At 40.1% G+C, this 121,896-nt stretch overlaps 6 protein-coding genes across 12 annotated transcripts in view; 3 read left to right on the top strand and 3 right to left on the bottom strand.

The window, feature by feature from the left end:
• The first annotated feature begins 1,504 nt into the window (after positions 1-1,504).
• On the top strand, positions 1,505-29,956 carry LOC307023932 (rho-related GTP-binding protein RhoN-like). The gene is made up of 5 exons (XM_079657628.1): positions 1,505-1,833; positions 3,029-3,116; positions 23,744-23,853; positions 26,026-26,160; positions 28,947-29,956. Exons 1-5 carry the CDS (start codon positions 1,726-1,728, stop codon positions 29,199-29,201), a joined length of 696 nt encoding a protein of 231 aa, XP_079513754.1. The 5' UTR covers positions 1,505-1,725; the 3' UTR covers positions 29,202-29,956.
• Positions 29,957-39,020: 9,064 nt separating this feature from the next.
• Positions 39,021-64,301, bottom strand: LOC307023813 (uncharacterized protein). Of its 2 annotated transcripts, none has more exons than XM_079657388.1 (21): positions 64,148-64,301; positions 62,654-62,742; positions 62,390-62,443; positions 62,204-62,284; positions 62,017-62,105; positions 61,893-61,929; positions 61,673-61,791; positions 58,880-61,528; positions 58,266-58,342; positions 57,352-57,487; positions 57,207-57,264; positions 52,201-52,286; positions 51,580-51,776; positions 51,407-51,494; positions 50,040-50,117; positions 49,158-49,198; positions 48,537-48,620; positions 44,788-44,845; positions 42,838-42,911; positions 42,057-42,114; positions 39,021-39,257 (listed from the first exon to the last, which is right to left on the bottom strand). In XM_079657388.1, exons 2-21 carry the CDS (start codon positions 62,725-62,727, stop codon positions 39,163-39,165), a joined length of 4,233 nt encoding a protein of 1,410 aa, XP_079513514.1. In that variant the 5' UTR covers positions 62,728-62,742; positions 64,148-64,301; the 3' UTR covers positions 39,021-39,162. The 2 variants fall into 2 exon arrangements, 1 of the variants encoding a protein (XP_079513514.1); XR_013803778.1 differs by lacking the exon at positions 39,021-39,257 and adding an exon at positions 43,382-43,547 and having other exon boundaries at positions 42,059-42,114; positions 64,148-64,299.
• Positions 64,302-64,604: 303 nt separating this feature from the next.
• Positions 64,605-68,866, top strand: becn1 (beclin 1, autophagy related). Of its 2 annotated transcripts, none has more exons than XM_079657392.1 (12): positions 64,605-64,714; positions 64,962-65,094; positions 65,183-65,247; positions 65,516-65,574; positions 65,691-65,781; positions 65,943-66,079; positions 66,268-66,462; positions 66,537-66,683; positions 66,858-67,007; positions 67,301-67,361; positions 67,463-67,605; positions 67,934-68,866. In XM_079657392.1, the coding sequence occupies exons 2-12, from the start codon at positions 64,968-64,970 to the stop codon at positions 68,100-68,102; spliced, it is 1,344 nt and encodes a 447-aa protein (XP_079513518.1). In that variant the 5' UTR covers positions 64,605-64,714; positions 64,962-64,967; the 3' UTR covers positions 68,103-68,866. The 2 variants fall into 2 exon arrangements, with proteins under 2 accessions (XP_079513518.1, XP_079513519.1); XM_079657393.1 differs by having other exon boundaries at positions 64,709-64,844.
• A 134-nt stretch (positions 68,867-69,000) lies between these two features.
• Positions 69,001-81,819, bottom strand: LOC307023814 (serine/threonine-protein kinase tousled-like 2). Of its 2 annotated transcripts, XM_079657389.1 has the most exons (21): positions 81,224-81,819; positions 79,831-79,925; positions 78,459-78,530; positions 77,925-77,997; positions 77,461-77,498; positions 77,174-77,266; positions 76,252-76,359; positions 75,251-75,343; positions 74,714-74,824; positions 74,363-74,499; positions 74,118-74,270; positions 73,892-73,958; positions 73,635-73,732; positions 73,446-73,527; positions 73,185-73,276; positions 72,996-73,085; positions 70,893-71,062; positions 70,615-70,753; positions 70,326-70,437; positions 70,129-70,236; positions 69,001-69,957 (listed from the first exon to the last, which is right to left on the bottom strand). In XM_079657389.1, the coding sequence occupies exons 2-21, from the start codon at positions 79,921-79,923 to the stop codon at positions 69,784-69,786; spliced, it is 2,103 nt and encodes a 700-aa protein (XP_079513515.1). In that variant the 5' UTR covers positions 79,924-79,925; positions 81,224-81,819; the 3' UTR covers positions 69,001-69,783. The 2 variants fall into 2 exon arrangements, with proteins under 2 accessions (XP_079513515.1, XP_079513516.1); XM_079657390.1 differs by lacking the exon at positions 77,174-77,266 and having other exon boundaries at positions 81,224-81,817.
• Positions 81,820-82,932: 1,113 nt separating this feature from the next.
• Positions 82,933-100,823, bottom strand: LOC307025013 (integrin beta-3-like). 4 transcript variants are annotated; one of them, XM_079659594.1, is made up of 16 exons: positions 100,682-100,823; positions 99,602-99,717; positions 98,739-98,842; positions 97,894-98,098; positions 97,517-97,769; positions 96,359-96,521; positions 95,482-95,643; positions 95,238-95,333; positions 94,651-94,740; positions 94,034-94,168; positions 92,476-92,920; positions 89,152-89,374; positions 88,969-89,069; positions 88,278-88,397; positions 84,481-84,647; positions 82,933-83,868 (listed from the first exon to the last, which is right to left on the bottom strand). In XM_079659594.1, exons 2-16 carry the CDS (start codon positions 99,672-99,674, stop codon positions 83,800-83,802), a joined length of 2,406 nt encoding a protein of 801 aa, XP_079515720.1. In that variant the 5' UTR covers positions 99,675-99,717; positions 100,682-100,823; the 3' UTR covers positions 82,933-83,799. The 4 variants fall into 4 exon arrangements, with proteins under 4 accessions (XP_079515720.1, XP_079515722.1, XP_079515721.1 ...); XM_079659596.1 differs by having other exon boundaries at positions 98,739-98,824; XM_079659595.1 differs by having other exon boundaries at positions 99,602-99,714; positions 100,682-100,814.
• A 10,777-nt stretch (positions 100,824-111,600) lies between these two features.
• Positions 111,601-121,896, top strand: part of cpn1 (carboxypeptidase N, polypeptide 1) — a 13,291-nt gene continuing 2,995 nt past the window's right edge. The window contains exons 1-5 of the mRNA XM_079659291.1: positions 111,601-112,135; positions 114,611-114,807; positions 116,359-116,514; positions 119,899-120,075; positions 120,210-120,321. Of these exons, the coding sequence (XP_079515417.1) occupies positions 111,901-112,135; positions 114,611-114,807; positions 116,359-116,514; positions 119,899-120,075; positions 120,210-120,321 (877 nt within the window). The 5' untranslated portion in view covers positions 111,601-111,900. The remainder of the gene's footprint in view (positions 112,136-114,610; positions 114,808-116,358; positions 116,515-119,898; positions 120,076-120,209; positions 120,322-121,896) is intronic.

The raw sequence follows: 121,896 nt of genomic DNA, 5'->3' as shown, positions 1-121,896 counted from the left end.
ACTCGCACGCACACGCACGCACGCACGCGCACGCACGCACGCACGCATACACACACACACACTTAATTATGGGCTTCTTTGCTCTGGAACAGAGGAGTGGAGTTGTTTTTTGGTATTTTATTTTCTATATACATTTATTACAATTCAGCATTTTGTATATCATTTTTGTTGCTGCTGTCAAACTAAGAAAACCAGTTGTGCTTTTGGATGTAGATTTTGAATATACAATCTTAACAAGCATTTGATCCCCAAAGAAGATCATTGACAATAATATTTGTATTGTGTTATCAACACAAAAGTTTGTATAATTGAACAGACAGTATTGCTGTGATATTTAAGATGATAAAATGTAGTAAAATAAAAAATATGAATGAAAAACACACACTGCAATACAGTGTTTGGAAAATAGATTGACTTACTTCAGTTTGACCAGAAGATGGAGCTAAAATTCTTTCTTTATCTCTGTCTATAAACACATCAGCCAGCTCACTGATGTTATTGTAAATGACAAATAGCCTATAATAAATGTCATAAATGATTTAAATAAGTAACAGTTAGGAAAAGGCTACCAAATATTCAGGATAAAGGTTTCTATTCAGGGTCACGTGGTAGTTACTTTGAGTTATATCCTCTTTTGTGTACAGGGAATATGCCTGAAAAACTATGTTGAGAAAGTCAGTGTAAGTTTACATTGTCAACCTATAGCCTACATTTTGAACCTTGGGTCATTGTAAGAGAACTGCAACATATACCGTTACTAAAATATCAGAATGTTTTCAATTGACTATTTCAGTGTTATGTTGAAAAGATCTCAGTTTTTTATGTATGCTATAAAATAAGGCATGCACATTTAATGAGATGTTTACTGACACAATTGATATCAATGCCTGTCACGATTCAACACTACACCAAGACAGCCAGGAAAAAACCGGAAGAACGAGCATTCTATTCGTAAAATAAAAGCATGTCACAATAACTAAAACGACAACAGTAATAATAAATGTTTACATTATTTATATTTGTGTAAAATATGTCTACCTTAGTCGTGAGAGTATTTAGAGGGCGTATTACTGTCTTTCTTAAGAACACTTGAGTTTAACACATACAACTGATTCGTTTTTACATTACATTACATGTCATTTGTTAGACGCTTTTATCCAAAGTGACTTACATACATTTAGTACTGTGGGCAATCCCCACAGGAGCAATTTGGGGTGAAGTGTCTTGCCCAGGGACACAATGACATGCAGACTGCAGTGGGACTCGAACTCGCTATCCCCTGATTCGAAGTCCACTATCCACTGAGCCACAGCCTCCCTTTGGTGTACCCAGGCACACAACATGTGTTAAAAGTTTAGTTTGCCTCTTATCTAGCGTGTAACTGACAAATAAGTAGTAGCTAGCTACCCATTTACAAGATGCACATTGTATTTTATTTTTGAAATATCCCACCGGAAGCCCGTTTCAGTGACGCGCCTTGACAGTTGTTGTCAGTCCGCCTCACTTCAGCGGTGGAGCGGAGGAGCGCAGCATTACGCAGAACATGTAACTGAAACTACATCTCATCACTGCGCTGCTGAAGTTTTTACATCTGAACAGACTTTTTCGTGTTCTCTGAGAGAACACATTTAGAACATTTAGAGCTGCTTTTTGACATTCCACTAGTTTTAAACTAAATGACAAGTAGGCAGCAGAGCAGACGCACTCAGTGATACTCGGTGCACGATGGAGGGAAATAAGGGATTACTGCGCTGTAAGATAGTGGTGGTCGGCGATACGGAGTGTGGGAAGACGGCTCTCCTCCACGTTTTTGCCAAAGACTCGTACCCAGAGGTAAGAAACCGTATATTATAAACACATGAGTAAAGTCCCAGCAACCACACGGAGTGAACAAATATCCATTCAGCCGGACATATCCAGCGAATCTTAAAAACCTGCTCCTATCATCTAATGTATGGTAACTGGGCGATGACAAGCAACATGTTTCCTATTTACGTATTCATATGTGTTTTTGTGAATGACCTTCTATATGAGATTATCTTAACATTTGCTTGAAAAACATTTTCAGGCTTCAGACTCGAGACAATTCAGAGCCCTGAACTCTGGCTCTGCGCGCCTTTGCGCATCAGTCTGGTCTGTAAATACTGAAACATTACTTTGTGACCAAACCAAACGCCAGAGAGCTTGACTGCCTCTTACCAAAACACTGTACCCACACTTCCGAGAGACAATAATACATGTACAGTTATAATGTTTATGCTAAAAACTCTAAACGTATAATGAAATTAATCAAGATTAAATCATTCAGAAACAAGTTACTCTTGTAAATCAGTTTAAGGAAGTTTTTTCTAGTACATTAAAGCATTTCAGCACTTAAACCCTTAATATTTTCAATTAACATGCAGTGTTTAATTAAAATTGGACATTTTGGACAATATCAAATTAGATTTTGGATGGAATTGTTCATGAAGTCTGTTGTGAGGTTGTGCCTTTTCCTCAGTATTATGATGAAAATTAATCGAAAATGCCCAATATAATTAGCTGTTACCAAGAAATAACGAAAGACTAAAATATTCTTGAAGGTTAATATTTATTTCTTGGGAAACTTTTGAAGTGTTATTGGTTATAGGTCATTATTTTCCTGAATTTGGAAATAGTTAAAAACTCAGAATATAGCTTTCTCACACACACACACACACACACACACACACACACACACACACACACACACACACACACACACACACACACACACACACACACACACACACACACACACACACACACACACACACACACACACACACACACCACACACACACACACACACACACACACACACACACACACACACACACACACACACACACTATCTCATGCCTCTGATATTCATCTGCACTCCAGCTGACTGAAATATTCATGTTTTTCTTGTCTACGATACATTATCTTAATTTCAATTAAAATCCACAATGTACACAACACTCCCCTGAGCTTTGGTCTAATTTTAGCCCCGCGTGTCTCATTTCAGAATTATGTTCCAACCGTGTTTGAGAATTACACAGCCAGCTTCGAGATCGAGAAACAGAGGATCGAGCTCAACATGTGGGACACTTCAGGTAAGGAGACACTCTGGTTTGCTTTCACCCCTCTGTGTGTGTGAGATTATCATGCCAACGTGATGAGAGCTGCGCCGCACCACCGGCCCGTGAAGAAGTTAGTGCGCTCCAGATTGGCAAGCATCTGACTCCTTGGAGCAACATCCGGGCTGTGGGCCAAAAACATTAGCAGCCATTAGGAGAGTGTCATGATAATCTGCGGGGAGCACTGAATGACACTCTCATGTGTTTTTAACTAATTCAATGTGAGCTACCCATTAGCAGGCACATATCTTTCATAAAGTGTTTTAGTCCTTTCACCACCCCTAGAGTTAATTCGACACTCGTTGTTGGTTTTGAACAGCAGCTTCAGAGTTATATCAGCTCTGTGATAAGATAAACAACTTATCATTCAACGCATGCCTCCTCTAAGTAGCTGTCACATCATAATCATCCCTTAAGAACGCTGTCAAACTGGATTCATGCATACGTTAATGACAGTTAAAATTGGCATCCTGATCTAATCAATTCAACATGGCATGATTTCCAGTGTTAAAACAAGTGGTTTTTGTTATTTTGAGTTAATACATGTTGATTTTTTTTTCACTTGTAGTGCTGAGGAGGCTTTGTTGCAGGTGTTCAAAACTGTGAGGTTGCTTCTCACTGGTTTTATAATGTTGATTTCTAGACTCACAAGTTTTGCATCTGACAGCGATTTAGCATTTTTGAAACCAGACGTAAACAGTTTGTGGAGATCAAACATTCATGATTCTATCAGTCTCGGCATATAAACTATCGTTCTCCTTTTGTCAGCCTTAAGGCCTTTTCCTGTTTAATTTCCACTCACATAACGACACCCAAAAAACTTGTTTCCACACAACCGCAGTGAGACGCTTTAATGTGCAGCGTTCCATTAACCTCCACCCGTGCAGACTGCAGAAAGACCTGCTAGACGAGCTGCAGATTAAGAGCTGCCGAGGCCGGCGCTGCCTGTTGGTTTGCAATGGGTGAGGCCAGTCCACTGTGTTTGAACAACACCCTCTGAAATTGCAGGTTGTTTCACACACACATAAACACACACTCTGAAAGACACATACACAATGAGCCGTGTGGTGGATGACAATTACACTAAAGGAATGCTTAAACTGTAATTTACTCCCCAGCTCAAAAACATTCTATTCATTGTTTTCGTGTGAATCATATTGTCATATGTCATATTAAAGCAATCTTCCTGCGTACAAAAGAGGATACATTTAGTGGACATAGCTCTCCAAGGTATGAATGTGTGTGTACCTGTGTGAATTAGATGGAAGAAGTGTTCTCAGCAAAGCTTTACTTAACTAACTAAACTATTTCTATGGCAGGGTGTGCTACTTTGAAAGAAAGGTATTACTTCTTAATAAGAAACATATTTCTAAGGGTTTATTTGAGGATACACACCAGCCAAAGGGATTTATTTTACAACCTGGCAGCCAAAATACAGAATTTATTAAAGGTTGATTATCTGAATTATAAATCAAGTAGAAAAGTGCACTCAGTAAAGTGCAGATCTCCGCCAGGTGTGTCTCCTTCTCCCATCTAAAACGTGTTGTACAAAATCGTACAAAAAAAATGAAAGTAGTATTTACTTGATGGTACTGTTTCACTTTCTTGCAGAGTGATGAAAAAACGATACAAATCTCATATCTTTTACCATAAACATGAGCTGCTGATAAGCTTTGAAGACTGGAAACAAGGGGAAACAGCGAGCCTGTTTTTGAAATAATTAATTGGATTTCGGTCAAAAACAAACTTTGAGCGATCAAGATTATGGCCGGTGATCCATGTCTGACCTGAGCTGCCTTCCTCCAGTTTTGAGACATTTTTTTGTTTGCGTTAGCTCAGAGCTATTCTGGGTTTATCTCAGGAGACAGCTACATCAGTATTACCACAATTCCCCCTGGTACCTGCCTCTTTGAACAAACGGCTGAATGAGGGGATTACAATCACATGGCGTGTTTACAAGGACCGTTCTGTGTATGTGCTGCTGTAACAGTGGCTGTTTACCTTCTGTCCGTACTTACACTTGCTATTTCTTATGCAATCATAGTATTGTTTGAGTATGTAAATACATCTGCTGGTGTGAGTTTGTGTGTATTCGCAGCAGGCATGCGTAACAGACAGCCAGGCAAATGTTTGTTAGCCCTCAGTTTGTTTTTGTATGGCCGGGAGAGTCAAACCATTGGGAGCGAAGTTTGGCTCAATAACATTAAGGGGCTTTCAGGATTTAGTTTCAAACATAAATAATAAGATTACTTTAACTGAGAGTGTTGGATTTATGTTGGCAGCAAAGTGGTACCAATTGAATATAAAACTCCTTTGAACACAACAGATGTGTTGCTTCAGAGCACCGACTGACGTAAATGCAGATGATAAAAGAAAACAAACCCATCTGAGATTTGAAGATATGATGCCACAGCTCCTGTGTGGATAACAGATTAGAGGAGAGCAGATAAGGAGATCAGGACTGTTGTTGTGAGAGTGTTAGGCAAGGTGCCAGAACGAGCCTCCGAGCTGCCTGCTCAGAGTGCAGAAACAAACAGTGGATTTAATTAATCGGGCACTTGCTGTGTGGCCAAACATTTGCCCCATGTCTCCTTCATTCTTCATCTCGCTACACCGACCTCCGCCACTTCAACCTATTTTCTCTACATGTTCTCTTTCAGTCTCCCTGCCTCGTAGGTTAAACTCGTTTTCTTCTTCTTCTCTTTCTTCCTGCCAAACCAATTTCCTCCCTCTTTCTACTTCTCTGGTCATTATTCTCTCAATCTTCCTCACTTTCTTTTCTTTCTTTCATGCTGGGTTGTGTGTGTCGCTGAGTCAAGGTTAAGAGTAACAACGATGTGTCAAGATGAACATCAAAGGGCATCATTGGCCTTGGAAACGGCGGCTGAGAAACCAGCCTCAGCTCAAGGTTCGTTCAGAAAATATCCTGGAGCATTTGAACATCTTCAAGACCAGAGGTTGCACAGCTGGCATAGATGCAAACACAGTGCTGGAACAAGGGGTTAAAGCCCTACAGGGCCAGAACACAGCTTAACATGGTTGAGGTGAGTCATAAAATATTCATGGTACTAAGGTTTTTAATTCCTTTTGTATATTTTTAATTGGGTGTAAACATTTTCCTTTATTCTTTTGAATGCCATATTGTTTTTTCTTTTACATTTTTGACCTTCTCTTACAACTTGTTTTCTCACCATCATACACCAAAGCAAATTCCTTGTATGTGTAAACACACCCGGCAATAAACTTGATTCTGATTCTGAAAACACTCTGTTTGCTCAATTAGTTAGCAATTGGTATTCCAGCAGTATTCGTGGTAATTTAATCAAATTAATTTAAGAATAACATCACGTAAACACAATATAAATGGATATGCCCTAGAGCTAGATTCTAACTCCCGTTTACAAGAGGAGGTCTACGAGGTAATAATGCCTCTAATATATCCATTTGTTTTGTGTTTCAGTTATGTATTCAGTATAAGTGTACAATTTGCAAAAATAAAATTAACGAAACGGCAAAATTGTGAATTTGGAGAATTTTTCCAGCCTCTTGGTAGCCTGGGGTCCTGGGGCAGTTGCCAGCCTTGTTATGACACTCTGCCCAGGCTGATAATCAGACAGGACTCCCCTTTTGTTTGACTTCATGTAGCAGTCCTAAATAGTGTTCATGTTAGCCAATTCTGTTTGGGAGGTTGGCCAAACCAATCAGAAGAAATAACTCGCCTAACACACAGGCAAAAAAAAAAACGTTTTTCCTTTTGTTTTCTTTCTGTCTACATGTTACCACTCGGCCTACCTCACACTGGCGAGATCCCAGGCAAATGAAAATAACTTTCTTTGACTAGGTTCAGATCTCGTAATACATGCATTGTTCATGCCAGACAGCTTTATCTGGGAGATTTTCCTAGGATCGAGTAATCTTTCCTCCCTGTCTTTGTACATTTTGGTTGACACGGAAGCTGTTTTAACAAGAACCGGTTACATTTCCTGACAATCAAACGGATATACTGATTTAAGAGTTGTTGTTCTTGGTTGATTTGTTGGTGTTGGTGTTGATTCAGAAGTCTTTCTAGAAGCCAGTTCTTCCAAAAATCCATAATTAAAATACTAACCCCCTTAACCTTATTTTGTATTTGCATATAAGTTTCACTTTTTTACTATTCTGTGCTATATTGCGCGCTTGAAAATGTGTATTCCAAATCAAAAGCCTGTTGGGAAACGCTTTAAAAGAAACCAAATCATTTCCGCGCATAACAAATTACAAAAGTAATAAGTCAAACTCTCTTTTGTAAGAAGCTTCTGCAATGTTTTTATGTGCAATGTGCCTTGTGGAGTGATCAAAATGTAATTATTAGTTCAGACGACCATAACACAAAAACGAATTAGTCTCGATTTGCAAGCAATGTGGATTATGATGACACAGCAGTTGTGTGGAAGGGGTTCTTCGTTCTACAAATGAAATAAATAACGAGATTTTGAAGTTAAAATCTGATCCCAGCCGACCTGGAGTGCTATAACAGTTTCATGACTTGATTTGCCCTTCTCTGCACTTTTTCACTTCCTCTCTTTAATTTCATTCTTTATAACTCTGCCTGCCACCCCCTGACCATTTTCTTCTTCTCTCTGTTTCCACCGAGCCAAGGTCAGGAGTCCCACTGTATCGGGGCACTGCCCTCTCAGCACTCTTGCATTTGATAAGCTTACCTTGCGTTTTCTTTGTTCGTCTCTCTATCTGTCTCTATGTCCTTTTTCCACTTCTCAATAAATCTTTTTCTCATTTCCTCTGAAAATCCCACACTGCATCCATCCTTAACTCAGTGTGTCTTGGCCGTTAACATATGACTCACTCTAATCTGTCTTCATGGGCAGAAAATAAATAATCATTTTTACAAAATAAAAAAGGACTCTAGTCTGTGTATAATTCCCCAAGCATCTGGTCAATTATCAACCAATTTGCCAATGTGACTCTTAGAAAGGTCACACATTAGATTATTATACACACTCCAGGGGTGACCTTTACATTTTAATTAAGTGTCTGGTGCTGATTATGAATATGTCAGAAAATCACATTTTTAGAATGCTAGGTAAATGATATGCTGTGTGACAGTCTGAAACTTGGCATTAAAACCGACATGTCCTGTTCTTACTTTATGAGTTCACATTCTAATGACTCAAGCATGACACTATAAAGCCAGTTAAACGAGCGTTTGTTTTGCACATCACACAATAACAATGTTGAGTATTTATAAAATGTGGGGAATGGTAGCCATTATGTGAGATTATAAACAGATGACATAATAGTATGTGTTATGCATTATGTTCTTAATAGGAAGCCATTAGAGATGTTTGCCATACAAATGAAAGGTGATCATATGTTCGTGTTAGCAAATGGATCTGTCATGGCAAAGATTAAAGGACTATTCTCACATTTGATATATTGTGTTAGCATTATAATTCACATTTTAATTCCACACAGGATTGTTGTTTTGTTAACAGTATTCATAAAGAACTACTGCATGTTGCTGTTACTGCAAAGCAATTCAATTACTCTCTGTATTTTCTTTCCTCTGAGGCTGGCTGACAAAAAGGATATTTTTGTCACTAAAACACAAGCATCCAAAACAGGCAGGTTTCACAGCTGACTATGTGAAAGTGTGAGGTAAGAGTCAATAGTCCAACCGGCTCAACCTGCACTCTTACAACTTCCTTAAAAAGTGACACACCAAAGGAACGTATTGAGGTTTGCCGACTTGAACCCTGCCCTCCAGGCGGGTTCCTGTTCAGAAGCATGTAACCGGAATCTTCTCCGATACTTCCTAAAGGGCTTGACAAGTCAAAAACAAAATATCAGTTTTTCCGATGTTTGCCTGCGCTCACTAAAGCTTTTTTTGGTCAAATACTGTGGAAACATTGCTGGCATTTTAAAGACCCTGTTGCATCCGTCTATCCATCTCACAGAGTCTGTAGCTGAGATTGCTTTAACAGTCCATCATTCATTCATGAGCATCTTTTTTTATGACCCCAATGACATGTTTGCTCCTTGAAAGCACTACCCAGATGTGCGCCTAGCGAGCATCTATCTGTGTGAGAGGCACCTGGCTCCATGACAGGATAGAAAATCGCTCGATGTGTTGAAGCGCTGCAGAGGCTTTTTGGATAGAAGTGCAGATAGCGGGGGGAACTGGGTTTCTAGTCCAAGTGCTGTTGGTTGTTTTTACTAACAGGAGAGTGTATGTTTGTGTGAGTAAGTGTATGAGTAAGAGCTCTGAGAGATTAGACGAGTGGTAAAATATATAAATAGAGACAGTGAAGAGACAGAAGGATAACGTGGAGCTGTGAGTTTTAAACAGAGGTGGTTGAAGTACCAGAGTGTAGAAATACTCTATTACAAGTAAAAGTCCTACACTCAAAATGTTAAAAGTAGAAAAAGTATAAGCATCAAAATATACTTAAAGCACTGAAAGTAAAATTAGTCATTATGCAGATTGGTCCATTTCAGAATAATATATATTACATGTTTGAATTATAATTAATTATAGATGCATTATGATTAGGGTGTCGAGGTGCAGCTGTTTTGATAACTTTGTATTCTGCAGGGAAGATTTTGAATTTACTCCAGGTGTAACTACAGTCTTATATACATATTTCACATTATTAATCCAATTTTGAAAAGGTATTAAATACATTTAAGTATAAAGTACACGATTTACCTCTGAATTGTAGTGGGGTAGAAGTACAAAGTGGCAAAAGATGTAAATACTCAAGTGAAGTACAAGTAACTTAAGTACAGTACTTGAGTAAATGTACTAGTAACTTTCCACCAGTGGTTTTAAGTGCTGAGAGTCATGTACAGGAGACATCTTGCTGAACTGAATGATTGTTAGTAGGTTTTCATCCTGGTGTTGTTCTCCTCTGTCCATTAGAAGACCAAGGGCACATTGGAAATCAATGGCCTAGATGTGTATCCAGTCTCTCTCCCAGGAGACACAGGTCTGTCTCTCAGCTACTGGGGCATGTGTAACTGAGCAGTCTGTCTAAGAGAGACAGCCAGTCTGGATGAAGAGGCTCACTGAGTGCTAACTTTGAGACTTTTGGAAGAGACTCTCATAGCTTAGAATCAGACGAGAGATCCTCATGCTGTTTTAAAAGATCTGAGCATTATTAATTAATTTTACTTTGCCCAAAAGGTATCTGAAAGATCGAAATGTGTTTAAATGGCATGGAGCTTTTAGCACAGTGTGCAGATCTTTTGTCAGATTCCAGCTTTAGTTAGATGTCTTTATTTTTTCCAAACTTGTTATAAAGTTATTTAGTTCCCAACACTCACCAATTTTTTCAATTTTTTGACCATCAGTGACAAAAGCTGCCATTTCTCACAAAATTTGATGGATGGCCATATAATATTCAAAGCCACAATACAGTTACAGTAACATGTGGAGTGAGTGAAGGGGGGGAGGGGAGGGGTTAGAGTGTCAGTACCCTTCTCCCTTTACACATCATATATTCTGTATGTTGTCTGCAACCCTAGCTATTTCTCATTGTTATCTGTACAGTGCCTGTTCTTATGTATGCCAAAAGCTCAATTTGATCAATATGAGAGAATAGAAAGGTGAGGCCACGACAAACGACAGGCATATCCAAACCACAGAAAAACCAAACAAGACCCTTCATGTTTGCCACAACGATTACAAAGTTAGCAATAGCTCTCATGTCACACAAAAGATAATCAAATGGATGTCTGCTCTGTATTTGATACAGAGCAGACACAGCATTTTGAAATGTTATCAGGGGATAGCAGGGATACATGCAGGATCATTTGTTGTGTTTCAGAGAGGTTTTTGAAGCCAAAATGGATCGGTTGTTACATTATCTGACGGGAAAAAAGTAATTAGGTTTTGTAGTGCACTTTGTTTAGACACAAAAGACTCAAGGGGTTCTATCCATCCACTTCAGACCCTCTCCATCTCTTATCTATAATGCAAGACGTAGCTATGACCACTCCATTCAACCCCCAACACCTCAGCCATTACTGACAGCGCTGGATACTGGTGACCCTGTTTCTACTGCACTGTGATATACTTAAGCAATAGCTCACGACAGGCCGTGGTATAGGCTCATTATATCACAGCTAAGGGGCATGGTTCGGCCCGACGTGAAGCGGAGGGTCGACAACAAGTGCTCCTCAAGTGCTGTGTTTAATTTATTTTAAAGTAGGCCTGTGTATTATTTCTAATTCTCCTTATAGGAGTTCTTTGTTTCTTATTAAAGGTTAACAGTTTTATATAATGTAATAAATAGCCTAATAAATGCACAAAAAAAAGAAGTTTTTGTCTGATTATAACAATAAATACAACTTTATTAGCTATCAAGCTATGAAATATGTTTTGCGGCTCCAGACAAAAAAATGTTTTGGAAAAAGGAGCAAAATGGCTCTTTTGGTCAAAAAGGTTGCAGACCCCTGGTCTAGGCTGTTGCTTGGCATGCGAGAATATTGCTCCACTTTCTCCGGTCCCCGAGATTGGGCTTCCAGTAACTCTGGAGAGCTTTCGCACCTGTGGCCACTATGGTCATCATTTCTCTGCTTTGTTTCAAGACCCACATCAGAAAGCTTTTGAATGGTGGTACTTTTCCAGTTGGTCTACCTGCTCTTCACGTAGCTCTGCATGTTGTAGTTTAGGTGCTTTTTTTTCTGGAGATAGGCACTGCTCAATCCACTCCTCCATACTATAGTAAGACCCCCCCGGAGGTCGAAGTTAATCTTAAATGTTTCCATTTTATGCTTTGTAAGTTTGTTTCGTAACGGAAGAAATTTAAATATATTTATAAAACTGACAAGTCAAATCAAGCAATCTGATTGGTCGATAGTGTTTTTGCGGACCTCTTTGATTACAGATTTGAAAACATCGTTGCTTGCTTTAAAAGTAGCACAATTCATTATGTTAAACCTTCAAAAGTATCTAGATATCCCTGCCCTAATGCCAAAGGAACTGCACACTGAATATGTTTTGCCGTTTTGACCGCTGCGTCAAAAAGGAGGGCTTCTGCCCCGTTACTTCTCCGCTGCTTGCAGTTTGCTTTTCAGCCCAACGGTATACTGTTTTTCTCAGACGCGGAGGGATACTGACTTGTTGTGAAAAGTAACTTACAATTCTACCCGTGGTATACGCTCAGTATATCACGGCTAAGAACCAATCAGATTGCTTGATTTGACTTGTCCGTTTTATAAAGTAACAATAGCCTGGCTGTGACATGGTTTTATTTTCCATGGTACGGTATAAATCAGATTATAAAACGGACAAGTCAAATCAAGCAATCTGATTGGTTCTTAGCCGTGATATACTGAGCGTATACCACGGCCTGTCGTGAGCTATTGCTTAATTATACCGTACCATGGAAAATAAAACCATGTCACAGCCAGGCTATTGTTACTTTAAACCACGATTACCTGAAATGGTGTAGTTCAGTAGTTCCCAACATTTCTTGTCTGATGTTTAACCAATTCAACTTTCTTTAACCTTCTACCTTTAACTTTTGTTCAAAATATATGGAGTGGTAAAGGCTGGACATTTCAATTACATTTTTTTATATTTCTATAACAAATGTTTCTGCTTCCATACTAGTTGGCTTTTGACAAGACTGAATTCCAAAAAGTGGATTGATGTCTATTGATAATCCTGGTTGGTAAAAAACACAACTGTGTTTTCTACAACCTAGAGCGTGAGAGATTTTTGAAGATTGACATTTAAAAATTGTGTAAATGTAGCATTACTTATAAAACTATCATTATTTCTAAGTAACACATTATTTTCTGAGGATTTGCGTCAGGCTATTTCTTTTCAAACTGATGTGAACCATTATAAATGTTCTAATTGAATGTCTTTACCTAAGTTACTGGATCATAAATCTAAATATTATTTGCTATACACATGTGCATGCAGTTTGGAATACCAGTTTTCCTTTAGTAGACTTAATATTAATAATATAGATTTAATAGTAAAATAAAAGACTAGTTATTTTCTTTTCTATTGGCTTCATGGCCTTGGAAGCTCCTACCCAGCAGGTGAAAGCCGGCAGACAAAATAAACAAGATATATGAATCAGAGGTTTATTTGTTCTCTGGGTTTAAAACCTCAGAAACATGGCAGCACAGGAACATAAGGCTGCTCAGACAGCATGTAACATCCCAACAGGAGCTGGGAGGTTTAATCTGAAGGGGGCGTGGGGGGGGGCCCAGATGTCACTCTGTCATTAATTTGAAGGAATCCTGCAGGATTACTGCTGATTTCAGGCAAAACTCTGCTCAGTGGCAGTGCTCTCCGTCTGTGCCAGCTGAATAAGAAACACGCAAGGACATCGCAAAGAGAAAGGTATTCTGTTAGTCTCAGTCTAGATGAGAGAAATGTGACTTCTGTCTAACCTGATTAGACATAACATGACTTAACTTTAGCCTAATTGCTCTGGCTGATCTAGTAAACACAAACGTTAAAAATGTAGTGGATATTACATCAGAATGTCTTAATTACAGATTTCAACCATATAGAAAATGCATATACAGCATGTGTGTGGTATGGACAATATAAATCTGTTACACTGCACATTGTGTTTACCTCTTGATATGACTGACAGCACCACTCATTTCTCCAGGCTGCTTTTCTATTATTGTTTGGTATTCAAGCATTAGGAATGTGCATGACAAGCACAGCTTCAGCAGTTCTGCATATTAATCCATGAATTATGAGCGGCTACAATGCTTCATTTCACCGTTTAAAACATTGAGTCAAATGAAGCACTTATCCTCTTGAGCATGCTGTTGTTAAATTCACTTTGGTAACATTTCAAGTGTAATAATAATCACATTGTAAAAAACACTACTGCCGTGTTTCACCTATGCGGCAGATATATCTATCCTCTGTAATGGATTTCCGATGAGTCCCATTCATTTCTGCTTCTGTTTATATAATTCCCCTTTCGTAATGCTTAAATCTAATATAGTGAAACCAAGCAGTCAAATTTAAACAAACACATTTTTACATTAGATGTTAAAGGCTGATCAGAGATGCAAAATATGACATCTCTAGTCAAGGTCCAATTACTGACTATTCGAGGAGCTTTGACCACATTTCACATTCTTCATGTACCTGTCATCACCGCACCAAAGCTTCAAATGTACTACAGGTCACTTGTGTACACCTGTGCCAACTCCATCACAACTAAGAAAATGTCTTTTTTTAAGGTATAACCGTGGGAAACGTTAGAAAGCTCCAAAAAGTGAACTTAGAATACATTTTTTGACTTAAAGATGGGGTATGTAATTTTGGAGAAACCAGCTCGAGTGCGCTTGAATTTGAAAGTACACAACCGGAAAAAATCTGCTTCTTCCTTCAGACTTCCTTACAGAGCCCCTCCTCCAACACACACAAACGCGCACATGACCAATGAGGGCACGAGATAAGTTTGTGCACGAGATGGAAGGCTGACAGGCAGGTAGGCCATCAATCATTTTAGCCGGGCCGGCTAAAATGATTGGTCGTGCTTTTTACAGCGCTACAGCTTCCACAGATGACATTTTTGTATGTATTTATTGTCAAAGCATTTAATATATTCATTGCTATCGGGATGTTAAGAGCATTCCATGGAATATAACAAAAAGTGTTTCTGAAATACATTACATACCCCACCTTTAATGACTGCAGAAAGCATGTTATTTCCCTGTTATTAAGGGGGATTTCTATGATTAAGTAAGCACTTCCATCAAACTGTGGGACTCACTGGATACAAAAAAAGTTTAAAACAAAAGAAGATATTTTCAGACTAAAAACTGACTACAAGAACCCCATACCTCCTGGTAAAAGGCCATGTCTTGAACTCCACCTATGCTTTGCAGGCTTTCTGTCTCTGTGGGTACATTGATAACCTGGATGACATTTAGGGCTTATAAGACTTGACAAAAACCCTCAGAGCCTTACAACTATTTTCACAGACTGAATAAAACTCTCCATGACTAATGAAATGTTTAAAAAAGTGCCGATTTAACTTCAAGATCATCACTCCAGAGACTTAGCTCCCTCACCTCAATCAGCCTCACGGTCCCATTGTAGAAAGAATAACATTAAATCAACAAGTGGAACAGAAATCCATTATGTGTGGTCTAATCTCTCTTGCTCAATGGATGGCTTGTTTTAATCACAAGGTAAACAAAATCAGAGAATGGAGAAAAATATATCAGGCATAACAGCTTCATTTCAAATGATGGGGAAATTCAAATGCAATATACAGCTCTGCAGGGGGCCCGAGGTGTTTATGAAAATACGCTGAGTTATTATCCACGCTGTGTGTGTGAGTGTATGTGTCCTCCGAGTGGACACTATTACCGATTTAGAATCATCTGAACGTACAGGCTTCATTTCTCTTTTGTTATTTACCAAACAGCCATATTGTTCCCACACGTCACACAGCATGAGTGTGCAGCAGTAATGTTTAATCTCTACGGGAGGCATTACTTTTCCAGTTGGTGGAGGAAAAACAAATTAATCAATAGTTTAATTTTACTGCTGTTCACTCTCTGGATGTGTTCCAGAATTTCAGACCTGGATCAAACCCCAAAAAGGCAACTTTTTCCTCACAAGGGCATGACTGGGACAAACATGATTTTAATATTAATGATCATTACTGTGCCATAATGGAAGTTGGCAGACCAAAATGTCTCAAGAGAGGATTTATAACGATTTTCTGTGCAAACATCTCGAGGTGTGTTTGTGTTTCTTCTGACTCACGATGAGCCGATAAAGAGATACGACATTTAGAGTGATAGTGTCTTATCAGTCACATTACAGCTTTACAGGCTTAAAGCCATAAAGCTTGACCAAAAATACAACAGTGGGAGTTTAATAATGGGTTTTACAAGTTCAGACAAAGAGGAATTATCTATGGGATAAAAAAAAATCACTAACAAGATGAACCACATTTAACAGAATATATCATTTTTAATTCATAATTAAGAAACCAGCCCAGTGGGGTTCATTAAGGTCTCTCATCAAGAAACTTCATAAAAAGTTTTTACTCCTCTAATCTGATTTTGCAGTGCAGTCTGGAATATACAGACAGGTGACGAACCAGAAATAAAGGAAAAACAAATACACAAGAAATGCAGACACTCCTGCAGGAGTAATTAGGTTTTAGTTAAAGGTTTGAGTGTGAAAACATGGGATGTAATCAGCTGTTGGTATTTATATAGTCAACAATGTTACATTTTGGATTTTTTGGGGTAATTTATATAGAAAAAACACTGTTCTGTTTACCCCATTCTGGATGTTTATGTCTAATGAGTATTTACCTGCACCTTCCTTTTAATTTCCGTGTTTTTCAAAAGTTTGTTTCAAAGCTTGGAAAATAAGTAAACATGGGCTTTTTTAATAATATTCAGTCAGGTTTCTCTGTTATTAAATATAAAGTACAGGATTTGTTAGTTATTTAAAATGTTGATACATGAACTGCCTTTGGATTCTGGCTTGTATTGATTTCGGTCTAGTTTTATGCTTCATTTATTATTAGATTTTTCCAAAGATTTAATTTCGTTTTTTTTAATGCTTTTATGCTGAGGACAGATAAACTGAAAGGGGTAGGCCATATTTAAAGTAGATTCAGTGTGGATCATGTCTTTTTTTAAGTGTGTTAATTAAATTATAAATGGTAAAACATTCTTCAAAACAAACTAGTTGGATGTCATTTGTAGTAGTTGATATTCCCAGTGGAATTATGTGATTACATTATGGGAATATTTTAGATGAAAACTATGACGACAGTAGTTTGGTCAGAGATTCACAATGTTGATCATTTCAATGTAGAGTCCAGTCATAAATAGCGACATTATTTATTCTTTATAACCAGCTTCTAAATGAAAGATGCTCTGTTTTTCTTTGTTTCATATCATAGAAAACTGATTCTTTGTGAAAATAATTGTTAGTTGCAGCCCTATTCTCCAGAAAAGCCGCAATTTCATCACATACATTCCCTGGATCAGACTATCCTATACACAAGTATTTATTTTGTCTGTGGGATAATGTCAGTGTCTGCTTTGGGCGTCAATTGACATCAAATGGCAGAATTAAAGGATCTCACTTAAGGGATCATATGTTAGTCACAGGCACAGGAAATACAACTCTGTCCACTCCTGTAACAAAGCCCTGTGTCATGTGATTAAAATGGATTACACACCGGCTTCTGGGCATTTCAGTTTCCAGGCATGTAGTTCAATTGGCTTCATGAAACTACAACATGTAACACTGTGAGAAACTCGGTGTAGCTCTGATAAAGAATTCAGACATAACATGAGCCCTTTTAAAGAAAAAAACCCTCTCCAAACAACCACTCAATATAAGAGATATATTCGCAAAAAAGCACCATACAAGTGGATTGCATAAAATGACAGGAGGGCATGGACAGTTAACGGCCGAGTTGCGAACAGCCGCACTGACAAGAGATTATAGCAAACAGCTTTTTGTTTGGATCAAACATCCAAAGCATGACAACCCCATGTGGAGTCCCAGTGTGTGTCTCCAGACTGTTGTACGTCACCGTGCCAAACGCTGTGCAGCAGCCACGCATCTGACTACATTTTTACATTTGAATGGCCTTCTTTTAACATAAATATACACCTGCATGTGATCTGTTGCATGTTTGAGTTTAAAAAAGCTGAAAGCTGTAAACACTTTCAATGACACTCATTGTCCTTTGTGATAGCTGAATACATGCAGTACTCCGTTGGCCGAGTGCCTTTTTGATCAGACGTTTTTAGACAGAGACAGATGGGCTGAAGTTTCTTTGAGCCGCTGCCACACCAGCAGGAATCCTCCCATGAGGGGCATCGTACTACAGGTCCCAGAGAGGGTCAAAAAGTCCCCCGATCAATACACATTAGCTGCTGCTCCAGTGCCGAACATGGATTAGTTGTCATCAGGGAACCTCAAGGCTAGCTTGTGTGTGTGTGTGTGTGTGTGTGTGTGTGTGTGTGTGTGTGTGTGTGTGTGTGTGTGTGTGTGTGTGTGTGTGTGTGTGTGTGTGTGTGTGTGTGTGTGTGTGTGTGTGTGTGTGTGTGTGTGTGTGTGTGATATACAGAGCCAACTAAGCACCACCAATATCCAAGATTATGCTAATGCCAGTTTTATGAGGAAGCTTTTTTAATTTGCAAGCATGAGCGATTTCATGATTTCCTATATTTGCAGAATTTAACCAATTAAACGTATTGTATGAATTAGTATGATAATAATGATTTATTATAATTTCAATTGTTAATGAGATCCAACTGAGGATCACTAGTTTAATTCTGCACTAATTTGACAAAAATCATTCTGACACTTGGAGCATTGAGTAGTTTTTGGAACATTTTGGGAATAAATACATAAAAATATGAGAATATTGATATCAGTCTCATCTCGTGTGCTATAATATGGATCAAGAGAAAGTAAAAAAACAGAAGTTTTGGCAATTTTACTGACATATTATCAACTCTTGAGGTGTTTTGCAAACCTGTAAAAGTTGCCTATACTTCCAACTAATTTGGAGTCGTGTTTCTGGCCACATAATGTAAATTCAATATGAACTATTTTAGCTTTATTTCCACTAACACCTGAGAGAAATATATCGAACTCTTCACTGCTGAATGCTCTTTTGAATACTAACTATTCAACTATATTTCAAACATTTCCCAAATTGAAATCAATAAAGTATCATCTTATCTTATCTTAGCTAGGGAACTAACTTTGCTGTCTGCGATTTGGTGCTGGTAGTGCACCGTGGGTTCATCAGGACCTTTTAACTGTAAACAGCTGCCTGATGTGGCTGAAAATGCTGATGTGTGTGGTGAGAGGGAACCATTGCACTTAAGATGCAGGCCACAAAACTAACGCATTAAAAGACGATAAAGCACTTTGTAGAACTTAGGGAAACTGCAGAGTCGGATCTTTATTCTCTGAGGGTTCATAACTGTGAATATGAAAATATTGATTAGCTATAACCACAGACGGAAAGAAAGAAACATATTTCCCCCAAATCTACTATTACATGGGTATTTCACAATCTACTTGTAAGTAGTTGGGATGGTTGATGACCCAAACGAAAGCCTTTCACAGCTTCGATGTCATAAGTTATTATTTCAAAGCTGGTTCTGGAAGGTATCTGATTCTAGAAGTAATAACACAGGAGGATAAGGATGTGAGTAAGTGTCGAGAGAGACTTGAATCCCAGGAGTGTTTTGAGTGGTGCAGTGACGAGTCCTAAAACCTGGAAGTGAGTTAGCATTTTACCACTACCGGTTCCCTCGTCTCAGAGCCAATGGGATTTCTCCATAGCATTTTGGAAAATAGCTGGAAATAAGGTCTGTGGTTGACACAAATTTAAGAGACGGATCACGTTTTGTTCTACGACATTAAATACATCAGCAGTGACCCCACTGGTGATGTTTGAAGAGTTTACGTGTCTGATGAAAACTATGGTTGTTAACAAGTGGCTGAATAGGACCACAGGAGTTGTCGAGGAGGTTGTACGTCATTACACCGAACACGTATACACTAGGGATGCATACCGGTATCCGGTATTATTGAAATACCGGTTACTGGTGGCTACGGTATACCGTACCGAAATCAGATCCGGTTTCGATACTTAAAAAAAAAAGAAAAAAAGAAAAATATATATATATATATATAGTATATATATATTTTTTTATTTTAAAAGTGAGTCCGTGGCCCGTGATGGCGGGTGTTATAAATTAGATAGCATAATCGTTTTTCTTCATATTTTATGTATTTTTCATTGTTTGTTCAATACTAGAAAGGTAAGTCCCACAAATGAACTGTGATGGGATTTGTTTTCTCTCACCAGTGAAGGCAAATGTTGATTTTAAAGATGAGATTTGTTTGTTTGTGCAATGCAGAGATCTCATGACCTTTATTCTATTATTTATTTGTTCTCTAGTCGAATCTCAGGTTTAACATTAATTATAACGGTGCTGTAACGGTCTGTTTGCATTGACAAGATGTGCTATTCACGCGGCACACCTGATGGCGGGTGTTATAAAAGATATTCCATAATCAGTTTTCTTCATATTTTTTATGTATTTTTCATTGTTTGTTCAGTACTAAAAGGTCCAAGAAGTCCCACCATTTAATGTAATATTCATTTGACATGTTAACTATATCGTAAAGCGCTTCATGGGAGTAATTGTGGGATGATACATTTTCAAATTATCACGATATGTATCGGTTGAGTATCGGTATCGTTCAGTGGTATCGGTATCGGTGTCGTAAAAAAGTCAATGATATGCATCCCTAGAAACACTCCCGCTAAGTTTGTTTCCCCCTGTTCTGCTTGAAAGCAAGTACCTGCGCTCTTGCAAACTGTTAAACCAAAAGCTCCAACTTGTACAATTTAGAATCTGTATTTTTGAATATCGATCTTAAATTTGCGAGACGTTGAAGCAGCGACCATGCTGTAGTTCGTTTATAGTATAACGTTAGCATTTTGCTTCTGGATTAGATTTATGACTCAAAATGATAAAAGTAGGGTAGACATGTGGATATTATCCGGCTGAACAAAACATGCATTCATCTAACAGGTTCCTTTTCCACAGACCTTATTTCGAGCTATTTTCCAAAATCCTATGGAGAGATCCCATTACTTTCTGTCGAGGGAACCCATGTGCAGCTTACTTCCGGGTAAATACGTCATCCCTGCACCACTCTATAGATGCTTGTTTATTCTGGCAGGGCTAGGTAGACTGAGCAGAAGAGGAGGACTTGGCAAAACAATAAACAACTTCAGCTGCAGAAGAAGTACCAGATAACTGAATAGGCACCCTCCGCAAGATGAGGCCCCACGCAGTCTGCATGATCGGCCTGTAGAGAGGGACGGCCCTGGGTGGCTAGATTAAGAGATAGCAAACTTCAGAGGGGAGTACTGCTGCATAAAAGAAACCCTAACCTACATGCCTGCAGGGAGATTGACAGTCACATTATCAGCACCTTGGACAGTCCTTCTAAATGCTCTTATTGGGGAAACATCTTTTATCTGATTGAACAACGTGTTGTTGCCTAACTCTGTTATGCGTTCGAGCTTGAATAATGGAGAATAGATTTCCACCTCCATTATTCCTGCTTAAATAAATAAGTGTATAAAGAGGTTTTGTGAAATGGCTTTTTAAAATTGCATTAAAGCATAATGGAGTTTCATTATGTTCTTGCCTTGGGGAAAAGTTTGACAGAATCGTAATTGTCTGCTTATGAGGTTTTATACTGAGAACCCTGGAATAAAAGGTGATGGCAGACTGGGTAATGCGTCCTTGTTGACTTACATTTATATGATTTTTTAATCCTCTTTGAAGTTCTTTTCTATCCTTTCCTATAAAAACGTTTCTTCCTTGTTTATTAATGTTAACAATGAGAGTTATGTGTTGTTCATTCAACCTATTAAAAAAAGTGTCTTGTGCAACTTTCACCCTGAATGTGAACATGAACTGTTTACAAGAAAAACTGTCTCTATTATAGCAAGAGCAGTTGCCTATACTGATAATGACCTTTGGCAAATACCTTTTTTAACGTTACAACACAACTTAAACATGTGTTGGCTGTCTCTGTATTTGTAATAACTTAAGATTGATGGACAAATACATCATTTGTTATAGTATTTTGCAATAATTGGCACAAGTTCTACTGATGACGAAAGGCATTTCTCTGCATAGCTATAGCCTTGTGTACTTGCGAAAATGCTGACTAAGAACGTTTACAAATGACTTTTGAAAAGTGTCAGATCTTATTGCCCAGAAACGGCCAGCAGTATTTCATAAATATAGTTTTTATGGTTTTAGGTGGGTGGTTGTTTAACACAAAGACAGAAACACTGACTTCCAGGATGAACCTTCACTAATAACATCGGCACAAACCTTGTTAGTAACATCCAAAAACTTTTCTCAAAATGGCAATAACTTTCTAGACTTGCAGAGGATCAGCTGAAGGCTGACACTTTTTAAGTTGTTCACAGCTGCCGTCTGATGCAGAGGTGGAGCTGACGGTGTGAAGCTGAGCTACATCTGTGGGTTCACTCATGTGTAAACTGTGCAGACCTACGGGTGGTTTATGGGCACCGTCGGATACACAGCCCCTCACCCAGTCTTCTTTTTATCAAATGAATAATCCACATCTTCTGTGTTACACTCGGACCAAGACAAAGCTTAACCACCAAAAAGAAAGAGAGATCATGTGTGTGTGTCTGTGCATGTGTGTGTGAATAGAGTATGTGTGAAACCCAGGAGCAATAATTAGTCAGAGAGACAGGGGAAATGGTTGTGGCCTTTAGTTTGACATTTCTGACCACAGCAACACATGCACAAACACGTGGTCTGCTTAGGGGCAGGGTTTTGAGAGAATGACACAGATTCTGGTAAATATAGCTGCTTTTTTGGACACACGTACTGTACCTGTGTTTTACCCTCCAGGTGTGTTGCTGTTGTGCAATTACAATTCAAAATAACTTGGTAGGTAAAAAGAAAAATCCTTAATAATTGTGCCATCTATGTCATCGATTAGGATTACATTTGATTCCCTGATTCGACATCTAAAAACTGAATGCAACACAAGGCAGGTTTTTAACAAATTCAATGTTTGTGTTGTCTTACTAAAATAAACTCATTGGAAGGTGAAAAAAAAGTAATTAAGGGGTAACAACTATTACCTAAACTGTAAAATTGTTTCCATATCATGAACAAATAAAAGGCGCAGTATAAGTTAGAAGATCTTTAGCTTCGGTGATGTGATATATTTATAATTTAAATGCCATTTGAGGAGCTGGAAATTAAATGAAATTCACAACAATTGGATCACAAAAAATGTCTCTGCTTCATCCAACAAGCTTAAAGTCAAGTTTGGATTATTTATTTGAGTTAGTGTCCATTTGATTTAATACATTTACATACACATCTGTAACTTGTTTTGACATATACCAACATACTGACTCTCCTTCAGTTTGAAGAATTTCAGTGTTGGGTATTTTTCAAAACAACTTCAATGTGTGAATTGTTTTTATGTTTGTGCAGAACTCATTTACTCGTGTTCTTTGGGAATTTTTCTGTCAAACACATTTTTTGTTAAGTTGCCAAAGCCCTGCTCACGGGGACAAAACCACATAGTTTTGGAGACAATGGGGGGAAAAGGAGAGGGAATGTTTTCCCTAATGGACAGGAATGTGTCCCCTTACCCAGGTCACAATGCTCAATTCAGCCCGGGCCCCCGACAAAAAAACATGCCATTCTGAAATGCCAGGTGACGCTTTGTTTGAGCCATTCATTATATCACTGTCACATGTCTGTCTGTTGGCTTATTCAAGACTGTCGGACGAACAGACCAGGGGTTTTGGACGAGGCCTCTCTGTTCGAAAGCAATGAATCACACCCACTCATTGTCATCTGCAGAGTGCTTTAGTTCATGCTAATTACATTCAATCATAGTTATTACCGCCAAAGGTGCTCTGCAATGACTCACTTTGTGATATCAAAAAGTAACTAAACAACATATAATCCACCTGGAAACGTTGGTCATCTCTGTGTGTTTTTTTCGCCTACAGGTTCAACCTACTATGACAACGTGCGTCCGTTAGCGTATCCCGACTCAGACGCTGTCCTCATCTGCTTCGACATCAGCCGTCCAGAAACACTGGACAGCGTGCTCAAAAAGGTCAGTGACGCAGTAACAGAAGTGTGAATTTGTCCTGTTTGATTTCTCCCTGATGAAGCTGAGGCGGTTTTCAAGGAACATTTGCTTTTTATCACGACTGCAAACATCAGAGCGGCATTAAAGGATACTTTGATGTAGATTTGAATCTTTCCAATTATTGAGTAATTACTGCGAGGCACACATAGCGTTTTTAAGGATTTGCTTTGCAACTCGTAGCGTTTTTAGTTATTGATAAATGTTCATTTTCACTGAAATTTTTTTGACCTCCCCAGTCCGCAGACATTCCTGGAGTCTGCACGATCACTCATCAATGACATCATCAATACAAAACCAAAACGTTTATCTTTTATGTTCGACAAATTCTCACACCTACAGGGGGTCCACTGGAGAACTAACTTGAACTTTGACCTCATTAGATGACCTTAGTAATAGTGGTGAATAAACTGATCTCACAATGCATGCCACAGTGACATGTTGAAAAGTTTGGGGACAATTCAAAGGATTGCAATGTGCCACCATGACTTGTTTCCATTTATTTTGACATTGAAAGCCCACATCTTATTTCTTTTGCCGTTTTTTTTGGAAAGCTTAACAACCTCTTCTGCCCCTTCCATTTTCCTCTAAGATGGCTATTTTTTCTCACTATGGCTAAGCTTCAAAAATACCCCCTGACTCTTATCACTTCCTCTTTTCATTTTATACCCTTTGTTCTCTTCAGACCAATCTCTTCTCAAATCTCCAATGTAAGAAGATTTCTCATCTAGCATTACGCTCTCTCAGATGTTATCCCAGCCTCTACCCGGCTATCACCTTCTTTTAACACTTCCAACTTTGCAGCTGGCAACATTTTCTCACATTTTCATCATAACTTCCTGACTAGCAGCCTGCCAACATTGCTGCATGTTATCCTTAATATCACCTCTCCGTCTTTCTGCCGCCCTTGCCTGTTTGAATCGAAGTATCAGGTTATTTGTTGAGAGACTATTGAAGATTATGAAAGCTACGATAAAATAAACCATCACCAGCATTTTCAACTAGTACATATGAAGTCCAGAAGCTGTACAAATACTTCAAGCACAATAGCAGAGGATGACAAACACAAACAAACCTGCTGGCTGATGATGAAAGGGTGGATAATTGTAATCATAGGTTCTACCAACCACTGTTTCAGTGTAGCTGAATAAAGCACCCTGGGGTCAGTGACAATAAATAGAGTACATCAACAACATTTGTGCACAGCATAGGGACGATGCACAAAGGACTCATACACACCAGTTCAAGTTTTTAGTGAGCTTAAGAAAACCTGGTGGTTGATGTACCCAATTATTTCAAAAATAGATGATGAGTACAAATTCTCTAAGACTGTAATTCAACCCACTTTATGAATATTTAACTAGCAACTAAAAACATCTATAATTGAAACGACCTTTCAAAAAGCTCAACACATAACAACATTTTACATTCCATACATTTCTTTAACTTTTAAATGATGTTAGCTGCAATGTTTTCTTCCTGGTATAAATGTCTAAAAAAAGCCTCCCTTAACGTCAGTTGAAGACGAAGTTACCCGAAAATAACCAGCCTCCATTATTATCTTTTTATAAACTTTGAGTACTCTTTATCCCGGGCAAAACTCTTAGCAATTCTGAATATTAACACAAACAATAAGCTGCTCTTCCCATGGGTCCTTTGTGACTGATTTAAATTGCTGCTATTCACGAGTTGCACACTGTTCGGCGGAGCGGCCCATTGAAAGGCAACAGCTCACTCTGCACAACTGCACCGCACACTGGAGCCTGTAACAGCAGAGACACAGGCATCGGGAGAAAAGGGCTCTTTGTAAAAGGAGAACAAATGGAGCAGCAATGCTCAAAGTGTCTGTGCCATGGTGTGAGGAGATAATGACAAGAATCTCGGAGAGAAAGAAAACGATAAGGAGAAAGTGTTTGATGGTTTGAGTCAGGTCTTTCTCTCTTTCTTCTTCTAGCTTTTATAACCATGAGCATCCAAGTTGTTGCTAACAGAACATCGTTATTGTTGTGTTGTGGGTATCGGAGGGGGTCGGAAATTGTTTTCTGCATAATGGAAAGAAAACGTTTTCCGATATCCTCATTTGAACCTGTGTCTGATTCATAATGTTCCACTCATATGTATGTGTCTATTTATATACAGTGGCAGGGGGAGACGCAGGAGTTCTGTCCAAACGCCAAAGTGGTGCTGGTTGGCTGCAAGTTGGACATGAGGACAGACCTCAATGTCATGAGAGAGCTTTCCAAACACAGACTCATCCCCGTCACCCACGAACAGGTGAGGAGTGCAGACAAAACAACACTCATCTGTTTTTATATGTGTTGGCATCAACACTGTCAAATCCAGCTTGGACATACAGCTTCTGTTACCAAAGTGTAACAATGTGACAGTCTTTGGTATGTGTGAAGAACTGAATAGTATGGTTTTAACAGATTTGATCAATATCATTTTTGAAACACCTATGATATATTGTTGGTACAGTCCTTTGTAATTTTCCACTGCAGCGATTTCCATTTGCCTATAGTAACACTGATTCACACATTTAATAGTATCATCCCACACAAATGACATCAACTTCTGATTCTCCTGTGCACACAAACAAAACTTTTGAAAATGAATTGAGAAAATCACATTTGCTTTCGATCATCACTTTCATAGAAATGGAGAAAACAAGGGGAATAAAAGAGCTAGAGACAAACAGCCGGATGTGCGATAATACAATTGTTTTGTTTGTGTCTTGGAGTGATGAACAGTGGCATGCCTGCATTTTAATAGCCTATTTTCATGTAAATGTAAATTCACACTTCTTGGCACCCTTTTGTCAACATAATAATGTTTTCTCATACCTCCGACGAAGCAAAGGTAACTGCCCTCGTTTTCCTGTCAGTAATCGCATCAAATTAAGTCGAAAACTTTCTCTTGATAAAGTGATTCAGCTCCACATGAACAGAAACTTTTGTCTGAGGCAAAAGTTTTCCTGACATTTTAACAGCAGCCATTTTGAACTTTGAAACTCTTTCTTTCTTCTAGTCCACCCTTTGTGGCCACTTTCAACTTGTTTGGCTGGATGTTTACTATAGATTTCCAGAACAGTCTTACATAAAGGACGTTTAAGGCTCAATTGGTAGAGCTGGTGGCCCTTGTATGGTAATGAGGCCCTCTTTCTCAATAAATAAAGGGACTGGTTGCCCAAATAAATCTTTTTTTTTTTTTAAGTTTGAAAAAATCTTCCCAAAAGAACCCAAACAATGACTTCAGTTCACTCCTAATGTGTCAAAACAACGTCTTGTGTTTATTTAAATGACATGATTTTTGACTAAATGTATGAATACAAATTAACAATCAACAGTGAAACCCTACAGAGGCTGCACTGTTAGTCCATTAGCTGAATAGTATTGTACAAGAAATAGAAAAAAGGTTGAAAATGGCTGGATTTGTAAAAAGAAAATGTAGCTTTAGAATTGTCTTGATGCATTCAAAAAGCTGCACTCCAAAGCTACAAACTGTGACCTTTACATTTCAGCCTCTTGACCAGCTGATCCCCCAGGGAAAGTGCATTCGCAAGAATAAACCGCACACTCATTGTGTGACTACTGCTGTCATCGGCTTAAAGGCGTCCAAACACAGACTTGAAGTGTTGGAAGGTTCACATTAATGCAACGATAAGGCGACCTCCTTGGAAGCACAGCTACAGTCTTTCATGTTTTTCATAGAATAAGGATATTATTATCACAGCTGACCGCTAGATACTCCTTCAATATGGAACATCTCTAACACTGATGGCTGCACACCCACACTGTCACAACGTGTTGATGTTTCACTGCCAAAGAAGTCCACGAATCCAATTGATGACACACTCCAGAAAGAAAGAATGAAATAAAGTCAAAGTGCTATTTTTACATTTAAAAGAAGTATACACAATCTTTCTTTCTACATGAAACACCATATATACCATTTTAACCAGTGCAGATTTAAGACAGTGATATAACCACTACTGGGAATAAGTTGAGCATTTACGCTTTCATTTTACAGTTACACAGATAGGCCTTAAATATTTCATAGCTGTGTAGAGGATCTTTAGTTTGTGTATGCCCCAGCTAGCTATCATACTTCTCTGAGCTTAGGCTTTTATTAGGAGGGAAGTGTTTACTTCACAAGACCAAGGGTCTGATATCCAAAAAATTATAAGGTAGGGATGATCTAACAGCATTTACAAATAGTACAAAATAAAAACACACTTTTTAAAGAGGGTTTCAAAGTCCACAGTTTCTGCATTGGAGCACTCATAGTATGGCTTTCAAAAACCAAATGGAAATGTTTCATTTTGACCCTGTTGGATAACAAGATGCTTTCAACAGTGTGCCAGAGGTTCAACATGGTTTAAGGACATTTAAGAATGCAAAAAGCATCATTGCCACCACATGACCCCCCCCTTTCTCTCTCACACATACATACAATTTGCACTAAGTACTAGCTCTCAGCAGCTTTTTGGGTGAATCACCCTCTTTTGGACAACAAACAAACACAAACCATAGCACACGACTGGATAAATGTTTGAATTAAAAACTGCAAAAACATGAAAATGGATCAAATAACTAAATCTAATGTGAAAGGAGACTCTTTTAGATATTGAAACCACAAAGCATTACGACCTGATGGCGGTGTAGCGTTTTACAGGCATTAAGCTTTTTGTTGTCTTCCTACAGGGAGATACACTTTTGGTTCAGTCTCAGTTTTCTAATCAACCGTTTTTTCCGAAACAGTAGAATGAGCAGCAGGCAAAGACTGAGGGAATGCTACCTGCCAAATCGACTAACAAACAGAGAACTACTGTAGGTTAGCTACTCGCAGCTAAAGAGCCAGGCAATTCTCGGAGAAGTTGGTGGAGACCCAAACCAGAGCTAATAAGGATAATAAATATTGATTATACGTTTGTCTCATGCCACAAACAGTTGGAAACAAATGCTAATATTGCAAATTATCTGCTAGATTTGCTTCTTTTGATTTTCATGTTTACATGTTGTCCTAACAACCTCATATTTTATATCTTTCTCTGTTTTTAGGGAACTACTTTGGCGAGGCAGATTGGCGCAGTGGCCTACACAGAGTGCACCTCGAAGTATTCAGAGAACAGCGTCCGTGATGTTTTCCACGTAACCACCCTTGCCTCCGTGTCCCGTATCAATCAACCCCAGATGAAGCGTGCTGGCTCGCGCCTCGGACTCAAGCGGGTTTCCCAGCAGCCACCTCGGACTGAGATTCTTGAGCAAACACCCGCCATTAGAAAGGACCGGGCCAAAAGCTGCGTGCTCATGTAGGACCAGAGTCTAACCAACAGACTGAAAACCATGCCGCACATGAACTTAATTTATTGGTGAATTCTTGTCAGGTCTTTGCACTGCATAAAGGACGATGTGATGAAAACAAGAAATTCTATCCTGTGGAGTTCTTTGAGGAAATGTTTGTCCATCTTTAGCAAAACTTTCCTTGTTATATTTCTCATTGGGGATGGTCATTGTCGTGGCAAAGCTATTTAACGCTCTTTCTTAAACAAGTGGACAAATGGTCATGGACACAAAAAGGCTGGTAAGAAAATGATACAAAGGAAAGAAAAATATATATAAGAGTATGGGGTTGAAAGTAAAAAAAAAAAAACATAGGAAAGATCAGCCTGCAGGAACCAGCTTTAAAAGGGATGGGCTTTATGTTGTTTCCTGTTTTGACAAACTTTTCTCTCTGTAAGTGACAAAGTAAATGAAGCACAAAATGATGCACGCAACTGTTCCGAGTTATTCCTAAATGTCAGGGATTCACTTTGCTGTTTCACTTCATATGACAAGTTTAAAATCTGGACTAAATAAAAATAACTTGTGCCTGAGATGACACAAATGTTCTTAAACCACAAGTGCTTTAATATTAAAATCTTATTAATCACTCACCACATACAACTGAAGTGTTGTGCAATGAATATTGTCCTTATTCACACTGGGAAGGAAAGTCACGAAGAGAGTACACTGGGTGAATGTTATGTTGTACATGTGATAATGAAATAAATAAAAATGGCTCTGCTGAATGTTGGGACATCTTCAATATGTAATTTATTCATGTCACTGTAATTTGGCCTTTATAAATAATTATGCTTAGAAAAGTTTGGGTATGAATGGTAAATGATTTGTTATACTTGTGTCTTCCTTTGGTGCAGGGGTTACGCTAGTTCCCAGCTCATGAGATTTTTGCTCTGGAAGGCACAAACATTAGTCTTTGAATAAGCTTCTGTCGTGAAATATATAACTTTTTCACTAGAGCAAGATTTTCTAATGAACAGCAAAGAAATAGTAACAGTAAATTAATAACTTTGCCAAAATACTACTACATAAAGCCATACTTCAACATCATATAAACAGCTCATCTGCAACAACCCGAGATAAAAATACATATTAACGCAAATCACCTAACAGTTATTAGCAACAATGCCTTTAAAACTTAAGATCGTAAATGATCCTGCCTTTTTAACACTTTAAGAGTGTTTGAGCTAAATGCTAACGTCAGCATGCTAACATTCTCGGAGTGATATAACTCTTGGTGTTTGGCAGGTATAATGATTATGTTGTTAACCAATTTGGTTTAGTGTTTAAGCAATGTAAAATCTGCTAATTAGGATCCAACAAAAATACATACCAAAAGGGTATCACCAAAGTTACTACGATCCATCTTCTATGAATGATTGTATTTACCAAATGTTATAGTGAACCATCAAATTTGACTTGGGATCCAAGCGTTTGACTGAATACCCGACAGACCAGAGAAAAGAGCCTCATTGCATCCTTAAGTGTGTCGAAAGCAATAGATTACATCACAAAACGAATTTTTTTTACATAAAAGTTGGCTACAGGCCTGCTCAGAATCAGATAAAGTCAAAATTCAAGTATGAAGAGAAGGCAAACCATCATTACTGCTCTGTGACCTTCACCGCCATTATTTTCCCACTTACAGATACTCCAGCAACATCACAAGTAATATGAACATATTCCCCTCACATTAAAAATGAATACAGCAGTACTGAACTGTATTCAGGAGCCTGGTGGTCTGACCTTTAGGCTCTTGTTCCATTTGTTTCCCACCACGATGGATCAGACCCTGCAGCAGCCTCCCCGCCTCTGTGAGCAACGGCATAGTGACATTTCACAGCATCGCTGCCATGCAGGGAGCGCGAGGTCGCACCACACGCCCGAGGGGAGACCGGGCGGACCTCCAGTCGGGGGAGAGAGGACGTCCATATAGATGGAGGAGCAACAACCTTGCATATATGTAGTACTCGACAACGTCAGCATAGTAATTTAATCTCAAATGCCAGTGGTGGTTAATAATAGCTGGTCCGACTCAGAATTTATGATTTTCAGCAGAGGGAAGTAAATATAATAGATTAAATCCAACGTTATCCACATAAAACGTCATGTTTTTTCATTATTATACAAAGAATGAGCCTGCTGGCTAGCTTTGATGAAGGAACAGGACTTAATCAGACTTGAATTTCAACCTGACAACTCTTGTTATCTACACTTAGGTTCTGTTTACCAGCTGCAGCTCTGTGTGAAGGGCCGGTAAAATAAAGTTAGGTAAGAAACTTTGAGGCTAGAGCGACCTCAGCCTGAGGCACTGGGTCATCCTCTGCTTTTGGTGGAGGAAATGTTTGTTGATGGTACAGAAAAGGTGAAAGATATCACTCTTTAGCCTTCGGCTGGAGTGAACAAACATATTTGGCAAACACTCCTCCCTCTTGTCCTTGCAGCCTCACCTGTCGATGGAATTTCAACAGCAGTTTTACTGTGGAGCTACTGCAGAGCACCTAGTTCCTATAGTGTATTAATGGCAACAATTGTTCAGCTATTTTCAGATCGTTCCCATATGGATGAGGGGATTTGTGTGAGAGAAGCAGCCGTAAAAAGTAGGTAGGAGGGAATATAGACTCAAATGACCCAAGAGGCACAAGATATATGACCACAGAGAGACCATTAGACTCCCACGTCGATAATGTTCTCATTTACTTTCCATTTCATCCCATTGTCAAGGTCCTCCAACTTCATATTTTATCTTTATATGTGCAGTTATGAGTTGGCATATAAGTACTATAACCAAAGTACAACCAAAGTTACAGTTCAGTCAGTTAGAACAAATGGAATAGGCTATAGTCCTTTTAGATTTAGCTAACACTCCAGGCCAAATGCACTCACAGCGGGTAAAATGTAATGCAGTTCCTGGCATCAGTCCTTGCAAACCTCCTGTTGCTACAGGGCAAGTGCAAAGGAATGAAAAAGATAATAGATAAGTAAAAGAATAGAGACGGTTCAATGCAAATATGGGAGGAACATGAAAGATATGAAAGATACTGTGTGAAGTTTATATGTCCACACCTGATACAACACTAATGATACTCCCATCAGTCTTAGCTGTACTTGAGAAAATAAATAAATGTCAACCTTACAATGCTGCGAGGGAAAGTCTGGGGATAAGTAGTTCTCTGGAGGAGGATGAAAGCATGCAGACAATTGACTGAAAATATCTGCTAGGCAATTAAAGATGAATGCCAAAAACTGAAGAGTTTTGGAAATATCTCAGTCCATCCAGTTTCATTCCACAGGCCATAAGACTATTAAACACTGGCACTTATTAAAAAACATCCTTAAATATTCATCTGTTTGCATCTCACAAATTATGTATCTGTCATATCATATTCCATTTACTTATGTATAAAGACTCTTCCTGCACTATGTCTATTTTACTTGTATTTACTTGCATATCTTATTTGTTGTATGTCCTATATACGGTATATGCTGCACTGTTGGAGGAGCCTGTGACTTAAGTGTTTCATTGCTATATCTGCACTGTAGCTAATGTGCAAATGACAATAAAGCCTTGAAACTTGAAATATAAAAGGCATAAGCTGAGTCTCATCATGAATACGATAGAAATGAAAGTTATGTTGATACAAGAATAAGAGCATGCCTTCACCTAAAGGTACCCCATTGGAGAGATTGGCTTAGCGTTACATATTTGTTATTATGTATCACAGGTCAAATGATCATATTAAACAATGTTATAGCACATTACAGATGTTCCTCTTATATGCAGGCCTGCTCTCCGGTTGTAAGACGAAGCCACAAACAGCTAAACATTAGGTTTCTCAGTCTTGTTCTTCATGAGTCTCGCTGCTTTTCAATCTAACCGCCTAATCACAAAGCATTTACCTTGAATGTAACGTGAATGTACTAAAGACAAACAGCAATCAACTCCAACAACATCTTTCAGGATCCAAATCCAGCCTACAGCCTACGTCATATGTCCCATGGCGGATGAACCAGCCACATGTAAATAATGTTAATAATGTCACACGCGGTCATGTGACAAGTTCAAATTGAATTATGGTAATTCTGACATGTAAAATGTATTAGGGTTTTGTTTGAATCCTTTCAAACCAGACAGTTATCTATCTCCATGTAATGCCTGTCCCGTGTTATTATTATATGCACATTTATCCTGGTACAAACACACTTTGCAGGAGGTCCATTTTTCATTTTGATTCCACTATAAAGTACCACTGATCAGTGACCACCGAGGCTCAACCCTTCTGCATCTTTAATGCCATTCCTGCTTGCAAAGTGTCCGTAGCCATAAAACTGCACCCTAATGCTGTGAGGGTGGAGGATGGCAGACAGCGCTGCTCTAATATCTGTTCAGTTTGACTCAAATCCCCTCTTTTAACATCACAAGGAAAGGGAATACGGTGAAAAAAGGCTGGCAACAAGCATAAACCACACAATACAAGCAACATAATAGCAATGCCAGGATAATGGTTGCTGCCGTGTCAGTGGGAAAGAGTGGGTCATTAAAAATGCAGGACCCATTTAAACAGTATGTAAAATTGAGCAGATTAAATATATATGTGCCCCGTGTCCATGAGGGCTCAGGCTTTTCCTTCTGTTCTCTCTGCGCAACAATAAAAGTGGCACATTTGTGGAGTCAAGACGACGGAAAGCGCACACACACAATAAAATGCAGCTGCACATATGAGCATGCACATGGGCACACATACACAAAACCAAAAAGGGTGACGTTTCTGAAATTGAATCTTCACTATGGCGGAACTCTTGAAAATTTAACAAGGAGTAAACAAAGCTCATACTGTTTAAAAAAAAAATGTTTGTTCCACCTGTGTACATTCTGTTTCATTTCCTTCTACATTAGGGAAAGTTGTACAGGCTGTACAGACTTGTTTTGAAGCAAACCCAACCGGTTGAGTTTCTAAAAAGGTTTCCTTGTTCATGACCTGGCCTTAAGGACTTTGTTGAGGTGGACAGTGTTTGGTTTGGAGGCAAAGGGTGCGACCATAATACTGGGCCAGCAACTAATGAGGATCAAAGGAGAGTGAGAGAACAGTCAAAGCAGACAAGTGCAGTCATTCTTCAGCTTGACCATAGAGAGCTGACATCAACATGCATGTAAGGAGCACACAAATCTAAAATGGCTGAGTCATTAACCAGTTGTGAAGTCAAGTCTGATTACATTTGTATCAACATACATCTGGTGCCTTTTTATCCTTTAGTTTCCTTGATTGTTACAATATTTTTGTTCTGAGAAGTACACATAATTATGGATTTACAGATTGTCATTGGATCAATTTTGGCATTTCTACTACGCTCGATAGTATTGACCTGTAATGAACCTGACATTTTAAGAAAATCAAGAAACAGACTCCAAGGTAGAGCTGCAACTAGCGATTTTCTCCATTATCAATGAATCTGCTGATTATTTTTTCAATCACTTGATCTTTTGACCCGTTGAAAGTCAGGAAAATAATGCAAAATGTCCCAGAAAATAATCCAAGAATGCTTCCCATTACAACAACCCGACATGTGGGTATTTTCAGTTGTTCTGCTCTTGTAGTTTCTCTTGTCACAATGTTATGGAGTGTTGTTTTGACTCTTGTAACCACACCGGTCTTATGTCATTGCAAAATAACAGAATCAATCACGTTGCTCATTCAGAATTTAGCCGTGGGGTAACGAACTGCCCTCAAGTGTTTGAAGCAAAGGCCAATCTGCTTGTACATGTTTGCAGACACACACAGATGTGCAGCTTCACAAACAAACAGGCACGTTGAAACATTCCAGATGGCCAAGCAGATTGTTTTGTGCTGATTTCCCCAGTGCAACATTTGAACAGAAATATCATGCACACAGAGACACCCCGACCTACACGCACAGTCACTCGATTACTGCTAAAGAGGTTTAAGACAGAGAAAACACAACTTGTGACCAACAGATTATATTTAAACTGGTTATTTCCTATTCTGTAACCAAGCTAAATGACTGCTGACAAACTGACGTGTTTTTAAAACCTCCGTGCTTTAATATTTTGGCGTGAACAAGTGATTACTGTGCGTTTTTATTTACAACTCGACAGATTGCTAATTTAATTATACAGACATACATTTAGAGGACTGCTTACTTTGATGATCCTTTGAGTTTTTTCTAGTTCCACCATGATGTGGACATTTCTGATTCTATGAATTTTGGTCCAAACATACTGTTCCAAAAGGATGTATCCTAATATCTTACAGGTTAAAACTATTGGATTGCTTGCATACCTTTAGTTTAAGACCAATTACCTGCCAACTAATCAAATTCCCATCAGCCTCTGCGGTTGTGTGTGCTCTGTGCTAAATATAAGATGTTTGCTCACATGTTAATCTGAGATAGAGAACATGGTAAACATTTTTCTCATTAAACATCAGCATGTTGGCATTGCTATTGTTAGCATGTTGACATTAGCATTTAGCTCAAAGCACAAGCACACAGAACCCAAAGCATGTTTAGAGAATCCTAGTCTTACTATAAGTAGGTAGATAGATAGATAGATGGATGTTGGCGTTGCAGCAGCATAAAAAGGCAATGAACATAACAGAAATTAAGACAGTCAAAAATATTTCAGAAATAAGCATTACAAAGTGAAAAAAATACAAATTTCCAGTACCAAATATAATGCAGGATATTAATTGTGCAAGAAATTGATTATTCAATATTAAATTGAATGCAAATGTAAAATGTACAGTGGGAGTTTAAGTCCAGTTATCAGGATATTAGGATTTCATGCCTGCAATAATATTAATGGTTTTATTGTTTTGTAAACAAACGTTGGATTTTCATTGTCAACATCTCAGTAACGTCTACTGTTAGACAACGGTTCAGGTTTCTGCTGACACTGTAATGACACATCTTTTAGTCGTCTGACAGTCATCAACCATTGTGTCGTTATTCAACTAACAGATCACCCAGAGGCTAAAAACCATTCTGCTAACTGTACAGTAGAAGAAAGCAAACAGGGTCGCATTGTGAGCCGGGACTCTGTATCATGCTGTAACGCTGTCTCCCTTACACAGTGCACTGAGCTGAATGGGCGCTCAGCTGCAGCTCAGCTCTGAAAATCAGCTGACTGGAGGATATCTGTCCTGCCACTGTGGCGTCTGGCACCGCACATCTGGCATTTAAAAGGCCTCGGAGCAAACGTGCTGACAATACTGTTTCGTGTGGTCTCTATTTTTCAGCCACCTGGTTTTCGACGTCTGTTTTTGTCATAGCAATGAATGACCATGAATGCAACATTTATATTTATCCTGCATCTAGATGCCAAGTGCAATAGCTGTAATATACAAAACAATCCGCAGTTAAAGAAAGCAGTCTTGGGTATGTGCATTAACGTGTTGGAACACATGTTTGCAGTGTATAGTACCGTTTCTTCTGTATTTAAAATGAATCCTTACAGTAAAAAAACACTTGAAATCTCCATTCCAGCTTTCAACCTAGCGTATATATGGTGCAGTCACTCAAGTTGACTCATGTCCTTGAGTCATAATTGTTCCAAGCTCATTCTGCTTGAAAAGTTGAGCGTAGCTGCAGGAGTAATACGCTTTCCTGCAATATCTCTCTGCCCTTCAAACACTTTCACTCATTTCCACATAGCTTCAATGGCTTATGGTTTTTGCAGATATGATTTCTTCACAACATTAGCCCTGGTTATTGCATAGGTTACAATCACCACCGTACCGACCACCAACACTTCCTGAGGGATGTTGAGTGAGTGCTATAAGTAGAAACATACATTATTAAGGTGGCATGTTCACCACACACGAATACACATGGTTTACATACTGTAAGTGGTCTTGTTTTTCATCAATGGGAAGGAGGAGATTGTGAATGAAACACATTGACATTTGCGGGATTTTTAAAGCTGTTATGACTGTTTGATATAAAGCTTTAAATCAGTTCAAATCTGACAACCAGCACCTCTAAAGATAAAGGTAACACTGAAAGTAAATATATTCACATAACGACTGACTCAATATTGCTGCTCTGAACTCTACTCATATAGTTGGAGGCTAGAAATTGTCTGAAATTATTGCACAATGCCAGAGAGTGGATTCCCCCCCCCCCCCACAAAGTCACAATTAATTTGACTGTGGAAAATGATTTGTCCAATTAAATAGAAAACAGAGGTGGAAAGAAGCGATAGAGGGAAAGCAATGATGGGTGTATGAGACATTTAAGCTTGCATGAACTATCCGTGCCGTGTAAAGTTAAAATGAGTAAAATGCAAATTTGTGTTATTCTATGTAGGGAATAGTAGGACGAAAAGTAGGACCTTTTCTGCAAACCTCATAGCCAGTCGTTGGTTTATAATGAGCAGTGTGTGTGTGTGTGTGTGTGTGTGTGTGTGTGTGTGTGTGAGATACACCCAAAATGTTCTTTTTGGGTTTCCTTTCCAAAAACTAAAATGTTAACTTTGTTATGAACAAGTAAGTAACCACATGATCAAGTATTATATGTAAATGCTTTTTAAATGTTTTTGTTTATTTTAAAAGGGACATCCAGTTCATGGAGAAGTAGATTTCTGGGGTTTAACACTGTTTTTAAAATAATTTGAAGTAATGAATCACGACAAACCAAAAACAAATGCAAGGGTCAGTTCCCGCCCGACAGGGAATAATTTATATTTTTGATTTAACGTCACTTTTCACACAAAAATGACAAATAAAACCAAGTTCCAGCCTTTCAGTTGTGAGGATATTTTGTTTTTTTTGGCTGTGACAGCAAACTGAAAATATTAGATTTATTTTTCATGTTTTTTTGGCATTTCACTAACCAAATGACACCATCAATTTGTGTTCTCGCAGGACGCTTTGTTGAGCACAAAGAAGGGTCATTTTTGTGCCTTCACATGGCCCATCACAGGGAATCTCTTCTATCTCCTAAATGGCTGTTCAATAATTCAAGTAATCTCTGTGCAGAACATGTTGCTGCATTCAAGCCATGTTCAGGAGAAGCTACAGGCTCTCCGCCACGACCAGAAAGCTGACATTCACCAGGGATTTGCAAGATACATGGCAGAGCTAGGAAACAGCAGCAGGAACACCGTCGAACAGGAATGACAAGAGCTAAATACATTACATGTGACAGGAGACATAGACGTACTAAATATTGTAAATGGCTTTTCATAAACCCCAAGGATCATGGTTTTAAGAGGGTCTATTCTACTTTGATTTTAGCATTTCATAGCTTGAACCTAAAGGTAGCTTCCCTTGATATACTGTATTTGTTCACCAACAAAACAGTTTACATAACAGCAATTCTGTCAATGTAACATCATGTTTGACTGTATAATGTGATTTATTTGAAAGCGTTAGTCACCTAAAACCACTTTTCTTATAAGGATATTCTCAATAAACAACAAAAGTGTTGTGAATCCCAGATGTGCTATTATTAGCCCATTGTTTATTTATTTATGATTATTGTGAGTAGCGGTAATAGCTGTATGTGCACAACAGTTTTATCCTGAGATTCCCATTTTGTTTATTGGAGCTTTGTCTCATTCCTCTTTTTGCAATGCATTTAGTGTTGATTGGATTATAAGTAAGGACTATTGACTGTAGCTGAGGTTACACATACAAAAAACTACATTTCCCATGATTCCTGTGAGTGTGCTTCTCTCCCAGGACTGAAATGTTCTTATTTTTAGGGAAAATATTGATCAAAATTCTACTACTAAATGGGCTATTGAACAAGAAAAAGAAAACGAAATTCAAGCATCTTTTGTTGAATACATTTTATATACAGTATGAAACTCAATTATTCAATAAAACAGATGGATAACAGTTTAGAGTATTGGACATTAAAAAAGACAGGTTGTAAAATGAATCAGTGGCTGTATTTCGCTTTCTTCTCTGGCTCATGTTTTGTACTTATTGTAGTTTTGGAGGGTGTAGGTCGCCACGGTATCCAACAGCCAACCACGAGTCACGACTGTAGCTTGTTTAGACAGACCTGTTGAAAAGAAATATATTAGTGAGTCTACAAAAGACAAAATCATGGGTTTGTTCAGTTCAGGCACAATATTTGAAACCAACCAAACTAACCAGCTTCAATTCCAATTTAAAAAGCAATGATTAATAGATTGAATCCATATTGACTAATTAATGTATCTTCCTAGCATATATTAATATTATTATTAATATTTTTGTTGAATATATAAATATTATTATGAATATTGATAAATACTGTATTCTAACAATACAGTATTCTGTTTTTCACATTTATTATTTTGTATTTGTTTTTTAAATCTGTTTGAAATAAAGATGGAAATGAAAAAAAATGAAATGAAATATGATATGAGTATTTATTAGTTGATTATTGCTGCATTACTTTGTTTATTTTTTGTTGCACATTTCTTTCAAAGATTTTTTTCCCTCATGCTTTTTAATTATTATTATTATTATATAAAAATTTAGTTTTCTCTAAGCCAACAACGTATCTCTCTTCAGCCGTCGTTATGCTGTACAAAATAATTCACTCAGAATTTTAAACTTGACGTCTATACATTAAACATGTACGTATGTAGCCTATATGTATATGTTGAGCTTTAGCGCTGTCATATCATTAAGACCTATCAGTTCTGAATGATGGTGGTCCCAGAAGCTCAACACTGAACACCGAAAAACAGATCCTCTCTCTCATAAATCACGCACATTTGTGAATTAAGCAGCACTTTTCTTGAAGGCAATAACCCTAACTGACTCCAGAATACATGTTGTAAAACAAAATCAGGAGTGTTTGCCCTTATATTCACACGTTTCCATCTTATCAGAGGATAGTTGAGAGAAAGACAGAAGTGTGATTTAAATCAGTGTTGCATAAGAAGAGGATAAGGGGAATATAGAAGGGGAGGGGCTTCTCGATTACCTGCGCTGAGTGCCAGAGGACGGGGAAAAAGCTGCATTAAATATGCAGCAGTGTAAATGAGGATGCCAGGAGGGGGAGGGGGGGGGGCCTCTTGCTCCCTCTCTGTTTCAAACTGCCGGCTCTCTTCGTGCTGTGGCAGCCTCTCTCTTTAGTAGCCAACTTGTTTTGACATTTCCCCCAGCGCCGATGTGACATTTTCTCTTGGCCGTTTCTCTGCCTCCTAACTTCTTTCACATTCACTCGCCTGGCCAGTCACTTCTCTCGCTCTTGTTGGAAACCTGTCTCGCACTGGCTGCCAGCGTGTGCCATTTCACCGCAGTGTCACTCTCACACACATTTAAATCCATGTACTAATCGACAGACAGGTGTGCAAACATGCACCCGGGCCAGAATGCCTGTGTTTGTGGGCCATTTGCTACGCTATTCAGGAATTAACTGCCTCGTCATCAACTCCCCTTTTCTAAATAACAGGACCAAATTAGGATAACCTTGCTGAAAGGGTAAACATGTATTGAGAATGGCCACATAATGTTTGTTTTCATAAAACCATCTTAAATACACACTACAAAACAAAATGATCCATTTTAATGTCATTAAGATAACGGACAGTTAAAGACTTTCTATATTTTAGTGCGCTATAGATGAGTCTACAAACAGGTATACTAGTTTTTAAGCATAAAGCTACACAACTGAAAAGCTTCACCCATGTCAATTATTGTCAAACTGTTTGAAACATAATGTTGATAATAGTTAGTTTCAGGCTGGGACAACCTAAACATCAACAATAACAACAGCTATTACAAAAGAAAATCACAATAAATAGTTTGAAAGAATATACATTTTCTTACAATGTGGCATTAGCATTTTAAAGCTAATGAAAAAAGCCTGCCAATGCTGAATAGCTAGCAGTGACTAACTCGCATCAAAAGGCAGCATGTAAAGTCGTGTTTAATAGCCTGCTTCTTTCCTAAGCCATTCTATTTACAATTTAATGTCAAGTCTTTTATTGAATTTCCTTTTACTTAGAAAAAAACACTTTTCAAATCAACATACAGTACTTGAGCTAACTTGGTTAGCTTGAAAACATGAGCCACATGCTTACCCATGAGCCACATGTTTACCCATGAGCCACATGCTTACCCATGAGCCACATGCTTACCCATGAGCCACATGCTTACCCATGAGCCACATGCTTACCCATGAGCCACATGCTTACCCATGAGGCACATGCTTACCCATGAGCCACATGCATACCCATGAGCCACATGCTTACCCATGAGCCACATGCTTACCCATGAGCCACATGCTTACCCATCAGCCACATGCTTACCCATGAGCCACATGCTTACCCATGAGCCACATGCTTACCCATGAGCCACATGCTTACCCTGTGTCTCTTAAAAGGAAACTTGAACACTCTACGCAGGTCGAGCAGGAAGTCCTTCTTTGACTTAAATGAACAAGAGTCGTTGCTATTTGAAGTATCCAAATTCAGGAAAACTAAAATAATTGGTGGCTAACAATCTCATCTTGTATCACAGAAATAATAGTTTGTCCAAAAAGGAAACCTCACCATGTGTCATCACTCAACATGTTTTCTCAATACTGACTTGCTTTCTCTCTAAGCCAGCATACATTGTGCTCGCAGCATATTTGCATGAATGATCACAATCTATTGGCACATTATCCATCAAAATGATTCCTCTCTGACACTCTATAGGTCCGTGCTTGTCCCAGCCCCGAAGCCCCGGGTGAAACCGTGAAGGAATGAGCTCCAGCTGTTGTTGTCAGCCTAATCTTTATGAACTCTTTATGTCCATGTGTGTGTGTCTGTGTTAGTGAATGAAAGAGAGATTGAGTAAGAATAACTGATGTTAGACTCACTGCTGTATGTGGACGAAGACGACTCAGATCCAGGCTGTATGATGACAAGCTGATGGGACTTGGATGGGAAAATGGAGAAAACATGCATTATTCAGTATTAAAAATAAGCAGCAAGTAGAACTAATACTGATATTTATAGCCAGACTAATTGGAAATGAATTAAATTCTCACACCTGCTTGTCAGATTATCTAATAGCAACATGAGGTCTCTTGGAATTAACTTGGCTGCCTTAAGGGTTATTAGATCTGGGGATTTTCAGCATTACTCAATCCTTTTTGATTTATAAATGTGTCACTTAGATGATTCATGGCTTAATTTAAATACATTTAAAATAAAATCAAACCCATAAGGAAAACATTAGACACTATGGGAGCCACAGCGTTGCGAGTCAGATAATTGCTCAGTGTTGGGGGAGGCATGCAGTTCACTGACTTCCACTTATTCCCTACAGGTATTAGATTGCTCGTATTGATTGTAATTTATGACTACCAGAAATGTGAAGTGAACTGCAATCATTAAAACTGAAACACTACACTGTAATAAGAGAACAATACAATGAGCTGAAAGTCTGCATGTTAACATGGTGACGAAGTAAAGGTTATCTTTGTAAATCAGATAAAAACCAGAATCATATGCTAAAATCGAGGTATCAAGGTTAATTTAAGGTCATCTAGGAGCATTAATGCAAACTCAAGAACATCTGATTTGAATGTTTGATGTTAGCATTTTTTTAAGAATACTCAACAAAGCGTATGCCGAGCGGCTAAATAACTGACTTACCCGTTTACTGTCGAGGAGAAGTGGGTCTCTGACTACAGCTGCTCCACAGAGCTCCACCATCCACTCCATTTCATCTACAAAACACACAAAGTTGGCTGTTTTGATAAGACCCTGTTTGTTAAAAGTGTCCTTGGTTACATTAAATGTGATTCTCTCTGCTTCAACCCCCAGGGGATACAAAGCAGACTCATATCAAGCAGACTTCCTTTAATCGGAAAGATGGAAAACAGGTCAATAAATAAAACTCTTCCCCCCTGAATCAATATCTGCATCTTACCCCAAAACACAGTTCACTTCATTTGGAAAATAAAAAAAACTTTGGTTGTCCCTACATCATATCAGCCACTAAACACCGGCTGGAAAAACACGAGTCATTTTGAGTCAGGAAACCTCAATCAGCCTGCAGTGTGCGCTGCGGGTAACCTCATCATTATACAACACAAACACAAGCAATTAAATAATTGATGAAATCTTGCAGTGCTGAAGAAAACAGACTCCAGCCTCATGATTGTGCCATGTAAAGGAAAGTCTTTAAACTCCTCACGCTAGCTAGCAGATGTCGACCCATTAGCAAAGCTCCATCGATCCAGAAGGCAGCGGGAGGATGCAGCAGAAGCACTTTAAGAACCGCAGGAAGGAGGAAACTAAAGAATGCTGCCTTGTGGGTTTTTGAAGCAATGTGCCCCGCGAGACCTTCACCCATGATCTATCTGTGCTTTCATTCATGCAGGAAGGGTAAAGAGCAAAAAGCATTTAGTTTGAAGGGCAACCCAACTCCTCTTGACCTTGATGTTTATTACAGTTTGAACCAAGGTTGGTGCAGAAAATGTTAGACCAAGATTTCTATTTTAGAAAATGAAAAGAGCACTTTAGCTACGACTAAAAGCTTGCTTCTATTTTTCTTTGATTAAAAGAAATCCAGCCAGCTAACTGACACCATAGCAACCATGGTGCAATATGAAAACACACCAGAAATATCTCGCACAACTCCTAAGTCCACATTCAGTCCACCCACACTCTGGAAACACTTGTCATTGTTCTCCGGTGTCAAAATGACAGGCGTTTAAAAAAATAGCACCGGTTTCAAGCTGTGTCAGTCAAAACCTCTGTCAGCTACTTTAACTTTTAATGTTTTTATTATGTTTCCCTCTTTCTCTTTAAAAGCAAGGCGGGTGTCTATCAGGGTCCTGCAGGACAAAAAAAACGGAATAAGTGCAGTTGAGTGAAGTAGATCTCGATTGAGAAAAGAGAACGTGTGCAAACAGCGTGACGACAGCTAGGAAAGAAAAAGTGTTGCAGTGGTTTCTTTGAAAGAATATGCTTATTAAAGTGTGAAAAGCATCTCTTTTGTGGTGAGTAATCAGAGACATTATCTAGGTGCTGCATTTCCTGTAGTGTTTGAGTGCTGTGTTACTCTGATAAACAAGACAGAGCTCGAGTAGAACAACAAAAATAATGGTAATTAGAGATGGTTATAAAGTAGAGGGCAGCTATTGTGTTATATATTCTATTAGACTAAATCTAAGCAAATGACATGTTACATACCTTATATGGTATGAAGAGGTGGCAGTTCAAACTGAAACCTCAGAAACACATTGAGAAAACGCTCGGATTGCAAAAACTTTTACTGAAAATAAACTAGAATAAATTTGATATTTGCAAGTTACTCATCATCACCTTGTCAGAAATCTGCATTTCAAACACCTCCCTGTTGTCGCTTACAGAGCTCAATATGCCATGTGCTGGCAGGAATACGAAACGAAGACAAAAATAACCCAAAACACTTGCTAACTAAACTATCTGCATAAAACCTCTTTGCTAAGCATGTTGAGATGCATGAGGGAGTGATGTCATGTCTTAAAACATTTGCAAAGAGGACTGTATGGTTGCATTTTCTCAATAAACTCAACATGTTTTTTATTTACTTGTCATGTTGCTGATGTGATTTACCTGTCGTCATGTCTGGGAAAGATCCTCGGAAGCAGATCTTGAAGCCCTTCATGAGTAACTAAAGAGAGAAAGAAGATACTAAGTAAGAAGAAGCTTCACCAAACATAGCTTGACATTTAGAACAGGCATTCCTCACCCAAAAAAAACTAAACTAGACCTTGATGTTTTTTCTTTCTCACCGTAATACTGCATATTCAGGAATGAGTTGAACAGAAAAGAGCAAACAAAGCCAGCGTCGAGGTAATAACACGCTTATAAACACGCAAAGAAAAACAACCTGCCCGAGATCAGGGGCATATTGTTTTATTGCGCTCAGGGTCAATAAGCATGCTTGAAACAGGAAAGTAAAATAGTTTTTCTTGAACCCATACTACAGAAAGGAAACAGGCGACTCATCCCTGTGTGTGTGTGTGTGTGTGTGTGTGTGTGTGTGTGTGTGTGTGTGTGTGTGTGTGTGTGTGTGTGTGTGTGTGTGTGTGTGTGTGTGTGTGTGTGTGTGTGTGTGTGTGTGTGTGTGTGTGTGTGTGTGTGTGTGTGTGTGTGTGTGTGGCCTAGCATTACTTGTGGGGACTTAAATCTGTTTACACAGTAACGTGTGGGGACTCACCACCCTTATGGGGACAAATTGGAGGTTCCCATGAGGGGAATCATTAATTTTAGGGTGAAGACTTGGTTAGGTTTAGGATTAGGGTTAGGGTAAGGGTAAGGTTAAGGGTTAGGGTTAGGCATGTGTTGGTTATGGTTAAGGTTAGGATAAGTCTCCAGGAAATGCAAGTCAATGTAATGTCCCCTGAAGTGATGAATACATGGTGTGTGTGTGTGTGTGTGTGTGTGTGTGTGTGTGTGTGTGTGTGTGTGTGTGTGTGTGTGTGTGTGTGTGTGTGTGTGTGTGTGTGTGTGTGTGTGTGTGTGTGTGTGTGTGTGTGGATGGAAGATAAATGTCCGAGCTGCTGGAGGGAGAAATACTAATTTATCTCACCTCCCTGTCGGTCCATAATGATCATTAGCCAGAGGTGCCGGGTGAGATGAAAAAGTGTTTCTGTTTCAGATTTTTAATTTAGACAACACCTAATATCCTTCAGGGGGTATTAGAGTGTGTGATGTGATAACGTGCAAATCCATTTCACACACACTCAGAGTTTCTTTAAATGATGTCCTGCACATCAACATGTTGGTCTGTTTGTCACTTTGGTGAAGGTATGGAAAGTGAGTCTGAACAGGACAATCTGTCTGGCTCCGTCAAAGTGTCTGCACTGAATTTAGGCCACTTGAATGAGCCTGAAATGACTAGCTAATTCAATTAGCGGTGGTTCTTCAAAGGCAGCGATACGGTCGGCATAACATCTAGACTTTTCCCGCTCAGTGGCAACAGATCCCGGTCCTGCTGGCTTTAAGAGGGGAAAATTACCATTAGCTTTTTACAACAGGGCCTGAGCTAAGAGGCTGGTGCAATGAGAGGAAACACGTTCAAGTGTTTGTTATTGAAACACCATCTCATTTTCTTCATGGAATCAGACTGTTCTTTGTTGTTGGAAGAAGCGCTTTCACAAAACAACAAGGTTGGAAATGATTGCGTTTTTTCTTACTCTACTACTTTCTTGGATAAGGCGTTAAGGAAATTGTTCAAACTTTTTTGTAATCCACTTAAACGTATAGAGTATGTTTTAGGTTTCAACAGCTTATTAGTCAAAATGATTGCATCTGTTCTTCTGATGAAGGCTTGCGCTAAAGGTAGGAGCAAATGGAGGGCAAGAAGCTCAAATCGATCTAAATGGTAAAAAAAGAGAGCGGCCTCTTCACTGTATACTGTATGCACCAGAGTTCCCGTTAGAATATTTTTTCGCCGGTCGACATGTCCGTTAAAGTTTAAATCTTCCGGACACAATTTCAAAAGTGCCGGTCAAAGGTCTTCTTTGTTATTTATTTATTTATTTAAAACAAATTGATATGATTCGATATTAAACAAACTAATAATAGTAGATTAACTATTCAAAAGTGTACAGTAATTTACAATAACACGGGAATAATAAACGGAGCGCTCTCTCCCTCTCCTGACAGCCCGTCAGTATCATGCAGCTCGCGGATCAGTAATGAGTGACCCGACAGTAAAACTAAAAATATCTATAACTAGATTAGGTAGTTTGAGAGGTAATTAAAATAGCTACGTGTGATATTCTAACCTGAAGTGTGTCTTTTGTTCCGCTCACCGCTGCATGTGATCATGCAGAGCTGCTTGTCGACTCGTCAGCAGCAGCTGATCTCTCTCTCCCGTCAGATTAGACTTTACTCGCGTTTATGTCCATATCGATCAGATCTAGCTAATGACATGACTACCTGCTTATTAAAAGACACCTAAACAATAAGCTTCGCTATGCAACCGGGTGAGGCCACAAAGTATAGCGCAGCATTATGCATTTGTTTACATGCCGGCCGGAACCCTGAGGCATTACCAACAGATCAACGCACAATCAACCCATACAGGACATCTCTTTCTCCACATTACGTGTTAGACAATGGTGAGACATTAGAATTGACTATTCTTGTCTGTCACATAAGTGGTGCAAATTGCGCAATTGATGCGGTATTGCGCTAAGGGGAAATATATTTTTGACTGGACGCTTTGACCGGAGAGATTTAGATTTGCCGGTCTTCAGCATATTTTACCGGTCGTTGTCCGGTAATTACCGGCTAACGGGAACTCTGGTATGCACGGCTGTTTTGGGCTGGCAGCACTGCTTTCAGTTTGCTTTACCAACCGTTAGATCACTCTTTAATGGGGGCATCTTGGTTGCCCAGTTTTTTAAGGATGTAAGAAAAGTAACTGTCCCTCGCTTGCTCTGTCCAGAAACATTTGGTGTCAGTGCCAAATAACATAATCACCTTTTAATCTATTTGAATGTTTCTTATATACTCTTTCTTGTCCATCATCTGGAAATGCAGTAGTTGAATGTGTGTAGGTTAGCTTAGTGTCTGTGTTGGAGTTTTAACAGATGCTCACATTGCTTAACTAAAGCCAAATCCTCCATCAGATCCAGAGATGTTTGTGTTTCAACTGCACCGAAACTCACAAAAAAACTTCCCACACCTGATTGTGTTTACCGGCCCAGAGAGCGACAGCAGGCGGTAAAGAGCTAAAGCTGGAGGAAACGCCTGAGATTCACTTTTTTTGTACAAGTACAAGCTATGATTACATAGCAGGGCTGTCATCCTTTCTGAACGCCAAGCATCAATTGGTTCAGTTTAGCAAAACATGTGGTGACAGGATGTCTGCTATGGTTTTCCGGTTGATGTTAATAAATAATAATTGAGGCTAATTTCTATTTACACTTTGTTGATAATTTAGTCCCAAATATTCAATGTTTTAGAGAAATACCTACTTAACTGGCACTAAGTTTGAGTTTCTCCTTCTGATAAGAATGAACAATTTGCATTTCATTTTTGTATTTTAATGTTGAACACACCGCTTCTGTAACAAAATAATTTCCCAAATTGGGATCAATAAAGTATTTATCTATCTAACATTTGGATTAATTTACTATTTCTATTTTCTACAGATGTATCGAAAAAGGTTTTAATACATTTGATTGGAGTGTGCAAGTATCAAGTACTGTATATGTGGAGATCAGAAACATAACATTACAGCTGAGTCACACTGCTGACGCTCATTCCTTGGGGCCAGACTTGACCTTTTACATGTAGATGAAATAAACACAGTTAAAAAGCCCTCCTGCACGTCGTGTAAGACTCACGCTACTGTCTTCAGTGGTTCGAGCTCTCATGGGGCCCTGATGGTCGGGTCCATTCACCACATCACCTCCAACTTCAAAGGCACTCTTAAAAACAAAGCCAACTTCAGTATACTTACAGTCAATACTTATCATACTCATAAAGAAAAAGAAAAAAACATTGCCTGTTGCTGTTAGCATTTGAATAAGTTAAGCAATATTTTTATTCCCATCTCATAAAAAGGACTGATTGTAAACTACCTAATATAACTTGATTTATTTTAAGTGTCTCAGGGTACGCTGAACATCCTTCAGTTTGACAGAGCTCATCTTATAATTGTATGGAGTCTATCTCTACATCCTCTAGATTATGCATAAAAATGCTTATAAACGGGGCTGGATGATGAATAAAACTGTTTATAATTAATGGTGTTGCCAAACAAAGCTTGGCAAAGGATTATACTTCGCATAGCACAGAACCAAATGCAGGGATTACAAAAGCAAATGGGTGACAAATAATCTATGAGGTATCACAGGAGAGTAAATGGGGAGATTCATCACGCCGCCTTAATTCGACATAGACGTACAGAGATGTGACAGGAAGTCACTGGTGCACAGATTCTAAGAGCATGCAGACGAGCCTACCTCATCCAAGACTTTCTTTAGTTTGAAGCACTCTGAAATCCCTGCGGAGAGGGAAGAAAAAAACACAAGTTTATTGTTAAACACAAACCCTATCCTGGGTGGATACTGTATTATGTATCTTTTACTCCTGCCTATTCATTCACATAGAGGCGAAGTCCCGCCCATCTACTTCCGACCCATGGGAATTTATTTCGGAAAAAGTATGTATTGAAGTCAATGGGGAGAGAAAGATTGTCTTTCGATCCCATTTGAATTGTGCCACGAATTACACATATGATGTTTGTCAATCTTAACAAATAATTTGTCAAAAAAAATCACAGTTTGTGGTAAAACTGTTGAAATATAAGACTATGAAAAATACACAACTAGAAGGACTACAAATCCGAGAATCCCGGTCCCGCAGGCTGGCTCTGACAGAACCGACTAACTCCCCTTGTGTGTATGTACAGCTCTCAACGTGCCCAGACTTCAAGTGATTTTCACCTCGTTTAATACTTTTCGCCTCATTCTGAAAGAAAGGAGTGAAATGTGCCAACGTGACGGCCGTCTTGGTGTGTGGTGCGAGACGGGAGTTGTAGTTCATTGAGCGGTTTCACACAAAAAAAGTGTGACTTCACAGTTTTACGACATCTTTTTTTTTTTGACTTGCAAAATTATCTTTTAAATTGACAAACATCATATGTGTAATTCGTGGCACAATTCAAACGGGATCGAAAGATAATCTCTCTCTCCACATTGACTTCAATACATACTTTTTCCGAAATAAGGTCCCATGGAGCTCCTCCGGAAAGGGAGGGACTCCGCCTCTCTATTGTGCTGTTTTGCGTTATTGTTCAAAACACATCAGCATTGAGCTTGACAATAAAGTGAATGGAGACTCACACTGGAAGCTCACCACCCACTTCCTGCCTGCGATGCCAAGGAAGTACTTCAGCGTGCGCTCACATACCAGTTGTTCATCTGACAGGAGGAGAGAAGGAGATGTTGTGAACAGATGTGCAGGAGTAGATTCATTAACACACCCTTATGTGAAGCTTTTGCTGTAAGTGTTAGGGATGAGATAGGAGACGCTTGATGGTTCCGATGAAAGGAAAAAGTCAAAATATGTCCCGAGTTGACAACCTTGAGGTTTTTTCCCAATTAACAAATAATGTAAAATGCAGATACAGACGATGTGTAGAAAAGAGTACCTGTATTCTCTTAAAGCAACACTGTAAGACAAATGACGTCTAATACTATCGCTGACTCTCACCAGAAATTACTTTTTTTACTATGTAATCATTTATGCCACTTACAAAAGCACTTTAAAGTAGATAGGTGGCAGCACAAAGCACTTTAGCACTATTATATTAAGTATGTTTGAATGTATAATTTAACTATAACTGTTTTTGCTGCTCTTATTTCGCATATTTTATTCACCTATGTGTGCGTTTTTAAGAGCTGCACTGGGGCAAAAATCAAGTTGAAATAACGATTAAGTACTGAACCAAAATACATTTAAAATGACTTAGGCCAATCGTGGTGTTATGTTATATTTATTTATTATTCATTTACAGCTCTTTTAAAACTGCACACACAGCAGAGGAATGAACATAAAACAGAGAATAGCTTGACACTGTTTGATCAGCAGGGTCAGGGGTTGTTCCTCCTTCAGGAAATAAAGTCATTATCCATTGATTTGTATTCCAGGCAGGAGGAAAGTGCACGTTATTGATGAGTTTTTTAACAATCAAATGATTATTATTTCATGGTCAGAACGGCACACCTCCTGCTCCTTTCAAACCTTTAACCATAAAGACCAAGTGTGCCAGCGTTCCCTTTTCCTGGTTACCCGGGAAACAGCTGCCATTTAAAAAGAAGTCTCCTTAAACAGTGACGGTTAATATGGTGCTTTGGAGACAGCGTGCTCTGAAATTAAAAATAATCTATCAGAGAGGGTAATTAGCAACAAGCAGATGAATGGAGGAGAGGGCGCGTGGGCGAGGGAGAAACAGAAAGCTTATCTTTGAGCTTTAAAAAACGCACAAAACAAGACGTGACTACATGCAGAAAGAAAATGTATGGCTGGAAATGTTCCCACTCAAGAACATATTGAAAAACAGGACGTCGGAAGTGGAATTCTTTAAAAGCAGCTTTAATTGCTCTGCTGTGTATCGAGCTACGTGCAGTGAATCGATTGTACTCTTATGACAGTCTTAACTAAATGAAATGTTTATATACTCACTATGCCTGCATGCGAACTCACTTACCTGTGTGCATTATAACATGAGTCACCTCCGGGGTAACCTGGGAAACCACTCGGCCACCAACTCTCTTGGCAAACTTTTTCACCATTGTCTAAAAAGGCAAAAACATCAGATTAATTCATATATCCTACTATGACTAAATAGACACATGTATGGATGTAGAGGTGAGTGTGCACCTGTTCATTGGGGGCTAATCCAGATGAGGCTAGCACCATCTTAGCTTTGATTCTGTCTTTCGGAGGAGTGTTGTTTTCTTTGTCTTCTTGCCCATCTGATGGTGAACCTAATGGTCTGGATGCTGGACTTGAACTGGAAGTCTTGGAGTCTCCGGAGCCTTTTGCACCCGGCCCTGTGTGTGTGGAGCGCTGCACTTCTAAAGAGAGAAAACAAAGTAGAAGGAAAGTTAGCAACAGTTAGACTGATGATCAGACCCAGCTCTCTTTGAAGTGGGTTTCTGTATACAAACACATATTTGTCACACAGAGCTTAAGCTCCATTAACCCCACAGTCAGACAAACCATTTAAACTCTGCGCAACTCAGTCAATCCAAACCTTGCTGGCATACTACAATTATTTTGAAAAGCAATAAAGAGCTACTATCTACAAGTGGCAGTCGTTAAATAGATCTGTCATTTCAGAATCCTGGAGTAATCAATTAAAAAGGCTTAAAACAATGTCTCAAAGTGTGGCTTTCTACTCATGTGCTTCTGGAAGATTCAAATGCATTTAATCTTTCATTAAATAAGACAGGTGTCCAGCATGCTTCTGTCTTTACAACACCACACTAGTAGCCTTACCCGTCTCTGCCACACCGGGCACGGCGACCCCTTCTCCATCAGAAGGTCTTGTGCTGGGCTCTGGCTCTACTTCTTGAACAGCTTCCCTGCAGAGGAGATGTGTATATTAAAGTATAAAGTACATGATGTCCAGCTCTGATCTGCAAGGTCAAGTGTATTTTCTAGTAATACAAATTGAGCTAGATCGATTTCTGATCATTTATGTTTTTGCATTTGCAGGTAGACCACTGATCTAAATTGCTGTAGATAGACGTCAAAGTTAATCTATCCAAACATTCCTGCAACAGCAGATTGTATTCTCCCGCCTTAATGTAGTTTACACAAAGCGACATCGGCGTTACAAAACACCACCAGAACCAGGCTTTGTCATTTTAGGGGCAAGGCCATTTGGCCTTTGGTGTCACACATTTTTTCAGGGCGGAAAGGCCACACGCCAGGGCACAAAGGCAATTGAGGGAAACATTTGGATTTGGAGCTTACAAATAAATAACTTCACTTTCTGTCACATGAATGACATGGAAAACAAATCACTTTTTCAATAATGTCAAACATGATATCATCATATAGGCCTATGCCTCCTTAGTATTACCGTATGTAAAATGAAATACTTTACTTTGAATAATTAGTGTTTGGTATGTTTTCCATCTACTACTTCTCCCATTCACAAATCCGGAATCAAATCAAAAAATCTAAAATTCTATTAATATGTAACAAATATATTCCATTTCAGAGCAGAAGAAACAGCGTTCAAGGGTCCAACTGCACATACATCATTCAGCAGTGCACAGTGAAGCTCCAATATTCAACTGTATGAACAAGCAATACTTTGAAATGCAAGTGTGTGTGTGTGTTTGTGTGTGTGTGTGTGTGTGTGTGTGTGTGTGTGTGTGTGTGTGTGTGTGTGTGTGTGTGTGTGTGTGTGTGTGTGTGTGTGTGTGTGTGTGTGTTAGTGTGTGTGTGTGTGTCTTTAATCAACTCCTCACAGCTCCTCATATCTGCTTTAATTCTCTCTTTAGGACGTTGTTGTGAGTGTGGACGGAGCAGCTACAACGTTAGTTTAGCCTGATCGATCCGATCTCCATTCAGAAAACATGCATTTTAAAAAGGTTTTTCGCCTGCCGTCTTGCCTGAAGCATTAAAGCATGGTTGTTACTAACCGTTATCAGTATTTAGTTACTTCGGAATCATTTTGAAACCTGTATTACAATTAAATCACGGTAAAATAGGTTAACTTTGTCGTAGTCGGTTTCCACCACAGTATTTACATGGATATAAGCACCGCCCCCTCTCCAGCAGCGCGTCCTGTTTGAATGACAGGATTAAACACAGCTCACAGCCGCGGTGAAACTCCAGCGGTTAGAGCAATGCGAATATTCGCATCGCGTCCGTTGTGAACGCAGCATAATGCAGTTCAGAAACCACTGTTCTCACGCTTTTAAAGCAACTTCGAGATTTTAACAGGCCATGGTGGTCGTAGGACGTACAATTATTTGTGGGTTATAACGGCCAGACCGAGGGGCTACGACGGCCATGGCCGTCATGAAAATTCCACCCTGACTAGAACTCAATAAATCAAAGGTTAAATAGTGCTGAAGTTTTACATATATTTAAAGGAGACCTATCATGCTATATTTGAATAATATATTGTAGGGCCATACCTATATAAGGTATGTTTATAAGTTTTATTTGTCAAAATACCAAACAGATCATGCATTTTAGCCATGCCTCATTTTGCCTCACTCCAGCTCTGTCTTTGCATGAGCTGGAGCTGACCCCCCCCCCCCCCTGCAAAGGAGGGGGCGAGGCACAAGCGTCATGTTACTGTGCTGTTGCTATGCTGTTGCCATGCCACGGCAACCTCTCATTCCCCTGATAGGTGGAGAGTTGACCATACAGGCGGAGTTTACCTCTGTGACATCATAGAGGTGCAAATCAGAATCCACATGTATCAAATCCGTTGCAGCCCCGTTTTTAGAGATTTGGGTATGGAGGAAAATAGAGAGGGTTGTATTTTCTGACACTTGGTGAGTTCCCTGGAACACCGGGGACACATATTCATGTATAAAACACGTACAAAAGTGCATGATAGGTCCCCTTTAAACTGGATTGGCTTTACTCATTTGCGTTTACTCAGGATACTGTGCAGTCAGTAAGTATTGAGAAAGGGACACAATGTTCACAATATTACAATTGAACAGTCACTTCATGGTTAAAAAAAGGTTGACTTGCAAGGTTATCTGCATCCACATAAGATGAACAGATATGGTCTTCTGGTTTTAGGGGAGAGAAAGCAACAGGTCAAGGTAACATAAACTAGTCAATATTTGCTGGTAAATCTTTTGCAGTCAATGATTGTCTAAAGGCTTTGATCGACAAACATTAGCAGATACTTCATATCTTCTGTGAGCTCTGACTGCAGCCACACTGACTGCTGCTGCTGCTTTCAGGAGCCTTCAGTCTCATCTCAGTGAGGGAACACGTGATCCATGTCAAAACACTGACAAGAGACAATATGTTACACAATTTGGCAGTTCAAATAAATAAACAAACCTGGGTGTCTTGCCTGTATGTTTAGGGTTATTATGCTGCTGCACTGTGCTAAAAGAGGGGATTATGTCCCCCCTGAAGCTGAATAGCAGTTAGTTAAACTCAGTCATTGTTTCTTTTCAAATCATAAATGCTGGAATAGAGCCAAAGCAATAAAAACACAACATTGTCTCCTCCCTTCCTGACTGCAGCTGAATGAGGTAGGAAGATGTAAATGTAGGATCAAAACTCGTTATTGGCAGAAACTCAATATCCAATTACTCATGAATAAAGTTTTGAGGTCCCTTGCTTTGTTTTCTTTTGGCTTCCTTTCTTCACGGAAATACTGGCAGAATGCCGCCATTTAAATTACCTGCAACCAAAGTGATAATGACTCAGTGGAACCTTTTCATATATTACAATGCCAGCCATTCTCTCCGATTTCACCAGTGCTTTCATTGAGTATTTGCTTTTTAATTTTAAACTTGAATAGCTAAAGCCCTGCTTGTGTTCATCTGCCGTCTTCTCCCCTCCCTCTCTCGCCTGGAGGACTGCGCGGCGAGAGGTTGGGGGGGAGGCAGTCAAGCGGGAGAGATAAATGACTGTGGCAACAGAAGTTTCCCTCTAAGTGCTCTAAATGACATATAAGATGCAGTCAGTAATGACTTCTTTATTCTCCACAGCATAAGCAGATTCTAGGTTCATTAGTGAGATTATCCGCCTGTCCTCTTGAGATGCATCACCCTCTGAGAACGAGACTAGCAAGCAACACACACACACACACTAACTTTCTCCTTCAGTTAGAAACTGAAAGAAACCAATTACATGCCACTTGCTCCAGTTCTTTTTTTTACCTAATATGGTGGTTTTAAAATATGGCTCAATTTAAAATGTATTAACAATGTTTACAATCCTCTGAGGAGAGACATACAACACACTGGAGCAGAGATGACTTAATAACATTTGTTTACACAGTCAGATATACTCAGGTTTGACTTTAAGGTCTGCTAGCTGTAGCTGCATATTTAATGTCCAGGTATTAGAGTGTTATCGATTTTCTCATCAAACTCTGCCAGGAAGTGAAGACGCGTATTTCCCAGTATGACAAAGTGTTGTTTTAAAGTAACATGTACTGTAAGACCATTACGATCTCACATCATTACAAATCTTCCCATCCTTTTCAATAACAACAAATCTAGAGATGGCCAGCCTCTGTAGGAATGAAGACGGTTGACACGTAGAACCGGTTTAGACCAATTCTTGAGAATCATTTATATTATCAGTTCCTCTAATCATTTCCTGCTTACTGCAAACAATGACTTATTGTTAGGAGGTAAGCTTTGTGTTATCATGTTAGACAGGAGATTAAGGAAGCATTTACCTTCAGTTTGAATGTGATTGCACTGTTGTTTCAGTAGCACAGTTTAGTTTTACTGCAATAGAGATTTAAAAAACTGAAGCTTAACTTAGGTTCATTTTTTATTAACTACAATATTCAGTTTGGATGTTTTGTATTGTTTTTTTTGTATTGTTTTCAGTGTCAAAAAACGTTGCATGTTGTCTAATACCATCATTATTTTGTTGTATATATTTATTTTTGGTTTAATCTATATTTTATTGATTTGTATTTATGTTTGTATTACATTACATGTTACTTGTTAGACGCTTTTATCCAAAGCGACTTAATACTCAATACTGTGGCCAATCCCCACAGGAGGAATTCTGACTGCAGTGGAGTTTGAACTGTGCTCCCCTGAGCCGAACACCAACGCACTAGTTCAGTACGCCACACGCCATATAAATATATATATTAGGGTGGTCCTTAAAATTGGAAGTCGGAAAGTCTAAGCTCCAACCCCCAGAATTCATTCTATTAGTCAAGAAAACTAAAGAAAAACTAATAGAATGAATTATGGGGGTTGGAGCTTAGACTTTCCGACTTTCAATTTTAAGGACCACCCTACGTGAGGCTAAACTTCAAGGTTGATGAGGGAGGGGTAAATGTTGTTGGAATTTGAATACAATTCACCAGGAGAGTTTTCTTGACTAGTATAACGAATTCCGGTGGTTGTAGCTTAAAATAAATTTAAAAAATGTACCTCATGAAAGGACCACCCTAATATATATATATATATATATATATATATATATATATCTTATTTTATAGTCATTTATCTTTCTGTCGTATATTTGTTTGTTTATCGGGGAATACCACATGGAGAGGGGGAGACATAAATGCTGGACATATTGCGTTTGTTATTAAAAACTGAAAAATAAAGTTGTTAAAAATAAGAAAAAACCCGTAAATGATGCAGTTTATGATAATGGACCACTGGTTTATTATTAGATCTATATTTTTCATTCAGCCTGTGAGATGAAGAAAATATAATATGTCAATATGTCTAAGTCCAAATATAAACTTCTAAGCATAATTAAAAAGAGAAAGAGTAAAAAGAAAATGTCTAGCATGCTTTACTTACTGCTCTGAACCTGGGCCTGTGACCTTGTTGCACGATGGGGATCTGTTCGTGTCTTGGCCTGGGGGCACAACATAATCCTCATTGAATCAGTTTGAACTAACGTTTCAGCTCCAAATTCAACATTCTACATGGATCATCTGCTCACCTGTGGTTTTGCTGCTCTGATCTGTTTTTGAGGGCTCTTCTTTTGCAGGACTGTCTTCTTTCTCCTGAAGCTCCTTGGTCACCAGAGCCATCAACTTCTTCAACCTCACCAGATCATTTTGCATTTCTATCTTTTGCTGAAACAGAAGAAACAAACGTCTTAAATCATGCACTTAAGTAAAACACAGGGTGGAATAAGACGAGAAAGGAAGAGACGCTTACTGCCGGCACAGTTGGAAGCATATAAACAAAAACAACTGTCAATCAGTGAAGAAGGACTAACAACTCAGCCAGTTAGTCTTTAATGAAAGGGAATGTGTGCTTTTTCAGCCAGACAGCACTTAGTCAGGAGAATACATGGCAGGAAAAGAGAGCGAGAAGGTGATAATATTTAACATATATGAAAGGAAAATCAGTAAACAAAAGAGAGAAGTGACAACAGCTACTTCAAGCAGTGCTGGTGGGTTTAAAAATGTGTCTCAAGTCATCCTTTAAGTTGACAGCGCAAGTGCATTGATTATGTACACAAACGCGTAGCCAAATAACAACAAACCTCTGTACCCACAGATGTGTTCAAACCTGGGCCCTTTCTAAACCCCAGGGCAGATAAAAGTGGAAGCAGTGGAAGATGGATGAGGTAGAAAACAAGAATCATCTCCTAGGCGGCATTTCCTCCAACGTAAATGAAATGCAATTTAGAAAGCTGCTGAGCGGGACATTTTTTACTGAGCGAGGCAGTCCGTCATCTAGGAGCTGACAGTTTGTGTGGGGGAAGTGTAGGCGCTGCCCTCTATGGGGCGTAATGCGACAATGCATCACTGTGAGCACAGGTAACGCTGAACAAGCATCAATATAGAAGGTTGATTTACACAGCACACTATGAATACAAGCAATTGGGAACATAATCATATTTACCTGTGTGACAAGAACTTCGCTTGAAAATTGTGATGATTCAAATTGTGAAGTGCCGACATCATTCACTGGGACATCACCTGCAGAGAGAAAATAATCAAATATCCTTGTGTCGAAATGCTTGAGAATGTTTTTTTTTTATTAGGGATGCCAATGTTTCAATCAATACATTATTGTTGGTTAGTATGAAGTAAAAAGACCGAACAAGAGCAGCATCAATACTCTCCGAATCAGGAAGACAACATGATTGCAAATTGATGTTTTTTTACAGTCAGAACTGTTCTTTGTTTTTGTAATTTCAGTTAGATTAAATTAAATAAGAGCTATGAATTATTAAATCATCCATCTTGCTCATTACACCGTAGTCTTTCTTTCCCTGAGGTGTGTGTGAATTACAGATCATGAGCAGAAGATAATTATTGGCTGAAACAAATCCATATTTTGCATCCCTATTTCCCAGCTCAAGACACACACATCACAAAACTGGGAAACAAAACAGCAAACAAGTGAGTAACACAAGGTAAGACTTATATTTCATACCTAAATATACACGTATCTCAGGAGGCTGCAAACCTAAAAATGGAAACTAGTACATTGGTAGCTGAGGATCGACTTACATTCATCAGGTGTGCCAAACAGGTCCACAGAGCATTGGCTGGTAGGAACACAGTCGGGGCTGTGGCTTGCAGGTGGACGGCTCATCTGTTGTGCTCCAGGAACTGTAACACCCTCACATCTAGCTTCTCCGGAGTCTCCCTGGTCCTTTGTCAAAGCAGAGCGAGAAGCTGATGTTCCGAAAATCTCTGCCAAAGTTGGTAATCCCTCTTCACTGCGATCTGACTCAGAGGAAGACTCGAGCCTCTGGGCCCTCTTCTTCTTCTTGTTGGGTTTGCTCTTGAGGGAGGAATGGGCGCTCAGCTCTACGCTACCACAGCTGTCACGGAGGCCGCTGGGAGTCAAAGAGAACTCTGTGTTTACGAAATGTTCAGCAGTGTTGACTGAATGTGTTCCACCGGCATTTGCGTTGCACACGTCTCTTATCTCCATCCCTTTGCCAGCATCAAGCTGCTTCTCTGTGATCTGAGAATACTTTGAGGGTTCATTTGACTCGTCATGTTCAGCGGCTGTGAAGCGGAGCCCAGAATCTACTACACGAGGCACAGCGGAGAGATTAGGACTTTCTATTTTGCGTTTTGACACTTTATTGGGAGTGAGGGCACTGCTGACATTATTCGTGGGGAAAGAGCTATCCTGACCTGAACAACCGCTATCAGGGATGGAGGCTTCTACCACCACTTGATCAGCTTTCTCAACTGGTTTTTGTGTTCGAGAAGGTGAGATGGAAGGGGATATGAAATCACAGCAAGATGAGGTTCCATTGTCTCTTAATGCTTCTTGGTTTGTCCTTTCAGATTCCTTTGTGTACATCTGATTATTTACAGATTCAACACCAGAACCAACACACTTGCTATCCTTCTCTTCGGATACCTGCACGTTTTCTTGGTCGAAGCCCCGGGTCCTTTTTACATTTGAGCTGCAAAGATTGAAAGATTTCCTTTTAGTGGCTTTGAAGCTCCTGAGCAGCTGCTCCGTGTCCAGTTCACTGTCAGTGTTATCTTCCTCATTTTCAGCTCCAGCACATTTTGTCTGGTTAGTCAAGGTTTCCAAGCGAGTGTTGTTAGGGAGATGATTTGCTGGATTGTGGGGTTCAAGTGTTGGAGGTACCACAGTGTGTTCATGTGGACTCGTAGAGTTCGGGACAACAGCGACATTACAAGCAGAACTAGCTTCAGACCAAGTGTCAGTGTTTGGTACTTCGACAACGGAATCTGGAGCATTTGGTGTTGGTCTCTCACCAGACTCCATGTTTTCTACTCCTCCTAAATCATCACCATAAATGCATCCATTTTGTTCAGCCACCTTTGTCATGCTTTCATTCTTAGGTGATGGCATATCATCTAACTCTCCATCTTTAGCTTCCTCAGATTGCTTTGCAACAATGCTTTTTTTTTCAGCTTTATTGGCTCTCCAGTTTGCTTTCTTGTGACCTTCCTGGACTTCCTCAGCAAAGAGTTGAAGTCTTCTACTTCTCCTATTGCTCCTCTTGACAGGGATTTCTTGCTCCTCGCTGCTTGGGTAATTTTCAATATGTACTTGAACTTCTTCTGACCTCCGTTTAGCTATAGGACTGGTTTCTCCATTTTGAACTCCGACCAGAACAAGGGGTTCCGGCACTCTAGCCGGTTTGCCATTTTCTGACCTCGTGTTTTTACCTTTCTTCTTGTCAGTTTTCTTTTGCTCGGTACTTTCTGAATGTTCCTCGGCTTGCTTCTGCAAATCGATGTCAACCTGCTGCAGAGAGCTGCGTGTCCTTCTCTTCAACTTTCTTTTCGGTTGTAGTGGTTCAAAATCAGACGGAGGGCAAGGAAACTCATCTTTGCCATGTTGTTTCTTACTTTCTGGCAAGCTGTCAAAATCGTCTCCGTGTTTGTCCGTGTCATTTTCCAGCATGACATCCATCTTTTCTGCTTCTTTAAAAATATCACTACTGGTATCAATAACCTGGTCCATCCGTTGTTGCTCTTCCTCCAAATCGCTGCCATGTTTATCTTCAGTGCTTGTTTTCTTGACAATATCAGCATAAGAGTTATTTTGTGTTTCCTTGGTTGTTTGTGGTTCGACATGTAGAGCTGGAGAGCTGTTCTTGTTTCCTCTTCTTTCTCGTTTGTAGACGGCCCCAAACACCTGCTCATTGAGAATCTTAGCACGGTCCTCTCTGGTAGGATTCATCAAGATGTTATGTTGTTTGACATTTATTGATGAAGATGAAGAACAGCTCTCATAATCGTCTGAGTTTTTGTTGGGTTTCTCCAAGTCCAGACTTCCTTCAGTTGGAACTTTCATGAGCCACTCAGCGACTTTCTCTAGACTCTTTTTTTGTTTCTCCTCAAGGATCTTGTCAGGATCCAAATCCGTGTTCTGCTTTTTCCTTAAGGACTTTTTTAAAGGTTGGTCTTTGGTCTCATCTGTTATTAATGGTGGTTGAAAGGAGGCTTTTATTTTGCCTCTTGTTTTGTGTCTTGATGTTGCCTTTTCCACAACGTCTGACATTTCTGTTTCAATTGCTTCCGCATTATCTGGAGGGCTGTGCGTTTTCTTGTCAGACATTGGTGGGGCCTCTCCAAGACCACTATCCAGGCCTTCGTTTTGTGTCGTTAAAGGACTTGTGTCTTCAAGTCCCATCAGTCGTGCAAATCCATTCTGGGCTAAAAAAAACAAAAATAAAGGAATGGGGAAATTAAAAACGATTAATCTTTTGTAAGACAACACACTAATCCTAACTCTCAAAATCAAAATATTGAAGTGATAGTCAATTCAAGTGAAATAATGCACCCCACTGAAGACTTTACCTGCTACAGTTGAAGAGGGAGACCTTGACAGATCATCATTGTCAACATTTTCTTCGTTGTCTGGTGTTCCCTCAAATGGATTATCATGACAATGTTTAGTAGCTTCCGCAGCCGAGACTCTGGTTAAAGCAAATACAGGGGAGAATACATAGTGAGCTAATGTTGTGAATTTATCAGCATTTGGTTAAATGGTTAAAGATTCAATGTTCAAAAGTCTTACCCTGGCTTTCCTTTTTCCTGGCACATACCAGTAAAGTCTGAAACCACAAGAGTCACTTTATTAGATGACGTTATGTAAGTTAATGTTACAAAGTTATTTGAAGGAGTCTGTGATGTAGTCTTACAGTTGATGCCTGTGTCATTTTCATACGCCTGAATCATGCTCTGCAATCCTGAAACAAGTCTTTGGAACCCAGGGCTCTCCTGCAAGCTCCTGCATCAGTAAAAGAAAAAGAAAAAATACATGTCTTGTGATAAATATAAAGTATTATTATACAATAATAATGTCATACTGTCATCATTTTGTCGAACCTTCTGGTTATCTTGGTTTTACACACTGGACAGCTAGCCCTGCTTGGTATGGTGTTGTCCAAAAGCTTCATCATACAACATCTGGTGATAAAGAAAATAACAAATATAGTGTTTGTGAGTGCTTGTACAAAAACATTTAAAACATTAGTTCCTTTTACAAAATCGATGTAATGAAACACCTCTTACTTGCAAAACTGATGGTCACACTTGGTAGACACAGGTGCATTCATTAACTCCAAGCTATAGGTCAAAGAAAGTATAAAGTCAGTAAAGAACACGACACTTCAACAAAATGAAAAACGTGATCTTTTGTAATCTATTTGGCTGATAAACAAATTATATTAACATGGTGAATTGCTCTTCAAGAGACTTTTGTTCGACGTTGAACATGGCATTAATAAAAACAGTGGCAGAGGCAGTCAAATGTTCTAATTGAATTTATTCACTCACCATATGGGACACTGCAAGGTCTCCCAAAGGACTGAAATCCCCTTTTTGACATCAGGGGCCAGAGGGGTTTCCATGGTGATTTGTATAAGCTGAAATTGAAAAATCAGAGCACACTAAGAACAATACGAACAAGATAACATTAGACAAAATGATATACTCCAGTGTGACAGGCATTAAGTGGACAGTAGGTTGTGCGCATCTGAATAAATACTGGATTGGTTATTTTTGTTATGGTAACAAAATTACTCTCTTGATATTTTCTAACCTTGTCCGCAGAAAGTTGACCCTGCAGCTAGTTAAGACAAAAGTGTGTACTTCAGTTGTGTCCCTACTGTAAATATTGATTGTATTGTTAGGCAAGTAGGCAGCTGTAATGTGTGATTTTTTTTTTTTTTTAAATTGTCATATAAAATACAAGGTGGAATCAAATCCAATAGAAAGAAGTGTGTCCAAGTTTTCCGGAGTAGTTTATACAAATATTGCATTGATTTGGAGTCACTGGGTCACATGACATAGAAGCTTTTGAAATCAAGACTTTTGGATAAAAAACACCAAAAATAAATAGATAGAATAAAAAAAGAAGAAGCACTTATATCCGATAAAAAGAGGTGTGTCTTATTTTATTAGAGAAGTGATCATATCTGGTATCGATATGGAGTCACTACATCACATTACATTGAGGCTATTAAATAACATTAAAACAGATCTTCACTCAATTCATTATGACACATTGGTAATCAAAACAGTATTCCATTCAGGAGTGATTCATTATCATTTTTTATATAAGTTTCATTAATTTGAGCAGGTTAGCATGAAGATATTGAGATGAGCATTGGCTTTGTGACATTCTACAACTAATGTGATGGTCCCTAAGTGAAAACCCTGTAGATAAAAGCCAGGTTGGGATGTGAACTGTTCTCTATACATGTATATTATAATATCCAAAATAAAACTAATTGAACTTCGGTCTTACTGTGCTCCATTTGATCTGTTACAAGCCTTACTGAAAAACAAACCAGTTTCAAAAATGTTAATGGAGTTTATAAGATACTTCAACAATGCAAAAGTATAGTGTTTTCTTTAAAGTATCTGTGTATAACAAATGTGTATAATGTTAGTTGTGTCTACTGAGAATCATTTTGTGGCACATTACAAAAGCAGCATAAGGTTACACAAACCAACATTTATTGAGGCATCCTACTTCAGTGAGATGAATCAGAAGTTACAATTAATGGCAACATTTGGTAGCATATCGAAAGTGTAATGTGACTTTTTAAATGTGTATATCCAGTGTCAGCTTGTTAAATGTACAGCTAGCTAAACGTCACTCTGGCTAGCTGCTATGATTTGTTTTGGGTTGCAACACTGACGCTCACACTTTCTCAGTTTCACACAATTGACCCTTATACCAACACGTCACACTAAGGATAGATTACAGTTTTTTTTTAAACGCCACTGACTTATTGTTATAAAAGTGTTTGTGTTTATATTCACCTGTCTTTCTTACAGCTTTGGAGTTATCAACACAGGAATTGCCTGCTTCAGTTTTCCCGCAACTTCATCTTCTTCTGTTTTGTTTAACGGCAGTTTTGAGTTCATGTCACATCGCCACCTATTGGCCGTAGACACATGAACCCATACAAATTCTGTCAGTGTGCATAGGAAAATGAGCATTAAACATAAACATGTTAGAATTTCTCCACTATATATTTTCATGCTAACATCGCCAACTCTCTATGGTGTCAGATTATCTGGTTTTAGTTGTCATAATTTACTTTTGTGTCACGTAACGTTGAACCTTTTATGAAAGAAAACAGCTAATTTCAAGCTACCTGTGTTGCGACATTTATATTACCTTAGTTTTTTCTCTTTTTGTCTGAATAAAAAGATTGCCAACAGTCAAAGATGTATCAACAGTTAAATATGTATCAATTTAATTAAATATAAATGTTTTTTCCTCGTGACTTTAGTTGACGTCACATCCGTCGTAAACAACAACAGGGAAGTGGAAAGAGAAGTCCCGAGGTGCAAAATGCAACGGTCACGCTAACTACATTAAAAGTGATTTCTAATTTTCTACGCTACAAAATCATGATTATTATGAAATAGTTGTTATTCTACCAAGGCGACAGTGAGTCTATCTTATGTGTTTGCACCGCTGACCTATCTTTCACACGAGTAAGCTGCAAAGGTAGTGGCTGCTAGCTAGCTGTCTCGCCATAACGCTATATGTCTAGCTATATTGTGTAGCGTTAACTTATTATGTTTAGCTATTTACAGTCTATGTTTTTAACATACGTTCTTATAGCTAGCGATGGAGGGCTCTAAGTCGTCCAGCACAACCATGCAGGTCAGCTTCGTGTGTCAGCGGTGCTGTCAGCCGCTGAAACTGGACACATCCTTCAATGTCCTCGATCGGGTCACAATCCAGGAACTTATTGGTATGTTAACCAGGGATAATAGACATTCGGTGCCTTAAAATGTACGTGTGATCAATTGCACATGTAATCCTGCCTGTCTCCTCCTAAGCTCCGGTAGTCACAGTGACCCCCAGAAAACAGGCTGACAGCACTGATGGAGAAACAGCACCAGAGGTAGGTACAGCAGATTGTATGCAGTAGCCTGCAATGGTAAAATGTTGATTGTATACATCACAACATAACACTGTATTTTACTGCAAATTACTGGCATTGCCACTACGTATATCCAATATATATATGGAAATTATATATGAAAATTATGCAATTGAACTATTTTAGGACTGAGATAACTTACTGATGAGATTCATGTTGCTAATCTAGTGAAAAATACAATTTTTTTGCTCAAGAAGCATGTTGAGTCCGAATTACATTTTCCTTTCAGGAGACCTTTGCAGAAAACAAGCAAGATGGTGTGTCAAGGAAATACATCCCACCTGCAAGGTGAGTCTTTTCATTCAAGTAATTGAAACAAATAAAATCTTTATCTCTTAGTTGATTTGTTTCTCTGTCAAATGAGGGGTGCTACAAAGTTAACCATACTGCTGAAAACTCTACAGGATGATGTCCACAGAGAGCGCCAACAGCTTCACACTGATAGGAGAAGCATCTGATGGGGGTACCATGGAAAATCTCAGTCGTAGGCTGAAGGTAAACCATACTTTCATGCTACTATAAAGAAGGACAGTTTTATTATGACAGTTTACTCTGATCATGTTATGGTTGCAAACATGTCAGAAGCATGGGCTGTTGACAAAGTACTGTATATGTTAGGCTAAATGTTTGGATGTCTCTGATCCTATCCCACCCAGGTGACCAGTGACCTGTTTGACATCATGTCAGGCCAGACAGACGTGGACCACCCGCTGTGTGAGGAATGTACCGACACCCTGCTGGATCACCTGGACACGCAGCTCAACATCACAGAGAACGAATGCCAGAATTACAAGTGAGCTGCTCAACCACAAAGTAAAATTTGTGTATCAGTTTTCAACAAAAAGATTATTAAGAGAGGGGAAATGCTGACAGGGTTGCTACCTACAAATATGGATAATACAAAAAAACACTAAAAGTGCTAATTCCATTTGTCTGTTTAAATGCAGTATAGTAACAAACTGTATGTGCACATGTTTTTAGGCAGTGCCTGGAGCTGCTGTCACACCTGCAGGTGGAGGGGGAGGAGACCCTGCTGGCGGATCTGCATCAGCTGAAAGGGCAGGAGGAGGCTCTGGTCCAGGAGCTGGAGACAGTGGAGGGGCAGAGGGCTGTGGTGGCCCAGGACCTGACCCAGAGCAGGGTCCACTCCCAGCAGCTGGACACAGAGGAGCTTCAGTGAGTGTGACCCTATACTGTGTGTGTGCTATTTGCCAAATGAGACAACAGCTAACAGCTCTTTGTGCTCAAAGGTACCAGAAGGAGTACAGCGAGTTCAAACGGCAGCAGCTGGAGCTGGATGATGAGCTGAAGAGCGTTGACAACCAGATGCGTTACTGTCAGATTCAGCTAGATCGCCTGAAAAAGACAAATGTCTTCAATGCTACATTTCACATCTGGTAAAAACACATGCAAATGATGTTGTATCTGTTTAAAAAAAAAAAAAAAAAAGTTTTGCTGTCAAGCCGTCAACGATGACTTGGCCAATATTTGTATAAAAAGCCTCCGGGACAAACATGAATCGATGCCCATTCACTGAGAATCTTAATTATTTTTGTGTTGTTCTTATCCAGGCACAGCGGACAGTTTGGTACAATCAACAACTTCCGTCTGGGTCGACTCCCCAGCGTCCCGGTGGAGTGGAACGAGATCAACGCAGCCTGGGGGCAGACGGTGCTGCTGCTGCACGCGCTGGCCAACAAAATGGGGCTGCGCTTCCAGAGGTACCCACATTACAATGTGCTTGCACTGAGATAATATTTAGTTTGTCTTTTGCTATCTTACAAATGTACTCTATCCCTTTAATTAGTGCTATTTGTTTAACTCAATCCTATATTAATGTATGGCTCTGGTTCAATGCTTTTTATATCACATTACACAGTGGTGTTTGTATGTGAGCAGATGGTTTTGATTTACATTATTAGGCTCAGCTTTATGTTGCCTAACAATTCTTGGATCTAGTAAGATTTATTACAAATATTCTAATGCAAAATGTATCTCAAACTTCTCTCTTCAGATATCGTCTTGTCCCTTACGGAAACCACTCATACTTAGAGTCCCTGTCAGACAAGTCCAAGGTAATTAAAACGGTCTTTACAATCCCAGCCCTCCTGTGATTATTAAACACTATCCCCCAGGCTCTAATCCTGCCCTTTCTCTCTGTCCTGTGTGTGTCCAGGAACTTCCTCTGTACTGCTCGGGGGGCCTGAGGTTCTTCTGGGACAACAAATTTGACCACGCCATGGTGGCCTTCCTGGACTGTGTCCAGCAGTTCAAAGAGGAGGTGGAGAAAGGAGACACTGGCTTCTGCCTTCCATACAGGTCAGACACCTGCAGCACAATGTGATCATTTTTAATCTGGCGTTATTTCCGCATTATTAGATGGGCTGTAAATATTGATGGAGTTTGAAAGCAAGTTCAAAACCATTACGTTGATTTATTTCTAGAGGGGCTCAAGAATTGCATTCATCAATTGTCCCATTGCTGAAATTAAAGGACATTTGGCTCCATGAGCGTTTGAATTATTAAAGCATTGCCACACAGTGTGTACCTCAGGCTTTGTACCACACATTTTGATGTAATAATAAAGAGGTATTTTTCAACAATTGTATCTATGATGTCTTGCGTGATGAATGACATTTTTCCTCAGGATGGATGTGGAGAAGGGTAAGATCGAGGACACGGGTGGCAGCGGCGGCTCTTACTCCATCAAAACCCAGTTCAACTCTGAGGAGCAGTGGACCAAGGCGCTGAAGTTTATGCTCACCAACCTGAAGTGGGGACTGGCCTGGGTCACCTCGCAGTTCTACAACAGATGAGACTTCTGGACAATGCTTTGTGATTTATAGTCATAGTTTCCTCTGATGAATGGATTACGTGTGAATATTATTACTTGGCCAAAGGAAAAGCAATGGTTGTGTCGCAGGATTTTCTGTACAAACCTTCGTTGGAGCAATTCTAGATCTTCAGTCCAGATTGTGTGTGTTTTTACATTTGACAAAGAAGTGATAATTTTCTGCCGAGTGGGATGTGGAAGCAGAATGAGATAACAACCTGTGCGTCCTTTAGTCCACTTTCATCCTCTGCTTCACTAATTAATATCTTTGAAGAGCTGATAATGCATTAAAACATCTTCACACTTCCGCAGGCTAGAATGTAAAAGAAATCTTCGCCAAATTGACTTCTAACCACTTTATCAAGTTCAAGGATTCCTTGCTCTCCTGTTGCACTGCACACCTTTCCATCACTGTGTAACCCCCACAGTGATTACATGATGTGTTCTTGTCCTTATAACATAAGCTGTAAAAGTGTGCTGTGATAATGAAGTTCAAGGTTGAATTTTTAATATTTTAACACTGTTTAGTATTCAACAAGAGCGTCAGTATTTCTTTAACCTCGAATGCAATTGTCACGTTTGCCGGTTACATACATACGTTGCAGGTAAACTGTTGTATTTAGAGGCTCACTGATACGGCTTCTTTGTGATCATACTCCGCACCATCACATCCATTTGTCCGTTTTAGATATGATGGATGCATGTAATGGTGGGATTTTAGTTAATAAAAAGTTTCATGCTGTAAAATTGGTGTGGAGTTTCTTATAGATTCAAAGTATTTGATAAATGAACATTGAACACAGATAGAAAACACAGCAGTGTACTCTTGTTTAACTACAATACATATTATTTCCCCAAATCAAGGTTAAGACACCACAGAGTTAACCAAATGTGTTTTTAATGGTTTCATAATTATTTCTGTTGAACTCTCATCACAACACTCACTCATAGTCAGCCCCCCTGTAAGCCTAACACAAACATTACAGGGTTCATTTAGTCTTTCATGGAAAAATATGGACTCAATTAAAATAATAAGCTGACTTCCAGTTATCCAGTAAAATATTTAAATAGGTCAAACCCAGTTACTCTGCCCAGAATCAGCACTCTCCTGTATCATTTAATTTATGAACCTGTAATATTGCCATAAGGCAGGCGGCTTTTGACTTCGCTCAGTCGTTCCTTAAAAGTCCCAGGTTCCCACCTATAGGGATATATATATATTTGTAGCTGATCACTTATGATAGATTTCAAGCAGAATGGGATAACATTTCATAATTATTTTTCTTCTAAATCCTCCAGAGTACAGGCAATTTTCCAAGCTTCTCAGCCTGTCAGTTGTGCAATTTTCCGGGTGCTTTTACTATTTATCGTGTAAAAGCCCCTTGAAATGAACCAACGTTTGTGTTAGTGCATGCATATAGGCAAATCTTTGGGTTCCACTGAGCCCACAGCCACAGACTGGCCCTTCAGTTTCAGCACTTGTATGATGGTGGTGGGTAAACTTACTACCACATCATCCATTATTTTGGTTCCATTTACACTTTTACATCTTACATCCCATCATGCTCTTTGCCCTCTCACAATCAAGAGGGCAAAGAGGAGATGCATCAAGAGTGTAACGTCTCTGTGTGGCTTTGTCCTCACTGGGTTTGTTTCAGCTTGCTTCAGTTGGAGGCACTGCTGCTGTAGCAGCCGGAGGTGGAGGGCAGGGGGGGGGCCTGAGGGGCGCTGCTGGCCAGGGCTTTTCTAATGTGTGGCATCAGGAAGGGGTCGCTGGCTAACTGCAGCACATCCACACGGTCCTCCTTGCGATAAGCCAGGCAACGTCGGATGAAGGCCTATGAAGGGAAAGATGTGGAATAAGTTCTAAACTTAGTTGCACTTTCTCTTTATTAGGCTAGATAGAAAAATGTCACATTCAAGAGGAAAAATATGGTTTTAATGGACCTTTAAACCTGATTAAATGATACTGTTTGAATGTATAAAGGTAAAAGAAGTGAGCACCTCACCTTTGCTTCTGTGGTCACCACAGGTTTGGGGGGGAACTGCACCTCAGTGGCTTTTAATATTGTGTTTTCTTGAAGAATATCCTGCTGCGACTGGTTATGACCGAAAGGCTGGAAAAAGAGATCAGGGGGACAGTTAGCAGACCGCTTAGTTGTGAGATTTAAAAAATCCCTGTTGAAGAATGCAGGTTTGTGATTACCTTGCGTCCGTACAGGCTCTGGTAGAAGATGACCCCTAGGGACCAAACATCCACCTTGTTGGATATTTTGGGGGGCTCCTTCCCCACGACAAAGCACTCGGGAGGCAGGTACCTGTGAGACACAAGATCACAACATACGAGATTGAAAACGTGAAAAAGTTCTGTCTGCACAACTTTTCTGAACCAAGAGGTGAAGTGAAATCATTAGCAACATTTCATTCTGCGCCTCTACCGTGAAGCCATACTTGTTGCTTGGTTACTAAATGCAGGTAAATGTGTCTCTATGTACCAGTAGGTCCCGGCTCCCTGAGACGTCAGCTCCATGCCATCTGCAGAGTTGTAGCAGTCATCATCCATGACCTTAGACAGGCCGAAGTCAGTGATCTTGATCTCTCCACAGGCTGTGCCATTCACTAACAGGATGTTCCCTAAGAACACAACAGAATAGTAAACAACAATAAAATGCTTACACCTATGTGCAAAAATCTCTTATTTACAACATCTTTCTTGTGCCATTAGGTTACCTTTTCATAATGACAATATAATAAATCAAAACAGTGAGTATACCGGGCTTGAGGTCGTAGTGGATGATTGGCGGGCGGATCTGGTTGAGGTACTTGAGGGCGTTGACGATCTGCATGACGACAGAGCGGCCCTCCTTCTCAGGCATCAGCTTATTCTGCTTCAAGTAGAAGTCCAGGTCATTGCCTTCGCAGTACTCCAGCACTGTGCAGAACCTGCAGAGGGAATCCAACGGATCATTTGTCAAACTTGGTAGCTAAGTAGTTATTTACACAAGCAGCGGTAATGGAGCATATCATTCGTTTTGGAAATAAAAACAAATGAGTTGAAACGTGTTATAAAGGACGTGCAGATTCAGCAGAGACATCTATCCAGAAAACCCATTTCCTATTTTCATTTGATACATTTCATTCTAAAACATATACAGTGGGGCAAAAAAGTATTTAGTCAGCCACCAATTGTGCAAGTTCTCCCACTTAAAAAGATGAGGCCTGTAATTTTCATCCTAGGTATACCTCAACTATGAGAGACAAAATGAGGAAAAAACAAAATCCAGAAAATCCCATTTCTGATTTTTATTTGCAAATGATGGTGGAAAATAAGTATTTGGTCAATAACAAAAGTTCATCTCAATATTTTGTTATATACCCTTTGTTGGCAATGATAGAGGTCAAATGTTTTCTGTAAGTCTTCACAAGGTTTTCACACACTGTTGCTGGTATTTTGGCCCATTCCTCCATGCAGATCTCCTCTAGAGCAGTGATGTTTTGGGGCTGTCGCTGGGCAACACGGACTTTCAACTCCCTCCAAAGATTTTCTATGGGGTTGAGATCTGGAGACTGGCTAGGCCACTCCAGGACCTTGAAATGCTTCTTACGAAGCCACTCCTTCGTTGCCCAGGCGGTGTGTTTGGGATCATTGTCATGCTGAAAGACCCAGCCACGTTTCATCTTCAATGCCCTTGCTGATGGAAGGAGGTTGTCACTCAAAATCTCACGATGCATGGCCCCATTCATTCTTTCCTTTACACGGATCAGTCGTCCTGGTCCCTTTGCAGAAAAACAGCCCCAAAGCATGATGTTTCCACCCCCATGTTTCACAGTAGGTATGGTGTTCTTTGGATGCAACTCAGCATTCTTTCTCCTCCAAACACGTCTAGTTGAGTTTTTACCAAAAAGTTATATTTTGGTTTCATCTGACCATATGACATTCTCCCAATCCTCTTCTGGATCATCTAAATGCTCTCTAGCAATCTTCAGACGGGCCTGGACATGTACTGGCTTAAGCAGGGGGACACGTCTGGCACTGCAGGATTTGAGTCCCTGGCGGCGTAGTGTGTTACTGATGGTAGCCTTTGTGACTTTGGTCCCAGCTCTCTGCAGGTCATTGACTAGGTCCCCCCGTGTGGTTCTGGGATTTTTGCTCACCGTTCTTGTGATCATTTTGACCCCACGGGGTGAGATCTTGCGTGGAGCCCCAGATCGAGGGAGATTATCAGTGGTCTTGTATGTCTTCCATTTTCTAATAATTGCTCCCACAGTTGATTTCTTCACACCAAGCTGCTTAACTATTGCAGATTCAGTCTTCCCAGCCTGGTGCAGGTCTACAATTTTGTTTCTGGTGTCCTTTGACAGCCCTTTGGTCTTGGCCATAGTGGAGTTTGGAGTGTGACTGTTTGAGGTTGTGGACAGGTGTCTTTTATACTGATAACGAGTTCAAACAGGTGCCATTAATACAGTTAACAAGTGGAGGACAGAGGAGGCTCTGAAAGAAGAAGTTACAGGTCTGTGAGAGCCAGAAATCTTGTTTGTTTGTAGGTGACCAAATACTTATTTTACCGAGGAATTTACCAATTAATTCATTAAAAATCCTACAATGTGATTTCCTGGATTCTTTCCCCCCATTCTGTCTCTCATAGTTGAAGTGTACCTAGGATGAAAATTACAGGCCTCTCATCTTTTTAAGTGGGAGAACTTACACAATTGGTGGCTGACTAAATACTTTTTCCCCTCACTGTATATTATAGTTGCTTAAAAGAATTTCCTTTTAACAATATATGTATATATATATATATATGTGAAGCACTTATGTGACACACTTGGTATATTTGCACACCTTTAGGAATTTAACATAGCAATATGAACTTACGAGCCTGTGTCGAGTGAGAAATAGTCGTAGAGTTTGACGATTCTCGGGTGGTCAAGTTCTTTGTGGATTCTGTATTCTCTACATGCGTGTCTGAAAAGACATAAAACATTTAGTCATTTTTTTAAAAGCTCACAAATAACAGCGTTCAGAAAGGAAGAGAAGGCGAATGAAATGGAGCTTCAGACTCACTTGTGGTAGTTTTGCTTCTTCTCCTCCCTCCAGTTCTTGTTGAGTTGATGGACTTTAATGGCCACATACCTTTGCTCTGTCATATCGAAAGCCTGCAAAAACATTACACAAGATCAGAAGCCGACTATAACAAGATAGTTGCATTCAACACTGTATGGCGTTGCAAGTCTAACTACATTATCTCACTTCCATTATTCAAAAAGACCCAACGAGTTAAAAATATTATAATCTGGTCTGTTAAAGAATGTAAGTGGAGCTTACCTTGAATACTTCACTAAAGCCACCTCTTCCAAGTAAATGTAATAGCAGATATCGGTCATTCAGCGTGGGCTGGTCTTTAAATCTGCAGAAAAATACCTTCTTAAAAACTTGTTGGGAAAATGTGTTTCTATGGGATGAAAGCACACTGAAGAACTTGTGCTACATATGTTTAACAGATATGAAACGTACTGCGAGTTGTCCTCGTTAAGGATTCTCTTCAGCTCCCGAATGTGCACGTTTCTCACTCGCTCCAACTGTTCCAGCTCAGTCTGGATCTCCGCTTCTTCCTGCAAACAACCACACCAAATCTATCATCGACCACAACCCTCCATAAACAGGAAAAGGTAGAAGTTGTAATTTATCTCTAGTTTATTAATGTAGCAAGAGGTCCAACAAAAAGATCCAGAAACAATCAAAACAAAGTTGCTTTAAGTGGTGACTGGTACCTTTTTTAGATGGCCAATTCGTAGTTTGAAAATCTCCTCTTGCTCATGATATTCAGCCAGTGACAACCTGTGTGGAATACAATGGAAACCAAGTGTTGATAACCAGGACAGCAAATAACCTACTTTAAAGTGAAAAACAATGAAACACAAAGCTGTCCTATTAAGGCCTTTCACAAGTCTGATTCCATAGTTGGTAAATGGGAAAAGGAAAAGAAAAGAATCTTACGCTTCACTCTCCTGGCCGTTATTCCTACTCTTCCGTTTGTTCGGTTCCAGGCTGGGTGGAGGCGTCTGAGCCATGGAGGGAGGTTTCCTTTTCCCCAGCAGCTTCCTCTGCCTCTCGATGTCCTCCCGCTGAGAGTTCACTCGCTCCTGCTGCCTATAAAACATGCAAGAACAATGTAGTGTGAACACTCTGGCATGCAGTGTGGATGGCATGCAAACATGTTAGTGCCTATCTTGCATGCTGACTTGATGAGGTTCTGGAAAGCAAATCCATCGGTCCACTGCTCGGTGAAGGAGGCTCCGTGCCGCACCGTGGTGAAATGGCCCAGACGCAGACGGTCCTGCATGCTCTTGTCCCTGCAAGCCATCTTCTCCTGCTTTGACTACGAAAAAGAATATCACTTTAAAATGGCTCATTTCGGACGATGTAAACAACCAAAAATATTCAACAGAGCCCAAAGGCTTATATACATTTTCTTTGGTACTTATTTTGGACAAAATTGGTTTCCATTTGTTGAATAACTTAACCCTTTAACAAAGTAACAAAGCTGTTTCCTTCAAGTTAACATATTTGTGAAAATGCATATGCGCACCCACCTTCTCGATCATGAGCTTTTTGCTCATCGTCACACACTTGTTGAGCCGTTCTTTGTAGCGCTCCAGCATCTTCTGCTGCTCGTCCACCTGTCGCCTCAGGTCACAGTTAGCCTGCCCAAACACACATAATCACTGTGACATTTTGTCTCTTATTACAAACAAGATATCAAGGCTGTTTTGCTCTCAACGTGACAGGATGCAACAACTCTCAGAGTGTCAGATGATTTGCTGACATTTCCACCAGATTTGATTTGAGCAACAATGGCATTTGAAAGTTAGCAAGGAGGTGTAGTACCCGAGCTGTTGTGACATGTGACAACACGTTTTTCTGGATTGTGAGGTGATTATCAAGGACAATTGAGAATCGTTTTTTATTTAGACATCCTTGACTGTGGTGTTAATTATTATTAGTTGTTAAATTGTGATTTCAGCACAAGAGTTGGTCAGGAATAAAATGATAACTACTCTTTCAGATGTTCCAATTGCTCCAGAATAAGTTTAGCCCATGAATGTTTGAGACAGATTTCCTTATCGTACCCTCAGCAGGTCGTCTATCCTCCCCTCTTTCTTCTCCAGATCAGAGTTCTTGTTCTTCTCCAGTGCGGTCAGTTTCAGAAGCGTCAGATCTGACTGGAGAAGGGCGAAGACAACAACAAGACAACAATAACCATCTTGTCCCAATCAAATTATGAAGACATCCCTTGGGTCAGTCAGTAAGAAAATACACCATGAAATTAGCTGTTGTAAGTATTAGACGGGTATTACAAATATTGACTTTAAATCAGGTCAACAAGTTTGGATCTGATTTCATAGTTGTTGTTTTTTTTTGTTAAAACAAAATACCTATAATCTTAGCTCTAATAACTCTCCAGGCTTAAAAGTGCCACATGTGCGGACTCGGACTGGAGTCAGCTTTATTATTGCCATTGGACCTGGAGTGACCAGCAGGATAGACTAAAACTTGTCACCAACTGCTCCAATACATTGTGATTTGGACATGTCTTTCTTGTGTGTCTTATTCAATCAAACTATTCTGTTCATGCTTTGGAGGTATACCTTTATATAAAAAAAAAAAAAAAATGTCATTTGATTTTCATTGAGTGATCAAGATGGCTTTGCCGGCTTCTTGGACAGATCACCATAGCAAAACATATGTTATCCTTAATGTTTTTTATCTGGTTAAATAGAAGTTAAATTAAGTAATTTACTCAGATGACAACGTGTGGGTTTCAGCCCCTTTTACATTTTCAATTTTTGCACTTACATTTTGTCTCTTTTTTTCTTTCCAATTCTTTTGATTCTAAAAAGTTAGGTATGAGATTGTATCATATCTACGAGTGTATACAAATGATCTCTCTCAAACAGCTGAAGGACAAATTCACAGGTTCATGTAAGAAGTCAATGTAAAAAGGTAGAGCCAGATTTAAAAGGCAACCACCATTCACCAAAGCAAAGTGCTATCAAAATATCAAATGAGAATATACTTGTGAAATGATAAAAGTTGGTGTTAAGTTGGGGTCAGTCAGTCAGTCAGTTACCTGGATGGCTTTGTGTGAGAAGGAGCGTGAGGGGGCTGTCTTCACCGAGCAGCACGATGAAGAGTCTGTGTGGGCCGAGCCTGTGGACGAAGGACTGCCCTGCTGGAACTGTATTCCAGAGAGACAGAAAAACAGGAAGGTAGGCAGACACGGGGGGTTTAACACAACGGTTATATAATGAAGACAGCATCGGGAGATTATAAAATAGCTGTAAGGGATACAAAGAAAAATAATTAAAAGTGTAGCTGATAGAAGGGGAGAGAGTTTAAACTTCACATGTCAAAATTATCAAGTAATTATGCTACATTCCAATACATTAAAAATAGATAAAGAAAAGCAATTTGGCTCCTATCACTCTTTTGCCAAGTATTTTTAAAGGCTGTTTAAATGTAAGTAGTGACCAAAGTTTTGTATTTGTGATGAATGAATGAAATCAGTCAGGATCCAAGTTGAATGATTACATCCTCTTCAACAACTACTCCAAACTCAAAAGCGCATGCAACATAAATATATACATTGTTCTCCTGTACAGCTTCCTGCCTTACATACCAGCTCATTGTGTCAAACACACATTTAAACACCTGGAAACACGAAACCCTGATTTTTATTTAAAGTAAAACTAGGGGAAACTAAATCTTAAAAAATGCCCTGGGTAAAGGAATGTCTGATGATCACTTCCACTGGCTGAATGTATCGAGATAAACAAAAAGCATGTCTATTAAATGGATTAGACTTTGGTATAACAAAACAAAATCTGAGCGATTCATGCCCCGCCAACTCTATCCAAGAGGATACCGATACTGGGAGAAAATGGACAAAGATCAAACAGCAGATGAATTTGACACTGGCTATAGACAGTCAACCAAGAGAGGAAAGAGTGCTGAAGCAGTAGAGCGCTATGGAGATGGCTGCTGGTGCTCACCAGAGGGTTAGACAGTGAGTGCTGTGGAGAGGAGCGCACCAGCAGGGGGACGCCCCGTGCCGGACTGGTGCCAGAGCCGCTGCTACAGGCAAACTGGACCCCGGGCAGAGGGTGAACACGGACAGAAAGGAAGAAGACAGCGTTGTTATTTAGGAAGAATGGGATGAAGGAGAAGTATTGGCACAGCTGGAGAGTGAGGTTGAGGACATCACAGGAAAGTTTGAGAGGCAACGATCCATGCACAGCAAAGTGACCTGAATGCAAAATCAACAAGACGGAGTACTCACCTCAAAATAGTCACTTATTTTTTGTCCTCTCCCTTTTCCTGCAAAAAAACAACAGAACGTGTATAAGAAGCAAGAAAAAGTTATGATTCCTGTATGTTTTAAAGCATTTTTGGTAAATAATAATAATAAACGTTATTTGTATGGGACCTTTCATGCACAAAGCAGCCCAAAGTGCTTTACAGAAAACATAACAACAATATTAAAATCAATAAAGAACAAGATAAAACATCTAAAGTGATCCTAATGACATTCCCTTGATAACTACCTTTAATACATCATTGAATAGTATTTGCATACAAGATTGTGTACGGTATTTACATTTTTCCCAAATTTGCAAAAATAAATATTTAGTTCCAAGAAGAAAATAGCAAATTGATGAAAGTGTAACAATGTGAGTGAAGTTCAGTTGTTTCTGTTGGGAAAGCGCACTTTTGGAGATCTGTTAATAAGTAGGATGGTCTTACCCTGGCTGTTGTTGTCATAGATGTCTCCTTTTCTCTTCCTTCTTCTCTGGTCATTGGACTTCTTCTCTGGTGTCTAACACGAGCAGAAAAGTGCCAACATTAAGCCTGGCACCTTTAAGTTATACTGTCATCATTTTACTCTTGGCTTGCTAAATGGAAACATTTGACCACAATTCAATAAGATGAATTACTAATTATTTTCAGTGCCAAAAGAGTTGAATGTATTGCTTTAGGGTGTTTATGCATGGTGTCTTTGGCCCTTATGATACATAAAACCATTCTGATGTGTTAAAAGCCTGCTGATGTATCCAAAGTGTGTTCCTGTTCTTTTCCAAATGAATACCTCACCTTCTTTTTTCCATGAGTAAGTGGGAGTAGTTAACAGATGAATCACACACACTGCACTGTAGCCAATTGTTAGCATCCACCCCTGCATACACAATACATTATCCCAGGAAGTGTGGAGAAGGTCAAATGACTTGCAGATAAGTGCACAGTCACATGTCATTTTGATTGAATCTTTCCCCAACCCACCTCTAGCTCCCTGTCACTGAGTGATCCTGCGCTGCACAGTGACTGGTTGGATGATTCACTGTTGGCTGAACTCTGGAAAACAGAACACACACACACACACATTAGACCTGATTGATTATTCATGTGACGCTCTGGTGAGCAGATCGTTGTTAGGAAACTGGACATAAGATATTGTTAAATGACCATTTCTAGGTGGCATCCCATGAGGTTTGCTGAAATTCTCATGTAAGTTAACTGACAAATCAAAGTGAAGATTTCCACACATCCTTCCTATCAGACAAATTATTATACTAACTGCCTCACCTATAATGTGACTCACCTTTTTGGGTGTGTTTACAATCGTAACACAAATTTCATCAGATTTGATTTTGTAAGGAAATGCAACACATTCATCGAACAGTTATAGTTTTAACATTGCTGTCACTATGCTAAGCTTCTAAGCAGGGATGCTACAATGGGCGTAAAATATACATTCCCCTGTAAATCTGCAAGTCTTGAGTTTACATCCACTTCAGTTGGTGTCATGCATGCATACCACTAATGGCCAGCTGCACAGATTGAAGAGAATGAGAAGAAACAGCAGGCACAGTGGTGCAGGCCAGCTGTCATTCTGCTGCACAAGGTCACAGAAAACAGCCAAGACAGGTTCAGATTTCTTTCTCACATGTTCATCATAGTGCCATGGAAATGTACTGAAGTAAGCATGCTAACATCCTAAATCATTGACATTTTGCCAAGATAATGAGCAGGCCTAGCAATGCATTTCAGAGCACACAGGCCAGAGCAGGAGTGATAGCGATTGCTTTCTCAGGGGTTGCCATTTTGTCAAATGCACACCCACACAGTAATACACAGTTCAGCAGCAGGGTTGCAGCATAGCACGCCGCCGATGCTGTGAGATTCAGCTGCGGTGCCATTTCAGTGTCACTAATCTCCACTGAAACAAAGAGCTGCTGGCCAGCTCCCATGTCAGCCAAGACAGAGCTTGTGTTGTTTAGCTTTCGCTCAGGGAGACAGGATCATGCCACTGAGGTAAACTCCTGAACACAGAGCATCATTCAACACTGAACATAGAGAAGACTTCCAAGCTTTTCTAAACTGGAGGACTAACAGAAGAGAGCTGACTGACTGCTCATGTTTGCAACACAAACAACAGTGGGATTGTGGGATGTGTGCATAGGAGCTACTCTTTTGTAACTGTCTTTTTTGGCAGGGATAAGAAGGAACCCTCATTTAAATATATCAACAACAAGTAACAGTCATCTCCTATTACATTGTATTTAAAGCATTACATCTGCCTTAACAATCAGTACTTTGCCCAGCCGATAATTTTGAGCATCAAACAAATATAATACTATAAAGAGATGCTAACCTTTGCCACACCAAGTCCAGTGAAGCGAGCCTCAAGCAGTTCCTGCCTGCGTGGGTCCAGACCTAATGCCTGGCTGTGAAGTCCTTCCATCATGCCTAAAAAGAGAGACACAATGCATGGAAATGGAGGTTAGGTGGAGTAGCTATGTTGGGTTATTGTCAAACAAGTTAAAACAGCAGGAACCCAACAATCTAGTCAATCCTGAAGTCATGGAAGCCCGGGATTAGGTTGGATCAAAAAATATTTTGACATCCAAGTGAGACAGTGATAAAATAAAGACCCAAAGCAAACTTGTTTTTAGAGCTTCCTACCTTTGCTAAGAAACCAATTTTAAATTAAATTAAGTTCAATTTTGTTCTGAGGAAGAAAGCACAACGGCAAATGTGATTTGAGGTCCTTCATTAAAGAACTTATGAAATAACTTGAGCTAACAGACAAGGTTGACACCCAGCAGAACTTTGAACTGTTATGATAGGTGCTTTATGGTTAACTTTTGAGATAACTTAGCCCTGGCAAAGAAGGTGAAAACTAATTCTGCCAGATTCTGGTAAGTGTGGGCCATGAAGGTATATTCTTTCAAGTGAAGTTTGCCTTTTCACTAGTTGTATCTGCAAAACTCCGGCATGTTAAAAGGTTTAAATTATGTGTAAGGTGGATATTCAAAATGACAAACCATAAAAGCGAGCGAGTGGAAAATACTGGTGAGGAGGGTAATTCCCCACTGTCATAATATTCCTAATTTAAATTCAGGGAGACATTAAAGCAAAATTACCTAAAATAATCTTTAATATGGTTATTTTATGACCATATTTAAGAACCATATGGCAGGGCACGAATTCCCTTTGCCATATGGGAACTCCTCCCTGTCAGGGAATCCATCAACCAGCGATGGATTCATCATTTTATCATTATGACTGTCACTTAAAACAGAAGAGACAACCATACAATATAAACATTATAGTTGTGCCAAGGAATTTAACATAAGAGAGCACATTTTTCCTTACAAGCCTGCCAATTTGTATTACAAAATAGACAATAATATGAAGCTTCATTTCAACTTTTATGACAAAGAACTAGGTTCAACTCTAATTAACTTTATTTAACGAGAACAGTAGATGGAAAATCTCTCACAGTAATTGACAGACAAGAAGACGTTGACTTAGCAAGTTAACGTCAAATGCTATTATGCTTATGAAAATCTTGCGAACATTTTAAGAACGGAAAGCGGCCATGCACTGTCGCATACTAGGAATCAATTAAAAGTTTAGTTTTGGTAAAAGCAGTTAGGCTAACTGGTTATACTAAATCATTGATAGCTAAGGCTACATGACATGTCATCTAAACTGGCTAGCGTTAAGTTATCTAGCGAGCTAACATTAGCTGCAAGTCTCACCTGGAGAAGCTCTCGCAGTTTTCAGTCACTCACAGCCCTAGAGAGGATGTTGTCCGTCCATCCGGTGACAGCAAACTCCTTAACACTTCCCATGCATCTCAAATAAAGTTGTCCGGATTGAGTTATCCATTTATAGTTCTTTCTCATTCAGTGAAGACATTAGTAAGCTAAGCTAATGCTAGCTAAGGAGAGCGGTGTGGCTGGCTCCCGCCGGTGTCATCCGGACAGGAGGCCCTGATCCTCGGGGTTTCCTCGTCCGTCTTGGTGCCCTCGCACGGGCAAACCTGGAGCTGTCAACGCTCTGAAGCTTCTTGGCAAGTGTTGTCACATATCTGCTTCACTCGGTCTTTCTATTGTCATTATCCCGCGATGTAACGTTATGCAGGGAGAAGTTCGGCCACCTTGTTAGAGTCCATCCTTGAAATGTTAATTAAAAATCCTTACCCCCTGCAGTAACACCGTACAGGGCTCCAGGGAGAGCTTCATGTGATGCTTTCCGTGCGCTTGTTTAACAGATAATGTAACTGCTGGTGAGAACAAACATGCAGCATATGGTAGGCAAGGCTGGTTATCCAATGGGCACTGTTCAGGGCCCCAGAGCTCCAGGGGCCCCAACAGTCCCAGGTTTTGATACATTTCGGATTTATATGTCAACTTTTAGCACTAGCCTGAAATGTAATGATGTTTCACGAGACTAATCACGTCAAATAAGAGGATATGCCTCTCCCTGATGATTTTTTTTGTTATTTTATATAATGTTCCCAAGGACAACATCTAAATACGAAGCTTTTCCAACACATTTATGCACCGGCCCTCGTCCATAAACAACCCAAGGGAGAGAAAACGCAACAAACAGCCATGTCACTAAATATAATTCAGAGTTTGTTCGTCTTTTTTGCCATCAACTCTAGCGTATGCGTAGTGCCTTAGATATATGTTGTTTTTGCCAACACACAGCAGCAGGATCAGTGCGTCTCCAAACGGAGGGAGGCGCTGCCTGTGCCATTTTACGCACGCCTCGCAGCACCGATAACTCAACCCAATTTACCTAATTTGTATACTGCTCCGTGTACGGTGTATAATTCATCTTGGATAGTTCAGTTTGTATATTGGATTGTATTACCTATATAACAGACAAGCACCAAAGTTATAGTTATGCGTGTAAATCCAGGAGATGGCAGCAGAGCACTGCAAAACGCCCGGCGTACTCTAGTGTAGGTCAGTGTAGCAGGGAGGCAGCACAAAAATGTAGTCCTCTAACTGTATTAAAAGTGTTTATAATCTAGCTTTGGCTCTTGTAAAACCCTGTAATGCGTCATTTGGAATAATTTAATTTGGTCTAAAATTCAATCATCTTTGGTAAACCACAACCTTTCTTCTCATGTATTAATTATTTTAGCCGGTTGACTGATGTCTATGTGCATCCTGTGTATATGCTGATTGTTGAACAAATCACCATGAGGCAGAACATTGAGTGAAATATTGACAGGGCTTGATAAAAGATTATCACAGGCAACTCTGCAGACTCTAAAGAAAATGTGAATGAGAAGAAACTCTGGTTGTCTGTCATCGTGGTATTCTTGGGGAAATTAGTTAAAAACAAGACGTGGAGTGAAAATAAGTAGTTGTTGTACAAACAACTTAAAAACTTCAATAATTTACAACAGTGTACATTTTTTCAATCAAAAGTAATGATACTACTTATAATACTAAAATAAAAATGTCATGATGAAAACCCTAATCTCTCAGTGAAAACAAGAAACTGCACCAGTTTTCAGACAATTAAAAGTTTACTGCAGACCACATAATATCTCCAGCATGGCTTGACTGAATTAAAGACCATTGAAATGTTGCCATCGTTCCACTGATGGGACGAATGGGAAATCCAAAGTTATGATCAGAAGTTGTTTTAGATTATTATCTGCCCTTTTGTTCTTCCACTGGTTTCAAGGATCAGCTGACATGTCACTTTAAAAAAGTATTTTCCACTAAACCTCAGTGGTATCCAGTCTTGTACATACTGTAGTTGTGGTTTTATCTCCCTCTGAGCCAGATATTAAGAATAATCTACAGATCTTTTCGCTAATGTTTTCCTTTTAAAACTACTTTTCACCAGATGTAATGGAAAACCATCCAATGTACTTTTGTAAATGATCCAGAATATTGCTGATTAAAGAGACATTCAAGTTAAAAAAACATTTTCCAAACTTTGGGGCACCATGTTTATCTCAATATATAGGCAAAGGAAAATATTTGCTGCACATGGCAGGATACTATGTGTGGGTGTAAGTATGTAAATATATTTTTGTGATTAAGTTAAAACCTGCACAACACAAGAGTTCTTTGTCGACCCAAAAAAATCAAAGCATTATCTCATTTATCAGTGTAGTATAGGTGGCTGTTTATGACAAATCCCTGATAAAAATGTGTCTTCAGAAATCATTTATACATATTTACAAACACAAATAATTATTAATTATTGACTTGTGACAGTAGAGGCCTGCACATGATTCGCTGCCTTCCCAAAAAAAAAGATAAAAGTCCATTATTCTTCATCCGTGTTGAGTTCAGTAGCATCAGTCTTTTCCTCTGTATGTAATGTTTGTAAAGGTAGATGTGGCTCCTTTGTAGAGAGGATTGTGTCCCTGTTGGTCAAATACACAAAGAAGACATCAATTAAACTGAGTTTCAGAACAAACAAGTTCATTATTAAGGTTTAGTATTCTAGGCACATTTGAAAAAAGGAAACCAAGGGAAATGCAGAAGAGAAAGAAAAGTGTAACGTTTTCATTTCAGTTACTTAGTGAGCACCTTAGAACTACACTGTGTTTCTTAGTGGTTTCAGGTTCTTTGGGATTTAGGTGTGTTTTAGAGGCCTGTTAGTGTTACCAGTAAAGGATAATTAGCGTTACCTAATTTTAACCCAGCCCTTCCGCTGGCTTTTGTTCTGCTGGGAGGAACAGCATGCCCCAAAAATAATAAAAAACATCTTCAGAAAAGGAATCAGAGAGACTGCGTGTGTGGCCTTTTACGTGTTAGTGTCTGTGTTAAAGGTACAGTCATGATTGCATTAGTGTGTGCCATGTCACGCTAAAATAATTAATCCAAGGAAAGAAGATCATTTAGTGTTGTTTAATTTATCTTTTTTATTTACATCTAAATGAACCTTGACTATACCTTTCGTTAATCTAAGTTTTAAACAAAGAGCCTAATAAAGAATGTACACACACATGTCACCACGTGCTACATTTACTGACCGTGTCCCACTTGGCATGAGCGCGTTCTTCCTCAAATTTTGCAAACTCCCGTCTGTCGTGAATGGTGACCAGCAGTTTCCAGATGAGTAGAGCCGCCAAGCCGAGGAACAAGATAGCTCCTGCCACCGACAGAAGCACCACTAAAATGTCTGGACCCTTGGGGCACTCTGAATTAAGGGAAGAAAAATATATTTAAAATAATAATGAGAAGGGGACACAGGGGACGATTAGCCAGGAGGCAGTCCAGAGGAGGTGATAATAATTTCCATCCTGTCATGGCACTAGATGATGTTGCTAATGTTCCTCTGCTAAATGCTATTTTTTCAGGTTAAAAGTCTGCTTTTAAATCCTGAGAATATTCACTTGACACTTGTCATCCTAGTCATTTCATTATAAATAAATCTGCTCATTACCTTCTTGATTTATAATCGCTTTGTCCAGAACGTGTCAGAAAATGGGGTCCATCCCAGTTTCTCGAAATCCAAGGAGATTTTTTTTAAATGTTATTGTTCAATCTGACCATATATAAATATATTTATATTCACTTTATTATAATATAATAAAGAGAAAAGCACTGATTCTCCATTTTTGAGAGGCTGATAACACAGATTCCATACATTTTGGCATGAAAAATGACTAACTATTTATAGTTGCCAATGAATTTTCTGTCAATCACCTAATGGGTGCAGGTTTTAATTCTAGCATGAAGGCTTTTATTAGCGATATTATCTGTCGAGTGATGCAAGATTAGATCAATGGGACCTTTAAGGAGGATGGGTTGATGGGGAAATAGTAACCTCACACATCCAGGCCACAAACGTCCCTTCCCTCTTTATGATCTGGCAAAACTAAGGAGGACTTTGATTTGAAGAGTTTCATGCAGGCTGTACAAAAGATGTCTGGAATAACTCTCCCTCTAACGTGAAGGCTTATTTTCCACCATTAGATGTTTTGGGAAACTTTCTCCGAAATGAACCAACAAACATGTTTCCGAATTAATGGAGATAATTAACGAGAGCACTTTGAGGCAATGTACTGCTGAATCATTCTTTATTTGATGCCGACAACTTCTAGTCTAAATAGTTGTTTGAGAGGAAGTCACATGAACAGTCTAAATAGTTCACTGATTGGGTTTTGCCTGTTTTCAATCTGTATTCATTATCGACAATGCAAATGGCTCTTACTTGGAACCAGTTAGTTTAGTATGTTTTATTCCCAGATGAAGCAGATTAGCAGCATTACGCTCTTCACAAAGCTTCATAAGCCCTTAAACCTAAAAAACTTCTGAAGTGCAATAACAGTTTGTTTTATTGGGCACTTGGGGGCAGTGGAAACAAGCTGTAAATAAAAAACACTGACATATTGTCACTTTTAAATTGATATGTCTTACTTTTTAGCTAACAGTGGTCATTTATTCTATAATATGCCCCAACCAACACTTGAAATATTCATACCAGCTAGCCACTGACTTTGCCCATCTGCTGTGCCTACAATGATCTTTACAAACAACAGATGCGTGTTGTTACCAAAAAAGACACTTAAGCAGTGAGAGTGAACCAAACCAGTTAAGTTGTGGGCAGGAAAACCAAAACAATTAGCGGAATTAGCTGACAGTTGCTATTAAGCTGTGTGGAGCTGAGAGGGGGGATTCATCTCTGTGGGTTTGTCGCTGAAAGTGGCTTCTGTCACAGTAGTCATCTTATTCATAGTGAATAAAAGCTTTTCACCAAAGCTGCTATCATTTTGTTTGTTGAGCACCTTGTAGTGAATATAAATATGTTATGTGTGTTCATGGTTCCATGAAGCATGAACTGAAGTCTGGCAGCAATTGAGTTTCTTCATTGCAAAAATGTCTTACCTTCACACTTCTAGCCACCAGTGATGAGAGCCACCTGGTCCATATGTGTGAGCATCATTTGTTTGTCAGACTGGATGTATGTCTGTTTACTGTATGGGACTATTTGCAGTGGTGGAATGTAACTAATTACTTTAATCAAGTAAATTAGTACAATTTAGTCAAAACAATACTTAACTAAAGTATCACCATGTTATACTACTTTATACTTTTTACTCACTACATTTATTTATCACTCATAACATGGCCAGGTACATTTAAATACATAATATACTTATTTGATATAATGCACTACTATACTACTTATAAACCCAGTATTTAGCAAAGTCTCTCAAATTTGCTCCACGCTGACAAACTTTAAAATACTGGGTAAAATAATATTCTCAAATAATACAATTCTGTGAAAGACCAATTTGCCTACTGGGTACTTTTCTTCTGATACTTCAGTACATTTAGCTGATAAATCCTTTGTACTCTAAACTATTCTGAAATGAGCTATGTGCATAATCAGTACTTTTACGTTTTGTACTTGAAGTACATTTTCCTGCTAATACTTTTGTACTTTTACTCAATTAGCATTTTGAAATCAGGACTTTTACTTGTAATGGAGTATTTTAAGACCATAGTGTTTCTGCTTTTACTTAAGTAAAGGATCTGAGTACTTCTTCCTCTGACCATTTCTCTGTGTGCGGGACAGCACATACAAATGTGCATCGTAGTGTTGGGTAACATAGTGGGGCAACCAGGGTGAACTTTTACTGCCGTCTTCAAAGCGTTTCTCCTCTTCCTCTCCCCATTACTTCCTTCTATTTACTGCTCTTTGGATCCTATCGCCCGATTCATTATGGCGTATATGTAAAAGTCAGGTTGGTGCTTTGAGACTATTTTTTAATTATCAACTTCAAAATTATGTAAAAAATTGCTAGCCACCTTTTAAGCGCCTGGTTTCCATCTTATCCTCTTTGCCTCTGTTCTCCTTTGTTACACACGTACATGTTTCCTTTCTAAAATGCTCTCTATCCCTTTCCTTTGCTTGCTTAGTTTCTTCTCTTATTCTCATGCGTTCCTTCTGGAAGAACATGCCGAATCAGCGGGTTCCTAGAGGAGCAGGGCAGCTGTTAACGACCCTCTTTGACACGGCGGGGTTCCCTGTGTTCAAGGCAAATGTTGGTGTACTTCTCTGCTCTCCAGTTGCGCCTTAATTAAACACACACATTCATTAAAGGCAGACCTAGGGGCAGACTTTCTTTGCGGGCACTGGTGGTCATTAAAGGCTTTCTTACCTCCCCACACTCTTTCTATTTGGCCGCTTTACAAGCAGATGAAGGGCAGGCCGCAGGGAAGTGACAACTTGTACTTGGGTGGAGAAAAAAAACACTGATTGTGAAGGCAAGTGTGCTTGTTTGGCTGAATGGAGATGCTTTTGTGGTTGTAGATTCAATCCTTTTTATCTGAACTGTCATTTCTTCCATTGTGCTTCCCTCATCGCTTTCACACTTACTTACCAACCTCCCCAAGCGTTTCAAAGTGCTGTTTTGGCAATGCTGTCTTAAAGGCAATCAGGTTGCTTTCAGTTTTCCACAAAGAGGAGCAACTACCAACCATTTTGGTTTCCACAGTTCAACTGCCCCCTATTTTTGCTAATGGGAATTGGGCAACATGACTAACAATAACTTTAAATTGACCTGGTAACTGGGGAACGCTGTTATCTGGGAGAACAGAAGCACTTCTGTCTTCCTGTTTAGTTAAGAAACAACTCGACTAAACCCGTTCGACCGTAGACAGGATTGCATAACGTTTAATATTCTCTTCTTTAAGCGCTTGTTCTGGTCCTTACCAAATATCTGCCGCGTTATCTTTGAACTCCTCGACATTCTTCACCAGTTTGTTGCTAACTTTGTGTTTTGTGTAGAGGTTTGTGTGTAGTATGTTCATCTCTTACCTGGCTCTTTGACGACAAACAAGATGGACTTGCCGCTGGAGTCCTCATAGTACTGGAAACGCTCCACACAGTCATCCTCATCTTTGTAAGTGCAGTTCACAGCATTTGTATCATGAAGCACTGCATGAACATTCAAGAAAAAAAATTCAAGTATAACAATTGGTAAAGGCACTTTTGGTGTAACAGGTACCTCAACATCTTAAGAAAGCTGCAAAACACATTGATATTTGTTAGATGTAACATGGAGCAACTTTAATAAACTCCCTTTTCATTTCACATATCTTTAATCATAGAATTGTTTAAGAAGCTTTTTCTGTTATATCGATTTCATTTCTTATATAATGGCGTCTATTTGGACTACATTCAAATCGGGATGCTGTGTTTAAAAAAAAATAAGAAATCCATCATTCTTCCTCTCATACATGGCCACTTTCATTCAAAATCAATAGCATTGTTGCTCAATTCTACACATTCAGGGGTTTTGCTTCTAAGATCTCATCATTTAAAAAAAAAAAAACTTTTTAATGCTATTCTATTTCAGAAATATTTTGGACTGTTTATTTCTTGTGTCTTAATTTCTCTCATGTACATTGCCTTGTTTTATGCTGCTGCAATGCAAACATTTCCCAAATTGGGATCAATAAAGTACCTATCTATCTATCTATTAGCAACAGTTATAACATTTTCTCACCTATTTCATCCACAAGCACAATCTCATCCTTGCAGATTCGAAAGCAGGTGTTGTCGTCGAACAGCTTGCCCCTCTTAAAGTGTTTGCACTCCACACACTCCCTTTAAGAAGGAAACAAACATCAGGTCATCATTTCAAATCACTTTTTAGAATACTGATTATGATATATGTGTGCAGACTCACTTCTTCATGGTGCAGGCGTCGGGGCAGGTGGGGCACTTGTCACACGTGGCCCCGTAGGCCCCTGGCTGGGTGCACTCACAGGCCCCACACTCACAGTGACCCCTCCCATTGCACAGCAAGCCCACGTTAGACATACAGGTGTCAGTACGTCTGGAGCAGTTACAGTTCTCACCCTGCCAGTCTGGGTCACACTGGCAGAAACCACAGTTACAGACGCCATGGCCTGTCAGGGAAAAGAAGGATAGAGGAGATTCTAAAACATTGTTTACCAATACAACTACAATTTCAACACGTGCTATTTGGAGTAAAATAGCAAAAGAGGAAGCAATTAAACAAAATAATCTATCAATAGAAGTAGTACAAAAACAGGGGTGTGGTTGGTGTTGTGAAAGAGGGAGGAAAGAAGAGGATGGCATGTCTGTAATTTCAGTTGTTGTGCATCATTTGTTTTAAACAACTATTTTGATAAGCTTGTTTTTATGACTTTATCATTCCATGTTATAAACCATTGAGTTCATATCTCCCCGGAGCACAGCCTGTCACAACAGGACACCTTTGGGAAATGTTGTTCCTCTAGTATCTAAAATAAAGTTATGTGAGCTGGAACAATGTCTGATGGTCAGAATGAGTTGGTAATGACTGGACGTGGTACCACAAAGACTCATGAATATATTTACCACAAGCTGTGTCATTTTCAGTATTTTCCCGCTGCGATGACAACTCTTAACTTTGAGAAATGACTTGGTCCCTCTCTTTACAGACACGGTACCAGGTTTTTACAACAAAGTGAAATAAAAGAACAACGCGTTTACCTCCGTGTTACATTTGATTCATTCATAATCAGTGTTTTGTCTTGCTAGGACATTTCATAGCTCCATACGTATTGTATCTCTTGAATTGTGATCCAAAACAATGGGAAAGCAGAAGTTGTAGCTTGTGTTCCTACAACTGTTAAAGTGATTGTGTGTCTGTGGTGTCTGGAAAGCTTTTATTTTGAGCTGCATGATTCAGTGTCGGTGTGTATGTGGGTACATTTAGGCACATTGGTTTGCTGTTGTTCATGTACGTGTGATGTGTGCATGCAAGAGAGTGACAATGCAGAAAACATTGTGGTATATCGCTGCAAAACAATGTTCAGATAAACAATGAGACAGGAAGGTTCTTGGGTCAGTGGATCTGTCATTACCACTCGACCAAAGGACCACTGGCTTTTAATTAGACCTTTCTGTGGGGGGAGCAAAGAAGACTATGGTCCTCACACTGAAAAAGGTATTTCAAGACAACAGCAGACCATGTTTTACACACAGAACAATTCCAATTCTCCCCCGCTTAGCCCTTTCCTGACCAAACATGGGTTTATTTTTAGCCCCATTACACCACACATGCCAAAGTGTAAGCAGAAAGGTATTTTCATGTTAATCTGCGGTCTTTGGGGAATACAGCCAAAACATTTCTGAGTGAGAGCAGCGAAAGGGGGGTGAGCGATACATGATAACTGATGACGTATTGAAGTTTGAGGCAGTCTGTGCCAAAACGTGGCCTAATGCAATTTTTAAAGCTGAATTATGACATACCCTTAGCAAAACATATATAACTAGTTATACGTTACTAAAAGGAAATGCCACAATAAAGAAGAGCACTTATTTTGCCTCCATGATCTCTAATTTTCTTCCTGCTTATTCTATACTTTATATTAGCAGTTGTTTTGAATTCTGTTGAGGTTTAGATGAGAAGACTAATGCCACTTTCCATCATACAAAAATCGGAACCCTTCCCTGTTACCCTTGTGTGTTAGTCTATGCTAATATAAGCTAACCGGTTGCTCTCTTTAGCTTTTTTTAAACTGACAAAGGACAATCTTGTAATCTAATACTCAGTAAGAAAGCAAATGAGTGTATTCCCCAAAATGATGGACTATTCCTAGTATAGTTTATTGCAAAAGATAAGAAAGAGATAACCTCTAGCTGTCAGTAATGAAAGCAAATAAACTACCGTACCATTGGGAAGAGACGGACAGCATGCTATGCATTGTCTAACCCCTACTTAACACAGCTAATCTCACTTGAAGAATCGCTATTAAAATACTTATTACAAACATCTTCAGAGTATGATGTGTTATGACTTCTTGCTGACATAATGTCTCTTAAAACATGGAGGATCTTGAGGCTCTGAGTTAAAGCTCTTAACAAGTATCAAAAACAAACTCATTCCCACAGAAAAGTGATTCAACTCTGAAGTGAGCCACCGTTAAACTTAAAAAGTGTTCTCTGTGAATGAATCCTGCTGAACTCCATGGTACAAAAGCACGGCTCGGCTGACAAAAACATACAACCTGAACACACGCACACAGGGTGAACAAACTAAATCATGTTTATTATAAGTGGAGCCATGTCCTGGGCAGGAGGCACGGTTGTTTTTGTATGTAATTCCCCCCAGATGAGGTGGGTGGCAAGTCAGTGTGGTGAGGGGGACTGCCAACTCTCAGAACAAAAGCAGGCTACTCTCATTCTCTATTACTCTACCACAGACAGTCAGTGGGCAATTTTAACCTTCTTTGTCTATTAATTGTATCCATATGCTTGCTGTGTGCTGTAAAAACTGAATAGTATAATATTTTGGGAAAGCAGCAAATCACATATAATCATATTGGAGATGCCGTGACCCTTTTGCCATTTTTGAATAACAAATGACTTTTTGAAGACAATTTGTGAGTCATTTATTAAGAGAAAAGTCAGAACTCAGTTGTTCCAGATTCTCCATTGTGACCATTTGATGGTTTCTACAATCTTTGGGTTTTAGACTGGTCATACAAAACGTGACATCAGAAGATGTCAGCCTGGTGTTTGTGATATGACCAGTGGCGGACTGGCCATCGGGACGTTCGGGACGAATCCCTATGGGCCGGTACTGAAGTGGGCCAGTCGGACGATGTGGGTCGGTCGGATAAGACACTAGCAACCCCCGACCCCCGTCGACAATTTACTAGCAGTATTTACTTTTACTTGCGGTACCAAGGTGGGCCGGTCAGATAAGTCACTAGTACCCCCCCCCCCCCCACCCTTGACAATTTACTAGCAGTATTTACTTGCGGTACCGAGGTGGGCCGGCGGTACCGAAGTGGGCCGGTCGAGAGTCCCGGGCTGATTTGTAGTCCCAGTCCGCCCCTGGATATGACTGTGATGGGCTTTTTTCACTTCTGCCTTAGCATAAGTTGCAGTTGTTGATTAACATTTTTGTCAATAAACTATTACCCTCTCATTGTTTCTCTTTTCATTTCGTTTAAGATGCTCGGGCCCCTACAGTAGATAGAAAACAGGATCTTACCTGAGCACAGATCCCCCTTGTAGCGCAGGCAGTTGAAGTCGTCACACTCACACAGCTTTCCCCAGACCTTTCCAAAGTCGCTGTTGTGACACACACACTGTCCGCACAGACAGTCCCCCCGGCCACTGCAGATGGCAGACTGGGGTCCTCTGGAGCCCGCGGGCCCGCTGCAGCGGTCCTGCTCCGTGGGGTTATAGTCCCCCTCGGCACACTCGCAGTGCGGCCCCAATCGACCCGGGTGGCACTGGCAGATGCCGCACTCGAAGGTGCCGTTGCCATGGTTGCATTTGGGGCTGTTGGGCTGGGCCTTGTTCTGGCACTTGCAGTCGCACTCAAAGTTGACGGTGATGGAGAGAGAGTCCTTGAAGCCCACCGGCTTAATGATGAAGGTCTTCTTCTTCTGTTTGGGGCAACCACGAGCTCTAGCTTCAACACTGAAAGACACCTGGAGGAGAGGAGGGAAGTCAAGTTAAAATAATCCATGATTAGGGTCAAAGTCATGCTTAGAGCCCTCTTTATTCGATTTTTCATGACATTTTCTGCATCCACACTTAAAACAAGCCATTCTTCTATATCAACCTGGTGTGGATTACCTAACATGTAAAAGCACTTAAATGGTTCAGTTAATGGTCATTTAATGGCCGCTCAAATTGTGGGCATTCTCTGTGGAAACTGCACAAAGACCTGACACAGGGAAGGCCTCCATGTGTGTTAAGTCAAAGTATTTGTTCATTCAGCGCTGTATCCAAATCTGGTAAATGTCCAAAAGGGGGAGAAGTTACTACATCTGGAGAGACAACCATATATGGAAAAATAAGAGGGGCTTAGGCAGAGAGAAGAAATGTACCGAGGCCAACAAATGTCACCTGGAGCGAGAAGAGAACAAGGAAAAGAGCCAAACAAGCTGTGATGAAGAAAAAATGCTAAATAAAAGGAAATAAAAGCATACTTTAAGCAGACAGTTTGCTCTAAATGCAGATGGCAGAAGTACAGAAGAAGGATGGAAAAACATCATTTAGGAATCAAAAACAGACCTCAGTTTATCCAACATCTGCTTTTAACACCACCAGGAAATCCTACAGCCAGAAGGGAGGTGAAAGAAGAAGGTGCAAAATAGTACATGGAAAAAACTAACATGGTATTTCTGCAATTGTATGATAACAGCCAGACACATTGGCGGGACAATTGACAATACTGTTACCAACCTGTGTAAATGCAGCCACCCACATGTAACATACTTCAAACACATTTTCTTTAATAACAACTTTCATTATCGTAATCATTTTTTTTTAGGGAATTTTACAAAATAAAGTATCATTTTCTTTTTACCTCTGCAACCTACTTATCCTTGTTACAGGATGTTTACATCATTTCAAGACATTTCCTGTGACAAAGAGCGACGATGACAGTACTACTACATTTCAATGCAACCGTTTCCCAGCTAGTAAAACAACAAAGTTCTCCTTCAAACTTTCCTTCAAGCTAACATTTTCCTGGTAATAAAGTCACTCTTAAGGAGTCATAGGCCAAAAAAAGGGAGGGCGGGGTATGGACTGACCGTATCCCCTATCTTGAGCCCAGAGCAGGATTTGAGGCCAGGGATGAGCTCTCCATTCAGACAGGTGGCATTGAAGGACAGGGACAGCTCCTCCGGGACGCCTTGAAGCTCCAGCTCCACCTTGGACCGGATTTTCTGTTAACAGCAATGAAGAACAACAGTGGGAAACACATACACATGGAGGAATGAGTATGTAGGGTAGCACACTGTGGCCAAAAATCACATGTTAGGTGTCAATTTGGGTTGTGCGGAGCCAAATCCCATTTTCTTCTACAACTACATGTAAGCCAATAAACTCATTTAAGTGTGCACACATTAGCAAACACGCTTGTATGCACATCTCTACACAAATTAACAGCTATGACTATTAAAGCTACATTTGTCAGCAAATTCACTTGTTCCCTGCATAATAAATTCAAATAAAACATAGATAATGAAAAACAGCCAGTAACCTCCCACATTTGGTCAGCTTCACACCTCGGCCTACAGTATGTGGAATTTTTTTGTAGACTTTTGCTCGACAGTGTGTATGACTCAAAGGCTGTGGGTGTGTGTCAGCAAACACATGTCATCCACTGAAACACTGTCTAGTCGAAATGTGTGTGTATAACACTTACAGCGTAGGCTTTCAGAATGAGCTGAATAACGTTGCCCGAGTCGTTCGACAGTGTTCCTACTGTGGTGCCAGGAATCAGCTCACTGTAGTTCTACAAGACAGAAAGACAGACAGACAGAAGGTTGTCATCCTACACAGTCAGGGAAACTATTAATGAATGTACTAATTAATAGAAACAAGGTGTAATAGTTTGATGTCTTACATTCTTACACTTTAAAACTGATGCATACAATGTTATTTAACATCTTGACTTGTGTTCCTTTATGGCCAATGGGAGTTTGATATGCATGTCCTCTATTTCTTCTCCTGTTATGAATTTCTTAATAATAGTTTGCATATTGCTGCGCTCAATAGCGTATCATAGGGATTCATTTTCAGTTTCCAATGCAGGATCCAAGAATGTCAGTTTAAAACCAGCGAGGTTTGGAGGACTTTAGCTACAGTGTGTTTAAGATTACATGATTACTGTGTTGGATTTGTCACCCTCTCAATTTCAGTTTTCAAATATTGGCCTAATTTCCTCTTTTAAACAGAACTTGAAGAGAATAAAATCCTGGATGTTCTCAGTGTGAATGCAGAGCTACTGACCTGGTACAGAGGAACCACAGGGTTGGTGACGGCAAAGATGAGATTGATGTTGTTCTCCGACGTCTTCTCTGTGATCAGAGCTAGAGAAGGGTAATCCTGAGGAGAGAGTGTGTTTAGCAAACATAAACTCTAATATATTCCTTTTCATACGTAAAACAAAGGGGTGACATTGTCTCAGTTTCTCTCTCACTCTGTTTCTGTCTAAGGTCTGCGCACCAAAAACACACTTACGGTTAACACTAACCATGGTGGTAGACATGCTGTACATATTGTCAGAGTTGAGGTGGCACTTCCCGTCGTTTGGCTGCACGATTCCAGCCAGACGACCATCCAGAGCCATGTGAGTCTTAGCGTCCGAGGTGAAGATCAGAAGGTGGGAAGCACCGGGACGCCAACCGATCCGCTCCTGGAACACATTAAGGCAGGTTCAAGCAAAAAGAAGGAAAGTCAAATTATTTAAATGAGCTTTTGAAGGAGGAATTACTTTTTTTCGGCCCTCATCTAAAACAGGAAAAACTCTTTAAAGGTCACCTATTATGCAATATCCACTTTTATACATACATATGTGTCCCCTCTGCGTTAAGAGATTGTGAACGTTTCAGGAAAAAATATTCGTTCACTTTTTGTCCTGATCCATTTATATAAAAACCTGTCTGAAAATGAGCTGATCAGATTTTGGCCACTTTATGATTTCATAACGTTTTTTTGGCTGATGTAACCATTAGCGAATAACCCCCCCCCCCGCACACACCTTATCACCTGAATCTCCTCCTAGAGCACCATTGTGTTCTTTGTAACCAAATATCTCTCAGAGGGGCGTGGGGAGCAGCAGTTCATTTACATTTAACGTAACAGACACAGAATCAGCACTTTTGAAACAGGGCTGAAACAGAGGGGATTATGGGATGCTGCATTGCATGATCTGTTTGGTATTTGGAGCCAAACACTTCAGAGACATCTTTTGTATATATCTGAGACCTATAATATATTGATGAAAAACAGTATGATAGGGGACCTTTAAGATCAACTTCTGTTTAAATTTCTATAAGTGTGAGAAGGAAACAACGACTATAAGATCAAATCAGAGTCATGTGTGTGAGACGGTGGGTGAGTCTCTCCACCTTGCATACGGCAGCCTGGACGATGGCATCGAAGCCTCCCTCGGGGGCATCTCGGTTCCTGGACACCATCTGCTTCTTCACTTCCTCCGTGAAGCGGCCCACCTCCTCCGTCAGGGACAGAACGTGTTTGTAGCCAAACTGTGGCAGGCAGGTGGTGTTAATGCTGTCAATGAAGCAGAGAACATCAAGAGTTCACTAGGGCTGCTGTTTGATTCTTCATTCATTTCAACATCTGTATATGTCATTGTAAAAAATGTGTGGCCTCCATAAATTATTAAAAGCAGTTCAATTGTATTAAAGCAAGAGGGGTTAATTAACATTTAATTAAAAGTCTCTCCTACACTGCTGCTTGACCCCTTTTTCTCTCTGTATTTCACATTATTATTGGACTAAAATTCCCCCCTTTTCTTATCTTTTACACAAACATTCCTGGTGGCTGGAGCTCAGCAGACTGTGTGTAAAGCAAGTGACCCCCTAGAGACCCTAAACCACTAATTCCCCCTCAGAGGAGCCTTTGGCCGGAGTAACAGCCTTTAGCATCAGGACGCTCTGATTCTCCGGGCAGACCTTTAGCATCAGGACGTTCTGAGTCTCCGGGCAGATTACCTGCGGCTGATTCCCAGTAGCTGACCTAGCACCACTGTTAAGCCTTTAACAAGTGCTGTGACTCCGGGCATGTTTGCGTTTTGACTTTGCAACACTGTGTTTAAAGGTGTCCTCACTATAATGACATCAGCTACCTTATGAAGCTAGTTTTTCACAAGCAGACATAAACAACCAGTGAAATCAACACCAGTGGGTAATAATTAAGAATACAAAACAATGGTAAATGCAACCACAAAAATAATCTTTCTATAACAAAGGGATCTGGATTCTGTTTAGGTACCTATATGAGGCCCACTGTTCAAAATGTCAGTGTAGTTGGACAATGACAATCTTAAGTCCCAGACTACATACATAACCTAAAACAAATAAAAAAAGCAATAAAATGAGTGCAAGAAGAAACAGAGTAGAAATAAATGGTGCAAGAGAATGTGACAAGACTAAAGTGCAAGTAATGCAGGATAATTAAATTACTATATACAAGTAACCAAGTTTGAATAACGCCCATAAAGTTGCATAATACTGTACGAAGAATTTATTATAATTGTCTTTTACCTGTAGCAGGGGTTCTTCACAGCCTCTTTGGGGGAGATGTACATGTAAGGCGAGAGCGGCTTGTCCACAAAAGCTCCAAAGCCCATGCGGAGGTTGCTGGTGGTGCGGTTCATGGCCTCGGCCAGGCCTTTTCCCAAAGTCCTCAGGCGGAAGAGGTCATCGTTCATGGAGTAAGAGAGATCCATGAGGTAGTAGAGATCCACAGGGTAGTCCTCTACCTGACGCACCTTCACTGTGAAGCGCTTAGCATCATCTTGGAAGGGAGATACAGAAACATAATTTTTAAATAGATTTTCTTCATGGTACATCTTTTATAAAAATGTTCTTGATATTCCCCGATCTCTCCACTTCAGGATGTCAGAAACGTCATTCCTTACCTGGCCTGAGGGTGATTTGTAGTCTCTGTGGTTTAATCTGTGTGACATCTTGCGTGGCCCCTGCTGCCTTGTTGCTGAGGGGCCGGTCCTCGATCACCTGCAGTTTGCTGATTGGAGACTCCAGAGAAGACGTAGCACAGCCTGCTGCCACCAGGTTACTCTTCAGGTCACACCGGGAAGATCTGGCAAACCCCTGGCCGAAGTCCTGACAGAAGAGGCATGTACATTTTATACAGAGAAGCAGTCAGCTGTTCAAAGGTATTTTATGTGTTAAAAATGTGTCATACAGATGTTTATTTAGAGAATTCCCATCTGGAATAAAGCTTTGTTGAGAGATAAGGGCATGTTGGATCGATTTGAAGGATCTGTGATGAGGAAGTTCAACATTATGTTCCTGTCAAACTAATTTCTTGGAATAAAGATGCACTCCAACATCTTCGCAACACAATTAAGCAAATTCCCCCTCAAATTAAAAAGACCATCCCATTTGAACACTGTCTGACAGTTTAACCAGTCTCATCAATGGTCCAAGTGAAGTCATCCTGAGAAAATAGGGCACTTGTGTGAAAGGCTCCGTGTGTCGACTCCACGTTCTACAATGATAAATCACTTCAGATTAGTTTGAACCATGACTACATCCACATGCAGTCACACAAGGACAGTCACTGTGTCTAAAGTGCCTGGATTTCACTTTCAAAATGGAATTCATATTCACCTGGACACATTTGATGTTGTAAAAACTGAAATTTCTCAACCAAATTAAGCGGTTAAAAAGGAGATATGTACCACTGTTGGCTTGCAAAATGTTCATTGCCTGAATGAAGTGAAGTGGAAAAGGAACCCACCTCCTGTAAGCACCACGCACAGCTGGGGTGAACAGCCAGACACTGCTTGCATGTGCTGGCCCCTCTGGAGGTGCAGACGTTAGAACCTGTAACCAAACGCTGAGCTGCTTAGTTTTAACAAAAGCAGCCAACAGCAATTAGTGTTTACCTTATTTTTGGGTTGTTGCTGTTGTTGTTGTTGTTACTGATTTCAATTCAAATTAAACACATATATTATATAGTATGAGGAACTTGGCTAAGGAGCAGAGTTTAGGTATATTTGATGAGAACAAGTTAAAGAAAAACAGTTTTTTTAGAGAAATCAAACCAATTAGCAAAATGAAACACAAATGAGAAGTGTTAGGCAAGTGAGTAAAAATACTAATTCTACATACCTAATGTCCTTGTGTTTCCACTCACTGTCATAACTATCAGCATTTTCCTTTTTATTACTGCCGATTTTCATTCCATATTTTATTCCTTTTTATTCCATTCAATTTCTATGTAAATACTACTGTTGTATTTTACTGTATTATTTATTATTTTTTAAATTTTTCTAGTTCTCTGTTTTTGTTTTGTTTTTTGTTTTACTTTTATGTATGCACCAGAACATCAAGTCAAATTCCTCGTACGTGTCAACCTACCTGGTAATAACCCTGTTTCTGATTCTGATTCTGATTCAAAGGCAGGAAAACACATGCACATTTCACAAATAAACATCACTGACACTTGAATTGGAGAAGGACATGCAGATCTGTGCAATCCAATTAATCTGAAAGCATATTCTTTTTAGGAGAGTTGAAATCTGGTTTGATGTTTTTTTCTCCCTGGAATATTTTTTGGGCTGCACGGGCAAAACATTTAAACTACATGTCAGCACCTACCGCATACTCCCGTTATTCCAATGCAGATGTAAAGACACATCCATAGTGTCCTGCCCGCCGGGAGAGCACCCATCCTGGTGCGGCTCTGAGAGGAAAGAGCCTGCCAACGGGCTCTGCTGGAAGTACAAGCAGACCAAAAGAAGAAAAAACTCTCTTCATCTGCAATCGACACAACTCCAAATAGAGTCAAATGTCTTAACGCCACCCCCTCCCATTCCCCTCATCTACAGCTCTCATTATCATACTATTAACTGCAGTGGGCGGGAAAAGTGCAGCATCCACAATCTGTGAGTGAGAGGAGGTTTTCTTTTGGAGAAGCCGAGGAGGGCAGGTCTGAGCATCAAACATGTTACTTGTTAAACCAGTTGGTAAGTTGTTTTGCACCCTGGTGTCTGTTCTGAATCTGTTACTCAATATTGCGTACGGTCTAGCTAATAATAATAATATTCAAATGTCATATAAATGTGCATATCTCTCGGCACTACAATAGGCCTATATTTTAATTAGAAGAGACAAATAGCTTCCGCAAAAAAAACTATTTATACTGTAAGTTCTCAGTGGAAAATGTAGGTTTTATTGGCTGAATCGCTGAGTTGTGATGTGTTTGCTTTATATTACATGCAAATCAGCAATAGGCGAACTGTAATCAAGTTTATATGAGGTTAGTGTATACTGCTCACTAGTGGACATCCGCTGTAAGGACGAGTTTCACTTCTTGGTAGGTCTGAACCGTCTGAACACTTTAGCTGCAGGGTGTTCAAGGAAAAAGCAGACTTGTTTCTGTTATTTATGGCACAAATGACCGAATAATGACTTAAAGATAGGTTGAAAACGTAACTTTGATCAAATAATAGTTTAGCCTATTATTTAAAGCACTATTTATCGGTTGTCCTACTGAGCTACATCTGGTTGTAGTTTGTAATACAACAAATCGGTGCTTTTTGGAGAGCTAAGTGTCTCTGTTAGCCAAATTCTGACTAAATTGCGTATTTTTCACAAGCTGTAAATTGCTGTGGAGCCACATTGAGTAAACTACAATTATTCGGCAAGAATATTTCTTCATAGTCAATGTAAGCTTACCACAGTGGTCGTCGTAGAATTAACTATTTGCTCCATTTGTTTCAATTACAAAGTAAGTCAAAACTTCAACTAATATCCAACCGTCTTTCTCGTTTTTTTCTACCTCTCTTTATTTTGATTTGTATTCCCGGAAGTAGGCCTAAAGTACGTGATCTGATTAACACGTCAATTATGAACCCCTCAAGCAAGGCAAACATTTGTGTTTAAATGTTTCCCACAGTACAAGCTAACTTTTCTTTAAAATACATTAGTATGGTTAACAATGGCTGGACAACACAGGTTTTAATGTGAATATGATAGTGGCTTAATAAGTACATTTAACATCCTGCATAACTATATTGTCCTTGGCTTTAGTACCGTTTACATCCACCATGTGTCATTTTCTTCATGTGAAATCTACAGTTTTTGAAATCTTGTGATTGATGCATCTGCACAAGTGTGGATTTCATTGGTCCTAAACTTATTTAAGTTTCCCCCAACTTAACACTTATTTTAGTCTTTCAGTCTTTTGGCCTTTGTTAATGATTATTATGATCACTGAAGCCTGTGAGTTGACTGGGGTGGGAGGATACTGCAGGGAAAACAAATTTAGTTAAATAATTTAAATTGCTAGTGAGGTAGGTGAGTCTCTCCTAGCTGGTTTGATTAATGGAAAACATCACTAGTTATTAGTGTTTGCGTTTGGTTACACAGTCACTCAAGGTTAACCAATAGCAATTATTTGACCCAGACTTTATGCCTTATATTTTGACTCCACACTCTTAAAAATGGTGGGTTAAAAACAACCCAATCTGGGTAGTTTCTCAACCCAGCGCTGGTTAACTATTGGACCAAACACACGCTGGGTTAATTTAACCCAACAAATTGGGTTGGTCATATAACCCAATTTGTTGGGTTAATTTTACCCTACAAATTGGGTTCTATGACCAACCCAATTTGTTGGGTTCACATTGACTACACAGCTGGGTTTAGTTGTTAATGTATAATTATGAATTATTATGAATTATTACTATCTATAATGGGTTGTTCCCTTTTATAATTGACATTTCATTGGCACAACTGATAGTCAAAATTATCACATTATCACAACTGTGTGATACATCTTGTTGGCATTTTCTCACTTCACATCCTTCGGTTGTTTTCACCTCACATCCTTCGGTTGTTTTCTTGATCAAATATATTCTCACACCAATATAATAATAATGATTTATTAAAATCGAATCAGAATATCACAGAATAACACATACAAATATACAATTTCCACAAAATGTCTCGTGTAACAGCTCCAAAACACACTGACATAATAACAATGTCTCAGGGCAAGCTGAACTTGCCCTGAGACATTTTCGACAATTCATGGAGAGTGACAAGGAAAATGTTTTTTGTTATGACAAACAAGCTTTTAGGATATTTCGTTTTTGCAAAACAATCATGTTTATCTGCATCTCTGGTTGCTGGACTTCCTCACAGAGAGACCACAAGCTGTACGGGTCAACAACAACACTTCAAACACCCTCATACGGGGGCCCCCCAAGGATGTGTGCTCAGCCCCCTTCTCTTCACCCTGCTGACCCACGACTGCAAACCCAACTTCAGCTCCAACCACATTGTGAAGCTTGCTGACGACACTACTGTGGTGTGGTGTGGTGTGGTGTGGTGTGGTGTGGTGTGGCGTGGCAAGGCAAGGCAAGGCAAGGCAAGGCAAGGCAAGGCAAGGCAAGGCAAGGCAAGGCAAGGCAAGGCAAGGCAAGGCAAGGCAAGGCAAGGCAAGGCAAGGCAAGGCAAGGCAAATTTATTTATAAAGCACCTTTCAACACAAGGCAATTCAAGGTGCTTTACAAAAATGAAAGACATTCAGACAAAGTCATTTAAAAACAGTCATTAAAAAGAAAAGATAATAAAAGAAACATTAAAAGAAAAAATACAAGAATAAAAAGTACATGAATAAAAAGTTACAGTGCAGTTTAAGATATGAATAATTCACACAGAAGTTCCATTTTACTGATGCCTTTCTTTAAGGTTTCTCCGAACATGAGCTGTGTACGCTAGTATGGCACATAAGTCCCGAGCAGCGTACACAGAGAAAACCAGCCAGGACAAAGTCCCCAGACACTGATTCCCTGGGGTTACTAGCCCCAAATGTTCATTAACCACAAACGAAACACAACCGCTCAGTTTCAATTAAAAGCAGCGGCAAAATGAAAAGTCCTAAGCCTGTATTTAAAAGTAGTAAGAGTCCCAGGTTTCTGGGAGTTTGTTCCAGATATTTGGAGCAGAATAACTGAACGCTCATCAGCCACAACGATGAAGGAAGTGAACCAGCTGGCCCTGTGGTGCCAAAATAATCTCTTCCTCAGCGTGTAGAAAACAAAAGAGATTGTTGTTGACTTCAGGAGAACCCACTACCAACCCCCTGCCCCAAATGGACCTGGACTTTAACTCCCCCCCCCCCCCCCCCCCACACACACACACACACACAACCTTCCCTCATCCAATCACTTTTCTACCCATCTCCGCTGCTACTGCACTGAAACTTTACTTTAAACATCATTTTCTCATTTGCACTAAAGAATACTTACATTAATGTCAATTAATGTTCTGTGGATTGTGTTTTAAAAAATACATATATTATGAACTAGTACTTATTAGTACTATTACTTAGTCTTATACCTCGTTTATCTAGGCCCTTTTTGTATCTTGTTTTATATATGTCACACTGTGGCACTGCGAGAAACCGTAATTCAAGATATCTGTATGTATAACACATGTAGACATTTTGACAATAAAGCTGACTTTGATCTCAGATGAAATTGTTTCATTGAAATGAGCGATGTTGGCATGGCAGGGAGATGTGACGAGGAGTGACCATGGAGCGGAGCCTTGAGGCCAAACAGATGCAAACAATTAAGGAACACAATCACTACTAGAGACAATGAAGACTTGATTACTTCCGCTCATCAGTTTGAAAGGCATTGATGCCACACGATGTGCACAAATGTCCCTTCTTCTTCTCCGTTCTTTGTTGTTCTTCCTCTCTTTGTTGCTTTTTGGACTTTTCTCCTTCCTCTTGTGCCTTGTGTTGCTCAACTTTCCATCTGTGACTCTCTCTTGCTTCATGTTTGCCTTTCCTTCTCTTTTCAAAACTTCCACAAGCAGTTGCACAACATGCTGCGAGGGAAAAGCTCCTCTTTTCTCCAGCAGGTTTGATTGACAGCACCCCTTGCCCACTCTGCAGTCATTGTGTGTGTGTGTGTGTGTGTGTGTGTGTGTGTGTGTGTGCGTGCGTGCGTGCGTGTGTGTGTGTGTGTAGAAAGTGCTTGTCCTGAGCTTTCCGTGTTAGCAGCACAGTTTTCTTCAGATGTTAAACTAAGTTTTAGCCAAATCAATCATACCATTACCAGTACCAGGTATTGAAGTAAATAATTATTACTTACTTATTACTATTTTACGGGAAAACATCTCTGAAACTCTGAAAAAGTCATATTGCTAGCTTACCATAAAAGGCCAATTCGACCGATTGGTTGAGCATATGTTCAAAAAAATAATTACACCCTTGTTAAAACTTTTTTTGTGCATCAAGTTATCTAATTATGTTCAGTCAGTGCCATGCCACTAAAATATGTCAAAAATGATATGGTAACCTCACAAAAGTTGACCAAAAAGAGTGATTTCTTCAGCAGTGATTTTTAGCATGCCAACTTTCTCAGTTGAAGCTAGCTGAAGGGCATTCTGTTTGAACCACAGTGACATTTAGAGGTTGTTTTGTGCATAACATGTCAACCAAAGGGTAGAGCTGGCTGAATCAGATGGAGTTCAACTTTTTTTTTTTTTTTTCAACAAGAGATCAAGATGTGAAATGTGCTCTACCAAATGGTGGTGCTGGCAGTTAAAGGGTTTTAAACAACCACCAAAAGAGAGTCACTATTATAATACAACTCCTAAATAACATTAAAATATATATTTCTTACAGTGAGTTTGTTATTTAATGTTGAACAAATTCTCCTCTTTCTATGTCTATTCTAGGTGGAAAGTTCCACTATTATTTTTAATTTTAATACAACCTTAACCTTTCTATATGTACTTCAGATACTCAGTAAACCTCTTTTTACTTTCCCTTAACGTTCCTGTGTGTAATATAAGTTGCCCCTTATCAACCCTGGAGCCCTTTGAATTATAATTAAGTACATTCCTTAGTCAATGACAAATACCATGAAGTTCACAATGCAACTATGGTAAAAATCAGTTCTCAAAACTTTTCATAAAAACCACATTGTGAAGAACATTGACATAAGTGTATCCAACAAAGACTATGTTAACAACAACAAATTATTGTTTCTTATTTATTTCAACATAGCTACTACACTCTAAAAACAAATGCTTTGGCTCATCCATCCATCCATCTTCTCCCGCTTATCCGTGGTCGGGTCGCGGAGGTAGCAGTTCCAGCAGAGAGCCCCAAACTTTCTTTTCCCTGGCCACATCAACCAGCTCTGACTGGGGGATCCCAAGGCGCTCCCAGGCCAGCGAAGAGATATAATCCCTCCACCTGGTCCTAGGTCCACCCCTTGGTCTCTTCCCAGCTGGACGTGCCTGGAACACCTCTCTAGGGAGGCGCCCAGGTGGCATCCTAACTAGGTGCCCGAACCACCTCAACTGGCTCCTTTCGACGCGAAGGAGGAGCGGTTCAACTCCGAGTTCCTCCCGGATGACCGAACTTCTCACCTTATCCCTGAGGGAGACAACAGCCACCCTGCGGAGAAAACCCATCTCGGCCGCTTGTACCCGCGATCTCGTTCTTTCGGTCATGACCCATCCTTCATGACCATAGGTGAGGGTAGGAACGAAAATGGCCCGGTAGACAGAGAGCTTTGCCTTCTGGCTCAGCTCCCTTTCGTCACAACGGTGCGGTAAAGCGACTGCAGTACCGCTCCCGCTGCTCCGATTCTCCGACCCATCTCACGCTCCATTGTTCCCTCACTCGAGAACAAGACCCCGAGATACTTGAACTCCTTCACTTGGGTTAAGGACTCATTCCCTACTTGGAGTGGACAGTCCATCGGTTTCCTGCTGAGAACCATGGCCTCAGATTTGGAGGTGCTGATCCTCATCCCAGCCGCTTCACACTCGGTTGCGAACCGATCCAGTGAGTGCTGAAGGTCGCAGACCGATGAAGCCATTAGAACCACATCATCTGCAAAAAAGCAGTGGTGCAATCCTTAGTCCACCTAACTGCAGACCCCCTCCCCCACGACTACGCCTCGAAATCCGATCCATGTATATTAGAAACAGGATTGGTGACAAAGCGCAGCCCTGGCGGAGGCCAACCCTCACCGGAAATGGGTCCGACTTACTGCCGAGGACCCGGACACAGCTCTCGCTTTGGGAGTACAGAGATTGGATGGCCCTGAGTAGAGACCCCCTCACCCCATACTCCCGCAGCACCTCCCACAGTAACTCCCTGGGAACCCGGTCATACGCCTTCTCCAAGTCTACAAAACACATGTAGACTGGATAAGCGTACTCCCAGGCCCCCTCCAGGATCCTTGCGAGAGTAAAAAGCTGATCCGTCATTCCACGACCAGGACGGAATCTATATTATTCCTCCTCAATCTGAGGTTCGACAATCGGCCTGACCGAGTACCTTAGAGTAAACTTTCCCGGGGAGGCTGAGTAATGTGATGTCTCTGTAATTGGCACACACCCTCTGATCCCCCTTTTTAAAAAGGGGAACCACCACCCCGGTCTGCCACTCCTTCGGTACTGTTTCCGAGTTCCACGCAACATTGATGAGACGTGTCAACCATGACCGTCCCTCAACACCCAGAGCATTCAGCATTTCTGGGCAGATCTCATCCACCCCCGGGGCTTTGCCACTATGAAGTTGTTTAACGACCTCAGTGACCTCCCCCCGGGAGATTGGTGTCGATCCCCCGTCATACTCCAGCTCTGCCTCTAACAAAGAGGGCGGAGTTGTCGGGTTCCTTAAAAGTGTTCTCAAAGGGTTCCTTCCAACGCCCTAACTCTCCATCAGTTGAGGTCAACAACGTCCCATCCTTACTGTACACAGCTTGAATAGTTCCCTGCTTCCCCCTCCTGAGATGTCGGACAGTTTTCCAGAACAACTTTGGTGCCGCCCGAAAGTCCTTTTCCATGTCTTCTCCGAACTTCTCCCACAACCGCTGCTTTGCCTCGGCCACGGCTGAGGCTGCTGCCCTTCGGGCCTGTCGGTACCTTGCAACTGCCTCGGGAGTCCCCCGGGATAACAAATCCCTGAAGGCCTCCTTCTTCAGTCGGACGGCTTCCCTGACCACCGGTGTCCACCAGGAGGTTTGAGGGTTACCGCCCCTTGAGGCATCTAGGACCTTGAGACCACAGCTCCCCGCCGCGGCTTCGGCAATAGAGGCTTTGAACACCGACCGCTCTGGTTCAATGTCCCCAACCTCCACAGGAATGCCCGAAAAGCTCCGCCGGAGGTGTGAGTTGAAGGCCTCCTGAACTTGGGCCTCCTCCAGACGTTCCCAGTTCACCCGAACTACGCGTTTGGGCTTACCAGGTCTATCCAGAGGCTTCCCCCGCCACTCGACCCAACTCACCACCAGATGGTAATCAGTTGACAACTCCGCCCCTCTTTACCCGAGTGTCCAAAACATACGGCCTCAGGTCCGATGATACGATAACGAAATCGATCATGGACCTTCTGCCTAGGGTGCTCTGGTACCACGTACACTTATGAGCATCCTTATGTTCGAACATGGTGTTTGTTATGGCCAATTCATGACTAGCACAGAAGTCCAGTAACAAACCACACCGGTTGAGATCAGGGGGGCCGTTCCCCCCAATCACTCCCCTCCAAGTGTCTCCATCATTGCCCACATGTGCGTTGAAGTCTCCCAGCAAGATTAAAGAGTCCCCTTCAGGAGCCCCATACAGGACTCTTTCCAGGGTCTCCAAGAAGGCCGTATACTTTGAACTGCTGTTCGGTGCATAAGCACACACAACAGTCAGAGTTTTCCCCCACATAACCCGCAGGCGTAGGGAGGCGACCCTCTCGTCCACTGGGGTAAATTCCAACAACGAAGCACCCAACCGGGGACTTGTGAGTATCCCCACACCCGCCCGGCGCCTCACACCTTGAGCATCTCCGGAGAAGAATAGAGTCCAACTCCTATCCAGAAGTAAGGTTCCAGAGCCGACGCTGTGCGTAGAGGTGAGCCCAACCAGATCCAACTGGTAACGCTCCACCTCCCGCACAAGCTCCGACTCGTTCCCCCCCAGAGAGGTGACGTTCCACGTCCCCAAAGCCATCTTCTGTCGCCCGGGTCTGGTCCGTCGAGACCCTCTGCCTTTGCTGAGGGGAATTGCTGTTTCCCGTAGGTGGTGGGCCCGCGGGACGGAGAAGCGGAGGTGTTGCCCACGTTGCCTTTTCGGGCTGTGCCCGGCCGGGCTCCGTGGCAAGCCCGGCCACCAGACGCTCGCCGAAGAGTCCTCTTTCTGGGCCTGGATCCAGAAGGGGACCCCGGGCTTCCTCCGGGCCGGGTATCCTCACTTCGTGTGTCGTCTTTCATGAGGTCTTGTGAACCAATCTTAGTCTGGCCCCTTGCCTGAGACCAATTTACCATGGGAGACCCTACCAGGAACACAAGGTTCCAGACAACACAGCCCCCAGGTTCATCAGGGCACACAAACCTCTCTACCACGGTAAGGTGCTGGTTCTTCAGAGAAGTGTGCTTTGCTATGCTTTGGCTCAACAAAGAAAATCAACGCAACAGCTGCATCAATGTTTATTGAGTTATGACAACTTCTAATGAAATTGTGTTAAACCAACAAACTTATTTGAGGTAGGGGAGAAGGCTTTTTCTCTATCAGAGGTGTTTTTAATTACCACTAACTTAATAATTGGTAGCATAAACACACGTTTTCAAGTTGATTACTCCAAAGATGAAGTTGTTCCAACTAGTTTTACCACATTATTTAAAAGGAATTTCAAGTTGTGCTTAATTACCCTCATTCGGGATAGAAGTTTTAAAGTTGATTACTCCAAAGATCAAGTTGTTCCAGCTAGAGGGGATGTGACTAGGTCTTTGGATTAGCTCTCCTCGCACTGGATATGATGAAAGGAGGTGGATGGGGAGGAGGCGGGCGGCAGCATGAAAACCTGGAATCACAGCTGACTGCAGGAGAGAGGAGAACCATTTTAAAGTTTGGCTGCAGCACGGTGATTGGCTGCTGGAGAATGAGGTGAAATATAATAGGTTAAAGAGAACGCCTGTGATGAGCTGATTATAAGCAGCTGCGGAGTGAATGTATATACACCCAATCTTCCTGAAAGAACTTGAGCTGAGCTTCATTTAAATCTTGAGGAAAAAAAAGATAAATAACACACATTTAAATTGCCCCACAAATAATTAATAAACACATTTGCCATATTACCATGGGAAATGGGGACACAGCAAATAAATTCTGCCATCACATCGAAGTTAGAGGCCTTTGCATTTTAAACCAGTGCCAAATAGGTAAAATCTGTAAAGTGTTTGTAAAACTACAGTTACAAACTTTCAATGGCCACCAATCTGCAGATCACACACATCAATTTTATAAAATATGTACGAAGATGTTTACACTGCCGACAGTCATTATTTTAAACAGTATGAACACATTTCACGCAGAATGCTTGCTCATTCATTTGATTCCCTCGACTACGATGGTTGCCATCGCATGGTCAGATCCTGGGGTGGACCGGTCACTGATGAAGGCGATAGTCATGTCCTTTTGAAGCACATTAAATAAAAGGTTAGCGCATAAGAGATAATGAATTAGGTAATTGCATACTTTTTAAACTGTCACTCTTATACCTCATTCACACCAACGCAACTCCGGTTCAAGCTAGAGCTTTTCAGATTCAGAACCGGTTCTTCGGTTTAGCTCCGGCTCTTTTCATACTGCCCAGAGTCCGACTGGTGCTGCGTCATTGCGTCATCGTTTGCGTCATGACGTAACCGTTTGCGTGCCTGCTTCATAAAGCCAAACCGCGCGGAAACCCCTCACAGCTGACACCGACAACAACAACAATGGCCGATTGTGCTCCAGCTTTCTCTGTACCTCTTCGGAAGACCAGATTCCCAGTAGGTAGCTGGTCACTTCAGTGGACCACTGCTGCTTGTTAAGTTTCTCCATCGTTGTGTACAAACTGGATAAAACGCCGGCTTTTTGTTGTTGTTCAGGAGTTGATCCCACCCCTGCCCCCGCCTCGACGTAAGCGTGACGTATGTGGTGCTTTTGCTCTGGCCGGACAATTTTTTGGTGCTCGAAATGAACCGGATTCCGGAGCTAAGAGGCTGCTCCGCTGCGGTGTGAAGAGGAAAACCCGGTGCTTTTCAAGCTCCAGCTCCGAACCGGCCCTGAAACACTGTTGGTGTGAATGAGGTAACAGAGGTGGTTTTGAGTACTTTGCCTAGTGTTTAATATATTCTGAATGGGTGACTGCCAACTTGCATTTCAATGACAACTCCAAATAACGATCCTACCTCAAGAAGCATGTCCTTGATCTGCTTCACCAATACTTTTTTTAATAAAAAGTTGTATCACAATAGTTACCAAAGTATTTTTACGCTCACAGTCGCCTCTATACTTTGTACCCTCTCACAGAATTATTCACAGTTCAAAGGCTGCTAATTTTGGTCAAACAGCAATTTGCCTATACAGTGCAACTACAAGGCTATCTGTAATTAAATCACAAAAGATGACACTCACCATAAAAATGTCCTTTGTATAGTATTTCTATTTGTCTTAACTGTCCAGGCATGTTAAGTGGGAGTGGACTTCAAATCCTTAACTCAAGGTGTAGAACAATTAAGTTATAAAGCCAATTCCATTACATACTACAACTTGAATTTTGTTTTTAAGTCAATTAACGCAGAAATTAGAGTTTAAATTACACACAATATTAAGTTGATGTAATTACCAACATTATTACGTCAACACAACTTATAAATTAATGTTTGTAACTTAAAATGTAATCTAAATCAATTAATTCAAATTTGTATCTTGCAAACATGCATTTAATTAAGTGGTGTTAAAAGGTCCCCTGAATGACTTATACCTTATACCTTCCTTCCTTCCTTCCTACCTACCTACCTACCTACCTACCTCCCTACCTACCTACCTCCCTACCTACCTACCTACCTACCTACCTACCTACCTACCTACCTACCTACCTACCTACCTACCTACCTACCTACCTACCTACCTACCTACCTACCTACCTACCTCCCTACCTCCATACCTATACGAACTAAGCCAAAAAATGCTATAAAAAATAGGATGGAAAATAAAAGAGAAAAATATTAAAAAAAAACATATATTAGATTAACATCAAATAAAATACATAAAATTCATGAAAAAGTATAACAAAAAAATCAATAATAATAAAAAATGAAATACCAAACAAATAATAATATTTTGTGTGTGTGTGTGAATGCTACTTCGAAGAAAAAGCTACAAATCCAATCCAAAGGTTGCGAAAGTGTTCTCACACTGATTCATCTGAAGGGTAAAGGCACACGTGCGCACACACGCACACACGCACACACACACACACACACACACACACACACACACACACACACACACACACACACACACACACACACACAGGGGTTGTGTGTTGACTTAAGAGTTAATGAATGGATGATTGAGGGCTGCAGGGGTTGGGGAGAGCAGTGCCGTGGAAAAAACCCCTCTTTCCCAGGAAGGGAGTATATAACAAGAGTTGGAGACAAAGAGAGAGAGAGAGAGAAAATGAGTGTCTCAGAGACAGAATGAAATTCAGATTGTGTGTGCACAGAGCCGAGGGGGCTGTGGGGCGAACTACTTGAAGCAGAAGTATTCTAAGCGCCAATAAAGCAAGTAGCATGTACTTGACAAGGACTCAAAGGGGAAAGAGAGAGGGAGAGAAGCAGCTGTTGGAGGAGGAGAGTGAGACAAAGAAGGAGCGGGGGGCCGTCCTTACTTGCTCTTCAGTGTGAGGACTGTGTGTGGGAGGAGGCACAGGGAGAGCAGGAGAAAGAAGGGGACAAGAAAGGGGAAGAGCAAGCAGGGAGTAAGCAGTTTGGTGTGTAGGGAGGTAAATATAGATCTGAAAGTGTTTTGCACAGCTGCAGAAAGTCTCTTGTTCTGCCTCCTGCCCTTCACTCCTGTGCTGCACAACTTGGTGAGGGACCATGCAGCAGGGGTGGACTTTTCCCTGGGTCTCTGCCCTCCTTTTGGGGGTGATGGGGCTCCTGGTGAGCGGCTCTGAGTTCCAGCATCACCGCTATGAGGACTTGGTGAGAGCCCTGTTTGCAGTGCAGAGCGAATGCCCCTACATCACCCGCATTTACAGCATCGGGCGCAGCGTAGAGGGGCGCCACCTCTACGTGCTGGAGTTCAGTGATAACCCAGGCATCCATGAAGCAAGTGAGTAACTCCTCGTTCACTGTTTGACAGCCCAGTGAGGATGACCTTGTCACAATAAAGTTAAATGCAGAATTTCCTTACATAAATATGTGTGTCAAGACTAAAACACTTGCAGCCTATTATTACTAACAGACATACAGTACTTGTAAAGCTTCTAAAGTATTCAATCTTAATAAAATGTGAAAAATAGTTTAGAAGAGTTAAGTTTTCTATATGACAGTAAGGTCAAACTGATGTCAAAAGACACTAAACAATGTGAAGCTGATAAACAAACACAAAGCTGTTTTATAGCTACAGGGTACATGGATTTATGATGCTTTCGGATTTCAAATGCTCAGGCTGTATTGGCTGCCCATTTGTTTTGCAGCCTTTGCTCTGAGTGAGTGAGAAAATAGCTGGCATGATTCAGAGCAGTCTGTGTCCCCCCCCCCCCCCCCAATAGATGAAACCCCATTTGGCTCCCTGAAGCTGAATATAATGTGAACTAATACTAAAGAAGAAAAAGATGGGTTTTCCCAATTTGGCTTCTTTGATAAACATCGATGGTTGTAATCAGTGGAGAACTAAAATTGAAAGATACAAGCAAAAAGTGAAAGAACCGAGTGAACATCTGTGATTCATTTCAGTTCTTGCCATCCAACCACTGACAAAGTGTTTCTTTTATTTCAAAGCTAGGCAGATGACACAGAAGTTGACTTTGAGTCAACAAGGCTCTCAACCCGCTCTTGCAAAACTTTGCTTATCCCCCCCCGCTCTCACCACTGAATCAGCTCTCCAGGTGTTTATTTGGCATATGAGCAGAATCATTACCAGGCCAAAGGGTCACACTCTAGTGATTTTTAAGATTTTTCCATTCTTACATTTGTAATGTTCTTTGAAAAAGAAAAACAACCCGACAACTGCAGGGAATGCTTTTTTGGCTGCAACTGAGCTTGCATTTTTTTTTTTGGTGCATTTGCACACGTAGGGGCTTCCTTCAGTAGAATAGAAGGATGTGCGCCTGTTCTGTTGCAAGATGACCAAGAGTGAAAAACAGGAACCGTGCACTTCGTGGAGGGGAGTGACCTGAGGGTCTTGTCTGGGTCAACCCCCTTGCACCATTTAGGAAGTCTTTCACATTTTGCTCAGTGTGTGTGTTTCAAAGCTGCACGCTAGAGCCAACCCTGTTTTCTGAACCTGAGGCCAGTTGGCCGCACGTTAAAGAAAAGGAGGTGAATTGCAGCGCTCAAGCTGCCATTTGGGTGCCTGAAGCAATTAGTGAAGGGTGTTCATACAGTTGGAAGTAACTGCCCCACAAACACCCCACCCCCCAAAAACCTACTTCTTCTCATGAACAACTGAAGTGCGAACAAATGCAATAATGCAGTGTTAAGTAGCGGGCTTTTTGAGGTGACTCATATGGGGATAATACAGCATTATTTTAGCCTTAAGCTAAGTGCTCAGCAGTTGCTCTGTCTACTGTCTGTGTCCGGGGGTCCTTCTATCAACGCTGCAGCCGTGATTAATGAAGGGACCCCTGAGAGGAGGGAACCCTATACAGAGAGGGGGGGCTGTTTGGATAGGTGGCTCACCCAATCAGTGGCAGATAGGAATGCCAGATCTTATCCAAATAATCCAATCGGCTGTAATCAGACTCACACCCAAGAGCTCACCTTTGTCAGAAGTACCCTATAAGAAATGGTGCTAAAGTAAAGACATGAAGGTTAGTAATTAATTGAATACGAACAAAATAGAAGAATCTCTCAAATTAGGTTATAAAACGTATTTTTGCCTTATTTGGTGTGATATGATCAGAAAGTCATAGCTTATGTTGGTTAAAGAACAAAGTTATATCAAATACATTTATTGAAAAACACTCCATTTGTCAAAAAAGTTGTGTAGATAAGTTTGAAGTAAGGCAGTGTTGTTTCGGGCTGAAGAGCACAATTTGAAAATGGAATACATATCTTGTGGTGTGAAGTGAAAAAGGAAGGTCCCAGAAGGCCTCTAAAGCCCTCTCCTGATCTCTGTTGCATTATGCGGTATTTGCATAACACACAAGAATCTCTGAGAAAACTTTTGGTGGTCGAGTTGCAGTGTCGGTAACGTTGGCGCCAGATTTTTACAAGAAAAAACAGTTGCGTAATATAATAAAGAGGGATATTCAATCTGCTGTTAATGCAATTTATGGCTAGAGGGGCTGCTGTGACTAACGACCAAAGCATACATCAGGTTATGTTGTGATGATTTCAAAATGTAATTCCTGTAACGTAAAAAAAGTCAAAAATGTAGAAAGTTTCTATCATAATGTCTCATATAAATACTATTTTTCCTAGTGCAAATCATGAAGAAACAGCCCAAGTCTACTGTATTTTCATGCTCATATGTGTGTACGTACTGTACGTATACCTATGCATGCTCAGGCAGTCATCGTGAATGTCTTGCTTGACAGCTCTGTGTGGCTTTTTGACCTCCATCTCTCCACTTCCTCCCCAGTGGAGCCGGAGTTCAAGTACGTGGGCAACATGCACGGCAACGAAGTGCTCGGCCGTGAACTGCTCATTAAGCTCTCCCAGTTTCTGTGCGAGGAGTATCGGGCCGGAAACCAGCGGATCATGAGGCTGATTCATGACACGCGCATCCACATCCTGCCCTCAATGAACCCCGATGGCTACGAGGTGGCTGCCAAACAGGTAATGTACACCCTCACTTACATGTGAGCTCCAGGCATCCGCATGATGAAGAAAACAAGGAAAAAAAACCCGACTGGGACACATTTGGCTGTTTTTCTCCAACTATCATTTGCCACTTATCGAGAAAAGTTTCTACATTTTTTCCAATTGATTGTGTTCTTGCCAGTGGAAACATTAGAAATATTGAAGGTCTCTCAGGAGAATGTAACACCTGCAAGTTAAATCACAGCACAACAACATGTCTGACTCCAGCAGATAACACAAGGTATGTGGGTGTGTGTACAGTATATCAACCAAAGACAAGCAACCAGGAGCCAAAAACATGTTTGTTTGTAAATATTCCAATGTTTTGCAAATGTCTGTAATAATCCCATCCATCGGCTCCCTGAGAGAGCCCATAGCTTTCCACATAATTATATGTACCTTGACACAACACATGCATTCCCCCTTCAAGACAAACCCACACACACCGTCTCACTATCTCTGAGACTAATTACACGTCCCTCTCTTTGCCGCTCAGACAACGAAGTAACAAAGCACTATGATTTGTTGCATCAACAGATGTTTGGACACAGCAGCATCAGGACAGCAATAAAGGGTTGTTTTATTTCCCAACTGATTTAGTTTATTGCCCATGGCATCAAATAAATGCGATAATCCAAGCAGTAACATATACTGTATATATATATAAGTCTGTTCTTTTATTTGTTTTACAACTGTTCACAAAGTCTGCATGGAAATACTGTGAAAATCCAACAAAAACCGCCCGATTTTGGAACAAATCAATTGCTCCAGATGTCAAAAATAAAACTAGAGTATCTCTCTTCACAATAGGTAAAGATAACGTGATGAAATGTGCTATTTGAGGTCAACTCTAAGTCCTGAGTATACTAAGACAAGAGTGTAGATCTAATTTCAAGTGCAATCATTTGCTTATCAAAAAAAGTATAGTTTTAGGCTGATTAGAATGACGTTCGTTTAAAACAAAGAAGTAAACAAGTCGACATTTTGTCGTGGCTATGCACTAGGGGAAACATGAATATCTGTACAAAAAGTCACAGCAATCCATCCAATAGATATTGAGACATTTCACTCAAAAGCCCATACGCCAACTTCATGAGTTCTGAGTATAATTACGATCGTTCAGTTTAGTGTCTGCCTGTCAAGGGTCTTTAAACCATGCTCACAATTCTTGGAATTGTCGTTAGCTTGCGTAACCTTAACCTCCCTCAAAGTCTTTTGGGAAGGATTTGAGTTGTGATTTCTTAGAAACAAGAACATTGTGTATTTAATGCTATTTATAAAAAGGAACCTTGGAGAATAATCTACTGTTGTTGCACAGCAGATTTCCTGTGCTCTTTTTGGAATACATACGCGATCAAGTTTTCCTTCACTGCTTCCAAGCAATAATGATTAATAGCTTAAAAAAAAGACATTTAAAAAAAATAAAAAAAAGCAAAAACCTCAATCGCTCTCCTGAGAAAAAGCAACAAGGTAATCCAACTCAAGCTGCTGTTTGAGAAACATGATATTTTGTCTTTGGGTCAACAGGGTCCAGAGTCCAACGGCTACCTGGTGGGTCGAGGGAACGCCAGACAATTCGATCTGAACCGGAACTTTCCAGACCTGAACGCACTCGTGTACTACTACGAGAAGACCAACGGACGGAACCACCACCTGCCCCTGCCGGACAACTGGGAGCAACAGGTCAGTGCTAACGGATAAACGCACAGGAAACAACCATTCATCTACAAGTGTCTGAGCAAATACATGTAGGATGTGTGTGGGAGGGAAAGGAAGATGGATGGGTGCTTTTCTCATGCTTGTGTTAGTGTGTGTTCTATGTTTAAATATGGAGTTGAGAAATAAGCAAATGTAACATAGCTGAGTTCTCTTGGCTTTAACTTTGTTGACATAAAGGGATTCATGAGATTTGTGCCGGATCAGACTGCACTGCCAGTTGAGCTTTCACTAAATAAAAAAGAAACGGTACATAAACCCAGCACACAGAGAATAGCTTAGGCTGTCTGTTTCATGTGTATGTTTGTGTGCGCTTGTATAGTCTGACCCGGTGTGCGTGTTTGTCTTACTGTAAGACCTATATCCCCTCATGTAAACTGTCTTTCCTCCTCTGGGGTCAGAAAGAGGCCGCTCTCCTTTGTCTTTGCAATATGAAACAGGGGGGTAAAAGGGCAGCTTTACTCGTTTATGTTCAGATGGTAAAGTGGAACAAAAGCATGACAGAAAATATAAAATAAATCCAATCTTTCAACTTTATTTTTGTGGATTTTTTCAAAGCATAGGAACTGAATTCCAAGCTCAGAACAAGCTTTGACACTTTAAAAGGATAAAATAGAGTTGACTATAAAGCTCTTCCAATCATAGAATAACCTGACAAGATGGCTATACTTTACAGGAAGTTCCTCAGCTTCAGCTAAATGTGTTTAATTTCAACACCACCATGACAATATGAACTGAACTACAGTGAGGTCTCAAAGTCGAACTGTTATCTGCTACCTTAAAATACTGCATGACTATACAAAAGCATGCAATTTCACCGAAAGGATCATCTCATTCCTATAAGCATTGAATTATAAACACTTTTACCGCTATGACTATTCAAACTAATTAATGAAGCCCTTAAAATGTGTCACTTGGCAGAAACTCTGTCAGTTCTCTGAACAGTCAGGTACTGTACAGGAAATAACAAGTCTTATCCATTAATACTGAACGATTGTAAAAAGCGGACACTTGCACAACACATTGAAAGTACTGGGCGGATAAACTGTGTTTATTTATTTAAATAAATATGTGGATCCAATTACTTTATGACTCCGGATTGCAGGAAAGGCTGACAAAGTTAATTAATATGTTCTTCACTATGCTGTGCACATACTATTTCAAATCACTGCTTTGTTGAATGTAGAAAGAAACTATTGCTAAAAGTCATTTTAAGAGTTAAGGTCAGGTCCTTGGAGTTGTCTTCTCTGCAGACATCTTATCTTGAACAGACACTCACAGGGCTTCTGGTTTAAGGTTCATTTCCTTGACATTTTCTACTTTAAGATGGCCTTCTCTTAGCCCCCTCCCACTGGGTGATGGGAGATAATATAATGTCTCTGCAAATCGAAAACAACCTCTCCATTTAAATAAAGTTTAAAATGTATATTTAACAATTTCTCCGTTCAATATATATATTTATAATTAAATGTTATATAATTTTATATAAGGGATTTTTAACTTCCACATATATTACAATATTAACAACTGAGGAGTTTTAGTTGGGTTTATATCAAATCAATATGGTGCTTTCCTTTTCCTTTTTTCCTAAGTAAACTAGTTCCAGGGCAGCAAATGTGTTTAGAAAACTAAATCGTTGGTCCTCCCAGTCGCGAGCTGGCTGTCCACCCACATGACTGCCTCCTGAAAGGCCAACACAAAAGAGTAACTGTGCCACTGTTACAGATACTTCATTCATGCTGCTCAGGATTACATCCTCGCAGGCTGCATGAAGCCACAGGCCCAGCGCCCGCCTGCAGGCTGCGCTATGATACATTTTAATTAGCCTGCTGATGATATATCCAGAGGAATGTGATGAATAACAAATAGGACGTTTTCTCTCCCACTGTTTCACAAAATAATTAAAATGTAGACAGGGCAAAGGTAAAAAAGTGAATCTAAAATGATCTGCCATAGCTATATTTATTAATAAAAAGAATCCTTCATACAATGTGTGCATTCTAACAATGTATGGTAATGACCCAGAGTCTTGCATGTATTTGTATTGTAGATGGCACTGTATTCTCTCTGTTTAGTATTTGAGTTTGTTATGATTATCAGTGTCCTTCATATGTAACCCAACACCATGGCGACAGCTCTGACTTTAAGCACGCCGAGTGTATATAAAGATCGACAGACAATAAACACCTGCCAGTTCCACTTCAAGGCCAGTTAGTCTCCGCCTGATAGTTATTCAGCTGAACCAAACTGTGTTTATTATGCCACATACCTTATTCAAGGAGAAGCATTTCTCCTTGTCTCCATGCATAACATGGCTGGGAGTGTGTGAGGATAGTTAGCACTGACAGAGAAAATAAATGGCAACATAAAATGGAATTTAAAGCTTCAAGATGTCTGTTGCATTGCATGAGAGCTACCATAGATTGTTGTTTTAGAATAGTTTGCATATTGAAGATTTGCAATAGAAGTAAATGTCCTGTTTCCATCCATGCAGCTTTAATCTTGCTTCATCTTGAAAACTCATCTCTTTCTCTGAATTCCAGACTGAAAAACAGAAAAGGGTTGGGCCTGCTTGACAAGTACATGCATCAATTTTCAGTCTACATAAAAAGAAAATACATTATTTTGAGTTTGAGGGGGGAAGGGGACTAAAGTAAAGCTGGAAAATCACTTAATGGGGATTAGAAAGTCTGATGATACCTCGGAAATTAACCACAACTTCTGAGACCTGGTTGCTTGAAAATGAAAAGGGGAATTGAGAACATATTTCATATGGCAAGCAGAGAAAACCAAAAGGGCACTTGGAGAGAGCCTACCAAGGTCGTTTCCAGAAGAGAAATATATTTGTGTATCCTCTCGTGATTCTTCAAAATGTAATGTGTTCTTTATTAGCCTTTGCTACACTTTTCCACCAAGTTTCATCCGTAGTTTTTATGTAATCCTTCTGACAAACGCGCAAACAAACCAAACTGAAAACATTACCTCCTTGGCTAAGGTAACGAGGGATTGTCCTTAAGCAGCCGAGCAGAGAGGCCAGTGTTTCTGAGTGAAAAGAAAACCAGATGTCTTGGGTCCACTCATTGTTGTTTATGAAAAGTCTGGGATGAAGAGAATGTGTATGACAATATCATTAACACGACAACATACAAAAAGTCGGTTAGGCAATAAGAAGACATTGGTCAGATGATTTTGCGAAAGTTAGGGACTCCATATGGACCTTAATTCTAAACTCTCCCCATAGTAAACAGTGACATGCAATAAGATGTTATATCTAAAATGTCTTTGTGTGTATATCATTGTGTACAACTGTCCATTTGTCATCAGCCCTGAAAGTACTCTCATCCTCCACAGGTTGAACCAGAGACATTGGCGGTCATAAAATGGATGCAAAACTACAACTTTATCCTGTCAGCCAACCTCCATGGAGGAGCCGTGGTAGCCAATTACCCCTTCGACAAGTCGAGAGACCCTCGCATTCGAGGGAGGACCACGTACGCGGCCACTGCGGACGACAAACTCTTCAGGAAGGTGTGCAGCAGATTGAAAAGGATTTCCAGATGTTAAACGCATCTGATCTCATCCCTGTCTGTTTGTGTTTATGTTTGTGTGATTGTGAAAACATGTGAATAACTGGGCGTATGTGCATTTGTGTGTGATGACAGTTGGCGAGGACCTACTCGTACGCCCACAGCTGGATGCACAAGGGCTGGAACTGTGGGGACTTCTTCGATGAGGGGATCACCAACGGCGCCAGCTGGTACTCTCTGTCCAAAGGTAAGAAACAAACTTGGGATTTTTAAGGTCACCTATTATGCTAAATCCACTTTTTCATGCCTTTTATACATAAAGATGTGTCCTCTCTGTGTAAAGAGATTCTGAAAGTTTCAGGAAAAAATATTCTCTTTCTGTCGGAAAATGAGCTGATCACATTTTAGCCACTTTATGGTGTCATAACGATTTTTTGGGTTGTGTAACCATTAGCCAATAACCAGCCAAGGTAACAACCCCCCCCCTCCCCCCTATATTGATGAAAAACAGTATAATAGTTGGACTTTAAGAAAGAAATATCCACTGGAACAATATACCCTGCCTGGTTTGTATCAAACATTGCAAAGCCACTGGTGAAGGCAGGTTAAGACTACCCTTATTATTTGTGCAAATTCCAATGTGTTGGAGAGCGTCCATTATCATTCCCTTTCCAAAGAAAGACAAGGCCACCTGCATGAATGATGTCAGGTGCTGGCATAGATTTCAGAATGATTGACATGCCTTGAGTGGCTTGCAAAGCAATCTTTGGCGGTGCCGTCATGAACTCTCTGACTTTTTCCAGGCCTCTGTGCTCTCTTCTTGCTTTTAACCTCTTCACCTTCTGCACACCAACAGCTGCCCCTCCACTGACCACCTCGGATTTAGCTGCTAATGTTTGTAAATGACACATGCCAACAACAACTTAGGGACTGTACACAAATGATAAGCAGGTGAAGGGAGGGTAGTCTTTTGAAAGAGGGGTAGTCTAATTGTTTTTGGAAGCACATGGCCCTTTTAATTTATTCCATCCCAGATATATGTTTTATTTCAGCCACAGAGCTGCCACTTGTGTACAGTTAATTTTGTCACTGACAGTGGTAAAAACGTTTTAAGTTAGTCAAAAAAGAGAAGAAAAACAAATAGTAACTGGGATGTTTAATCACAATGTTCTATATTTGCCATAATTGTTCATAATTAGAAATGTGGTAGGTCCATTGTCCCTATGACTTATTGATTAACATATTTAAAATGCAACTTGATAGAAGTCATTGCAGTGATATGTGTAATGCATTAAGAAGATTCCAACAAGTTAAACACATTTAAAAGTTGCATTATGTTTTAAATATTGCACATGTTGTCAAGGGAATGATAATTGTTTAATGTTAGGGAGGGCCTTGCTTTTTTTAACCATAAAGTGAACTGCTCTTCCATTTTCATTTTCATTTGAATGCACACTGCAGTTTGAGGAATTCTTGACTTGAATCCACAAGTTAAGTAACTGCTTCAGTCTGTCTTGATCAAATGTCAAATATATCACTGGAAACATCTCAACATCATCCTTTGAACATGCTTATAGCCAATAGGCTGATGGAGAAGGTAAGTGCACCCATCGGTCATCCAACTGGTGCCACATAAACAGATGCCTTTTTACACATACAGAAATTGCTTTTTTATTAACTTAATTTAGAATTTCACTATGCCAATACGTACTAGTGTAGAATTTAATAAACACTTAATGTGTTAACTGTATTATTAGTCTTGTGTCTTCCAGTTTGTCCTGTCAGCAGATCTAATGACCTCCTTTAGGGTTTGGTTTAATAC

The sequence above is a fragment of the Notothenia rossii genome (assembly GCF_949606895.1).
Source record: "Notothenia rossii genome assembly, chromosome: 11".
NCBI lineage: Eukaryota > Metazoa > Chordata > Actinopteri > Perciformes > Nototheniidae > Notothenia > Notothenia rossii.
The sequence above is the reverse complement of the archived record's forward strand: the minus strand, read 5'-3'. Positions and strand labels throughout refer to the sequence as shown.

Coding starts and splice junctions, on each gene's coding strand:
- LOC307023814 (XM_079657389.1), bottom strand. CDS start 79,923: ATGATGGAAGGACTTCACAGCCAGGCATTAGGTCTGGACCCACGCAGG. Junction 76,360..77,173: donor ACTCACTGTCTAACCCTCTG/GTGAGCACCAGC, acceptor TCTGGAATACAG/TTCCAGCAGGGCAGTCCTTC. Junction 74,500..74,713: donor AAAAGCTCATGATCGAGAAG/GTGGGTGCGCAT, acceptor TCTTTTTCGTAG/TCAAAGCAGGAGAAGATGGC.
- LOC307023932 (XM_079657628.1), top strand. CDS start 1,726: ATGGAGGGAAATAAGGGATTACTGCGCTGTAAGATAGTGGTGGTCGGC. Junction 3,117..23,743: donor CAACATGTGGGACACTTCAG/GTAAGGAGACAC, acceptor TTTCGCCTACAG/GTTCAACCTACTATGACAAC. Junction 23,854..26,025: donor TGGACAGCGTGCTCAAAAAG/GTCAGTGACGCA, acceptor ATTTATATACAG/TGGCAGGGGGAGACGCAGGA.
- LOC307023813 (XM_079657388.1), bottom strand. CDS start 62,727: ATGGAAACCCCTCTGGCCCCTGATGTCAAAAAGGGGATTTCAGTCCTT. Junction 62,444..62,653: donor ACCTTGCAGTGTCCCATATG/GTGAGTGAATAA, acceptor TTTGACCTATAG/CTTGGAGTTAATGAATGCAC. Junction 44,846..48,536: donor GAACCACTGAAGACAGTAGC/GTGAGTCTTACA, acceptor TTCTCTCTTTAG/TTACTCATGAAGGGCTTCAA.
- LOC307025013 (XM_079659594.1), bottom strand. CDS start 99,674: ATGGGTGCTCTCCCGGCGGGCAGGACACTATGGATGTGTCTTTACATC. Junction 92,921..94,033: donor GGCTCAAGATAGGGGATACG/GTCAGTCCATAC, acceptor CCTCTCCTCCAG/GTGTCTTTCAGTGTTGAAGC. Junction 88,398..88,968: donor TGTGCTTGTGGATGAAATAG/GTGAGAAAATGT, acceptor ATGTTCATGCAG/TGCTTCATGATACAAATGCT.
- becn1 (XM_079657392.1), top strand. CDS start 64,968: ATGGAGGGCTCTAAGTCGTCCAGCACAACCATGCAGGTCAGCTTCGTG. Junction 65,575..65,690: donor AAATACATCCCACCTGCAAG/GTGAGTCTTTTC, acceptor AAAACTCTACAG/GATGATGTCCACAGAGAGCG. Junction 66,684..66,857: donor AATGCTACATTTCACATCTG/GTAAAAACACAT, acceptor GTTCTTATCCAG/GCACAGCGGACAGTTTGGTA.